The sequence below is a fragment of the Ornithorhynchus anatinus genome, chromosome 1, assembly GCF_004115215.2.
Source record: "Ornithorhynchus anatinus isolate Pmale09 chromosome 1, mOrnAna1.pri.v4, whole genome shotgun sequence".
NCBI lineage: Eukaryota > Metazoa > Chordata > Mammalia > Monotremata > Ornithorhynchidae > Ornithorhynchus > Ornithorhynchus anatinus.
The window spans coordinates 163,653,387-163,795,605 of NC_041728.1; the positions used below are offsets into that span (position 1 = coordinate 163,653,387).

The window sequence follows — 142,219 nt, forward strand, 5'->3', positions numbered from 1 at the left end:
TGAAATTGTGCCTCATCCTCATCAGTGGCATTTATTAAGAGTTTACTATGCGCAGAGCACTGTATTAAGCTCTTGGGAGAGTAACTTCTCCCAGGAAGTCTCCCCGACTAAGGATGCATCTTCCCATCCTCTAAGCACTTAAGTACTCACAGCACTCATTCAATCGTATTTATTGAGCACTTACTGTGTGCAGAGCACTGTATTAAGCACTTAGATACATATCCTTATACTGGGTTACTTCCCTTGCCTGTGATTTGTTTTTTTACGTCTAACTCCCCCATTATACTGTAACCGCCTTGAGTGCCGGGATCATGTCTACCTACTAACTGTATTTCACTCTCCAAAGCACTTAATACAGTGCTGTGCACAAAGTAAGTGCTTAATAAATACTGTCGATCGATTGAAAGGGATTTCCATTCAATGCCAAGTATTAGCTCAGTGGGGACAGCCAATCAGTAAATCGATCGATGGCATTTATTGTGCACTTATTGTGTGCAGAGCACAGAACTGAGCGCTTGAAAAAGTCCACCAGATTCGATAGACGTGATTCCTGCCCGTGAGAAATTTATAGGCCACTTACATTTGCCACGAGAAGCAGTGTGGCCTAAGGGATAGAGCACGGGCTTGCGAGTCAGGAGGACCCAGGTTCTAATCCCACCTCTGCCACGTGTCTGCTGTGTGACTTTGGGCAAATCCCTACTTCTTTGAACCTCAATTACCTCATCTGTAAAATGAGGATTAAGACCGTGAGTCCCACGAGGGACAACCTGGTTACCTTCTATCTCCCCCAGTGCTTAGGACAGTGCTTGGCATGTAGTAAGGGCTTAACCATCATTATTATTATTGTCAATCCGATTGACTGGCAAGTGAACATCTGGCTCCCTCTCCCACAGGTTCCCAGACAACCACCCTTGTGCTGCAGGTGGTCGTGAGGATGTTCCCGCCCAAGAGTCCTACCCCAGGAAGCCAGGCCTGGGTCCTGACTGTGGTGAGTCTTCTGAAGCAACACAGCGTGTTCTCTTGGGGAGGCAGGCAAGCCTAATGGCATGGTATAGTGGGCCTGGGAGTCAGAGGAGTCTGCCACATGGCTGCTCTGTGACCTTGGGCAAGTCACTTCCCTTCTCTGGACCTCAGTTCCCTCATCTGTAAAATGGGAATTAAGACTGTGAGCTCCATGTGTGTTCAACCTGATTACCTTGTATCTACTCCAGTGCTGGGCACATAGTAAATGCTGAATGAATACCATTATTATTATCATCATCAGCAATAATAACAATAATGATTATGAAAACCAGTCAGCTGGTCTGGAGGCCCCCCATCCTCTGCTTGGGGCCTGCAGAGTTTGGGGGTTTGAAGAGCAGGATGGCTCTCCTCCCTGAGGTCTCTCTCTCAGCATCACATAAGATTTAAACATAGGAACAAGGAGTTTCCTTTCTATGTTTCAGGTTGGGGAAAGTAAATGGGGAGTAGTGTGGCCTAGTGGACAGAGCATGGACCTGGGAGTCAGAGGACCTGGGTTCCAATCTCGCCTCTACCACTTCTCTGCTGTGGGATCTTGGGCAAGTCACTTCAATTCTCTGTGTCTCAGTTACTTCATCTGTAAAATGGGGATTGAGACTGTGAGTCTCATGCGGGACAGGGGATGTGTCCAATCCGATTTCCTTCTAGCCACCCCATTGCTTAGTACATTGCCTGGCACATAGTAAGCAAGTTACAAATACCACAATTATTATTATTATCTATGTTTCAGTTACCTCATCTGAAAAATGGGGATTAAGACTGTGAGCCCCTTATGGGACAGGGATAGTGTCCAACCTGAAGTTCTTGCATCTACCTTATTGCTTAGCACAGTGCATTAACCCTTCCATCTTGACTTGGATAAAAGAACCTACCAATAACAGCTCTACCTTCTCTCCCTTTAGAGCTGGGCTCAGAGCGGGAGTGGAGGGAGGCTTGGTTAGCCCTCTGTTGGCTCAAATTGACATGGAGAGGTGGCAAGTGGGAAGATCTTACCACTGAACGCCCCATCTCCCCATCCTCCCCTTCTCCCCGACCCAACCCCTGGCCCCAAGCGTCTCCTGGACCAGCCACTGAAACTGCTAGAAACAAGCCCATGGTCTGGGCAGAGATGACCCCATTTCTTTTGCTGGCCAACAGGTAAAACATCTACTCCATACCGGCTTCCCGCACCTGCACATCTCCAGCAGGCCAACTGGGTCCAAGATAAGAGAGAGTAATGCATCTATCCACCCCGGAACCCAGGAAGAATCCTCTCAATAGCTGTGGCCCTAGAACGCAGGGGATGGGTGACCTTGGATTTGTACCCTTTATTCACCCCATCCATTGCCCCTACAGCAATATTGTACATGTCTGTGATTTATTTTAATGCCTGTCTCCCTTTCTAGGCTGTAAGTTCCTTATGGGCAGGGAACATGTCTACCAATTTTTTATACTATACTCTCCCAAATGCTTAGTACAGTCTACGCACAGAGTAAATGCTCAATAAACATGATTGAAGGGGAGAAAGAAGGTGTCAGGTTTATTCATTCAATCGTATATATTGAGTGCTCACTGTGTGCAGAGCACTGTACTCAGCGCTTGGAAAGTACAGTTCAGCAATAACGAGAAATAATCCCTGCCCGACAACAGACTCACAGTCTAGAAGGGAGGAGACAGATGTCAAAACAAGTAAACAGGCATCAATAGCATCACTATATATAAATAGAATTATGGATATATAAATAAATAGAATTATAGATATGTACATATATACACAAGTGCTGTGGGGCAGGGAGAGGGGGGTAGAGCAAAGGGGGTGAGTTGAGGTGATGGGGAGGGGAGCAGAGGAAAGGGGGGCATAATCTGGGAAGGCCCCCTGAAGGAGGTGAGCCTTCAGTAAGGCTTTGAAGGGGGGAAGTGTCAGGTTTCAACCTCCCACCCTCTTCCAACTCTTAGGTTGATCCTCTGAGCCAAGGCTCCAGGCTAGGACCCAGGCCTGACTCCTGACTTTCTAGAGCAGCAGCATGGCGTAGTGGAGAGACCAAAGGCCTGGGAGTCAGAAGGTCAAGGATTCTAATCCCGTGTCCACCACTTGTCTGCTGTGTGATGTGGGAAAGTTACTTCATTTCTCTAAGCCTCAGTTACCTCATCTGGAAAATGGGGATTGAGACTGTGAGACAGGAACTGTATACAACCTGATTTTCTTGTAACCACCCCAGCGCTTAGTATAGTAAGTATATAGTCAGCATTTAACAAATATCACAATTATTATTATTATTAGACTGGCTCCGAACCAAATTAATGGCTAACCACAGACAGGTTTGTTTCACAAGCAATAAAGCGACTTTGAAAAAGGAACAAAAGAAAAAAGGTGTCTTTGAGGATGCCCGAATACCAGCTTTGGTTTGGAGAGACCATTTCCAGAGAATAAAAGTAGAGAGCAGAGAATTTCAGGCAGCCATTTTCACCAAAGGAACCCCAGCATGGTAGCCGGGGCTGGAGACTGATGCCGGATATCTGTGTGTGTATTAGGCTGGACTTACAGCAGTGCTCTGGGCATGTCCCTTCCCTCCTCAAAAATCTCCAGCGGTTGCCTATCAACCTTCGCATGAAGCCAAAACTCCTCACTCTTGGCTTCAAGGCTCTCCATCCCTTTGCCCCCTCCTACCTCACCTCCCTTCTCTCCTTCTATAGCCCAGCCCGCACACTCCGCTCCTCTGCCACCGCTAACCGCCTCACTGTGCCTCGATCCCGCCTGTCCCGCCATTGACCCCTGGCTCACGTCCTACCAGTGACCTGGAATTCCCTCCCTCCTCACATCTGCCAAACTAACTCTCTTCCCCTCTTCAAAGCCCTACTGAGAGCTCATCTCTCCAGGAGGCCTTCCCAGACTGAGCCCCCCTTTTCCCTCTGCTCCTCCTCCCCTCCCCATCCCCCCTACTCCCTTCCTCTGCTCTACCCCCTTCCCCTCCCCACAGTACTTGTCTGTATTTGTACATATTTATTGCTCCATTTATTTTATTAATGATGTGTATATATCTGTGATTCCATTTATCTATTTGATGGTATTGATGCCTATTTGTTTTGCTTTGTTTTGTTGTTGTCTCCCCCTTCTAGACTGTGAGCCTGTCGTTGGGTAGGGAATGTCTCTCTCTCTGTTGCCCAATTGTACTTTCCAAGCACTTAGTACAGTGCTCTGCACCAGGTAAGCACTCAATAAATACAATTGAATGAATGAATGACCTGCCAACGTCATGCATGACATTTTGCAGAGGTTCACAAGTCTGCCCCACATTCCCCCTACAGTCTACTCCAGAGTCCCCTTCCCAGTCCTTGGGAACTTTAAGGCTCCCACTCGAGCCAGGGGACTCGGTGGCTGGAGGCCAAGCCGAGAAGGGCTGGGGCTTAAAATAAAAATACCAGACATAAAGGCGTCCCGTGCCCTCTCCGACCACCTGAAAAGTGGCTGTTCTCTGGAGAAATGTCCCCCGACATGAATCCTATCATGCAGACTCTATTATACCTTTCCTGGGGTAATCAGCCCCCTTCCCCCCTCCTTTCCCCACAGCCCTTATGTATTTATCTTTAATTTATTTATTTATATCATATTTACTGAGCGCTTACCATGTGCAGAGCACTATTATTAAGCACTTGGGAGAGGACAATGCAATAATAAACGTAAACTGTGAGCCCGTTATTGGGCAGGGATTGTCTCTGTTTCCGAATTGTACACTCCAACCGCTTAGTACAGTGCTCTGCACATAGTAAGCGCTCGATAAATACTATTGAATGAATGAAACATTCCCTGCCCACAATGAGCTCACAGCCTTGATGACTGTATTTATGTGTCTCTCGCTCTGAGGTCGTTGTGGGTAGGGAATGTATCTGTTATATTGTTCTAATGTACCCTCCCAAGCACTTAGTACAGTGCTCTGCACATAATAAGTGCTCAATAAATACGATCGACCGACCGGCTGGCTGGCAGTGGCCCCTGGTGATGGCGATCCAGCCAGGCTCTGTGGCTTTGGCAGCCTAGGCTGGAGCCAGACTCCGGGATCAGAAACCGGTGAAGGAGCTTGAAGACTGAAACAAGGAGCCAGAATTGGAATGGCAACTGGGGGCAGATCTGGAAGGAAGGTGGGCGCCAGCCTCTGGACCCCCTGAGGCCGGGAGCTGGGGATCCCCCCAGGGCCGGAGAAGAACCTGCAGTGCACTCGTGAGGGAGTCCAGAGCCAGCCTGGTGAGGGGGAAAGGCCTATTGGGTAGAGCATGGGCCTGGAAGTCAGAGGACCTGGGTTCTAATTCCAGGTCCTCCACTCACCTGTTGTATGACCTCGGGCCAATAAGTTAACTTCGCTGTGCCTCAGTTACCTCAAGTTTTAAATGGGAATTCAATACTGTTCTCCCTCCTACTTAAGACTGAGAGCCCCATGCCAGACAGGAACTGTGTCCAGCCTAATTAATTTCCATGCAAGATAGGGACTGTGTCCAACCTAATTAATTTTTACCTAATAGTAAATGCTTAACAAGTACTTTTTTATGGTATTCGTTAAGCACTTATTATGTGCCAGACACTGTACTAAGCACTGGGGTGTACTAAGCACAAGCTAATCAGGTTGGACACAGTCTCTTGTCCCACATGGGGCTCACAGTCCCAATGACCATTTTACAGAGGAGGCATCTGAGGCGCAGAGAAGTGATTTGCCCAAGGTCACACAGCAGAAAAGTGGCAGAGCCAGGATTAGAACCCAGGTCCTACGGACTCCCAGGCCCACACTCTATCCACTAGGATTCACTGCTTCCCATTTCTTCTGTTGCTATAAAACAAACAAACAAACAGAACAAGGGTGGAGTCAAGTCAAGCCAGTTGAGGCCTCAGGACAGCAGGTAAAGAAAAACCCTGGTAGGAAGGAGAGTTGGCCCCGGGGGCTAGGCTTATGTGTCTACTCATCGAGATCCTAAACTAATCTGAAATACTGTCCCTCTAAGGGGTCTCTGAAACCCCCCAGACCCGGCCCAGGCTTCCTAAAAGCGGGAGATTCCACAAGTAGGGGAGAGAGATTCTGGGTGGGAAGAGCAGCGGGGAGAGGCGGGACTCAGAGAGGGGAGGGCAGAACGGAACCATACTTCTTCCCTCCGCAGCAGTTCCTGATTTCTTCATCTGCGGCCTGGCCCGAGCGGGCCTGAGTTGTTTATAGGTTTAGGTCCAAGAGGAAAAAGGAAATAGAGAACAAGAAAAGGGGGAAAAACAGACTGAGGGTGGAGCGGCCAGAGATCACAGCAGATTAATTGCCGATGCTTGGCAGAGGCTCGCCAGTCGTGCGTCCAACAGACTGGCTTTCTGAGCCGCTGACCCTGCTCAGCTGGGGGAGGGGTAGAGGCAGGGCGGGGAGTGGGAATAGCTGGGAGACCCAGGACGGGGGGAAACAGAGGGACTGACTCCCCATAACTGAGATGGGACTTCCTAAAATCGCACCTTCTCTGACAAGTTTTCCTCAATTAATTTCCCTCCAACCGGTGTCATATTAACCCTTCAGGCAACTCTAGCACTTATGACCTTATTTACACTCTACTGAACTATTCCTTCCTTCATTCGATTGTATTTATTGAGCACTTACCATGTGCAGAGCACCGTACTAAGCACTTCGGGGAGTACAATGCAACAATAAACTGACACAATCGCTGCCCACAACGAGCTTACAGTCTGGGGGTCGGGGGTGGATACAGACAATAATATATATAAGTAAATTACAGAGAGACACATAAGGAGCTGGGAGGGGGGATGGAAAAAGAGAGCAGACCAGGGTGACAAAGAAAGGAGTGGGAGAAGAGGAAAGGAGGGCTTAGTCAGGAAAGGCCTCTTGGAGGAGATGGGCCCTCAGTAAAACTTTGAAGGAGGTGAGAGTCATTGTTTCAGTGAATTCATTCAGTCATTCTGACCACTGTGGTTGTGAGTACAGTGGCTGGCACACAATAAGACGTTAACAAATGCCATAATAATCACAATTATTACTGTGATGTGATTACTGTGATTACAATTACAGGGTGGTGGGGAGGAGGAAGCTGAGTCCTAAATTCACCAAAGAGTCTTATTGCAATTAGGGGGAAGAAGCAGGCTTGTCTTGTCTTATGCTGTCGAGTCATCTCCGACCCATAGAGACACCATGGATGCATCTCTCTCAGAATGCCCCACCTCCATCTGCAATCATTCTGGAAGAAGATCCATAGAGTTTTCTTGGTAAAAGTAGGGAAGCAGTTAACCATCACCTCCTTCTGCGTAGTAAACTTGAGTCTCCGCCCTTGACTCTCCCATGCTGCTGCTGCCCAGCACAGGGAAGTCTTGACTTGTAGCAGATTGCCTTCCACTCTTTAGCCACCAGCCAAGCTAGGAATGGAATGGGATAGGCCTCTGCTTGAGTATCCCTCCCTTAGTCGAGACTGATAGAGAACTGGAGACTCCCCAGGTGCGACCCTGAGAGGATTGAAGCAGTCTAGAATCCAGGAATCCTGACTGCCAGACCACTGGCCTCTCTCACTGGCTCATCCAGCCTATTCCAAGTCCCAGGCTGGTTTCCCGAGTTCCCTCTGGGGTTGTAATAATAATAATAATAATAATAATAATGGTATTTGTTAAGTGTTTACTATATACCAGACACAGTACTAAGTGCATGGGCCTGGAAGTCAAAGGACCTGGGTTCTAATTCCGGGTCCTCCACTCGCCTGCTGTATGACCTTGGGCAAATAAGTTAACTTCTTTGTGCCTCAGTTACCTCAAGTTTTAAATGGGGATTCAATACTGTTCTCCCTCCTACTTAAGACTGAGAGCCCCATGCCAGACAGGAACTGTGTCCAGCCTAATTAATCCCCATGCAAGATAGGGACTGTGTCCAACCTAATTAATTTTTACCTAATAGTAAATGCTTAACAAGTACTTTTTTATGGTATTCATTAAACACCTATTATGTGCCAGGCACTGTACTAAGCACTGGAGTGTACTAAGCACAAGCTAATCAGGTTGGACACAGTCTCTTGTCCCACATGGGGCTCACAGTTAACCACAGTACTAAGTGCTGGGGTGAATACAAACAAATTGAATTGGACAAAGTCCCTATTCCGCGTAAGGGTCTCAGTCTTGATTCCCATTTTACAGTTGAGGTAACTGAGAAACAGAGAAGCGGGGATTAGAACCCATGACCTTCATACTCCCAGGCCTGTTCTCTATCCACTGTGCCATTGTGCTTCCCACTATGCCATGCTGTTCCTCAGAATTGGATCCACAAATGCCATGGGCCGCTTTCTGCTAGGTCCTGGGCAGGGCTCAGTGGAACTCCCCTCTCAGGGCATCGCGGGAAAGAGGCAGGTGAAGCTGCCTCTGATGCTGGCTAGGAGCCTACTGGATTGTAAACTCACTGTGGATAGGGAAGGTGTCTATTTGTACATTGTACTCTCCCAAGCACTTATAACAGTGTTCTGCCCAAACTAAGTGCTCAATAAATGTGAATGAATGACTACTGGATCCCATCCCTGCTCCCCACCCACACTGGGTTCTAATTCTCGCTCCACCACTAGTCTGTTGTATGACCTTGGGAAAGTCACTTATCTTCTCTGCTTGTTACCTCGTCTTTAAAATGGCGATTAATAAATAATCAAATAAACAATTCTGGCCTTGTTAAACCCTTACTATGTGCCAGGCAATGTATTAAACACTGAGGTGGATACAAGCAAATCAAGTTCGACACAGCACCTATCCCACGGGGGGCTCGAAGTCTCGTTCCCCAATTTACAGAAGAGGTAACTGAGGCCCAGAGAAGTTAAGTGACTTACCCAGCAGGCAAGTAGCGGAGCCAGGATTATAAACCAAGACCTTACACTCCCAGACCTGAGTGCTATCCACTATGCCATGCTATGTGAGCCCCCCCGGGGCATGGACTCTGTCCAAACTAATTAGCTTTTATCTACCCCAGGATTTAGTACAGTGCATGGCACACAGAAAGCCCTGCTTCCTCCCGAGCCTCTTGGAAGAAAGAGGGCAGAAAGACACCGACATCCCCCTTCTCATTCCATAGAAGGAGAAGCTTAGGCCTTGGAGTCAAGAAGTGAGATACAAGTGGTAGGAAGATTGCGGCAGTCAGTGGCTTTGGGTCCCCATGATCTCATCCCCCACAGTACCTACCTCTCACCCTTTCAACTATGTGAAATCAAGTTTGGCCAGAGCCTCAGGAACAAAAGTCCCAAAGAAAACATCTGCGCAGCTGCCACTCCTCCCCTTCGAGATTAATTCAACCAGAAAAGAGATTGGGGGTTGGGGGGAGGGAGGGAGAAAAAGAGGGAGGGAGAAAAAAGGGAAAAAAGGGAGATAGAGAGACAGGGAGGGAGAGAGGAAGAAAGAGAGAGAGGGAGGGAGAGAGGAAGAAAGAGAAAGTTAACAAGAATAACAAGCTTGGAAATAACCCGGCACAACTCCCTTCCTGTCTCAGGGGATTATCGGCAGGGCAGCTAAAATGGGTTCTTTTGCAGGCCTGGCTCTTTCCCTTTTCTGGTTGTTTTGTGAAGAGGCATTGAGCACCTCAAGCTTTCGGGGTAAGTGCTAGGTACTTCAGTGACTACGTGTGTAGCTTGTTATGGATGTGGATATGTGTATGGACCTATATGTGGGTGGGTTTTAGTGTGAAGGTGTGTTTGTGCACATCCATAAGAGTGTGTGAGCAATCATGTGTCTCTTTTTTCTTTTTGGTATGTAAGTGCTTACTTGTACTAAGAGCTGGTAGGTACAAGATAATCAAGTTAGTCACAGTCCCTGTCCATATGAGGCTCACGGACTTAACCCCCCTTTTACGGATGAACTCACTGGAGCACAGAGAAAGGAAGAGACTTGTCCAAGGTCACACAGCAGACAAGTTGGTGGATCTGGAATTAGAACCCAGGTCCTATGACTCCCAGGCCCATGCTCTTCCCACTAGGCACCACTGCTTCTCACGTTGCTTGGGAGTATCTCTGTGGTTCTGTGTATGTGTCATTTTATGTACTTTGGGGTAAGTATGTGAATGGGAGGGTGTGTGTAAAATAGTAAAACTAATAATAATAATAATTGTAAGTGCTTACTCTGTGCCAAACACTGTATTAAGCACTGGGGAGGATACAAGTAAATCGAGATGGGCTCAGTCCCTGTCCCACATGGGGCTCACAGTCTCAATCCCCATTTTACTGATGAGGTTACTGAGGCAGAGAGAAGTGAAGTGACTCGCCCAGTGTCACACAGTGGACGAGTGAGGCAGTGAGGGGTCCAGGAACAAGGAGACTTGGCAGTTTCTAGAAGCTTGAACTAGGATAAGGAGGGGAGTCTCAATTTGGTTGTGTTGTTCACTCAAGTCTGCTTTTGAGCATGAATCAAACAATGGTATTTACTGAGCGCTCATCTAGAACTTGGGAAAGTACTATATAATGGGGTTGGTAGAAACATTCCCTGACCATGAAGATCTTACTGTCTGTGGGAGAGAAAGACATTAAAAGAGATAGGTGAAATAGTTGAGTGTAAGGAGATGTACATAGATAGGTACTGGGTGCCAGGCAATGTATTAAACACTGAAGTGGGCACAAGCAAATCAAGTTGGACACAGCACCTATCTCATGGGGGGCTCAAAGTCTCGATCCCCAATTTACAGAAGAGGTAACTGAGGCCCAGAAAAGTTAAGTGACTTACCCAGCAGGCAAGTAGCGGAGCCAGAATTATAAACCATGACCTTCTGACTCCCTGGGGTGAGTATCAAAATAATAATGTTGGTATTTGTTAAGCGCTTACTATGTGCAGAATGCAGTTCTAAGCGCCGGGGTAGATACAGGGTAAACAGGTTGTCCCACGTGAGGCTCACAGTTAATCCCCATTTTACAGATGAGGTAACTGAGGCACAGAGAAGTGAAGTGACGCCCACAGTCACACAGCTGAAGTGGCAGAGCCGGGATTCGAACCCATGACCTCTGACTCCCAAGCCCGGGCTCTTCCCACTGAGCCACTCTGCTTCTCAAAATGCTTAAAGAGCATACAGTCAAGTGCATAGTAGACGCAGAGGTGAGGGTGGAGAGGGGAGATGAAAGGTCTTCTTCTGCAAAGCCCTCTTGGAGGAGATGTGATTTTAGGAGGGACTTTGAAGATGGGGGAGAGAGCTGGTCCACCTCTCCTTTGGCCTAACTATGCCTGGGAGCTGGACACCTGGCAACAGATCTTTTTTGCCCCCACAAGTCTGCCCAGGGCTCCTCAAAGTCTTTAAAGTCTCACTGAAGGCACAACTCCTCCAAGAGACCTTCCCAGATGAAGCCCCCCTTTCCCTCTTCTCCCACTCCCCTCTGTGTCACCTTGACTTGCTCCCTTTGTTCTTCCCCCTTCCCAGGCCCACAGCACTTATAAAACTCCGCACAAAACAAAAACTTCTCACTTTAGGCTTTGAGGCTCTCCATCCCCTTGTCCCCTCCTACCTCTCCTCCCTTCTCTCTTTCCACTGCCCACCCCGCACGCTCCGCTCCTCTGCTGCCTACCTCCTCACCGTCCCCCGTTCTCCGCCTATCCCGCCGTCGACCCCTGGGCCGCGGTCCTGGAATGCCCTCCCTCCTCACCTCCACCAAACTAATTCTCTTCCCCTCTTCAAAACCCTACTTAAAGCTCACCTCCTCCAAGAGGCCTTCCCAGACTGAGCTCCCCTTTTCCCTCTGCTTCCTCTACCCCCTCCCACTTCACCTCTCCACAGCTAAACCCTCTTCTCCCCCGTTTCCTTCTGCTCCTCCCCCTCTCCCGTCCCCTCCCTTCAGCACTGTACTCGTCCGCTCAACTGCATATATCTTCATTACCCTATTTATTTTGTTAATGAGATGTCCATCATCACCTTGATTCTATTTACCTGCTATTGTTTTAATGAGATGTTCTTCCCCTCGATTCTATTTATTGCCTTTGTTCTTGTCTGTCCGTCTCCCCCGATTAGACTGTAAGCCCGTCAGAGGGCAAGGACTTCTCTATCTGTTACTGATTTGTACATTCCAAGTGCTTAGTACAGTGTTCTGCACATAGTAAGTGCTCAATAAATACTCTTGAATAAATGAATGAAAAGATAGAGACACTCTCTGCCCATTGATGGGCTAAGGTATGGTTCTGCTAAATTTGGGACTCAGATCTGTGTGTGTGTGTGAAAGAGGGAGAGACCACTTCCAAATCTCATCAAGCACTTTACAGATGGCTACAAAAGGGTACGGTTTCACTAAATTTGGGATTCTAATCACTGTGTGTGTGAGTGAATGAGTGAGAGAGGGAGAGAGAAAGAGAAAGAGAGCACTTCTTAATCTCATCACATGCTTTCCAAATGGCTACAATAGGGTATGGTTCCACTAAATTTTGGGGTGAGGGTGGAGGGTGTGTGTGTATGTGTTTGTGTCCGCCTCCTAATCACCTTCTAAGCTCCCAGCAACCAAGTAATGTTTGTAAAATACTCAAAGCAGAGTTAATGTTCTAAGGAAAACCCAATGCTAATTTTGTAGGGAGTGGGATCCTGCAAGGCATGGGGAGAGGTGGGGTGAAGGGGAGAGACCCCAGAGGGGGCTGCTCAAGCTTTCAGCCCCCAGACTGGACAGGGAAGGCGGGAGTTCACGCCACTGGTGAACACGGCAGCTAGACTTCAGACGGCAAGCCTTGGGGAAGCAACAGGAAGTGGGAGGGAAGGTAATTCTGGAGGGCATTTTGCCTTTCCTTCCGACAAGATTAATGCCAACCTGCTCAAGGGGCCAAAGAAATGCAGAGGAAATCAGTCACAGGAACTGAGACTCTCATTCCAGCCTCCACGGGGAAGACCGAGGATTCCGGAAGGCTGAGGTTGAAGGGAGAGGTCACGTCTTTTCCTCCTGAAACCCTCTTAGCCTAGCTGCTTGGGGCAGGCCCGAGTTGGGACCCTCCCTTCTTCAGCTGAGGGCTGAGGTTTTCCCAGCTGAGACAGCTCTAAGAATGGGCAGAACTCAATCGCTGTATTCACTGAGCACGCTCAGCCTCCAGATTCCTCGCTGAGGGCAAAGAATATGTCTGTTTTCTCATCTCTCCCAAGTGCTTAGTACAGTGATCAACACACGGTAAGTGCTCAATAAATATGATTGATTTTTATGGTAGGCAGAGCACTGTAAAAGAGAATTAGAAAGAGTGAGCGGGTAGAGGAAGGGGTACAAAGGTTGTCGTTTCCTCAGCTCTGAGACGGAGGGTGGCGGACTGTTTAGGACTCTCTGGGCTGTCTTAATCTTCCCATCGAATTCCCACTAGCCTGGGCCCGGTCAGTGCTCTCTCTTCAGACCTTCATGAATTCCTGTAGGCTCTTCGTGGACAGGGAACATGTCTACCACCTCCGTTGTACTCTGAGAAGCAGCACGGTCTACTGGATAGAGCACGGGCCTGGGAGTCAGAAGGTCCTGGGTTCCAATCCCAGCTCTGCCACTTGTCTGCTGTGCAAGCTTGGGCAAGTCACTTCACTTCTCTGGGCCTCAGTTACCTCATCTGTAAAATGGAGATTAAGAGTGTGGGCCAGGGACTGTGTCCAATCTGATTAACTTATACCTACCCCAGTGCTTAGAACAGTGCTCAGCTCCTGGTAAGCACTTAGCAAGTATCGTAATTATTATTATCATTATTAGTATGCGGTGGAAGCTGGATCAGAACCCAGGTCCTTCTGATTCCTAGGCCCATGCTTTATCCACGAGCCACGCTGCTTCTTTTATCAATCAATCAATCAATCATAGCAATCGATCAGTCAGTGGTACTTAGTGAGTGCTTACTGTGTGCAGAGCACTGAACTAAGCATTTGGGAGAGCACAATTTGTTAGTATCATTTCCAGGAAGCTTTCCATGATTAATCTCTCATCTTCCTTCCATATTATCCCTCCCTTTCACATCACCTGTACACTTGAGTCCAGTCCCCTCAGCACTAATGTACATATGCTTCTATTCTGTTATTTCCCTTACATTGAATTTATTTTAATGACTGTCTTCCACAGTAGTTGTAACCTCCTTGAGGGCAGAGATCGCGCTACCCTGCTCTATCGTACTCTCCCGAATGTTTAGTACAATATTCTGTTGTCAGTCGTTCTAGTTAATGGTACTATGTGCCAGGCACTGTACTAAGCGCTGGGTTAGTTGCAAGTTAATAAGGTTGGGTACAGTCCACGTCCCACCTGGGGCTCACACTCTTAATCCCCAATTTTACAGATGAAGTAACTGAGGCACAGAGAAGTGAAGCGACTAGCCCAAGGTCACAGAGCAGAAGAGTGACGGAGCTGGGATTGGCCTTCTAGACTGTAAGCCCACTGTGGGCAGGGATTGTCTCTCTTTATTGCTGAATCGTACTTCCCAACTGCTTAGCTCTGCACAAAGTAGGCGCTCAATAAATACAACTGAATGAATGAATGGACTCTGGTCCTTCTTACTTCCAGGCCCGTGCTCTATCCGCTAGTCCACGCTGCTTCTCTGTGCACCGTAAGCACTCAGTGAATACCACTGATTGATTAATTGCCTGTCTTACTGACCCATCCTTCCCCTGAGCTCCTGAAAGTATGAGAGGGGGAGTGCCAGGAAATTGCTTTAAGTTCTGTGCTTGAAAGGAATTTGAAGGCATCAGTCTGAGTCCTGCCAAAATGCTTAGTTGGGCTAAACCACCGTTTCTTTCTCAATCTAGATGTCAACCAGACAAGCCAGTTAGGTCTACTCAACCCCAGCAGAATGAAAACTGGGAAAACAGGTGTCCCAGCAATCTCTGAGAGAGCCCGCTGGTCTCTTTCGCCCACTGCATCTTCAACCTTCACCACTCTGAAAGTCCAGTCGGGCACAACCAACGCCACCATCTTGGCTGAAACATTGAACTCCAGTCCAGAAGCAACAACCAGGTCATCTGTGTCCATTCCAGATTCAGAGACCTGGATAGCAACTGCTACTGACCTAGTGACGGGGGTCACCTACGAGACCACTATGTCCACTCTGACCTCGTGGAGAAATGTCACCCTTTCGGGGGCAGAGACGACCCAAACTGAGCCCCATGCTGAAGATGAAACTTCACCACCAACTTCTGCCATTACCGAGAAAGCTACCCCAAGTCGGCTGTCAACTAAAACCACTAGCCCCACAGAAAAAGAAACATATCCACCATTTCCTGGTTCCTTAATTACAGTCAGCAAGTCCAAGGAGCCAAAGACGATGGCTCTCCTCACTGAGACCTCAACTTCGGGTGACTCCGGGAAAGGTATGGACCTGACTGTGCCCCGGGTGGAGATTTCAACTACGGCTAACAGGATGGCGGTAACGGCGATGACAACCACCAAGACCACTCCCCGCGCCGGGACGTCAATCGCAGGCAGCCCCTCCGCAGAACCGGGGACCACAGGAGTCGGCTCCAAAACCTCAAATTTAGATGACTCCAGTGAAGAGATCTCAACTGGGTCCCTAGCCGAGACCTCAACTGCCCAAACCTCCACCATAACCAAAAGGGCCGCCGATTCGGAGAAGGCGACGGTCACGACCACTTCACTCGCCAAGACTTCGATTGTAGTCAGTAGCTCCGCGGAACCTGGGAGCGCACAGGTCTCCGGTGAAGGAATTAACACGACGGGGTCCCTTGCGAGGACTTCAACCGCAGCCAGTAGCGTGACGGTAATGCGGAAGACGACCACCAAGACCGCTTCCCAAGCCACGACTTCAGTGACGGACAGCTCCTCCACAGCATTGCGGACCATGGACGTACCCTCTGGAATCTCGACTTCGGGTGACTCCAGCGAAGGAACGATCATAACAGCATCCCCGACCACGACCTCAACCTTAGATGATGCATCGTTGTTGGGTAGGGATTGTCTCTATCTGTTGCCGAATTGCACTATCCAAGCGCTTAGTACTGCGCTCTGCACACAGTAAGAGCTGAATGAATGAAAGTAATAATGATATAATAATTATGGTATACGTTAAGCGATTACTTCGTGTCAAGCACTGTTCTAAGCGCTGAGTTAAATACAAGGTCATCAGGTTGTCCCCCGTGGGACTCACAGTCTTAATCCCCATTTTACAGATGAGGGAACTGAGGCACGGAGAAGTGAAGTGACTTGCCCAAGGTCACACAGCAGCCGGTGGTGGTGATGTCATGTGGGCTTCGTGTGCTTGGGTTGGTCAAGGATGTGAGTTCTGGTATCTTCAGAAGACCAAGTGTCTGAAGGTGGAGGACGATTCAGAAAAAGCCACAAGATGCCTCATTGACGCTCCCCACGGAACATAACTAGTCGTTGGGTCCTTGGCTCGCCGTACACGCTGCCAAGAACTACTGTGTATTTTATATCGTACTCTCCCACGTGATTAGTACAGTGCCGTGCGCATAGTAAATATTTAATGAATACGATTGAATGGGCAATTCCATCTGCTGCTAAAAGGTATTATCAATATTATTATTATAATGACATTTGTTAAGCGCTTACTATGCGTCAAGCAATGTTCTGAACACTGGGGTAGATCAGGTTGGACAATGTCCCTGTCCTCTATAGGGGTCATGTCTAAATAGGAGGGGGAGGGGGAATAATAGTACTTATTGAGCACTTACTGGGTGCTAAACACTGAATTTATAGCTCGGGAAGCACAGAATCAGCAAACAATCTCTGCTCACAAGGAGGTTACATTTTAAACATCAGAAGGAAATGGACAGTTTCGATCGGTAATATGTACCGAGATTCTAGTACTAGTAATTTTGAGGTTTTTTAATGGTATTCGTTAAGGACTTACTATCTGCCAGGCATTGTACTAAGCACAGCGGTAGGTACAAGGAAATCAGGTTGGTCACAGTCCATGTCCCACGTGGGGCTCACAGTCCTAACTCCCATTTTACAGATGAGGCAACTGAGGCACAGAGAAGTGAAGTAACTTGCCCAAGGTCACACAGCAGGCAAATGGAGGATCTGGAATTAGAACTCAGATCCTCTGACTTCCAGATTAAAGATATTATCTCTCCCCTCTATTGAGTTTTCACATATTTGTATATAGCATGCATCACTTCACTCTGCTTCAGAAGCATAGCAGGGTCACCAAAATCCTCACCCAAAAAAGAATATATAGTAATAATAATGGTATTTGTTAAGCACCTACTATGTGCCAAGCACTGTTCTAATCACTGGAGTAGATACAAGGTAATCAGGTTGTCCCACGTGGGCTCACAGTCTTGATTCCCATTTTACAGATGAGGTAACTGAGGCACAGAGGAGGTAAGTGGCTTGCCCAAGGCCACACAACGTGGTAGGCCTGTATCCATCAATGATATTTCATGAGTACTTTCTCTGTGCAGAGCACTGTAGAAAGTGAACCTATGTAATGCATATATGTCATAATAATAGTTGTGGTATTTGTTAAGTGCTTCCTATGTGCCGAGCACTGTTCTAACCGCTGGGGTAGATGCCAGGTAATCAGATTGGACAGAGCTCCTGTCCCACAAAGGGCTCCCAATCTTCAAAGCAGTGTGGCTCAGTGGAAAGAGCCAGGGCTTTGGAGTCAGAGGTCATGGGTTCGAATCCTGGCTCTGCCACTTGTCTGCTGTGTGACTGTGGGCAAGACACTTAACTCCTCTGTGCCTCTGTTACCTCATCTGTAAAATGGAGATGAAGACTGTGAGCCCCACGTGGGACAACCTGATTCCCCTGTGTCTACCCCAGCGCTTAGAACAATGCTCTGCACATAGTAAGCACTTAACAAATACCAACATTATTATTATTATTATTAATCACCATTTTACAGGTAACTGAGCCCCAGAGAAGTTAAGTGACTTACCCAAGGACACACAACAGATATGTGGCGGATCCGGGATTAGAACCCACGTTCTCTGACTCCCAGGCCCGTGGTTTTTCCACTCGACCACGCTGCTTCCAAGTGTGAAATTAAGTACACAATTCACTTTGACAAGATAAGGATTGACTGTCTCCACTGTCTCTGAACTCAGTAAGCCCGGTGTGGGCAGGGATTTTCTCCCTTTATTGCTGAATTGTAGTTTCCAAGCGCTTAGTACGGTGCTCTGCACACAGTAAGCGCTCAATAAATACAACTGAACGAATGAATTGAATGAATGAAGTGCTGGGCACTTGGCATCTAGCAGGGCAAGGTCTTTGTGAAGCTGCCATGTTGGGACCTCTCAGTTTAGTTGATCGATAGCATTTATTGAGCATCTCGTGAACGGAGCACTGAAATAATAATAATTGTGATATTTGTTAAGTAGAAGCCAATGCTGGAGAAGCAGCATGGCTTAGTGAAAAGAGCACGCGCTTGGAAGTCAGAGGACATGGATTCTAATCCTGGCTCCACCATCTGTCTGCTGTGTGACCTTGGGCAAGCCACTTGACTTCTCTGTGCCTCAGCTACCTCATCTGGAAAATGGAGATTAAGACTGTGAGCCCCAGGTGGGATAACCTGATTACATTGTATCTACCCCAGCACTTAGTACAGTGCTTGGCACTTAAATGCAATTATCATCATCATCATCATTAAGTGCTTACTATGTGCCAAGCACTGGGGCAGATACAACCTAATCAGGTCCCACAGTCTAAGCAGAAGAAAGGTATTGAATCCCCATTTTGCAGATAATGGAACTGAGGCAAGGAGAGGTTAAGTGACTTGACCAAGGTCACAGAGCAGGCAAGTGGTGGAGTGGAATTTGGAATCCAGGTCCTCTGATTCCCAAGGCCATGCTCTTTCCTCTGGGCTCGGCTGTTTCCCAGTACTTGGGAGAGTAGAACTGACTAGAATTGAGCAAGAAGTCACCGTACTCTAAGAATTTAGAGCCTAATTTAGACCGACAGACACCCTCTCTTGCCCTCAATCCAATGGGAAAATTGACAGACACAAGCTGCCCTCCAGAGGTTCGGAAGGATCAGTAGAAAAATAAATACATGTAACTGAACAGGGTGTATAACAAGATATCCTGCTCGAATTCTTTCAGGTGTTTAGTACAGGGCTTAGCACTCAATGGGCACTCAATAAATACCATTGAGGGTGATTGGATAGATGGATCAACCTGGGAAGTTGAAGCTTAGTTGAGGAAAGCTTCCAGAGAGAGGTGAGTTTTCAGATGGGGCTTATTATTAAAAGTTAAAGAACATGGACCTACATTTGAATGAATGTCAAGAAAACAGAGACCATCACAACTGGATGTTTTAACACATTTGTAGTGAATGGAGAGAAGATTGAAATAGTTGACCGTTTTTCTCTCCTGGGATTGACAATCGATAATACAGAAAGAAATAAGGCGAAGATTCACGTTAGGAAGACTTGCTACGAAGAGCCTGGAAAAGGTCATGAAATGTGCTGATGTAACAATTGCCACAAAAATACAAATTGTCACTTCTATGGTGTTTCCAGTGACAGTGTATGGAAGCAAAAGCTGAACAGTGAAAAACAGGATCGAAAGAACATCGATTCTTTTGAGATGTGATGTTGGAGAAGGCTTTTGTTAACATCGTGGACTGCCCCCAAAATAAACAAATGGATTTTAGAGCAAATTAAGTCAAAGTGGTCTTTGGAAGCCAAAGTATATTTTGGGCACATAGTCAGGAGGGCTAATTCTCTGAAGAAGACACTAATGATAGGAAAAGTCCAGGGAAAACGAGAAAGAAGCAAGACGGATAGAGACCGTATCGATGATAATGGAAAAACTGTTAGAAAGGTTGTGGATTATGAAAGAGGACAGGACGTTCTGGAGAATGTATATTCGTGGAGTTGCTATGAATTGGAAATGACTCAATGGCACATAATAATAATGATAAAGACAGGGAGAGCTGTGGTTCAAGGCGCATGAAGGGGAGCAGTGGTTCAGGGCAGAAGCCTCAAGGCATTGAGTGTGGGGTTCAAGGAGGCAGGAGAGTTGAGAATGAAACACAAAGAGGAGCGAAAAGTGTGAAATTCTTTATTTATGGTATTTGTTAAGCAATTACTGTGAGCCAGGCACTGTATTAAGCCCTGGGGTAGATGTAAGATAATCTGGATGGACACAGTCCCTGTCCCACATAGAGCTCCCAGTCTCAATCCCCATTTTACAGATGAGATAACTGAGGCAGAGAGAAGTGAAGTGATTTGCCCAAGGTCACAAAATAGACCAATGGCAGCGTCAGAATTAGAACCCAGGTCCCTCTGACTCCTGGGCCTATGTTCTTTCCACTAGGCCATGCTGCTTCTCATGCCGTGAGCTGACTGAGAGGTGAGGGGGCTTCTGCCCTAATCAGTCAGCCACTCAATCAATCCGTGGTATTTATTGAGCACTAACTGTGTGCAGAGCACTGTACTAAGTGCTTGGGAGAGGACAATATAACAGTTGGCAGATCCACTCCCTGCCCACAAAGAGCTCACCATGGCTCAGTGGAAAGAGCACGGGCTTGAGAGTCAGAGGTCATGGGTTCTAATCCCAGATCTGCCATTTGTCAGCTGTGTGACTTTGGGCAAGTCGCTTCACTTCTCTGGGCCTCAGTTACCTCATCTGTAAAATGGGGATGAAGACTGTGAGCCCCACGAGGGACAACTTGATCACCTTGTATCCCCACAGCGCTTAGAACAGTGCATGGCACATAGTAAGCGCTTAACAATTGCCAACATTAGAGCTTACAGTCGATCCATCCGTACGACCTCCTTCTGGAGTGTCCTGGGCCGCCTCTGGATGTTGGCTTCCTTTTTGGGCTCAGGGAGAACCAGTGCCTTGGCCGATTTCCCGGTGACGGAGAACGGCCTTGTTCTGGGTCCCCTCCAGAGCTCACAGAATCCGCCGGCCCCCGCTTTCCCCAGTCTGGCAAGACGGAACCCACAGGTCTCTCAGGGTTTTCAACTCTAAATGTGAGAGGCAGCGTGGCCTAGTGGATAGAGCAAGGACGTGGGAGGCAGAAGGAGCAGGGTTCTAATCCTGGCTCTGCCACCTCATCTGTAAAATGGGGGTTAAGACTGTGAGCCCCATGTGGGACAGGGACTGTTTCCAACCCGACTGGCTTGTTCGGTGTCTGATACAGAGGAAGTGCTTAACAAATCCTGTTATTATTACACTTGGGTTCTTTTTTTAATAGGTCCCAGAGGTCAGGGGTGGGATGGGGGAGCTGTCGTCGTTCTCTGGGGCCTTCGTGACCCCACCCCATCTGAGTGGCCTTTCCAAGGCGAGATGAGTGACAACCGGAGAGAGATATCAGGGTTGCATTACTCAGATCACCCTCGGTGGGGATTTGCCCCAAGAAATAGGACCAGGAGCCATCAGTGTCTTGTAGGCTCTGGCCAAATCACCAGCCTTATTACTGGGGTTAGAGATAATGGAGGATTTGCAGAAGGGCTAATAGGGGGGGCAAGAGAATCAGTTAATGAGATTTACTGAATGAGAAGCAGCATAGCATAGTGGACAGAGCACGGGCTTGGAAGTCAGAAGCACCTGGGTTTTAATCCCGGCTCCGCCACTTGACTGCTGCATGACCTTGGGCAAGTCACTTCACTCCTCCGGGCCTCATCTGTAAATTAGGGATTGAGGCTGTAGAGTCCCATGTGGGACAGGGACTGTGTCCAACCTGGTGAATTTGTATCTACCCCAGCACTTATTATATTGGGAAGGAGCACAGGTTTGGGAGTCAGAGGACAGGGGTTCTAATTCCGGCTCCACCACTTGTCTGCTGTGTGACCTTGGGCAAGTCACTTAACTTCTCTGTGCCTCAGTTATAAAATGGGGATTAAATTGTGAGCCCCTCGGGGGACAATCTGATTACCTTGTAGCTACCTGAGCACTTAGAACAGTGCTTGGCACATAGTAAGTGCTCAACAAATACCATAATTATTATTACTATTGCAGTTCCTGGCATCTAAGTGCTCAACAAATACCATAATTATCATTATTGCAGTTCCTGGCATCTAGTGAGCACTTAGCAAATACCACAATCAATATCATTATTATTATTATTATCATGTGTGCAGAGCACACTATTAAGCCCTCGGAAGAATACAATACAACAGAGTTGATAAAAGTGTTCCCTGCCCACAACAAACTTATGGATTAGAGGGAGAGAGGGGGAGATAGACATTAATATAAATAAATAAATTATGGATATTACTGTTAGTGCTATGACGCCGAGGGCGGGGTGAATATCAAGTATGAAGGTGATACTGACGGGAGAGGGAGTTGGGGGAAATGGGGTTTCATCAGGGTGGGCTATTGGAGGAGATGTGATCGTAATAAGCCTTTGAAGGTGGAGAGAGTGGTGGTCTGGCGGGGAAAGGAGTTACGGGTTAGGGGGAAGATGTGGGAGAGGAGACGGAGGTGAGACAGACGAGATCAGGACATGGTGAGCAAGCCAGAGTTGGAGGAGTGGTGTGTGCGGGCCGGGGTGTAGTAGGAGATTAGTGAGGTAAGGTAGGATCTGGTGAGCTGATCGAGTGCTTGAAAGGTGATGGTAAAGAATTTCTGTTTGAGGCGGACGTGGACGAGCAACTTGGAGAAGCAGCGTGGCCTAGCAGATAGAGCACGGGCCTGGGAGTCAGAAGGACATAGGTTTTAATCCCCGCTCCTCCTCGTGACTGCTGTGTGACCTTGGGCAAGTCGCTTCACTTCTCTGCTGCCTGTTACCTCATTTGTAAAATGGGGACTAAGACTGTAAGCCCCTGTGGGACAGAGATTGTCCAACCAGATTAGTTTGGATCTACTGTAGTACTTAGTAGAGTGCCTGGCAAGGGCTAAACAATACCATGAAAAAACAAACCAAACAAAAAAGCACCGGAGGTTCTTGTGGAGTGGGGAGAGGTGGACTGAAGCTTTTTTCAGAAAGGTGATCTGGGCAGCAGAGTGATTTATTGACACGATTCTTGTCTTTCAACCTTCAAAAGACAGATTGTATTTGTAAAAGAGTTTAGTATATGCCGAGCACTATTCTAAGCACTGGGGTAGACACAAGATCAGGCACCGTCCCTGTCCCTCATCAGGCTCACATTCTAAGGAGGAGGAAGAGCAAGTATTCGATCCCCGTTTTACAGATGAGGAAACGGAGGCACGGAGAAGTTAAGTGAATTACCTAAGGTAACACGGAAGACAAGCGGCAGAGCCAGACCCAGGTTTGGATCTATTTTGTTCCTGACTCCTATTTTGTTCCTTGTCAGGCACATCTCTGGCAAGTCAGAGACCCTTCTCGACTCTCCTGCCAAAGATCTCTAGCAGCCCCACAAGACAACAGACCCCAACTAATGAGGCCACCTCAACGGCGGGTGCTAAACTGAACACCACCGGCACCAGGCCAGGATCCCAGACCCCTGCCGATCTCGACAGATGCCTTCCAGGTAGGTCGAACCACTAGCCAGCGGCCGCTTCCTCTGATTCTTTCAGTCAATTAATCAATCCACCAATGGAAGTTATTGAGTGCTTACTGTGTGCAGAACACTATAGTAAGCATTTGGGAGAGTTCAATACAACGGAGATGTGGACATCTTCCCTGCTTGTACTAATAATAATAATAATTATGGTATTTGTTAAGCGCTTCCCATGTTCCAAACACTGCTCTAAGCACTGGAGTAGATACAAGATTATCAGGTTGTCCTATGTGGGGCTCACAGTCTTAATCCCCATTTTATAGGTAAGGTAACTGAGGCACAGAGAAGTTAAGTGACTCGACCAAAGTCACACAGCTGACAAGTAGCTGAGGCGGAATTAGAACCCACGTCCTCTGACTCCCAAACCCGGGCTCTTTCCACTAAGCCACTCTGCCGTGAGGAAGGGCCATTATCCATTCCTTTCCTGGAAGGGGTCCCTCAGAGGTCATTTAACTCCATTCCTCTGGTTAAACTCAACCCAAACAGGTTCACGAGCCGGGTGGAGCTCCGACCTGCTCTTAAAATTTTCCACTCGTACATTCCTCAGCTTGATGACTTTTGCAGATAGCTTTGGAAATAGTTCGGAGAAGTGACCTGCCCACAGAAATGTTAATTAGTCCTTGGCTCTCACCAGCCTCCCTCCTTCCCTCTCCCTGCCCAGCTAGAGCCGGGTCTGTCCTTGCAGTTTATATGTATATTTCAAGCACTGGGCTTTGTCGTTGAAGAAGACACCACCACTGAAGGTGAAGTTCCCCTGCGTGTGCATATATGGCCGAAAAACCCAATGAGGGACCCACAGTCCTGGACACAGTGGGTACACAAGAAGGCTGCCCCTGGGTTTTTATTTTTTCAAAAAAAATGTTCTTTGTCAAGCCCTTACTATGTGTCGAACGCTGTTCTAAGTTTTGGGGTCGATACAACAGTGGCTACACAAAAAGGCTGCCCCTGGGTTTTTATTTATTATTTTTAAATGGTATCTGTCGAGCCTTCACTATGTGTCGAACACTGTTCCAAGCGCTGGGGTTGATACAAATTAATTAAGTTGGACATAGTCCCTATCCCACAGGGGTTCACAGTGTGTTGTGATATTTAGAAAAGCAACACGGCCTAGTAGATAGAGCACAGGCCTGAGAGTCGGAAGGACCTTGGTTCTAGTTCCAGATCCTCCACTTGTTTGCTGTGTGACATTGGACAAGTCACATCACTTCCCTGTGCCTCACTTCCCTCATCTGTAAAATGGGGATTAAGATTGTGAGCCCTATGTGGGATGTGGACTGTGTACAATCTGATTTCCTCATAACTATCCCAGTGCTTAGAAACAGTGTCTGGCACATAGTAAGCACTTAACATCTATCACTTGGAAGAAATATGGTGCTCTTTCATATAAATATCAGCAAATATGCTAACAGCCCCCGCCCCCCAATATATTACTCTTAGGCGAAGAGGACATAATATTCCACCTAAAAATAATGATGTATTTGGTTAAACATTTACTATGTGTCCATCACTGTTCTAAGCGCTGGGATAGATACAAGTTAATCAGCTCAGACACAGTCTCTGTCCCACGTGGGGCTCACAATTTAAGTAGGAGGGAAAACAGGCATTTTACAGTAGAGGAAACTGAGATAGTTTCCAAGGTCATCCAGCAGACAAGGGGCAGATCCAGGATTAGAACCCAGGTCCACTGACTCCCAGGCCCATGTTCTTCCCACTGGAGCACCTTGCTTCCCATCCGTGTAAGAACCTTCCTTAGAAAAAAAGACCCCTTAGAAAACTACATTCTCTGAAAACCTCGGAAGCAGAGCCCCATCTGGCTAGCAACACCACCCAAATTGCTGCTTATTAGCCATTACACACCTCTTCCCACAAAAAGTAGAGGGAAAATGTGTGTGTGTGTGCATTTATGTGATATATATATATGTATATATATATATGGGTCACCCCTCCATCAGAAAGAGCTGGCAGTAGATACAGAATAATTAGGGAAGCAGCATAGCTTAGTGGATACAGCCTGGGCCTAGGAGTCAGAAAGATCTGGGCTCTAATTCCGGCTCCACTCCATGTCTGCTGTGTGACCTTGGGCAAATCACTTCACTTCTCTGGGCCTCAGTTCCCTTATCCGTAAAATGGGGATTAAGAGTGTGATTAAGTGATTAAGAGTGTCCCCATGTGGGACAGGGACTGTGTCCAACCGGATTAACTTGCATCTATCCCAGCAGTTAGAACAGTAACAAGTACTGTAATAATTATTATTATCAGCAATTACAATATTCTAATAATAATGCTCCTTTTTTAATGACTCTAGTGGAACCGTATTAGAACAGTAACAAGTACCATAATCTTTATTATTATTATCAGCAATTACAATATTCTAATAATAATGCTTCTTTTTTAATGAATCTAATGGAACCGTGCTTTATTGATGAACGGGGTGAAAAATGCTCAATAGGTGCAGTATTAGTATCATTACTAATAATAGTAATAACCAATCAACTGTATTTATTGAGCATTTACTGTGTGCAGAACACTGTACTAAAGGCTGGGGAAGGTGCAAATGGACACGTTCCCTGCCCACCTGAAATTATGTTGAGAGAGCAAAGACAAAGGCAGGAGGGGGTATTTTAAATCTATCTAAGGAGGTGCTTCCTACGAGATGATGATGCTAGTATGAGGAAGTTGACTTACGGACGGGAGTGTGGCTAAAAAGCCAGTTGGGACCTCTCATTTGCACCACTTGGCCACAAAGATTAACCCTCCTTGTGGGCAGCAAACGTGTCTATCAACTCTGTTCATTCATTCATTCGATCGTATTTCCCGAGCGCTTACTGTGTGCAGAGCACTGTAATAAAAGCTTGGAGCAACAAATAGAGACAATCCCTACCCAACAACAGGCTCACATATATAGTCTCCCAAGTACATAATACAGTGCTCTGTACACAGTAAGCACCCAATAAGTACGATTGATTGGTTAATAATAATAATATTGGTACTTAAGTCCCCTCTCAGGATGGCACTTGGAGCGTTTCCAGTACTCGATCAGTCTCGGCTACGGGAGGGAGAGTCAAGCAGAGGCCTGACCATTCCATTCCTCGCTTGGCCAGTGGCTAGTGAGTGGCAGGCAATCTGATTCAAGTCCAAACTCACCCGGGCTGGGCAGCCGCGGCAGGGGAGAGAGTCGAGGGCGGAGGCTCGGGTTTACTGCGCGGAAGGAGGCGGTGGTAAACTACTTCTGGATTTTTACCAAGAAAACTCTATGGGTACGCTATGGAACGATTGCAGAAGGAGGTGGGGGTGTTCCAGGAGAGATCTGTCCATGGAGTCGCTATGGGTTGGAAACGACTCTACAGGATAAGACAAGACTTGTTGAGTGCTTACTGTGTGCCAAGCTGTGTCTAAACACTGGGGTAGATTCAAGTTAATCAGGTTGGACACAGTCCCTGTCCCACAGAGGGCTCACAGTCTTAATTCCCATTTTACAGATGAGGGAACCAAGGACAGAGAAGTGAAGCAACTTGTCCAAGGTCACACAGCAAACTTGTGGTGGAGCTGGGAATAGAACCCAGATCCTTCTGATTCCCAGGCCCGGGCTCTATAATAATAATAATAATAATAATGTTGGTATTTGTTAAGTGCTTACTATGTGCAGAGCACTGTTCTAAGCACTGGGGTGGAGACAGGGTAATCAGGTTGTCCCACGTGAGGCTCACAGTTAATCCCCATTTTATAGATGAGGTAACTGAGGCACAGAGAAGTGAAGTGACTTGCCCACAGTCACACAGCTGACAAGTGGCCGAGCCGGGATTCATTCATTCAATAGTATTTATTGAGCGCTTACTATATGCAGAGCACTGTACTGAGCGCTTGGAATGTACACATCGGCAACAGATAGAGACAATCCCTGCCCATTGACGGGCTTACAGTCTAATCGGGGGAGACAGACAAACACAATAGCAATAAATAGAGTCAAAGGGATGTACATCTCATTAAAACAATAGCAATAAATAGAATCAAGGTGATGTACATCTCATTAACAAAATAAATAGGGTAATAAAAATATATATATGGGATTTGAACCCATGACCTCTGACTCCCAAGCCCGGTTAGACTGTAAGCCCGTCAAAGGGCAGGGATTGTCTCTCTCTGTTGCTGAATTGTCCATTCCAAGCGCTTAGTACAGTGCTTATTGTAATGATTATGGTATTTAAGCATTCACTATATGCAGTGCAATGTTCTAAACTCTGGGGTAGGTAATCAAGTTGTCCCACGTGGGGCTCGCGGTCTTATCCCCCATTTTACAGTTGAGACAACTGAGGCACAGAGAAGTGAAGTGACTTGCCCAAGGTCACACAGCAGTCAAGTGGCAGAAGTGGGATTAGAACCGACATCCTCTGTCTCCCAAGCCCCTGCTCTTGCCACTAGGCCATGCTATTTAAAGCATGGGCCCGTGAGTCATAGGATCTGGGTTCTGATCCCAGATACACCTGATATGTTCCTTCATTCAATAGTATTTATTGAGCGCTTACTATGTGCAGAGCACTGTACTAATCGCTTGCAATGTACAAATCGGTAACAGAGACAGTCCCTGCCCTTCGACGGGCTTACGGTCTAATCGGGATATGTGTCCTTCAGCAAGTCACTTCACTTCCGGGCTCCAGTTTCCTCACCCGTAAAATGGGGATTAAATACCTGTTCTCCCTCCTATTAAGACTCTGAGCCCCAAGTGGTACAAGGGGCAGTGTCCAACTCGATTATCCCGGTGTTTAGTACAGTGCTTAGCTCATAGTAAGTGTTTAACAGACACCGCAATTATTATTGTTGTTCCCCCTACCTGTAATGTATTTTAATAGCTGTCTCGCCCGCTAGACTGTAGGCTCCTTGAGGAAAGAGATCATGTCCACCAGCTCTACTGTATTCTCCCAAGTGCTTAGTACAGTAAATGATCAATAAATACCATTGATTGATTGACGTGCTGTTGGTCATAAGGAGACTAGATATTATTGAATTATTGTATTCATTCAGTGCTTACTTTGTGTCAGGCACTGTTCTAAGCGCGGGGGTAGATGAGTTAATTGGGTTGGACACAGTCCCTGTCCTACATGGGGCTCACAGTCTAAGTACGATTGAGCCCCCATTTTACAGTTGAGGAAACTGAGGCACAGAGAAGTTAAGGGACTTGCCCAAAGTCACAAGGCAGGCAAGTGGTATAGCTGAGATTAGAGGCCAGATCCTCTGACTTCCAAGCCCATGCTCTTTCCACTAGGCCACGCTTCTTCCCAATACTAATACTGAGTAAACTTGTCAGCTGTGGGACTGTGGGCAAGTCACTTAACTTCTCTGCGCCTCAGTTTCCTCATCTGTAAAATGGGGATGAAGACTGTGAGCCTCACGTGAGGCAACCTGATTCCCCTGTATCTACCCCAGCGCTTAGAACAGTGCTCTGCACATAGTAAGTGCTTAAATACCAACGTTACTAATCACGTTCTCTAATCAGCCCTTTTCCCGTCTGTCTCAGTGATCCTTCAACCTCCTGAAACTAAAGACTACAGGATGCCAATGAAACCATTCATTAGAGAAGCAGTGTGGCTCAGTCGAAAGAGCCCGGGCTTGGGAGTCGGAGTTCATGGGTTCGAATCCCGACTCTGCCACTTGTCAGCTGTGTGACTGTGGGCAAGTCACTTCACTTCTCTGGGCCTCAGTTCCCTCCTCTGTAAAATGGGGATTAACTGTGAGTCTCACGTGGGACAACCTGATTCCCCTGTGTCTACCCCAGCGCTTAGGACAGTGCTCTGCACATAGTAAGTGCTTAACAAATACCAACATTATTATTATAGCTTTTCCTGCTTTGCCCCACTCCGGTGTCCCTAGCCTTACAGAATCGATCAATACATCAGTGATATATATTGAGCGTTTACTGTGTGCAGGGCATTGTCCTGGCTCTGCCACTTATCATCTGTCTGACTTTGGGCAAGTCACTTAACTTCTCTGTGCCTCAGTGACCTCATCTGTAAAATGGGAATTAAGACTGCGAGCCCTACGTGGGACAACCTCGTTATCTTGTATCTACTTATGAGAAGTAGTGTGGCTCAGTGGAAAGAGCCCGGGCTTGGGAGTCAGAGGTCGTGGGTTCTAATCCCGGCTCTGTCACTTTTCAGCTGTGTGACTTTGGGCAAGTCACCTAACTTCTCTGTGCCTCAATGACCTCATCTGTAAAATGGGGATTAACTGTGAGCCTCACGTGGGACTACCCGATTACCCGGTATCTAACCCAGCACTTAGAACAGTGCTTGGCACATAGTAAGCGCTTAACAGATACCATCATTATTATTATTAACAAATTATTATTACTCCAGCGCTTAGAACAGTGCTCGACACATAATAAGCGCTTAACAAACACCATTATTATTATTATTATTACTAAATGCTTGGAGTTGTAGAGTTAGTAGACACTGTCTTTGCTTCTAAGGAGCATCACTTCACCTCCTCGTTGTCCAAGAGCAGGGTTCCCAGAGTAATTTGGAAGCAGTTGTGAGAAGCGGTGTGGCTTAGTGGAAAGTGCACGGGTTTAGGAGTCAGAGGATGTGGGTTCTAATCTCGACTCTGTCACTTATCTGCTGTGTGACCTTGGGCAAGCTACTTCACTTCTCTGTGCCTCAGTCACCTCATCTGTAAAATGGGGATTAGGACGGTGAGCCCCATGTGAGATGACCAGATTACCTTGCATTTACCCCAGGGCTTAGAACAGTGCTTGGCACATAGTAAGCGCTTAACAAATACCATCATCATTATTATTATTATAGTGGATAGAGCGCGGGTCTGGGAGTCAGAAGAACCTAGGTTCTAATCCCGACTCCTTCACGTGTCTGTTGTTTGACCTTGAACAAGTCATTTTACTTCTCTGGGCCTCAGTTACCTCATCAGTAAAATGGGGATTGAGACTGTTAGCCCCACTTTGGGACAGGGACTGTGTCCAACCCGATTTGCTTGTATCCACCCCAGCACTTACTAGAGTGCCTGACACATCGTAGACATTTAACAAATACCATAATTACAATTATTATTAGTCTTCCTGGCCCTACAACGAGCCCTCTCCGGATGAGCGTCGGAGTTCTAGCGAGGACACTGTTGGTGTTGACTTCTTTCACTTGCAGGCGACGACAGCGGTTTTCTCCTCCTGAGGCTGCGGGTGAACTCCCTGCTGAACCTCACCGACCCCGTGGTTGGGAAGTGGCTTCTGCAGCAGGTGAGGAAAGAAATGCTCTTGGGGAAGTGGGAAGGATTCCTGCTGATGAGAGGGATGAAGAGGAGGAGGAGGAAGTGGGGAGAAGCCACGTAGAAATAGGGGATGGGCCGGGTGTGGAGACAATAAGTGTGATTTGCAGAAACCCCATCTAGAAATATAAGAGCTCCTGAGTTGGTCCTTGCAGAGAGTCATTCACTCAGTCAGCCGTATTTACTGAGCGCTTACCGTGTGCAGAACGCTGTATTAGCACTTGGGAGAGTACGATACAACAGTAAACAGACACATTCCCTACCCCCAATGAGCTTACAGTCTAGACGGGGAGAGAGACATTAATATAAACTAATAAATGACAGATATGTACATGAGTGCTGGGGAGCTGGGAGGGAAGGTGAATCAAGGGAACAAGTCGAGCAATGCAGAATGGAATTGGGAGAAGAGGAAAAGAGGGCTTAGGACTTAGAGAGAACAAGCAGCATGGCCTAGTGGATAGAGCACGGGCCTGGAAGTCAGGAGGACCTAGGTTCTAATCCCCCCCTCTGCCACTTGTCTGTTGTGTGACCTTGGGCAAGTGACCTCACTTCTCTGTGCCTCAATTACCTCACCTGTAAATGGGGATTAAGACTGAGACCTCTATGTGGGATTCATTCATTCATTCAGTCGTATTTATTGAGCGCTTACTGTGTGCAGAGCATTGTACTAAGCACTTAGAAAGTACAATATAGCGATAAAGAGAGACAATCCCCGCCCACAGCGAACTTAAGGTCTAGAGAGGGGAAGACAGACATCAATACAAGTAAACAGGCATCAATATAAATATATAGAATTATAGATATAAACATAAGGGCTGTGGGGTGGGGAGTGGAGGGGAAGAGCAAAGGGAGCAAGTTGAGGTGACATGGAAGGGAGGGGGAGCTGAGGAAAAGGAGGGCTTAGTCTGGGAAGGCCTCTTGGAGGAGGTGAGCCTTCAGTAGGGCTTCGAAAGGGGAGAGATCATTTGTCGGATTTGAGGAGTGAGGGTGTTCCAGGCCAAAATTAGGACGTGGGCCAAAGGTCAGAGGCGAGACAGGTGAGATGGAGGGTGAGAAGGCCCTTACTATGTGCAGAGCACTATACTGAGTGCTTGGAAAGTATAATTCGGCAACACATAGAGACAATCCCTGCCCAATAACGGGAGCACCAGAGGAGTGGAGTGTGTGGGCTAGAATGGAGAAAGAGAGAAGGGAGGTGGGATGTGAACTGGGTCCAACCTGATTAACTTGTATCTACCCCAGCGCTTAGTACAGTGCCTGGCACGTAGTGAGCATTTAACAAATCCCATAAAAAATGAAAAGGATAAAGAGATAAAGGTTGTGGAGCAACAGGGAAGGACAGTCCTGAGGAAAGGGGCATCCCACATTGAAAGAAGGTCATGGGGGCTGTTTGCTTAGAGTGGTGCCAGAGAAGCCTGTCTTAACCATTACTCTGGGGGTCCCTGGATCGTCACCATGCTGCTGCTCGGTTGTAGGACTTGATGCAGGGCCCTGCCTCTTTCTGGGCCTCCGTTTTCCCTTCCTGTAAAGTAGAGAAAATGGTCCTGTTGCCTTCCTGGTATCTTTGGGCAATAAGCAGGAATCACCTGGGAAGCCCTCAGGGATGTCTCTAGATGGAGAAACATCTGGTCCTTTGGGGACCCTACCATCCCGGAGACCACCCCCAGGCCATTGCCAACCACTGGGCTCTGGGCAGTACCGGACTCTGGGCAGCTTTCGAACAGGTCCTCCTAACCCTCCCCTATGCAGGGGCCCAAGGCAGGCATGGTTTGCAGGGAAGGGGAGGGAGGGGGGAAAGAGGAGAGAGAAGGGGATGGGGAAGGAAGGACACAACTTTCTAGAATGATTCAGGGAGGTGACAGGGATAAGGTCAGCTGGCCCTAGCTTAGTTGCTGCAACATGTTTGGGGCCTCTGAAAATTCAGGGTGTTAATAATAATAATACCTGTGGTATCTGTCAAGCTCTTACTATGTGCCAGGCACTGTTCTAGGTGTTGGGGTAGATACAAGACGATCAGGTTGGATACATTCCCCGTCCCACAAGGAGCTCACAGCCTTAATCCCCATTTTACAGATGAGGGAACGGAGGCACAGAGAAGTTAAGTGACTTGCCAAAGACAAGAGGCAGAGACTGGATTAGAACCCAGGTCCTTCTGACTCCCAGGCCTATGCTCCATCCACTGTGGATGGCAGTCAGATACTGACAGCTCTGTTCAGTGCTATGTGCCAAGCACTGTGCTAAGCGGGGGGAAAAGATAAGCAGGGGCGCAGTCATCTGCATTCTTAAGCTGGACACCCCGGCCTCCCTACTCCTTTTCCCGGGATGCCCGACCTCTTTCCCTCCGATCTTCCGCCCCTCCTTGGCTGCCAGACAACCCACTCCCGGCACCGGCTTGGGGACAACTCGAAGGGAACCTGAACTTGAGGTCCCGCAAGGGGCTGTAGAAGGAATCTCTTTCCTCCTCCATCCCACCGTCGCCCCCGTGCAGGACCGTGCAGGGCGGGCATCACGCAGGAAGGTGCTGGGTGGGCAGAGTAAGCGGCTTGTTCATCGCCCCTTCTAGATTCAGTCGGATCTACGGTCCCAGGCCCCCTGCAGCCAGCTCTCCCTGCTGCACAGCAGAGCTGAGAAGAAGCAGCCTCACCGGCGACTCTCTCGGCTCTCCCGAAGAAGAGCTGTGCTTCGGGCCCGGGATAGCGGGCGGTGAGAGCCCTGGCTTAAAATCTCTCCCGCCCTCCCTGCCCCTGTCAGGCCACACTCCTGGATAACGCTCACAGAATCCTCCAACTCACAGAACTCTAGAGAGATCATCATCCCATCCAGCCTCCTGTCTCTGGGCAGGACCACCCAAATCTAGCTCCCAGCTATTGCCCGGAAAGGATGTTCTGCCTCCTCAATCGGTCGGTGTTCCCGTAAAGACGATTTTAATCCCCGACCCACAAGCTAGTGGATAGAGCACGGACCTGGGGATCAGAAGGACCTGGATTCTAATCCCAGATCCACCCCTCGCCTGCTGTGTGAATTTGGGACAGTCACTAAACTGCTCTGTGTCTCAGTTACCTTATCTGTAAAATGGGAATTAATAATTGTCTGTCAATTGTATTTACTGAGTGCTTCTGTGTGCTTGGTAAGTGCTTGGTACAGTACAACATAATCACAGTGAACAGATACATTCCCTGACTGACTGGCAGAGCAAATCCTTCAAGGGCCGGTGCTCAAAAGTCTGATTGCCTTCTACTAAGAATAATAATTATAGTGTTTGTTAAGCGCTTACTATGTGCTAAGCACTGGAGCGCTGTTCTGTCCAGCATCATCAGGAGTCCCCAGGGGCTGAAGGGATGCAGTGTTGTTGATGTTCCGATAGCTGGTCTATTGTTATATCGAACTCTCCCAAGTGTTTAATCCAGTGCTCTGCACACAGTAAGCGCTCAATACATTTGATCGACTGACTAGCTGGTCTACTGGGAATTGGGCTGGGATTAATATAGTTCATCGGATGTGTCGTATATGTGCTGGACCCATTCCAGCAGAGAAGAGATGTTAGGCCTTTGAGAAATAAACCCTATTAACGCAGACCAGAGTCTTCTGTTTCTTTATGTTTGAGCAACCTGAGGAACAGCATGGCTTAGTGGAAAGAGACCGGGCCTGGGAGTCAGAGGACCTGGGTTCTAAACCTGGTTCTGTCACTTGACCGCTGTGTGAACTTGGGAAAGTCACTTAACTTTCCTGCGCCTGATTCACCTCATCTGTAAAATGGGGTTAAAATGCCTGTTCTCCTTCCCTCTTAGACTATGAACCCCACGTGGGACGGGGCGGTGTCCAATCTGTTGATATTTTACCCTCAACCCCAAGGTTTTGTAGAGCACATAGAACAGAGTAAGTGCTTAACAAATACCCCAATTATCATTAATCTTCCTGAACCTAATTTGAAACACTGTAGCTCTTTCTAGTCAGCTGAAGACAGGGCATCAAGTAGAAGAGGAAAGCTGTAGCTCCCGGGGTTAGTAGGAAGTAGTGTGACACAGTAGAAAGAGCACGGGCCTGGGAGCCAGAGGACCTGGGTTCTAATCCTGGCTCCCCCACTGGCCTGCTGTGTGACCCTGGGCAAGTCACTGAACGTGGGGCCTCAGTTTCCTCAATCGTTAAAAGGGGGTTCAATTTCTGTTCTCCCTCCTGTGTAGACTGTGGGACAGGGAATGTGACCATCGTACCTACCTTGGTGCTTAGAACAGTGCTTGACACGTAATAAGTGCTTAATAAATGCCATTATTATTACTGTGATGGGTGGGCATTTCCTCTCACCCTCTCTGAGAAGCAGCTCAGAAAGGGTCCTTGAAAGGAGGAGGGCTTGGGCCTCACCCTAGACCAGGAGACCAGGTGGCTGGAGACAGTGCACTGAACAGCACTAAACCAAGTGCTTAGTACAGTGCTCTGCACGTAGTACCATCGTCAAATACCTTCGAATCGTTTCCGATCCATAACGACTCTAGGGACAAGTTTTCTCCAGATGGTCCTATCTTCTGCCTTATCTGTGGTCGTTCTGGTATGTCTTTCCATATTGCACATAGTAAGCGCTCAAAAAATACAACTGATTGATTGACCAGATCGATTTGGATGTCTCTCCGCGAATTGGGCTGCATCCTGAGAACGTTCATGTTCCAATCAATCTATGCCATTTATTGAGCACTTACTGTGTGCAGAGCACTGTACTGAGCATTTAGGGGAGGATGATTTAACAGCAGGCAGACTCGAGCCAACCCCGCTTTAAAATGCTATTTAAGTGCTTACTATGTGTCAAGTACTGTTCTAAGCACGGGGGTAGATACAAGTTAATCAACTAGGACACAGTCCCTGTCCCACATAGAGTTCGTGGTCTAAGCAGGAGGGAGAACAGGCATTGAATCCCCATTTTACAGTTGAGGCAACTGAGGCACAAAGGAGGTGAGTGACTTGCTCCAGGTCACATAGCAGATAAATGGCAGGGGTAGGATTAGAACCCAGGTCCTCTGGCTCCTGTGATTTATCCACTAGGCCACGCTGCTTCCCCGGTCACTTCTCCATCCTGCTAGAGCTAGCCATCCTCCAACTCTAGATATTGCCACAGGTCTCCAAATAATAATAATTATCGTATTTGTTATTATATGTCAAGCACTGTTCTAAGCACTGAGGTAGGTACAAGGTAACGGGTTGTCTTATGTGGGGCTCACAGTCCTAATCATCATTTTACAGATGAGGTAACAGAGGCACAGAGAAGTTAAGTGACTTGCCCAAGGTCACACAGCAAAGTGGGGGAGCCCAAAGCGACCAGAACTACGAGAAGGAAGAACAGATGAGGGGAGTGAGGGAGTGAGGAGCACGTGGGGAATGCAGGGCCCTCTTTCCTCTCCCCACCATCACATCTCTCTCCTCAGCCGCCCGCTGATCACAGGGGATCTTCAGTGTGGCCTATTGGTCACGGAGAAAGAGGAGCTCTTGAAAGAGGGGTAGGTTCCCGTCAGCACCGGTCGGCACCAAATAATAACGATGATGGTGTTTGTTAAGTGCTTACTCTGTGTCACCGTTTTAAGCGCTGGAGTAGATGTAAATTAATCAGGCTGGACGTAGTCCCTATCCCAAGTGGGACTCACAGTCTTAATCCCCATTTTACAGATGAGGTAACTGAGGCACAGAGAAGTTAAGTAACTTGCCTAAGGTCACATGGAGACCAGTGGCAGAGCAGAGATTAGAACCCAGGTCCTTCTGACTCCCAGGCTTGTGCTCTAATAATAATAATAATAATAGTAATAATGGTATTTGTTAAGCACTTAGTATGTGCCATCCCGGTGTGGACATAAGCAAATCAGGTTGGTCACAGTCCCTGTCCCGTGTGGGACTCACAGTCTCAATCACCATTTTACGGATGAGATAACTTAGGCACAAAGAAGTGAAATAACTTCCCAAGTCAAACAGCAGACAAGTGACGGAGCAAGGATTAGAAGCCAGATCCTCCTGACCCCCACACCTATGCTCTACCCACTAGGCAACACTGCTTCCTCTTCCTTCACCCCCTCCATTCCTGGCCATCCAGAGTGGGGTGCAGAAAGGGGGCTCAGGTTTGATGTCAGCAAAGATAGGATACAAGATAAGCAGGCCCGACCCAGTCCCCGTCCCAAATGGGGTTCACCGTCTACGTTGGAGGGAGACCACATAAACCCACAGGCTTGATTCTTTTAAATAGAGCTTTTAATCAGGAGCAAACGGGAGCGTTTCTTGTGCAAAATAGCATTCAAAGTACAGTATCTAGGCCTCGCGGGTATATGTCCCTGCCAAATGTACTTTATCAGGTGCTTCCCCATGCAAGGCCTCTGAGATGGTGTCTATCTATGGCTCTGCGTACTCGTCGTCATGTCGCCGTGTGTAAGGCCTGTGTGTCGATGTGATCTTCAATCAATCTTCAATCATACCACAAAGCCAGATTCTGTCAGGTTGTTCCTGAAGAAAACGGAGCTGTAAACATAGATGAGTGAGGTGGGAGAGAGCACGGAGGTGGAGGAAAGACGGAACGGGAAGAAGGTGAAGGGGGCCAGGGCTTGGCTTTCTGCCAAATCAGGCCGGGTTTAGGCAACCCTGGTTCTCTGTGTGAGGGAGGGTGGCGGAGGGGCCGAAGGAGCCGGTGGGACCTGGGGGGCCCGAGGGGCCGGTGGCAGATTCCCTGGCTTGACGCGCAGGTTCCTGGCCATGAAGCTTAACTCTCCTCCAGTTCTGGCCTCCGGATTTTTTCCTGAGAAGAGAAAGAACACACGTGAAGACGGACCTCTAGACTGTAAGCTCCTTGCGGGCAGGAAAAACGTCTATCGGCCGTGTCATATCTCGTCTATCTTGCCGCTGAACTCTCATCCATATCCTGCCTCTGGCCTGGAACGCCCTCCCTCCTCATATCCGACAGACATTACTCTACCTGCTTTCAAAGCCTGATAGAAGGCCTATCTCCTCCAAGAGGCCTTCTCTGACTAAGCCCTACTTCTCCTCATCTCCCACTCCCTTCTGCATCTCCCTGACTTGCTCCCTTTCCTTTTCCCCCCCTCCCAGCTCCACAACACTTATGTATATATCTGTAATTTATTTATTTATATAAATTTGTGTCTCACCCTTTAGATTATAAGCTTGTTGTGGGCAGGGAATGGGTTCATTTATTGTTATATTGAAATCCCCCCAGTGCTTAGGACAATGCTCTGCCCGCAGTACGCACTCAATAAATATGATTGATTGACTGCTTCTACTGTACTCTCTCAAGCACTCAATTTAGTACTCTACACACAGTAAGTGCTCCATAAACGTCACTGACTGATTGATTGAATCGTAAGGACTCTGGACCGAAGGGGAAGCCTACAGCCTCAGCTTGGAAGACTTGCGAAGGAGTGAGGAATCAATCAATTAATCAACGTTTGTTGAGCACTTGCTATGTGCAGAGCACTGTAGTAAGCACTTGGGAAAGTACAATACAACAGAGTCGGCAGACACATTCCCTGCCCTCAAGGAGCACCCAGTCTGGTGGGGAAGAGAGGCACTGAGCTTCCCATGGGCAGGGAATGAACCCTCCCAAGCACTCTGCACCCAGTAAGCGCTCAATAAATACCATCAACTGACTGATGAATTCCAGAGTACAGAGATATGTACAGAAGGGTTATAGGGCTGGAGTGGGGAGGGAGGGGGTGTCCTCAAGACCTGAGAGGGCCCATCCCACCCCTGGACTGCAGGCAGCGGGACACCACATGGTCTAGCAGAAAGAGCTCGGGCCTGGAAGACAGACATTAGGACGTGGATTCAGAGGACGTGGATTCTAATCCCATCTCTGCCACATGCCTGCTGTGTGGCTTTAGGAAAGTAACTTCTCTGTACCTCAGTTACCTTATCTGTAAAATGGGCCTGATGAGGGAGGAGGACTGTGTCCAACCCAATTATCTTGTACTTAGCTCTTATTATAGTGCATGGCACATAGCACTTAATAAATACCACAATATATTTATTTTTAGTCCGTTTGGATGGATCTGTACTATTCCTAAAAATCCCTGGGAGAGGGGCTCCAGTCGTTCCTGCTTTACCAACTGGTTGGCTCTGATCTCAGGGGTTTCATTTTCATTCAGTCGTATTTATTGAGCGCTTACTGTGTGCAGAGCACTGTATTAAGCACGTGTCTCCCGTCCCCACAAGAAGCCCGTTGCCCTGCCTGGGCCCCAGGCTTCCCTCACTCCCTGCCTCCCCGCCTGGACCGCTGTGGGCGTACTGTGGAGCCTAGTTGGACCTTCTCCAGATGTGGTCTCCAGCTCTGAAGTTGGGGCTCCAAGGAGGCCTCTGGCGAGGTTGTATTCAGCGTCCAGAAAGCTGAGAAGTGAGAAGAGAATCAGTGAGAGGGAAGGCGACAGGCCCGAGGCCCCGAGGTATTTGTTAAGCGCTTACTGTGTGCCAGGCGCTGCTCGAAGTGTTGGGGTAGATCAGGTTGGACACGGCCCCTGTCCCACATGGAGTTCACAGTCTTAAACCCCACAACACAGATGAAGTAACTGAGAAGTGAGGTGACTTGCCCAAAGTCACACAGCAGACGAGAGGTGGAGCCGGGATTAGAACGCAGATCCTTCTGACTCCCAGACTAGTACTCTATACACTGGGCTGAACTAAGCTCTGAGGTAAACTCGATTCAAAATAATCAGGCTGAACTCAAGCCCTGCCCCACCTGGTGATCAGCCTCAGTAGGATGGAAAAAAGGTATTGAATCCCTACTTTATAGTTGAGGAAACTGAGGCCCAGGTAAGTTAAGCGACTTGCCCAGGGTCCCATAGGAGACCAATGAAGGAGCTGCGATTATAAGCGCTTAGTACAGTGCTCTACACACAGTAAGCGCTCAATAAATACAATTGAATGAATTAGAACTCAGGTCCTCTGACTGCCAGGCCTGTGCTCTATCCACTAGGCCAGGCTGCCTCATTCATTCATTCAGTCGTATTTACTGAGCGCTTACTGTGTGCAGAGCACTGTATTAAGCACTCAGAAAGCCACTGATCTTATATTGTATCTACTGCAGCGTTTATAAGTCTATCAATCAATCATGGTATTTATCAAGTCTTTACTGTGTATAGGCCCTGAACTGAGCGCTTAGGAGCATGCTGTACAATGGGTGGGCGGGCAGGGGTAGGCATTGAAATGAATTAAGGATAGGGGAAATGGCAGAGGATAAAGATACGTATCTAAGTGCCGTGAGGCTGGAGGCGAGGGGAATACTAAGTGCTTCAGGGATATAGAACTAAGGGCATAGGTGAAGCAGAAGTGAGGACAAATAATGGAAATGAGAATTTAGTACATCCCTCAACAAATATCCCAGTTATTAAGGGAAGCAGCAAGAGCCCGGACTTGGAAGTCAGAGGACGTGGATTCAAATCCCTGATCCTCCGTTTGTCCGCTGTGTGAGCTTGGGCAAGTCACTTCAGTTTTCGGTGCCTCAGTTACCTCATCTGTAAAATGAGGATTAAGATTGTGAGTTCCATTTGGTCCCAGATTGAATCCTCCCTTCCTCTCTGCCCCTCCTCCTTCCCTCCCTACCCCCTTCCCCTCCCCACAGCACTTGTGTATAGTTGTATATATTATTTATTACTCTATTTTATTAATGATATTTTTTATATATCTATGATTCTGTTTATCTATTTTGATGGCTTTGATGCCTGAATACTTGTTTTGTTTTGCTGTCTCTCCCTTTTAGATTGTGAGCCCATTGTTGGGTAGGGATTGTCTCTATCTGTTGACGAACTGTACATTCCAAGCGCTAGTACAGTGCTGGGTACACAATAAGTGCTCAATAAATATGACTGACTGAATGAATAAATGAATGATTGACAGGGACGGTTTCTAACCTGATTACCTTGTATCTACCCCAGCACTTAAAACAGTGCTTTGCACATAGTAAGCACTTAACATATACCATAGTTATTATTCTTATTTATTATCATGTCTGGTTATTGTTGTACTTTCCCAAGCTCTTAGTACAGTGCTCTGCACACAGTAAGTGCTCAGTAAATATGGTTGAATGAATGAGTGAATTATTATTACTATCATTGTTAAAAGAGATGTGGGGGGGGGACAGATCCCTCCCACAACCAGCCCCTCGCCCTTCACACCTTCTCCCCTCCCCTACTAACCCCAGCTCAGATGGGTAGCAATATGTTAAAAAAAAAGTGATTTAAAAAGGCAGCTGGATGAGAGTGTGGTGACAGGGAGACGGGGGCCAGGGGAGAGGTGGGCTGCTGAGATATGTGTGTATTTGTGGATATGTGGAACGGAGGGTATTTGATAGCCCTATATCCTAAAGCTTCTAGTGGACATGCAATCGATTGTACATATCGAGCGCTGTGTACAGAGCACTCTACTAAGAGCTCAGGAGAGTACACTTTAAAGAGAGTCGATAACGCGCCGTTCCCCGCTCACAAGGAGCTTACAAACTAGAGAAGCTTTGAAGTGGTTCATTTCTGAGGAGCGACTCACCTTGGTTCTCATAGAAGTTCATCGGGTCCCTGGAAGGCGGAGCACAGACAGGTGGATGAGAAAAGTTGGCAGCAGCCTGACTCAGTTCCCCTCGCTTCCCCTCCCCTACCTCCAGGAGACCCCTGAGCCAGGGAGAGTCTCTTCCCTCTGGCCAGATCCGGACAGCAGCAGCTGTAAGCTTGTCCTCTAGACTGTAAGCTCTTAGGCTAGATTGTAAGCTTGTTGTGGGCAGGGAATGTGTTATATTGTAGTCTCCCCAGTGCTTATTTCAGTGCTCTGCACAGAGTAAGCGCTTATCGAATATGATTGAATGAATGGGTAATTGGGGGCCACTGGACTCTCAGTTTAGGACGGTCTCCTCAGCGGCTCAGCTCCTGCCCCGCCTCTCTCTTCACCCAGACAATCCACCTCTCCTATAGCCCCCTATCCAGCATTCTCTGACCGAGAGAGCTGGCCACAACCCTGCCTCCGAGCACACCAATCACAGGTGAGTTGGGAGGACTCCCCAGCCGGCTAAACCCTCAGCCTGGCTCCTAGCCCACCCCTCACCCAGTGGTCCTCACCCGGAGGCCCAGCTCCTCTCGTAACGGCAGAGGTACGCGACCAGGAAGGCGACGACTCCCAGCAGGGCGAGGGCACCCAGTGCCCCGAAGAGGATGCCGAAGAAGGCCCCCAGTCTGATCCCCAGCTGCTCGCAGCGCTCGCCCGACGGAGAGTAGATGGAGAAGGGGACGCAGCTGGGGAGAGAGAACAGAGCCCCGTCACCGAGGCCGGGGGAGCCAGATTCGACCGTCACCCCCGGCCTTTCTGCCCGGAATCCTGGCCGACCCGCAAGTGAAAGGAGCGACCGCTGACCGGTGGGCCGCCAGATGACATTAAGGCTGACCGTCTGCCTTGCCCCAGCTGAACCAGCTGATGCCAGGGGGAGGTGGATCTGTGGCCGGTCAGCGACAGCTGGAAATGACCTCGGAGCAACTGTCCCTCTACCCTTATCCCCGCCATGCCAGGCACCTAACGGTTTAGGCCAGGTGAGTGACCAACTACAGGAATCCAGCTGGAGATGAGCCCCCTGCAAGCTCCCGGGAGCGACGGAGGCCTCTGGAAAAGCATTCTGGGGGGGGGACTAATAATAATAATAATAATGATGGTATTCATTGAGCGCTTACTATGTACCAGTCACTGTGCTAAGCACTGAGGTGGATACAAGCAAATCGAGTTGTCCCATCTGGGGTTCACAGTCTCAATCCCCATTTTCCAGATGAGGTAACTGAGGCCCAGAGAAGTGAAGTGACTTGCCTAAAGTCACACAGCAGACAAGTGGTGGAGTCCAGATTAGACCCATGACCTTCTGACTCGCAGGCCCGTGCCCTATCCACTCCACCGTGCTGCTTCCGGTGGTATTTCTTAAGCGGTGACTGTGTGCCAAGCACTCTACTAACCGCTGGGGTAGATGAAAGGTAAACAGATCAGACCCAGTCTCTGAGGCTCACCGTCTAAAGAGTACAAGTTCCTTGATGGCAGGGACATGATCCTCAAAGAGGGCAGGGATTGGGTCTACCACCCCTACTGTACTGAACTCTTCCAACCGCTTAGTACAGTGCTCTGCACCCAGTTCAGGCTCTATAAATACCACTGATTGAAAGAGACCAGGTATTTAATCTCCATTTTAGAGACGAGGAAACCGAAGCATAAAGAAGTTGCCCAGGGTCAAACAGCAAGTAAATTGCCAGGTCTCCTGACTCCCAGGGTTTGGCTCTTTGCACTAGGCCATGCTGTGCCCACATTTGGTGATTTCCCTTTTTCTCTTTCACCCAAGACCTGCTCTGATTTTTCCCAACGTGGAAATCTAGCCTCTCTGTTCCTAGTAGAGGCCTTGCTGTTGAGGGCTGTGCTCCAAAATCTTCCCCACACCCCCCGCACCCTGCTCCTCTCCACCCCTTCTCTCCCCTACTTTTGCCCCTCCCCGCCCCCTCCCTGCTCTTCCCCCATGCTTCTTCTTAAGGAAAAAAAGAATAAAAATAAATGGTGGTATTTGTTAAGCGCTTACTATGTGCAAAGCACTGTTCTAAGCATTGGGGGATACCAGGTGATCAGGTTGTCCCACGTGGGGCTCGCAGTTTTAATCCCCATTTTACAGTTGAGGTAACCGAGGCCCAGAGAAGTGAAGTGACTTGCCCACAGCCACACAGCTGACAAGTGGCAGAGCTGGGATTTGAACCCATGACCTCTGACTCCCCAGCCCATGCTCTTTCCACTGAGCCACGCTGCTTCTCAGCAGCATGGCCTAGTGAATAGAGAACAGGCCTCAGAGGCAGAAGAACCTAGGTTCTAATCACAGCTCTGCCACTTGTCCGCTGTGTGACCTTGGTTGGACAAGTCCCTACACTTCTCTGTGCCTCAGTTCCCTTATCTGTAAAATAGGGATTATTACTTTGAGCCCCCTTTGGGACAGGGACTATATCCAACCTGTTTAGCTAGTAAAAATAATTGTATTTGTTAGGCATTTATTACGTGCCAGGTATTGTACTAAGCTCTGGGGTGGATACAAGCTATTAGGGATGGACACGGTCTCTGTCCCACATGGGTCTCGCCCTCTTAATCCCCATTTTACAGATGAGGGAACTGAGGCCCAGAGAAGTGAAGCGACGTGCCTGAGGCCACACACAGCAGACAGATGGTGGAGCCAGGATAAGAACCCATGACCTTCTGACTCCCAGGCCCGTGATCTAACCATTCTGCCATGCTGCTTCGATCTACCCACTTCTTAGCTTCCCTCCCTTCCCTCCTTCTCCATCTCGGCCCACACACTCCGCTCCTCTGGTGCTAAGCTTCTCACTGGGCTTCCATCTCGCCCGTCTCGCCGCTGACCCTTGGCTCACGTCCTATCTCTGGCCTGGAACGCCCTCGCTCCTCAAATCTGCCAAACAATCGCTCTTCCCCCCTTCAAAGCCCTACTGAGGGCTCACCTCCTCTAAGAGGCCTTCCCAGATTAAGCCCCCTGTTCCTCAACCCCCCTCCTTTCCACGGCACTTTGGCTCACTCCCTTTGCTCTTCCCCCCCTCCCCACCCCACAGCACTTTTGTATATATGTCTATATCTATAATTCTATTTATTTATATTGATGCTTACTTGTTTTGATGACTGTCTCCCCCCCACTCCAGACTGTAAACTCGCTGTGGGCAGGGACTGTCTCTATTTATTGCTGAATTGTACTCTCCAAGCGCTTAGTACAGTGCTCTGCACAGAGCAAGCACTCAATAAATATGATTGAATGAATCAATGAATCAGTTACCCCATCCCCCTCTGCCTGGCCCTCTTTGCCCTCCCTGCCACCCCCCATCTCCCCCTTCCCCTCCTTGCTCCCTCCCACCCCCATTTCCCTGGGACCCCCCCAAACCTCCTCCCCCACCTCACCTGCAGTGCGGCCCATCCTGTAGGTGCTGGCATTTGCCCCCATTCTGGCAGTACCCTTCCTCACAGGGGGACACACAAATCAAGCCAGGCTCCTCTCTGAAGACGAGCACGTAGCCGGGGTAGTCTCTGCACTCAAAGTATTTTTTCAGCTCATCGATGTTGCCTGCCAAGGGCACCGGGGAAAGAGAGGAAGAGAATGGTCAGGGGCTGAAAGGGTCCCCCGCCCACCCCACCCACCCTCAAGATGGGTACAGTGTGAGTTCTGTCTGGCAGTGCCCCCCCCCCCCGCCACCAAGAGAGCATATGGAATCCAGGGACACCTGACTGCTCACTATTATCATTATTATTATTATTGATGATCGTATTTATTAAGCACTTACTCTGGGCAAAGCACTGTACTAAGCACTTGGGAAAGAGTACAGTATAACATCAGACCCACAGTGAGCTCACAGTCTAGAGGGGGAGATAGATATTAATATAAATAAAATAAATAAATAAATTACAGATATATGCATATGTACCATGGGAAAGGGAAGGAGGATGAATGAAGGAGCAAGTAAGAGCGGTGCAGAAGGGAGTGGGAGAAAAGGAGTGGAGGGCTTAGTCAGGGAAGGCTTCCTGGAGAAGATGTGCCTTCAAAAAGGCTTTGAAGTGGAGGGGAGCAATTATCTAATAATAATAATAATAATTCTGTCTGTAGGAAACGAAGAGGGAGGGCGTTCCGGGAAAGAGGCAGGACACGGGAGGGAGATCGACGGCGAGATAGACGAGATGGAGGTACAGTGAGTACCACTGGAGCACTGGAGGAACAAAGTGTGCTGGCGGAGTTGTTGTAGAAGAGCAGGGAGGTGAGGTAGGAGGGGGCAAGGTGAATGACTGCTTTAAAGCTAATGGTAAGGAATTCCTGTTTGATATAGAGGTGGGTGGGCAACTAATGGAGCGTCTTGAGGAGTGGGGAAACATGGACTGAACGTTTCTGTAGAAGAATGATCCGCGCAGCAGGATGAAGGAGGAAGAGACAGGAGGCAAAGAGGAAGAGGCTGGGGACGGTAATCAAGGACGGATAGGATGAGTGCTTGGGGGTTCCTTCCCCACCACAATTTCCCACCCCTCAACCCGGGAGAACGCTACTCACTTGAGGAAATATCCCGGATGTCTGCCCTGGTTGGAGTGGGTTTGAAGTTCACGGTGCTCTTAGCCTGTCTCTGGGTCGTGCACACCTTGCGCTCGAAGGCTTCCACAATGGCCGTCACCAACCGCTCGTTCAGGAAGGAGATGTTACTGGTGGGGATGTACCGGAACTCGGACGTCACGTTCCAGTGTTGGATCAGGACATTCCCCACGTGGATGGAGTGGTTGGCGCTGGTGGGATTCAAGGGGGCGGGAGAGGAGGAGGCCATTAGAGCGAGCCCGATATTGGGCAGGGATTGCCTCTATCTGTTGCCGAATCGTACATTCCAAATGCTTAGTACAGTGCTCTGCACATAGTAAGCGCTCAGTAAATACCATTGAATGAATGCGAGGGATGCGGGTGGAAGGGTAAAGGGGTCGGAGGGGTTGGGGCTTCATGTTTCTACAGGAAGGACCCGGTGCCCAAGCTGCCCGAGGCTTCACTTACTAATTCATCACTAAACTGTTCCTGTCAAAAGTTTTCACCACCAGGGAATTCAAGATGCAAGCAACCTGGATTGGCGGAGAGAGGGAGGCAGGGGAATGGATTAGATACGATAGTAATAACAACAGCAACGACAATAATGATAATAATGAAGATGCTAATAATAATGATATCTGTTAAGTGCTTGCTATGTGTCAAGCACGGTTCTAAACGCTGGCCTAGATACAAGTTAGGTTGGACACAGTCCCTATCCCACAAGGAGCTCAGAGGCAGGTACTGAAGTGGTGATTTATTTATTTATAATAATGTCTGACTCCCCTTCTAGACTGCAACCTCGCTGTGAGCAAGGAATATGCCTGTTTGTTGTTATAGTGTACTCTCCCGGGTGCTCAGTACAGTGCTCTGCACACGGTAAGTGCTCAATAAATACGGACTGACTGATTTACAGAAGAGGAAACTGAGGTTCAGAGAAGTAACTTGCCTACAGCAGATACAGCACACAACAGCAGACAAGCAGACAAGTGGCAGAGACAGGAGTAGGACCCAGGTCCTCCGACTCCCAGCCCTGGGCTCTTTCCCCTAGGCCATTCTGCTCCTTCCTGGAACCACTGAGTTTGATGGATAAACATCCTGATTTTGGCTTGGGAATTAGAGCAAGTATCATCTACCATCTATCATCAGAGAAGCAGCGTGCCTCGGTGGAAAGAACCCGGGCTTGGGAGTCAGAGGTCATGGGTTCGAATCCCAGCTCTGCCACTTGGCAGCTATGTGACTGTGGGCAAGTCACTTCACTTCTCTGGGCCTCAGTTACCTCACCTGTAAAATGAGGATTAACTGTGAGCCTCATGTGGGACAACCTGATTACCATGTATCTACCCCAGAGCTTAGAACAGTGCTCTGCACATAGTAAGCGCTTAACAGATACCAACATTATTATCTACCACTGTATGCAGTGTTGAGGAGAGGGGGTGGAATGTCCCTTCTAGGCTAACTCTGTGCCGACATGGCAGTTCTGCCCGAAGATTTTCAAGCCTCTGATAGTTGTTATTGTGGTATTTGTTAAGCGTTACTATGTGCCAAGCACTGTACTAAGCACTGGGGTAGATACAAGATAATCAGGAGGATGAACAAGTATTGAATCCCCTTTTTTCAGATGAAGGAACTGAAGCACAGAGAAGTTGAGTGACTTGCCCATGGTCACATAGCAGACAAGGGGTGGAGCAGGGATTAGAACTCAGGTCCTCTGAGTCCCAGGCCCGTGATCTTTCCACTAGGCCACGCTGCTTATTCAATCGAAAGAACGGAATAATAATAAGAATAATAATAATGTTGGTATTTGTTAAGCGCTTACTATGTGCAGAACACTGTTCTAAGCGCTGGGGTAGATACAGGGTAATCAGGTTGTCCCATGTGAGGCTCACAGTCTTCATCCCCATTTTCCAGGTGAGGGAACTGAGGCCCAGAGAAGTGAAGTGACTTGCCCACAGTCACACGGCTGACAAGTGGCAGAGCCGGCATTCGAACCCATGACCTCTGACTCCCAAGCCCGGGCTCTTTCCACTGAGCCACGCTGCTTATTCAATCGAAAGTACGGAATGAGGGGCTACCGTGAACAGAGCTCCTGTCCTCAGTGTCTGAGGGAGTTGAATAGGGCTATTCAATCAATCAGTTAATCAATGGCATTTATTGAGTGGTTACAATGGGCAGAGCACTGTACTAAGCATTTGGGAGAGTACAACACAATAGAATTAGCAGACGAAGACATGATTCCAGTCCACAAAGGCCTTGCAATCTTATCAGGTATTCCCTACCCAGCTCATTTGAAATGTTAGAGAAACTGCTGGGCCGTATGAGAGCACAGGCCTGAGAGGCAGAGGACCTGAGTTCTAATCCTGGCTCTGCCACGGGTGTGCTGTGTGACCTTGGGCAAGTCATTTCACTTCTCTGGGCCTCAGTTACCTCATCTGTAAAATAGGGGTTAAGACTGTGAGCCCCACGTGGGACAGGGACTGTGTTCAACCCCATTTGCTTCCTTAGAAAAGCGCCTGGCACACAGTAAGCACTTTATCGATACTGCAATTATTATTAATGTTAGAAAGCCCAAGAGGGTAGTTTCATGACTGATTGCTCCAATATGGTTTATGGAATCTATTAAGCATTTACTATGTGTCACACACTATTCTAAGCTCTGGGATAGATGCACTCATTATGAGCAGGGAACGTGCCTGCTAATTCTGTTGTACACTCCCAAGTGCTTAGTACAGTGCTCTTCACATAGTAAGTGCTCATTAAATACCTCTGATTGATTGATTAACTGATGCCAGTTAATGTACCCCAGTACTTAGATTCTGAGCCCCACGTGGGACCTGATTTTCTTATATCTACCCCAGGACTTAGTACACCGCTTGGCGCTTAGTAATCACATTACAAATACCCCAATTTTTAAGTTTACCAAGTTGGCCATAGTCAGTCCTTGTCTCATGTGGGCTCCCAGTCTAAGCAGGAGGGAGAATGGGTATATAATCCCCATTTTACAGAAACTGAGGCACAGAGAAGTGAAGGGACTTGCCCAAGGTCACAAATCTGGCAATGGGCAGAGCCAGGATTAGAATGCAATTCTTCTAACTCCAAAACCCATGCTCTTTCCAATAGGCCACGCTGCCTTTCAAGATCCAAGATGGGTTAGGAGAACGATGGATCAGAGGTGTCTGACCAAGAGCCTGGACCCACAGAACACTGACCGAGGCATTGACGTCCTCTTGCCTGGCTCTCTCTTCTTCGCTGAGCAGGAGCTGGACGATTCTCCGGGGCAGTTCTGGAGAGTCAGAAAGGGAGTGAGTGAACTTTATGGGGACTGTTACGAAGATCTTGGGTCTGCCCAAGCGTCTCCCTTGGGGCTCACCACACCATTTTCCAAGGGGCCAGGACCATCGGTCCCATTCTGTGGGCGCTCAGAGATGGTGAGGGACTTCCCCATAGCCCCACGGGAAGTCACCGCCCGATCGTGTTTCCTGGATATGGGGGCGGCACTTGCCCAGGGTGCCACTCTATTTCCCGTACCCGGGTTACTCGGCGGACCGGGGAGCGGGACGTACCTCTCACGATCGTCGGCGAGAAAGGTTTACCAGCCACGCGGCAGTGGGCGTCGGTGAAAGCCGGGGGGCAGGTGCAGGTGGGCTTGCAGGCGGTGTTTGGAGAGATGTGGCAAGTCCCGCCGTTACCACAGTAATCCGCAGGGCAGGGCATAGACTCACAGCCTGCAGGAGGAGCAGAGAGGATGTCAGATGCGCCAATACCAGGAAGGAGGAAGTGAAGTCCTAGCCGTGCCCGTGGTTTGTCTTTTGCTTTGGGTTATACAGGCCACTTCCTCCCTCCTTGAGAGTGGATGAGCAAAGGCGGTCCCCAAACCAGGTTCACCCCCCGCACCGGCCGAACATATTCCCATCTCTCCAGAATCCCCATCCCCCGTTCACTTTGCCTGCCCCGCTCCCCATTCCCTCCCAGTCGTCCCCCAGTCCCGGGCCTCACCTGCACAGTGCATCCCGTCTCCGATGAGATTCCCAGGGCAGAGCCCACATCCTTTCCCAGGCAGGCAGGTGACATTGGGGAAGCAGGCCTCACAGACATCAATGGGGTATTGGCAGAAAGCCCCCAAGGAGCCCAGCGCACAATTACAGGCTGCCACCTGGAATGCAAGATCCGGTCTCTGAGGCCGGCCAGGGAAACGCCACAGCCCCGGGGGGCTTTTCAATCGATCAATCGCATTTACTGAGCGTTTACTCTGTGCAGAGCACTGTACTAAGTGTTTGGGAGAGTACATTAGGGTTAGTAGACACTAATCCTACCCTCCGGAAGTTTACGGTATGGCGGAGGAGACAGGTACTAGAATGAATCACAAGAGGGAGAAGCAAGAGTTTGAAGATATGCACGTAAAATGCTATGTGGGAGTGGGAATTAGTATCCAAGTGGGTAAGTAACATGGAAGTGTTGAAGAGGCAGCTGGGAGAAAGACAAGATGGAGAGATGAGAAACAAATCAATCGGTCAATGATATTTATTGAACGCTTAGATGATTGCACTAAGCACTTGGCAGAGTACAGTGTAGTAGACAGTGAGGCCTAGAGTCGAGACCCCAGGCCTGGGAATCAAAAGCTCCCAATCCCTGCTCCACCACTTGCCTGCTGTGGCCTTGGGCAAGTCACTTAGTTTCACTGTGCCTCAATTTCCTCATCTGTAAAATAACTATTCAATACCAGTTCTTCCCGCTACTTAGACCGTGAGCCTGGTGAGGGACAGGGACAAGATCCAACCTGATTGTGTCTGTTTTACTGTTATATTGTCCTCTTCCGAGAGCTTAGTACAGTACTCTGTCCACAGTAAGTGCTTAATAAATACACTTGACTGACTAACTTGCATCTACTCCAAGGCTTAGAACAGTCAGTGCTTAACACATGGTATTAACATAAACTATTATAATAATAATAGTAATTATTAAGCGCTTACCATGTGCGAGCCACATGGTAAGTGCTGGGGTGGATACAAGCAAATTGGGTTAGACACAGTCCCTACCCCACGTGGGGTTCACAGTCTCAATCCCCACTTTACAGATGAGGTAATTGAGGCTCAGAGAAGTCAAGTGACTTGCCCAAGATCACACACCATACAAGTGGCAGAGCCGGGATGAGAACCCCTGAGCTTCTCTGACTCCCAGACCCGAGCTCTATCCACTGCGCCATGCTGCATGGGGCAAGAGAGTTGGTAGATATGTTCCCTGCCCGCAAGGAGCTTACAGTCTAGAGGATTGATGGGCTTTCAGAAGGGCTATGAATGGGGAGAGTGGTGGTCTGCTGGACTGTGAAGGCGGAAGGCATTTCAGGCACTATGTTTGCTCTACCCATCACCCTCCCTTGCTACCCAACAACCTAAAGGATTGGAGGTGGGAGGGAGGCACTCACGTAGAGGGAGGAGTTGTTCACTTTGGTGGTCTGGTTGTAGTCACACAGACTTTCACTGGAACAGTTGCAGACCACAAAGGTAGGCGAGAGCGTGGAGGATAAGCCGATGACGTCCGTCGCTCTGATGGTCAGTGTGAATGGGTCCAGGGAACGCGGGGTCCAGGCCAGGGTCCCATTGTCTGCCCAGAGAGAGAGATATGGTCTTTAGGAGTTGAGGTGGATGTGTCTCTCTGCATCTCCCCATCCGGCTGACTCTCCTCCTGATTCATGGGTTTTCCACACCACCTGTGAATTTTGCTCCCCGCTCCTCACCCATGCCAATGCCCTCATTGCCTTCCCTCTTCAGGAAATGCTTGAGGGGACCCAAGCCTCCCTGCCTGGCTTACGGCTGTTTCAAAGGCCTGACTTGTGCCGGGGAGGGGAGGTCTGCCATCCACTAGCCCCCAGGGCTTTCAAACTCAGGGTCCAAGGTAAGTGGGTCCTTTCAGGATTTCCCCACGGACTGACTGGACAAGATCCAGCACTATGTAGCCTCTTTCTACAGCTTTTGCCCCTGATCTTCCAGCTCCTCATCCCTCCTCGCTCTCCTTCGGCTCCTCCCCTCTGGGCGCCTCCCACCAGTGGCTTTTCCCGGCCCATCCTTGGTCCGGTGGATCCCGGCATGCAGGAAGAGCTGCCTCCAGAGTCGAGCCCCCTGAAACAGACCCCGCTGGAGGAGGGGCCCGGGTCCCAGTACCGTTGATATTGAAGTCGGCAGAATTAGGATGAATTTCAAGGGTGAACTTAACTCCAGAGTGGTAGGAACTGTAAGTTACAATCTTAGTCTTCTGCATGAAGGCATGGATATCAATCTGTCCAGTCAAAGATGGAGGGAATTGGTCTGGAACACAGATCAGAAACTCAAGACGTGAGACCGTGCTCCAGCCATTTCCCATCTTCCTTCCCCACGACCCACCCTGGCCGACGGGGAGACCATATTTTGGCATTATGACAAACCAGGACCCTGCTGGGGTGGTTCTGTCCTCACCCTTCAGGGTTGAGGGGAATCTGTCCATCAGAGGAAGACAGTGGTAAAGCAGGCTCAGCTTGGGGAGGGGGTCTCCAGCTTCACTGGACCCCAAACCATCCCGTGGGCCACTTACTGAGACTCGTATTCATCTTCAAGAAGTTGTCCTGGAAGCTTTTGGTTCTCAGACCGAAGTTTATGTTCTTTGTGGCCAGGGCATCGTAGATACACTCCTGGCTGTTGTTACACAGCTTTTTTGCTTCCTCATAGAACGTCGTGTTCTCACCTATCAGCTTAGTTAGAAAGACGGGGGTGAAGTTGCCAGGCTGCCTTCCTGGCTTGTCGGTAAAGAGGCTTTCGGTGCTGAGGAGCCCTGCAAAACAGGAGGCGCCCGATGATGGTTGAGAGTTGGGGGAAATGGACGGTCAGTTTCCCAGACTTCTTTTTCTGCGAGGCTCACATCACTGCCCTAATTTGTGTGGGTGAGGGAAGCTCCCCTCTCCATCCTGCCCCTCCACCCAAGCCGGAGGAACGAGAGCAGGAGAAGCATGGTCTAGGTGAAAGAGCATGGGCTTGCGAGTCAGAGGACCTGAGTTCTAAACCTGGTCCCTCACTTGCCTACTGTGTGACCTTGGGCAAGTCAATTAACTTTTCTGTCCCTCAGTTTCTTGAACTGTAAAATGGGGATTCAGTTGCTCTTCTCCCTTCTACTTAGATGGTGAGCCCCATGTGGGATGGTGATCGTGTCTGACTGATTAAGTTGTATCTACCCCAAGTGCTTAGAATAGAGCTTGCCTAAGCACTCAAAAAATAACACAATGATTAATAATTATTATGAATGGCAGAGTTGATATTGGCAGGGAAAAATGCCACAATATCAGCCCCATCCTGAGAGAGAACCCAAGGAGGACTATAAGTGGGTTGTAGTTAGCCACTCTGGGCTGGAGATCTACCCTGGCTGGGCCACGGAAAGGCAGAACACCCACTTTCCCTCCTTTGGGTCTCTCCGGGTTGGAGGAGAGCATGGGCCCTGTCAATATGGTGACCATGATTCACACACAGATAACCCTTTGTGTCTCCTGGGACTACGAGTCCCAGCAGCCCATGGGACACTTGGGTCTCCCCGCTCTCTTTGGAAGTGATTTGGGGCTCAGCTGGGTTTGGGATCATACATTCCAGGGCTACAGACTTTTCACAGCACCCCAGGCAGGAGACTTGTCTCATGTGGGATCAGACCACAGATCAGGATCAGGAGGATCAGGTCCAGCGGGGGAACGTAGGACCAAGGACCCAGGAAGGAGGGACTCACAGGACATTCCATAATGGAAAATGCTCTCCTCAGAGCTGTTGGCGGGAATGGAGGAGCCGTTGGGCATTTTGAAGTCATCAGTCGGGTCCGAGTTCCAGACACCTGGGGGAAAGGGAACAGAAGAGGCATAGGTTGATTAGTGAGGTCTAGTTTTTGTCTCATACTCCTGGTTCTCTTTAGCCCTTCTCCAGGGAGCCATAGTCCCCAGCACAACTAGAATATCAGAAGAACACTACAAAAAAGGAGGCACACTAGACTTAGGAGCAGTGGAAGGTGGATTTTCCTTCCCCAAAAGGCCTTAACGCATAAACGATTTTAATATAAGCTGTAAATTTATGATTGTAAGGTTGTTGAAGGCAGGGAACGTGTCTACTAACACGGTTGTGTTGGAGTCTCCCAAGCACTTAGTTTGGTCCTTGGCACACAGTAAGCTCACACTAAATTGATTAATGTCAGTCTCTCCTGTTAGATTGTAAACTACTTGAAGGCTGAAATAGTGTCTACCAGCTCTATTATATTGTACTTTCCCAAACACTTAGTACAGTGTTCTGCACATAGTAAAAGCTCAGGAAATGCCATGGATTGATGAATGGTGGATAATTTGTTGAGGATGGCTTGGAAGTGGTCCTGCCTGATGCCAAGGTTTCAATCAATCAATCAGTGCTATTTAGTGAGTGCTTACTGTGTGCAGAGCACTGTACTAAGCACTTGGGAGAGATCAATATAACAGAGTAAGTAGGTAGTAACCCTCCCACCTTCACATTCATTTTATGAGAAGCAGCATGGCATAGTGGATAGAGCAAGGGACTGGGAGTCAGAAGGTCATGGGTTCCAATCTCAGCTCTCCCACTTGCCTGCTGTGTGTCCTTGGGCAAGCCACTTCACTTCTCTGTGCCTCAGTTGCCTAATCTGGAAAATGGGGATGAAGACTGTGATCCCCGGGCAGGGCAGGTACTGTGTCCAACCTGATTTGCTTGTATCCCCCCCAGCGCTGAGTACAGTGCCTGGCGCATAGTAAGCACTAAACAATTACCATTATTATTATTATTACCTAAGAAGGGCAGGGAGAAAGGGAGGGAGGAGGGAACAGGCAACTGAGAGATTTAACTGAGTCTCTTAGTTACCCTATTATAGACGAATCTATTTCCTCCTCTCCATCCTCTTCATATCTGGAGTTTCTTTTAATGTCTCCCTACCCTCCTAGAGAGTAAGCTCCTTGAGGGTATGAATCGTGTTTACTAATTCTATTATACTCTCCCCAAGATTTAGTACAGTGAACTGCACACAGTAATATTCAATAAAATCGATTGATTGATTGATTGAACTTTCCTGACCCCTAATCCTGTGTGCTGCTGAAGATTTGAGATGAAAAATGAACTATGTTTACCGAAGGGAGACAGTGAGACCTCATGGAAAGAAAACTCCTCAGTCCCAGCTTTGTGACTGAGAGAGTGTGACTTCTCTTTGCCTTAGTTTCTTCATCTGTAGAATGGGAATAAGTTCATTGTGGGCAGGGAACATATCTGCTAATTCTGAAGCATCTTAGCTTAGTGGATAAAGCACAGGCTTGGGAGTCAGAGGACCTGGGTTCTAATCCCAGGTCCCCCACTTTTTAAAATGGTATTTGCTAAGTGCTTATTGTGTACCAGACACTGTACTAAGCACTGGGGTAGATACAAGGTAGGACTCAGATCCTGTCCCACATGGGGCTCACAGTCTTAAACCCCATTTTACAGATGAAGTAACTGAGGCACAGAGAAGTGAAGTGAGTTGCCCAAGGTCACAGAGCAGACAAGTAGTGGAGGCAGAATTAGAAGCCAGGTCCTTCCGACTCCCAGGCCCGCGTTCTATCCACTAAGCCATGTTGCTTCTCACTTGTCTGTTGTGTGACCTTGGGCAAGTCACTTCATTTCTCTGCGCCGCAGTTACCTCATCTGTACTGTGAGTCCCAGGTAGGACATGGACTGTGTCCAACCTAATATCATGTTCAGTGCCTGGCACTTGGTAAGTGCTTAACCAATGCCATAAAAAACAGTGGTAGGGCATGATGCCTAAGCAGTGGGCTCAGGGGAAAGAAATGACAGAGAAGTCACTGGCAAATCTGCTCTTACGATCATAATTACGAGCACGCCTGCATATCTCTGCCTTTACTTCCTGCGTATCTCTGCCTTCAACCGTCGAAAGCCACACGCAGTCCTTGTGAGAGTCAAGTACAGTGCTGGCTTTCCCTCCCACTTCCTCAAAGGCCACAAGGATGACCATAGTCTCTCTGTTAGGGAGAAGATAATTTCCTTTTCTAGAGCTCTTTCCTGCTTCTTGCTGCTATTATCTGGTCTGAGTCCGTGGGACCAGTCTCCAGAGCCCTGTAGGACCTGAAATTCTTGCTCCTTACCTAAAAGGCCTTGTGTTTTGTTGAAGTACTCTTCTGGAAGGCTGGTGAAGGCATACAGGATGTTGAAGTTTGCCGACACAGTGACCGCCACAGCCCCATCGAAGGTGGCCGAGACGGTGTTGTTGCGGAACAGCTGGACTCCAGAGATGTTATGTACACCCCGCTCTATGCCTGGAAAGCAGGGAGACACAGCAGGTGAAAACGAAGAGAGAATCAAATTTGGAACGAGTGCGAGGTTGGAAGCCTGAGAACTAGAAACAGGTCTGGACAGACGAGTCACAGGTCTCCACCAGGCCCTATGTCCTGCCACAGGGAGTCCAGAAAATTAATATCCTGAGGTTATTTACTACTACCCAGGGAAAGCTGGAGACATTCTGGTGCCCCAATGCGGAAAGCAGTTGAGCCATGAGGCAAGGCAGAGGAGTCAGAAAGAGAAAAGAGGTGTCCTGAACGTGATCCCGCGCTAAGCCTTCGCTTCGCGTGTCTGGAGCCCGAGCCTCAGACGGCCCTGATCCTACCTTCAGAGTAGTTGAAGTTGACAGTCTGATTGTTGAGCAGAACCTGGATCATATCATTAGGCTGCAGCAACCACTGAACCTGGAAGGAAAGTGGGACTGTCAGGCCCGGAAGGAAGGTGGGGTCGTGTAATCTGTGTTACAGAGTGGGAGAGACCCAGAGGGGCAGAGGCCAGCAGGATACAGGACAAGTCAGCTTAACAAATACCATAATTATCGAGAAGCATCATTGCCTAGTGGATAGAGCAGGGGCCTGGGAGTGAGAAGGTCATGGGTTCTAATCCCAGCTCTGCCACATGTCTGCTGTGTGACTTTGGGCAAGTCACTTCACTTCTCTGTGCTTCAGTTCCCTCGCCGGTAAAATGGGGATTGAGACGGTGGGCCCCACGTGGGACAGGGACGGTGTCCAACCTGATTACCTTGTATCTCCCCCAGTGTTTAGAACAGTGCTTGGCTCATAGTAAGCACTTAATAAATACCACAGTTATTATTATTGTCAGGGGCCGATTCAGGATTTGAACCCAGGGACACTGACACACACATGCTCCACCCCCCATCCCTTCTTTCCTCCTTTCTTTTCTTTCTTCCTCTCCTCTCCTCTCCTCTCCTCTCCTCTCCTCTCCTCTCCTCTCCTCTCCTCTCCTCTCCTCTCCTCTCCTCTCCTCTCCTCTCCTCTCCTCTCCTCTCCTCTCCTCTCCTCTCCTCTCCTCTCCTCTCCTCTCCTCTCCTCTCCTCTCCTCTCCTCTCCTCTCCTCTCCTCTCCTCTCCTCTCCTCTTCTTTTCTTTCTTTCTTTCTTTCTTTCTTTCTTTTCTTTCTTTCTCTCTCTCTCTCTCTCCCTTCCTTCCTTCCTTCCTTCCTTCCTTCCTTCCTTCCTTCCTTCCTTCCTTCCTTCCTTCCTTCCTTCCTTCCTTCCTTCCTTCCTTCCTTCCTTCCTTCCTTCCTTCCTTCCCCTCCCTCCCTCCCTCCCTCCCTCCCTCCCTCCCTCCCCTCCCTCCCTCCCTCCCTTCCTTCCTTCCTTCCTTCCTTCCTTCCTTCCTTCCTTCCTTCCTTCCTTCCTTCCTTCCTTCCTTCCTTCCTTCCTTCCTTCCTTCCTTCCTTCCTTCCTTCCTTCCTTCCTTCCTTCCTCTCTTTCTCTCTTTCTCTCTTTCTCTCTCCCTCTCTTCTCTCTCTCTCCTCCTTTCTCCTTCCTGATCCCTTTTGGTCAGTCCTTTGTGATCCCTCGCAGGTCTTGGGCTGGAGCATGATGGAGGGGAGAGGGAAGTTTCCCCCTGGCATTGAGGGGAAGGGCAAGGGGTCAGTCCTGGCCCTGACTCTCTGCTTCACTCACTGTGATGATGCCAGTGCCACTGGAGTTATACTGGGCAGCAAATGCCATAAAGTTGGTGGCGGGGGCAGTGCCCGTCTGCGTCGTGCGTCCTTGCAGTAAGAAGGAAGAGTTCGCGCTCTTGGCCTTCATCAACAGGAAGTCGCCCAGGCCATTGAAGGTGTATGTGGTGCCATCCAGGGTGGTGATGTGGGGATCCCCAAACATCCATGCTGCAAGAGAATAAAGAGGTCGTATTGGCATGGTGGCTATGATTGGTGACGTGAAGGGTGCTTATCTTTAGTTCTCTGCCCTTCTGACTACCCACATTCCTCAACTAGCAGAGACCCAAGGCTTCCTACTGTTAGCAGGAGGAGAAGTAATTCAGGGACTCCTGAAACCATTCCTTCCTGACTGATCGTCTGAGTTTAACCACTCCCTTTTGCCCTTTTTCTGGGCTCACCCCCTCTGTATCTCTGGCCCATAAGAAACTAGCCCTTTCCCTGGCCTTCTGGTTCCTCTCCTGGAAGCTTCTGTTCTATTCCCAGCTCCACCCAGATCCTGATTTCCCCCCTGAGGAGCTTGCTAGGTAATCTATCTTTTGGCCCTACCATCAGCCCCAAAAGCATCATACTCACCTATCCAAGGTGGCCTGTATCCAGCACAGGTGACAGGTGGCCACCTCTGCCTGTACAGCTGACAGAAGTAGGGGTTATCGTTCCAGAGGCAGCACCAATTTTGAGCTTCAATCTCCCGGTCTGGAGGAGAGTTCAGAAAAGCAGCGCATTAAGGGATGGCTTGGGAGTTAGATACAGTCTTAAGGCAAAGGGCTGCAAAGTCAAGGACCAATTCTGCTCAGCTGGAGTGTGTGTTTTTCCTATGTTCTTTCCCTACCCAGTTCTGCCCCCGAGGCTGCGCAAGAGTCCGTGAGATTCAACTTCAATAGGCGCTCATTTCTGAGGTCCCACTTGTACATGTCAGACAGCTGATCCTGCCATCACACTTTGCTAGGCCTCAAACAGAGCTCAAATCAGCCTGTGCCCTGGGGTGGGGGGAGGGAGAGGAAGGAGGTTTCCCAGGGCAGAGTAATCAAAGCCTTCTGGGCACAGTTCCCACTGACGTTTTCTGAATAATATCCATCCCCAAAGAGAACCTCGGCTACCTACCTTTCGGAAAGGGCATTGGCTTCAGGGAGGGAAGATTTGGGGCCAGAGAGGATGGAGGAAAGAGCCCTCAGGCAGTATGAAATTCCATCTTGAGAATCTCCAAACAAGTTAACTGAGTCAGGAGAAAGGAGCTCCTGGGGCACCTAAGGCCCTTTATGTGATAGAGATAGTCTAGACCTGACAGGAAGCTAGTCAGATGCCCTGGTTCTCCTCTGCAGGGCTATTCCATTCATTCATTCAATCATATTTATTGAGCACTTACTGTGTGCAGAGCACTGTACTAAGTGCTTGGGAAGTACAATTTGGTAACAAATAGAGACAATCCGTACCCAACAACGGGCTCACAGTCTAGAAGGGTATTCCAGCTTGACCTAGTGGCCTAGTGGATGGAACACAGGCCTGGGGGTCAGAAGCACCTGGGTTTTATTCCCGGCTCCACCACTTGTCTGCTGTGGGATCTTGGGCGAGTCACTTTACTTCTCTGTGCCTGAGTTACCTCATCTGTAAAATGGGGATTGAGACTATGAGCCTCAGTGATTGTCACATAGTAGTTGCTATGTGACAAATACCATTAAAAAAAGTTTCTTGGAAACCTCTCAGAATTGGGTCTAACCCTGCCTCCCAAAAGCCTCCACAACTTCAGGACAAGTCTGTTCTGAGTCAACCCTCCCCAGTTCACCCCACTGCAGGTTGAGACCAGGGGATGGGGATGATTTCAGGAAGGTCTTGCAGAGTCTGGGCATGTGAGATGGATCCATAATTGGCAGAAGGTGATATAGGATTAGGAGGGCTATGTCAGAGTGGGAGATGAGGTTCATTCAACCATTCATTCAATCATATTTATCAAGCTCTTACTGTGTAAAAAACACTGTACTAAGCACTTGGGAGAGTACAACAGAACAATAATCAGACATAGTCCCTGTCCACAACAGGTATAGAGGACAAGCTTAGAGTCTAGAAGTTGGGAAAACAGTGTCTCTCATGTCTGTAGCTCACTCTTAAGTCAGGCCACCCGGGGACAGACTCACCTTCTTGCCATGGGTCCCTAATCCTCTGTCCATTCAGAAATGCTCCCCAGTGATCGTAACTGCAGCAGACACCACCTTGCCACGATGAGAAGCTGCATAGTTGCCTCCTGCGGCCTGCCATCCAGCCTGCAATGAACTCCAGCTCAGTCCCGTGGTCCCTTGGCTACCCATCCATCCCCTCTCCCCCCAGGGGGCAGGGAGAGGGATGGGGGAAGAGGAAGAGGAAGATGCCATCAGGTTTCCATACTTTGGGACTTCACCTCCCCAAAGGTCAGCAGAGAGAGGGAGTGTGAGTAAACTGTAGCTCTAAGAGGAACTGTGGAAACAGAGGAGCAGGAAGTTCGGGGAGAGGGTGGAGGAGTTGGGGGAAAAGCAGATAGAATGGGGAGAGGATGGGGCTGAGTATCCGAGGGAGGGGGGAGGGAAGGGGTTACCTGCTCTGGACCACCAGAAGCGCGGGTCCTCCCATGCCTGCCACAAGGTGCAGGGGCAAGACAGCTGGGCCTGGGCCCAACTGTGCCAAACAGGATTCTCCTCCAGCCACTGTAGACACTTGAGCCGGTAGTTGGGTCTCACCTCCTTCTGTAGATGGTACACCCGCAGCCCCCGGAGTCCTGAGGGGGAAACCGCCACAGGGTCCCTGGTCGGGCCAGGACCTAACGCCCCAGCAGGACCCGCATTTCCTTCAAGATTTAACCTGTACTTTAAGGACATGACTATTGGATACTGCACCTTCTCCCTCCCCTCCAAGTCCTCCAAATGTGTTCTGTGTTTCCTTGACTCGCACTCCCAGGTCACGGTTGTGCCCTCTCCCTCCCCTTCCCCTTTGCCTGACCCCCAGGCAAAGAATCAGGCTAACCCTGAGGGGTTATATTACTGACTCATCAGTGCCAGAGGGGTTAGGGGTGATTTTTCTACAAAAACATTCATTCTGTGTTTCCCCACTCCTCAAGAGCTTCCCCTCGGCATCAAATAGAAACTCCTTACCATTGGATTTAAAGCACTCAATCACCTTGCCCCCTCCTATCTTACTTCGCTGATTTCCTACTACCACCCAACCCACAAGCTTCACTCCTCTAAAGCCAACTTACTCACTGTACCTCAATCTCAAATGTCTCACTTCCGAGCCCTCGTCCACAACCTGCATCTGTACTGTAACGCCCTTTCTCTTTATATCCGACAGAGGATCACTCTCCTCACCTTCACAGCTTTATTAAAAGCACATTTCCTCCAAAAGGCCTTCCCCAACTAAGCCCTCATTTCCTCTTCTCCCACTCCCTTCACTGTCACCCTTGTACTAGGATCTGCCCCCCTCCTTAAACCCTACAGCATTTAATTACATATCCGTAATGCATTTATTTATACTTATGTCTGTCTCCCCCACTAGACTTTAAGTTTGTTGTGGTCAGGGAATTTTTCTACAAACTCTGTTACAGTATACAGTGCTTCGCACCCAGTAATCACTTGATAAATATGATTGATAGATCAATTGATTGGGTGAAAATGTCCTCTGCTCTTCCCTCAACTTTGTTCTCCCACCCTGAAATTTTGTGCCATAACCCTTGAGCCAGTCGGCCCTTTGTCCATATCAGGCTCCTAGATTCTCCCCAGATGGACTTCCTGCCTTAGAACAAGCTATACCTGACCTCTCCTTGGGAAGCAGCACGGTCTACTGGAAAACACATGGGCCTGGGAGTCCCAGGACCTGCTGAGTGATCTTGGGCAAGTCGCTTCACTTCTCTGTGCGTTAGTTTTCCCATTTTCTCATCAGAAAAATAGCAGGGGTGGGGGGATACTGGTTCTCCCTCCTACTTAGACTGTGTGCCCATGTGGAACCTGATTGTCTTGTTTCTACCCCAGCACTTAGTACTGTGCTTGCCACATAGTAAGTGTTTAAATACCACAAGACTGTAAGTTCATTATGGGTGGGGAACATATCTGCTATTTCTGTTGTACTCTCCCAAGAGATTAGCACAGTGGTCTGTGCATAGGAAGTGCTCAATACATATGACTGATTGATTATTATTGCCTTTTTTAAACGGCATTTGTTCAGCACTGCTTTAAGTTCTGGGGTAGATACAAGTTAATCAGGTGGGACATAGTCCCTGTCCCACATGGGACTCACAGTCAAGTAGAAGTGAGAACAAGTATTGAATCCCCATTTTATAGCTGAGGTAACTGAGGTCCAATTGACCTGCCTATGGTCACTCAGCAAACAAGTGGTAGAGCTGGGATTAGAATAGAGGTCCTCTGACTCCCAGGCCCCGGTCTATCTATCTACTGCACCGCCATGCTTCCCTAAACTTCCACATGGTCTCTATCACTGAGCTACGGAGGGGGACGGGGGGGGGGGGGCAAACTGAAACAAAAGTCAGCAAGGTTGAATGGCTATTCACCAGTCTCCAACCCTCACCCCCAGCCCTGGAGGACAGACCGAGAGGGCGTATATCTAGACTGAGGCTTCCCTGGGAATTAGGGGTCTGTCCTGAGGGCAACCCCCAAGCCAGAAAACCCCAGCGGGAGGGTGGGTCACTGAGAAGTATTTGGAGGAAGATGACCATGATGTTTACACTATTGTTGCCGAAGAAACTATGATAACAGGTGTTCTCTGGGGTTCTGGGTTGGGTGTTGGCATCCCTGAACAAACACCAGTTCTTCCTCATTCTCACAATGTCAACATGAAAGAAAAATGGTGCCTCTCATTTATCACCATCATCTTCACTCTCATCCCTCATGGTCTTCACCGAGATGCTGGTTCTGCCAATAGCTTACCCCCCGTTTGTTTTAGAACAGGGAATTATGGAGCTACTTTTTCCTTCAGGACTTCTTTTATTTGAGCTGCCTATTTACCTAAGCAAAGTGTACTGGGAGTAGCAGATCACACTGTCCTAAAATAAGCAAGAATTGGAGAGGTGCTCGGTGGCAGGATTTCTTGCCGGGGGGGGGTTGGTCGGTCCCACCTTGCTGCCGTGTCCTTCACCTTGCCCTGACTTACCTCACTGATAATAATAATGTTGCTATTTGTTAAGTGCTTACTATGTGCAGAGCACTGTTCTAAGCACTGGGGTGGATATAGGGTAATCCGGTTGTCCCACGTGAGGCTCACAGTCTTAATCCCCATTTTACAGATGAGGGAACTGAGGCACAGAGAAGTTAAATGACTTGCCCACAGTCACACAGCTGCGAAGTGGCAGAGCCGGGATTCAAACCCATGACCTCCAACTCCCAAGCCCATGCTCTTTCCACTGAGCCATGCTGCTTCTCCTACTACAACCCAGCATGCTCATTCTGCTCCTCTAATGCCAACTTACTATTCACTGTTCCTCTATCTCATCTATCATTCATTCATTCATTCATTCATTCATTCAATTGTATTTATTGAGCACTTACTGTGTGCAGAGCACTGTATTAAGCACTTGGAAAGTACAATACAGCAATAAAGGGAGACAATCCCTGCCCACAGTGGGCTCACAGTCTAGATGGGGGGAGACAGACATCAATTCAGGTAAACAGACATCAATATAAATAAATAGAATTATAGATATATACAAAAGGGGGAAGTGCAAAGGGAGCAAGTTGAGGTGAAGTGGAAGAGGGGGGAGCTGAGGAAAAGGGGGCTTAGTCTGGGAAGGCCTCTTGGAGGAGGTGTGCCTTCGGTAGGGCTTTGATGGGGTGAAGAGTGGTTGTTTGGTGGGTTTGAGGAGGGAGGGCAATCCAGGCCAGAGGTAGAATGTGGGCCAGGAGTCAGCAGTGATACAAGTGAGATGGAGGTACAGTGAGAAAGTTGGCATGAGAGGAGCGGAGTGTGCGGGCTGGGCTGTAGAAGGAGAGAAGGAAGGTGAGGTAGGAAGGGGCAAGGTGATGGAGAGCTTTAAAGCCAACAGAGTGCCGACCCCTTGCCCTTGTTCTGCCTCCAGCCTGGAACTCTCTCTCCCTTCATATCCAATAGATCACAGCTCTCCCCTCCTTTCAAGCACTATTAAAATCATATCTCCACCAAGAGGCCTTTCCCAACTTTCTTTCCTCATTTCCTCTACTCCCTCTCCCTTCTACATCACTTGGATCTGTACGCTTTAAGCACTTGATATGTGCCCCATAGCACTTATGTCCATATCCACAATTTGCAACAACAATAATAATAATAATAATTATTATTAATAATAATAATAATAACGCTATTTGTTAGGTGCTTACTATGTGCACTTTAGTAAGCACTGGGATAGATATAAGATAATTGGGTCTAATTTAGGCCCTGTCCCACACAGGGCTCACAGTCTTCATCCCCATTTTATAGATGAGGTAATTGAGGCACAGAGAAGTTAAATGACTTGCCCAAGGTCACACAGCAAACAAATGGAGGAGCTGGGATAAGAACCCAGGTCCTCAATCCTGGGGAGTGTCCTCTGCTCTAGGCCATGCTGCTCTTCTTTATGTCTGTCTCTCACTCTTGACTATAAGCTTGCTGTGGGCAGGGAACGTGTCTACCAACTCTGTTAACTCTCCTAAGCGCTTAGTACAGTTCTTGGCACACAGTAGCACTCGATAAATACCATTGATTGATTGAATGAATGCTGCATTTCTAGGGTCAGGAGGCCATGTGAACAAACCTCTCCCACCCTGTCTCAGAGGGGAACCTCATCTGACCCGATGTGAAGCCTTCCAGGTGTACCCCCCGGACCACGATACCCAGATCCTGAGAAGTGGAGGGCTCCAGGAGACTCCCCAGTGCTCCCCTGTTGTTGCGATCTAGCTCTCAGAAGGGTTTCTATGCAGCTTCAGAAAAGGAGACGGGGGCTCCTTTACCTGGGCCGGAACTCAGGAACTGATCTGGACGATACTTTTCAGCTGGGGACTGGAGCATCAGCAGGTCATTCTTGTAAAACCCATCACCGCTGGGAGCAAAAGAAAGAACCAAAGATTCCAAGTCCTTCCAGGATCCGGGACTTCCCTTTTTCACCTAACTTCCCCTCCCACCTGAGCACCTGCCGCATCATGTCAGGGAAGCAGGAAGAGCAGAGGTCAGGTTCAGGCCTCCTCCCTAAAGATGTGGGGGGAAGAAATAGAGAGCTCTCCAGGCCCGCAATCCCCAAAGTCCGAACTGTGAGCAATGTGGGGAAGTTCGATCACCTCTCCAACATTTGTTTCACTGGACTGCGTGACCCTATAATTGTTTATTACCCACAGTCCACGAGGGAATAGGGTAGAAATTGAGAATTAAGACAGGCTTGCTCATAAGCACCAAAACATAATTAACCCACAAGAATGTCATACCTGCCCAACCTCCTCACCCTCAGGAGAAACATAAAGATGATCAGCTTTTTTTACCACACCCTTGGCACAAATCAGGACCTACTCTGGGCCAGGACTCATTTGTATGGCTAGATTAAAGTTGTGGGAGGTTATTCGAGACATCAGAAATTGGAGATTTAAGGGAACCCACAAGAGGAACAGAGATCCCATTAGAAAGTCAATCAGGAGTGTTGACTGGGGACTGCATTGTTTTAAATAATAAGATGTCAAAAGTTCAAGGCGGAATTTGTCATGACACTTTACCACCCCGCCTCAGTATTCCCACACATTACCTGGTGAAGCCTATGAGTGCATTGGTGAGTGGGCGTTGTGCCACATTCCACCTCATGCCCCCATCTTGGTACAGCATCAGGGCAATGGAACGGCTCCCATCAGTGGTAAGGATGGCTTGGAACGTGTTGGTCTGGGGGGATTATAGTAAAGGAAGAGAGAAACATGGAGGGCCACTTGGGGATTAGTCTCATTCAGATTGCACTGCCGGATGCTGAGCAGATGAATGGAAAAGCAAAGGCCAAAGAAGAGGCCAAAGAATAGAGGCTTCGAACAATTGTCCCCATTTTACATTAGAGAGCTGCTGACCCTAGGATGGTATTCTCGCTACTTCACTTACCCCAGAATTGGTCCACGCTGGATAGGCAGGAGCTCCCACCCAGGTCACCTTCAAAGTCCATCTGGCCACGTATGGGATCCCTGAGGACTTCCTAATCAAGGACTCCACATTTTGGATTATTTGGGGTCTATACCAGGTAAGGGTGTCGTATTCCTGGGACGAGGGAGGGAGCAAAGAAAGGAAAGGTTGATGACTGAACCTGACTCTTTTTCTAGCCTTCCTTGCCCTTTGTCCTGAGCCCACTCTTTGGCTGTACCCGCGTTCCCCCCAGTTCTGCCACAACCATCCCCACCCCTCCCAAGACTCTTTCAGCTTCTTGGATTTCCATCTCTGAAGGGGCAGCCATTTTGAATGTCTAGCCAGTTCAAGCTTCGCTTGGAGGCAGAGACGGACTAGAGCCAGAAATTCAAGTTCAGATTCCAGCTGTGCTTTCTGTCAGAAGACCTGTCCTGCTCCATCTCCTCATCTGTCCCAAATAAGTTGTTGCTGGCTGGGAACCCCCTCGGGTTGCTGAGTCGGTGAGCCCCTACCTGGTAGAAAATAGTTCCTTGGCCAGTGGAGAAGTCAGCATCTTCCCAGAAGGCAGCCACCATTGCTATGGAGTCCCAGCGGGAGAAGCCCCAGGAAGGCGGATTGGGGTAGGAGCGAATGGCGTAGTCCCAGGCTGGGAAAATGATCTGACCGTTGTCTGTGAACTGAGCAGAGGTGTCCTCCTGTTAGAGTCTAGTAGGCTCAGAGAGCTTGCCAGAGGGACAAAAGGGAGGGAATGGCCCAGAGCAGAGTGGGTGGAATAGATTGAGATGACCCTGACAGGACCACACCAGAATTGATATCAATAATAATAATGATTATAATTATGTACTTGTTAAGCACTTACTATGTGCCAAGCACTGTTCTAACACTGGGGTAGATACAATGTAATCAGGTAGGACACAGTTCCTGTCCCGCCTGGAACTCACAATCTTAATCCCCATTTTGCAGATGAGTTAACTGAGGCACAAAGAAGTTAAGTGACTTGCCCAAGGTCATACAGCAGACCGCACAGTCTTTGTTCTGGAAGGGCCTGGGAGAGTCCTCTGGCCCATCCTCTTCCTCCAAGCAGGACTGTATTTAAACCACTCCAATGAATGGGATTTCTATCCTCTTTGTTGCCCTCCAAAGGAAGAGGTTCCACAATCCTGCCTGGAGGCAAGAGCCTGGACTAGATAGATCCCTGGAAATCCCTTCTAGCTCTGAGTTGCTGCACCTTCACTAATCAGTTCCCCCTTTCCCACTACCAGAGGCCCACTCCCTATGGGCCCCTAAAAGGCCAGTTGACATTTTCAGAACATGTGAGCAGGGAATAAATCTATTATATTACTCTCCCAAGTGCTTAATACAGTGCTCTGCATGTAAAAAGCACTCAATAAACACTTTGATTACTGTAAAATGACTGGATGCCAAGTAGGGCAGCCAGAGAAGGAGGCATCCTGGAGAGACCTGGTGGGTGGTAGGACTGTCATTCGTAGACCCAGGAGGGCCACTTTAATGCCACCTTCACCCTGAGTCTATTCCCTTTCCACTTTCCCAACACCCTCCCAACCGGCTCTGCACTCCCATCATAGGAAGGGGATGTGTGGTTGGGATGATCACCAGTCATTCATGTCCCTGAAGCAGCAAGGCCTAGTGGAAAGATTTCGGACCTGGGTGTCAAATGACTTGGGTTCTAATCCTGGCTTTATCAATAGCTTGTTTGTGTAGCCTTAGGCAAGTCACTTAATGCCTCAGTTTCTTCAGCTATAAAATGAGGGTTAAATTCCAATTATCCCTCCTACTTGGACTGTGAGCCTCATGTGGGATAGGAACTGTGTCCAACTAAATTTTCTTGTACTTATCCCCGCATTTAGAACAGTGCTTGACACATAATAAGTGTTTAAAAATACCAGAATAATAATGAGGATTCTCTGTGGTGGGGTGAAGGGAAGAGGTGGTGGAATCTGATTCCAGACCAGCATAATGCTCATCCAGCTTCAATTCCAATCCACCTAATCTCCGATTTCCGGGCTGCGGGAATCCTGGTAGCAGTGAGTCCCCTTGGGACTTCTCTGGCTCTGATTCTCCTGGACTAATTACATCCCACAGGGGTTTCTTCGAGCCCAGGAAGGGGCCATGGGCCTAAGAACGTTTCCTAGCCACTCCCTCACCTTCCAAAGTCCCTTGGGTTTGGGGAGAAGTGTAAAGAACAGGGACAAACAAAGGATGAGTGGAGAAGGAAGCACTCCCGGCAGCTACAATATGAGTGGATCTCTTTCTGGTATCATTAAAATAATAATAATAATGTAATTAAGAGCTTACTATTCACTAACAATGTACTAGGTACTGGGGTAGATACAAGACTATCAGGTTGGACACAGGCCCTGTCCCACATGGGACTCACACTCCAAGTAAGAGGGAGAAGAGGTAATTAACCCCCATTTTTGATGGAAAAATAATCTATCGATCATTGGGATTTATTGAGTGCTTACTGTGTGCAGAACACTGTACTAAGGACTTGGGAGAATATCAGAAAGTTGGTTGATATGTTCCTTGTTAAGGAAACTGAGGCACAGAGAAGTTAGGTGACTTGCCAAAGCAAGGGGCAGAGCCAGAATTAGAACCCAAGTCCTCTAACTCCCAAGCCCATGCTCTTTCTACTAGGCAACACTCTTTTATGCCCTAGGCCCAGGCAGGTGCTCCACTGGGAGGAAGAATGGACAGCCAGAGGAGAGGGACAAGAAAGTCAGATGGCCACCTTTAGACAACACGTTTAGGGTCCTGGAGGGCAGAAAATTGTCCAGAAGTGACTCCACACCATCCAGAGACCATTCTAGGTCCTGGGAGAGGATGGGAATTCTGGAAGTCCAAGTGCCTGGTGCCAGCTCTACCTAGGGCTGCCCAATGCGGAGAAGCTGGTCTGGGAATGGCAGCTGTTTTCTGAGACTCACGTAAAGGGAACTCCGGAGCGTTGATCCGAGAGGGAATCCAATCTGGGGCTTGAAGAGCGGTGAGGTGAAATCCAGATTCTTCTGGACAAATTCTTGGTCGTTTGCCTCCTTCCCATAAGGGAATAGTGTAATTCCTGAAGGGCCATTAGAAAAACAAATTAAAAATAAAGAACCCATGTGTGCCCTTCAGATCTCTCTTCCATTCAACCTAGGATCTCGACAGATGTTAGCCCCACCTTGAAAATATTTAGGACAGTGCTCTGCACACAGTAACTGCTCAATAAATATGACCAAATGAATGAATTAGTGACTCAATACTGGGGCTTAACAAAAAGAAAGCAATCCCTTTAACAAAAATGGAGAAAGTGTCTCCTTCCCTTTCCCTCCTCATGGTAGGGATGCCCCAACTGCCTTGAGTTGGTAAACTGAGCTTTCGGAGGTCCAGGGTGTTTGGTTGGAGGCACGGTTTTTTCCGGTAAGTAATTACTACCCCTGACCCTAAAAGGCAGCGGTTAGTCTCCCCAATGCCCAGATGGAGAAACAAAGACTCAGAGAGGAAATGAGTTAGGAAGGAAACCGACAGCCATCTTTAGAACCCATCTTCTTTCCCCCGATTTCCAGCTTGGTTTTGTCTGAGACCAGTCCTCTGCAGTCCTTACCCTTGATGGGATTGGCGGTCGTCGTGGAGGCCGGGGGCCTAGTGACTGTGGGGGGCTGGGTTGTGGAGGCCGACGTGATGGTGGTACTTGATGCTGTGCTTTTTTGATTGTCAGTCAGTGGTGAGAGAGTATGAGATGTTGCCGCTGCCATCTCTGGTGTGGTGTGAGCTGCTGAGAGAGGACAGAATTATTAATTCATTCATTCAAATGTATTTATTGAGAGCTTACTGTGCAGAGCACTGTATTAAGTGCTTGGAAAGTACAATAAGAGAATAAAGAGATACTATCTCTGCCTTCAATGGACTCACAGTCTAGAGGAGGAGAGACAGACATCAATACATGTAAACACAATATATATTTTAAAAAATATAAATAAATGGAATGATTTTCACATTGAATAGAACTGTCACACTGTCAAACATGCAGAGATGAGGATCCTCAATCCAGGATCTTTACTTTGTCCAACTTTCTATCTACAGACTGAACTGCCTCTCACTCATCTCAAAGGTATTGATAGTCCTCAAGGAAAACTGATCCTTCAGTCTCCCTTGACTTTTCTTCCTATCAATCTATCAATCAATCAATTTTATTTATGGAATGCTTACTGGGCGCAGAATCCTAAGTTCTTGGGAGAGTACAACAAAGTTGGTAGACACGTTCCCTGACCACAAGGAACTTAGAGTTTAGAGGAGGAGAAACACATTAATATATATATAAATTAATTATTTAATGGCATGTACATAAGTGCTATGGAGCTGAGGCTGGGGTGAATATCTAATCCCCAAAGTGTTCACATCCAAGTTCACAGATGGCTCTGTGCTACGTGTTCTAAGTGCTGGGGTAGATTCAATATAATCAGGTGGGACACAATCCATGTCCCACTTGGGGTTCACAGTCTTAGTCCCCATTCTATAGATGAAGTAACTGAGGCACAGAGAAGTTAAGTGACCTGCTCAAGGTCAAACAGCAGCTGGCCACACTGCTTCTCCACCCTGTGGTTCTAGCTATTGATGAATCCTTCCACATCTATCTCAGGCCTTCCTGCAATCCTCAGCCTTTCCTCCAAAGACCAGTGGGTTTATAGAGTGAGAACATGCCTGAGTTGGCTCAGTAGAATAATAATAATAATAATGTTGGTATTTGTTAAGCGCTTACTATGTGCAGAGCACTGTTCTAAGCGCTGGGGGGGATACAAGGTGATCAGGCTGTCCCTCATGGGGCTCACAGTCTTCATCCCCATTTTACAGATGGGGTAACTGAGGCCCAGGGAAGTGAAGTGACTTGCCCACAGTCACACAGCTGACAAGTGGCAGAGCTGGGATTCGAACTCATGACCTCTGACTCCAAAGCCCGTGCTCTTTCCACTGAGCCATGCTGCTTCTCTAATAAACCAGACAGAATAAACCAGACAGGGGTTGTGTAACTCACATGCTCAGAGACCAGCCAGATCCCACCTACCTGGAGTGATACCCTCAGTCCAACCAGTGGTATTAGCAGATATTGGAATGTTCTCTGGGGTTGAAGGGATTGTTGTGCTGATCTGGAGAATACCTGTTGGTGAAGTGCTCAAAATGGGGGGCGTTGTTGCATAATTTGTCGGTGGAAGAGACTGACTCAAGTTGGAAGTGGGTTCAGTAGGTGGGGTACCAGAGAACTGTGGGGAGGGGCTAGAATCAATGTCTGATGTTGGTCTGCTTGTTGTGGCCCATTCTGGGTTGATGCTCACAGAAAGGGGTCTGGGAGTGGTAGTGGTCATTGCGAAGGAGGAGCTTGTGGCTGGATGAGAGGTGGACCCTAGGTTCTCCGTGCTGCCTGAAATGGAAGAGGCCAGTGGAGGTGGTTGAGTCTCCATTGAACCAGGTGTGTCGCCAAGGGTGCCTGGAGACCTCACCAGAGATGTTCCTGTAGTAATAGAGGAAAGGTAAACAACGGAAGGGGATGTTGACTCAGGAGTGTGGTTGTCTCCTGTGGGGCGTTTGGTTACAGTTGTGATCTCACCAGAAGTGAGTGATCCTTTAGTCGAAATCTCGGATGGAGTGTGATTGTTCAGTGAGGAGGAGGGACCTGGAGTTGTAGCTGGTATGACAATAGTGTCACTGAGGGTTGGATTGGGGCTTTGGGTGTGACCTTTGGAGATTGGGGAGAAGGACTCTATTGGCACCTTAGCTGAAATGATCTCAGTGACAACTGCTGTTGTCACTGCCCTTCCTCGAGTGGTGGGGTGAGAGATTTCTGTCAATTGTCCCCTGGTCTGTATAGCAGGGAAAGGAAAGCTAATTGTTTCCACTTCTATACCGTGACTGATTGGAGATAGTGGACTCCTTACCACTTCAGTAGTTGAAGTTTGGGTAATAGAGGATCGTTCAGTTGCCTTATGCTGGGTAACTATGCTGACAGATACTGGAATTTCACCAGTAGTTCTCTCAACAGAGATAGAATGAGTGTGAGGAGTTGATGTGGTCAGGTTGGCCGGGGACCAGTCACTAGTGGGGGATGTTTTTAGTGTAGTAATGGGAGTCATTTGGGATTGTGTCATTTGGAAAGGGTCTCGTGATATACTCCCAGAAGAGGTTGCCTCAGGGAGTGAGTGAGAGAAATAAGAAAACGTGACTGCTGTAACAGAAGGAGTATCCATACCCTTAGATGGGGCTTGTCCGGTGTTTCCTGATATAGTGGAAGGGGATTCTGTTGCCGTTTTTGACAGTGTGTTTGTAGTTGCTGTGCTTTCTTGGGCTGAAGTGCTGTAGGAGATTTCTGTCTGCTGGCTTACGGACTTTGCAGATGACGGACTGATGCCAGAGGAGGTGGTGAGAGATACTATTGAGGTTGATCCTCTTGCTTCCATACTAGTGACAGGATTGGTTAAGAGTGATGAAATGTTTACTGTAGGCTCAGTCGTGAGGCTGACCCCAGAAGATAATCTGGTAGCTGAAGTAGATAATTGTTGAATGGGAAATCCAGATGAGGTGGGTCTGGCAGGTGAGGAGATGGAACCTGATGTTGTGACTTTCATGAAGGTGTCGGTCACAGTTGACTCCGTCCTCACGGGGACAGCTTTCCCGGTGGTCTTAGGGAATGGGAAGGAGGAGAGGCCTGCCGTGGATTCAGTGAAGGAAGAGATGGGAGCTGAAGTTGTTGTTGTAGATCTTGAGGTTGTCACTGGTGAGTCTGTGCCCATAATTACAGCTCCTTCAGAGACTGCAGTGAACTGAGAGTTGGAGGGTTTCGCTGTGATGGAATCCAAAGTTCTTTGGGTTGTTCCTAATGTTTCTCCTGTTGTTTCTAGAGCTGTGGTCCTGAAGGAGATGTCTGTTGACTCTGGTCTTGACGGACTGACCTCAGGGGATACAGGGACGGTTACAGGATTTGCTCCAGTTGTACGAACATTGGTGATGTGACTGTTGTAAATTGGTGATGTCCCTTTCATTGGCTCAGAACTAGGACTGTTACTGGAAGTGGCGGTGGAAGCAGCTGAGAAGGTATCCAAAGTGGAAAACTGTTGAGATGTGATCTCAGAAAAGGAAGCTGTATTGCTTAAAGAGGTGGAAATGAAAGGAATAACCATGGTGGTGTTGTCAGTTGAATTTGAGATCGGGACCTGAGTCGGGCTTTCTTGAGTGGTCTCTTGGAATGAGGAAGAGGACAAAGGAATTGCTGTGACAGCAAGGGTGCGATGAGGAATGGTGGATATTTGTGATGTTGGGCCCTGGGCTCTGGTCTGGTAGGACAGTTGTGGTATTTTCCCTGTGGTCCCCCCAAAAGAGGAAGTATCTTGGGAGATGGTAGATGAAACTGAGGTTACTGTTTGGGGGACAAGAGTACTGAAAGGAGATGTTGTAGTTGTTGGAGTGTCAGTTTTGTAGCTAGAACTTGAGGGGAAAGTAGAAATAACAGAACTATCCAAAGTAAGTGCTTCTTTAGATGAAATCCCAAATGAGGTGGGTTCAGTGGGTGAAGAGACGAGTGCTGCTGTGGTGTCTGAGCTGACAGCATTTGTCAAAGCAAAGCGTGAGCTTGTAATCTTGGCTTCTCCAGTGCCCCAAGTGGATGGGGAGGTGATAGTGTTTAATGATTCAGCTGTGATTTCTTTAGGTGTGGTCCCAAGGGACATTTCAGTTGATGAATCCATCATCTGGCCAGTTGTTAAAATCTCAGAGGAAGTGGGGCCAACAATGGGGGTGACACCTGTTGCTTGCCTATTGGTGACAACGCTGATGGGCTGAGACAACATTTCTACTGTTGTATCAGTTAGGTGTCTAGAAATGGGGGAGGAAGTGGGAGAGTCGGTAACTGGGATCAAATGACCCGTTATCAGTTCTGAAGTGGTGATGTCATGGGAAATGGTGCCTGATGCTGAAGTTGGTTCTTGTTTGTTCTCAGTACTGAGATAAGTTGCTGATGGGGTTATTGTTACCTCAGTTGTGTAACTGAGACTGGGGGAAGACACTGAAGGAGTAGTGAGGATACCTAAAGTAGACCCTTGTTGAGACGAAGCTCTAGGTGAGGTGACATCGGGGGCTGAAGAGATGGGTCCTGTTATGGTGACTGAACTGAGGGCATTTGTCCCAGCAGCACCCAAACTGTTGGTTTGGGCTTCTCCAGTTGTCCAGGTGAAGGAGGAGGAAGAGGAGACCATTGTGGTATCAGATAATGTATCCTTGGTAGTTTGTAATGATTCAGCTGTTTTTTCTATGGTTGTGTTCCTGAGGGATACTTCAGGCGATTGGCTAGTTTTTTGTCCCATCGAAAAGGTTTCAGAGGAGGTCATTGGGCTCACATTGTTGTCAAGGCCAGTCAAGGGGGATGATGTCTCAGTTATGTTTTCCTTTGTGAATATGTTGTCATAAGTAGATGAAAATGATGTTAAGGAGGTGCCAGTTGTTGACTGACTTGTTGCTTTCATCACCTGGGTAATGTCATTGGAGGTTGAGGTTGAAAATGAGGTTGCTTTGAGTCTGTCGTCCGTATCGACATAAGACGGTATTGTGCCTATTGTTGTTTCAGTTTTGTGATTAGAAATGGAGAGAGAAGTGGAAGAGGTTGAGGTGGTACCCATAAAGGACGTTGGCTGAAATGAAATTCCAGATGAGGTGGATTCAGTGATGGAGGAGGTGTGATCCATTGTCATGACTGAGTTGAGGAAGGTTCTCCCAGTGGCATCTGAGTTAGTGGTTCTGGTTTCTCCAGTGTTTTGGGTAAATAGAGAGGTGGTGGAGTCCACTGTGGAGTCAGCCAGAGAGCGCTGAGTGGTATTTAGTGATATGCCCACTGTTTTTTCAGGAGTGGTCATGTGGGATGTTTCTATGGACTGATCTGCTGTCAGTCCAACAGTGGGGATTGTCGAGGAAATGGCATCTGAAACAGGCTTTGTACTTGTTGCATATACACTGGTGATAAGAGTGGTGTAGGGAGATGATTTTCTTGCTGTCTCAGTCATATGTCTAATACTGGAGGTGGATGTGGAAGAAGTTAAGAAGGTACCCAAAGTAGACATCAGATGAGATAAAATCTCAGAGGAGGAAGTATGCACTGTCACAGCTGAGGTGGAGATGTTTACCAGGGCACCACTTGAACTCATGGTCTGAGCTTCTCCGGAGTCCACTGTGTTGTCAGCCAAAGTTGTCCGAGTGGTGAACAATGATTTGGATGTTGCTTCTTTAGGAGTGGTCCTGTGGAAGGTTTCTGCGGAGATACCCATTGTTTGTCCACCAGTAGAACTCTCTGAAGAGGTAGTGCCTGAAATGGGGTTTGTCCTTTTTGTGTACATATTAGTGATAATGTTGGAGGAGTATGAAGATGATGTTTCTGTTTTGGATTCAGTTGTGGGGCTCTTGCCACGTGGGGATATAAGGGAACTTGAGGGGGTAACTGTTGCCAACCGATCTGTTCCCCACTTCTCTGAGGTGACATGATGGAAGGGCAGGGTTGAAGCAGAACTTGCTCCCTGTGTGATATCAGTTCTGAAATTAGTATATTTTCCTGTTGTTGTCCCGGTTGTGTGGCTAGAATCAGAAAGGAATATGGAAGAGGTTGGTGTGGTCCTGAACGTGGGTGTCGGTTGAGCTGAAACTCTAGTTGAGGGGGGTTGAGTGGCTGATGAGGTTGGTAGCACTGTTGCCATTGTGCTGAAGGAGTTTGTTAGATTCCCAGCAATGCCAGTGATTTGAGTGTACGGGAACCTAGATGATGCCACTGTGGTGGCAGAGGAGGTGCTCTGAGTGGTATTTAGCAATTTGGCTGTGCTGTCCCTAGCTGTCGTCCTGAGCAAGATTTCAGTGGGTTGAGTGCTTGCCTGACCACCTGAAGAAATCTCAGAGGAGGTGATGCTGAAAGTGAGAGATGGAACCATTGTGAACATTTGGTTACCACTGCTGGTGTATGGAAGTGATTTCTTTGTCGTGGATTTGGTTGTGAGGTTCTCACGGTAGGGGAATGTAGAAGGAGTTGAAAAGGTACTGCTTGCCAACTGACTTGTCTGCTCTGCTGCAGTGCCTTCATGGGAAATGGAAGTCGAAGATGACACTGTCCTGAGATGAGATGTGTCCGTCCTTGTCTCAGTTGTGTGTCTAGAATGGGGGGAGGTTGTGGAAGATGTGGAGGAGGTACCTCTTGATGAAGCTTGTTGAAATGAAACCTCAGAGGAGGTAATTTCCTTGGGCGAGGAGGTGGGTTTAACAGTGACCCTTGGGAATGGGGAGGTGGAGTCCAAAGGGGTGTGAATCCATATGCTCTGAGTGGTGAGTAAACTTTTGACTTTTGCTTCTTCATCTGTAGTTCTTTGGGGAATTTCTGTGGATCGACCTGTTGTCTGTCCGGCTGTAGAGCTCTCGAAGGGGATGGTGACCGAAACAGGGGTTGTAGTTGCTGTGTGTGCATTGGTGACAAGGCTGGTGAACAGAGATGATGTTTCTAAAGGTGTCTCCGTTGTGTGACTTGAACTCAAAGGTGTTTCGGTGAAGGTCGAAGTCATACCTAATGAGGAGTCATGTTGAGCTGAGACCCTGGATGAGGTGGGCTTAGTGGATCGGGCTGTCGTGAATGAGCGGAGGATGGCTGTCACAGCAGCTTCTGAGCTGGTGTTCAAAACATCTCCTGGTGTTCTGGCAAATGGGGTGGTAGATTTGCCCATTGTGATGCCAGCCAAAGTCTTCTGGGTGGGGAATGATGTTCTAGTTGTTGTTTCTGTAGGGGTGGTCCTTTGGAAAATTTCTGTGGATTGACCTGTCTTCTGTCCAACTGTAGAGATCTGAGGGGAGGGAGTACCCGAAACAGGGGTTGCATTCGTCGTATGCATATTGGCAATAAAAATGGTAAAGGGGGATGACGATTCAGTTGTGATCTTAGTTTTGTGGCTAAAACTGGAAGATGTTGAAGAGACAGAAGAGGCACTCTTAGTTAAGGGACCCGTTGTCCCCTCCATATTGGTGATGTCATGGGAAGTTGTGGTTGTTTCAGGTGTTATATTGAAATAAGGAGAAACTGTGACCATTGTTGTATTAGTTGTGTAGCTAGAACCGGAGTTGGATAAGTAAGGGATTTCAGAAGTAACCAGGGTAGACAACTGTTGGGTTGAAATTAAAGTGGAGCTGTATTTAGTGGGTGGGATGGCAGATCTGGATCCTCTGACTGAGTTGAGAGTTTTTGTGATAATAGCATCTGAGATTGTGCCCCGAGGGACCGGTGAGGTAGAAGAGTCCATTTTGGTGATTGGCAGAGTATCTGTGACAAGGATGGTTTTTGGAGATGATGTTTCTGCCACTGTCTCAGTTGTGAGATGAATGCCAAAGGAGGAAGGTGATGGGGTTGTCACCTGATCTGTTGCCTGACCAGTTTTGATGCTGTCATGAGAGGTGCTGCCTGAGGTGAAGATTGCTCCTTGAGTGATCGGAGTTCTCGAATAAGAAGATGATGCTTCCATCGTCTGAGTGATAGGAAGAGAACCAGAAGGGGATATGAAAGAAGTTGAGGAGGTTCCCAAACTGGATGTTTGGGGAGATGAAATCCAAGATGAAGAGAGTTTGGTGGGTGAGGAGGTGGGGCCCTCTGACTGGGCTAAGCTGAGGGTTTTTGTCAGAGTATCGGAGCTCATAGTTCCAACTTCTCCCAGGGTGCTTATGAAATGGGAAGTGGAGGAATCCATTGTGGGGTGAGCCAAAGTGCGCTGAGTGGTGAGGAATGATTTAGCTGTTCTGTCTTTAGATGGGCTCCTCTGGATTTCTGTAGTTTGACTCATGGTCTGCCTAACTGTAGAGCTCTCAGAGGAGGTGGTGTCTGAGAGAAGGTTTGCAGTTGTGTGTGTACTGGGGACGTGGCTGAGATACGGAGATGACAGTTTTGTTTTTGTCTCAGTCGTTGAGCCAGAACTGGAGGGGAATTGTGAGGACACTGGGAAGGTACTAGTTGCCATCTGATCAGTGGTTGATTCTGTGGTTGTATTGACATGGGAGGCTATAGGTAAAGGTAAGATCGATGCCTGCATGATATCAGTACTGGAATAAGGAGGTACTTTTGTGCTTGTTGTGGTCTCAGTCATGGAACTAGAACTAGGCAGTGCCGCAGTTTCTTGAGGTGAGACGGCAGAAGAAGTGGATGGAGACGGTGAGAAGTTGGGTTCCTCAGTAGTGACTATGTTGAGGGTGTTTGTCGTTAGAATGTCGGAGCTCATGGTTCCAATATCTCCAGGGAGGTGAAATTGGGAAGTGGAGGAGTCTTTCATGTATTGAGTCAAAGTGCTCTGAGCAGTGTGGAATGAATCAGCTATTTGTTCTTTAAGAGTAGTCTTTTGGGAGATTTCTGAGAATTGATCAATTGTCTGTCCAACTGTAGATCTTTCAGAGGAGATGGTGTCTGGAACAACAGTTGTAGTTGAGGGTACACTGGTGACAAGGTCAATGTATGCAGATGATATTTCTGTTTTTGTTTCAGTTGTTGGTCTAAAACTCAGAGGGGATTCAATAGAGGTTGAGGTAGCACCTACTTTCAACTGATTTGTTGTTCGTTCTGCAGTTGGAATGGCAACAGAAGTTGTAATTGATGATGAGGATGCTGCTAGTGTGATATCAGCACCAAAGGGGGAAGACTGTGAGCCTGTTGTTTCAGTTATGTGAGTTGAACTGGAAGATATAGAAGGGGAGGATGAGGCTCCATCCTCAGAAGTGGATTGAGGGACAGAGGAAGTTATGACTGATTTGAGGGTGTTTGTAACAACAGCATCTGAGCTCATGATCTCTGCTTTGCCATGGGACTGAGTGAATGAAGAGCTGGTAGAGTCCATGGAGGTGACAGTCAAAGTCCTCTGAGTCGTCTGGAATGATTCAGAGGTTGTTTCTCTAGATGAGGTTCTTTGGGAGATGTCTGTAGATTGATCTGTTTCCTGTCTCACTGTGGAGATCTCAGAGAAAGCAGTGGCTGAAATAGGACTTCTACTTGTTGCATGTTTCCTGGTGGTGAGGATGGTGTATGGAGATGAGGTATCTGATGCTGTCTCAATTTTGAGATTAGAACCGGTTGGGGTGGTGGAGGAGGTTGAGGAAATACCTGTTGTCAACTGACCTGATGTCTGCTCATGTGTGATGCTGTCGTTGGAGGTACGGGTGGAAGTGGAGATTGTTCGTTGGGGGATTTGACTACTCAAATAAAGAGGTGAGGTTACTGTTAAACTAGGGGTAGAACTGGAGGGGGATGTGGATGACGTTAAGGAGCTTCCCAAACTGGGAGGCGGTCGAGATGAAATCCCGATTGAGGCAGGTTTGGTGGATGAGGAGGTGGTACTGATCGTTGTGACTAAACTAAGGGTGTTTGTCATTTGAGCATTGGAGCTCATGGTTCCAACATCTCCAGGCGGCCTTGAGAAAAGCAGGGTAGAGGAGCCTTTTGTGGGGTGAGCCAAAGTGCCCTGAGCAGTGTGGAATGATTCAGGTCTTTGGTCTGAAGGAGTGCTCCTTTGGGATTCCATGGGCTGACCCATTGTCTGGCCTGCTGCAGAGCTCTTAGAGGAGATGGTATCTGAAACACTGGTCATGGAAGGTAAAGCTGTTTCTGTTTTAGTTTCAGTCATTTGGCTACGACTTGAGGGAGATACAGAAGAGGTCAGGGTGAAACCTGTTTCCAAATGACCTGTTGTCTTCTCTGCGGTTTTGATGATATCAGAAGTTGTTATTGAAGTTGAGGTTGCTACTAGTGTGATAGCAGTATTGAAATAAGGAGATGGTTTGTCTGTTGTCTCAGTTACGTGACTTGAACTGGAAGGTAAAGAAGATGAGTGAGATATTCCCCTTGTAGGAACTCCTCGAGATGATGCCTCAGAAGAAGCTGACTGAGAGGATGAGAAGGTGCTTTCCATTGATGTGACCGAGTTCAGGGTGTTCGTAACAGGATTCAAGGTCATGGTCCTAGCTTTACCAGTAGATTGAGTGAATGAAGAGCTAGTAGACTCCATGATAGTGTCAGCCAAAGTGCTGCGAATAGTGTGGAATGATTCAGTTGTCATTTGTTTAGGTGGGGTTCTTTGGGACACCTCTGTAGATAGACCCATTGTCTCTCCAACTGTAGAGCTCTCAGAGGACCTTATGCCGGAAACAGGGGTTGGAGCTGTGTGTACTTTGGTGACAAGACTGATGTGTGGAGATGATATTGCTGTTTTTGATTCAGTTGTATGGCCAGAACTGGATGGGGTTTGAGAAGATATCTGAAAAGTGCCTGTTGCCAATTGATCAGTGGTTGATTCTGTGGTTATGTTGACTTGGGAGGCTGTAGTTAAAGCTAAGATTGCTGCCTGGGCCATATCAGTACTGAAATGAGGAAATGATGTTTCTGTTGTTTTCTCAGTTGGAAGACTAGAGCTGGATAGGTAGGTGGAAGAGGTTGATGTTGACAACTGACCTCTTGCCTGTTCTGGTGTCACACTGTCATGGGAGGAGCTGGATGAAGAGAAGGTTGCTCTTTCAGTCACTTCCGTTTTCAAATAAGGAAGCGATTTATTCACGGTCTGAGTGGCAGGGAGAGAACCAAAGAGGGATGAGGAAGTTGGAAATGTTCGCAAACTGGATGACTTTTGAGATGAAAGCCAGGATGAAGTTGGTTTGGCAGGTGTGGAAGTGGGTCCCCCAGATGTCACTAAGCCGGGAAGGTTTGTCATTAAACTATCAGAGCTCATGGTTCCAACATCTCCAGTGGTGCTTGTGAATTGGGAGGTGGAGGAGATCTTCGTTGGGTGAACGAAAGTGTTCCAAGTGGTGCGGAATAACTCAGCTGTTTGGTCTTTAAGTGTGCTCCTCTGGGACATTTCTGTGGATTGATCCATTGTCTGCCCAAATGTAGATCTATCAGAGAAGATGGTATCTGAAACAGGAGTTGCAGTTGTGGGCACAGTGGTGACATGGCCGAGATGAGGAGATGATATTTCTGTTTTTGTTTCAGTCGTTCGTCTAAAACTCAGTGGAAATTTTGAAGACTTTGGGGTGGTGTCGGTTCTCCACTGATCTGTTTCCTGTTCTGTGGTGGTGATTACATTGGAGGTTGAGAATGAAGCTGAGGTTGCTCCTAGAGGTATATAAGTACTGAAATTAGGAGATGCTTGTGCTGTTGATGTCTCTTTAGGGAGACTAGAACTGGATGGAGAGGTGAAAGAGACTGAGGAAGTGCCTGTTGTTAACTGACTTGTTGACTGTTCTGATGTCGTGCTGCCATGGGAGTTGCTTGATAAAGAGCTGGTTGCTCTTTCAGTGACCTCGGTTCTCAAATGAGGAAGAGATGTTTCCATTGTCTGAGTGTCAGGGAGAGAACCAGAGGGGGATATGGAAGAAGTTGAGAAGGTTGGCCAACTGGATGCCTGTTGAGATGAAATCCAAGATGAAGTTGGTTTGGTGGGTGAGGAAGTGGGTCCCCCCATCGTGCCTAAGCTGTGTGTGTTTGTCACTAGAGCATCTGAGCTCATGGTTCCAACTTCACCAAAAGTTCCTGTAAATTGGGAGGTAGAAGAGTCCTTTGTGGACTGGACTAAAGTGCCCCCAGTAGCACGGAAAGTTTCAGCTGTCTGGGCTTTGGGTGTGTTCTCTAGGGAGATTTCTGTGGATTGACTCAATGCCTGCCCAACTGTAGATCTCTCATAGAAGATGGTGTCCGAAACAGGAGTAGTAGTTGCATATACATTGGTGACGTGGCTGAGGTAAGGAGGTGATGTTTCTGTAATTGATTCACTCATATAACTACGATGGAAGGGGGACTGAAAAGAGGTAGGGGTGGTACCTGTTGCCAACTGACCAGTGATCCATTTTGTGGTTGTACTGACATGGGAGGGTGTGATTGAAGACAAAGTGGCTGCTAGAGTGATGTTAGGAGATGTTTGTGCTGCTGATGTCTCTGTAGGGAGACTAGAACTGGATGGAGACGTCAGAAAGACTGAGGGAGAACTTGTCGTTAACTGACTTGTTGTCTGTTCTGGTGTCATGCTGCCATGGGAGATGCTTGATAAGGAGCTGGTTGCTCTTTCAGTGACTTCGGTTCTCAAATGAGGAAGAGATGTTTCCATTGTCTGAGTGACAGGGAGAGAACCAGAGGGGGATGTGGAAGAAGTTGAGAAGATTCCCAAACTGGATGACTGTTGGGATGTAATCCAGGATGAAGTTGATTTGGTGGGTGAGGAAGTTGGTCCCGCAGACTTGTCTAAGCTATGAGTGTTTGTCAATAAAGTATCAGAGCTTAAGTTTCCAACATCACTAAATGTCAATTGGGACGTGGAATAATCTTTTGTGGGGTGAGTCAAAGTGCTCCAAGTGGTGAGGAATGATTCAGCTGTTTCGCCTTTGGGTGTACTCCCCTGAGAAGTTTCGGTAGAATGCTCGATTGTCTGCCTGACTTTAGCTCTCTCAGAGGTGATGGTGTCTGAAACAGGAGTAGCAGCTGTATGTACATTTGTGACCTGGCCGTGGTGCGGAGGTGATGGTTTTGGTTTTGTTTCAGTTATCTTTCCAGAATGGGAGAGGGATTGAGAAGAGGAAAGGGTGATATCTGTTGCCAACTGAAAAGTGGTCCGTTTTGTGGTTGTATTGACAGGAGAGGATGTAACTGAAGCTGAGGTTGATGCTAGATTGATATTAGTACTGAATTTAGAAGACGATCGTTCTGTTGATATCTCGGTAGGGAGACTAGAACTGAATAGGGAAGTTGAAAAGGTGGAGGAGTTAACAGTTGTTAACTGAACTGTGGGCTGTTCTGGTGTCATACTGTCAGGTGAGGTGCTGGATAAAGAGTAGGTTGCTCTTTCAGTGACCTCAGTTCTCAAATAAGGAAGTGATCTTTCCCTTGTCTGAGTGAGAGGGAGAGAACTGGCTGGGGTTGTGGAAGAAGTTGAGAAGCTTCCCAAACTGGATGACTGTTGAGATGAAATCCAGGATGAAGTTGGATTGGTGAATGAGGAGGTGGGTCCCTCAGTTGTGGCTAAGCTGAGAGTATTTGTCAACAAGGTATCGGAGCTCATGGTTCTAGCATCTCCAGGGCTGCTTGTGAAGCGGGTGGTGGAAGACTCCTTTGTGGACTGAACCAAAGAGCTCCAAGTGGTGAGAAATGATTCAGGTGCTCGGTCTTTAGGTGTGTTCCTCCGGGAGATTTCTGTGGATTGATCTATTGCCTGCCCAACTGTAGATGGCTCAGAGGACATGGCATCTGAAAAAGGGGTTGCAGTTGTTTGCATACCTGTGAGGTGGCTGAGAGGTGAAATTGATGCTTCTGTTTCAGTTGTTCTAGAACTAAAAGGAAATTTGGAAGAGTTTAGGGTGGTATCGGTTTCCCATTTTGTGGCTGTGGTAACTTTGGAGGTTGTCACTGCAGCTGAGGTTACCGCTAGAGTGATATTAGTACCAACGTGAGGGGAAGATGGTTCCATTGTCTCTGTAGGGAGACTAGAACTGGATGGAGAAGTGGAAAAGTTTGAGGAAGTACCTACTGTTAACTGAATTGTTGGTTGTTCTGGAGTCACATTGCCACGGGAAGTGCTGGTTACAGAGTAGGTTTCTCTTTCAGTGACCTCAGTTCTCAAATGAGGAAGTGATGTTTTCATTGTCTGAGTGACAGGGAGAGATCGAGAAGGGGATATGGAAGAAGTTGGTAAGGTTCCCAAACTGGATGCCTGTTGAGAAGAAATCCAGGACGAAGTTGGTTTGGTGGGTGAGGAGGTATATTCTCCACTCATGTCTAAGCTGAGGGTGTTTGTTGATAGAGTACTGGGGCTCATGATTCCAACACCTCCACGGGACTGTGTGAACTGGGAGGTAGAGGAGTTCACTGTGGGGTGAGCCAAAGTGCTCCAAGTGGTATGAAATGATTCAGCCATTTGGTCTCTAGGTGTGCTCCTCTGGGAGATTTCTATTGATTGATCCATGGTCTGCCCAGCTGTAGATCTCTCAGAGGGGATGGTGTCTGAAACAGATATAGCAGTTGTGTGTACACTGTGGCTGGGGTATGGAGGTAATGTTTCATTTTTTGATTCAGTTGTATAGCCAGACTGTGAGGGAAGATGAGAAGAGGTAGGGGTGGTATCTGTTGTCCACTGACCAGTAGTCCATTTTGTAGTTTTGTTGACATGAGAGGATGTAATTGAAGCTGAGGTTGCTGCTAGAGTGATATTGGTACTGAAATTAGGAGAGGATGGTTCTGTTGATGTCCCACTTGGAAGACTCGAACTGGATGGGGAGGTGGAAAATGTTGAGAAGACATCTGTTGTTGACTGAGTTGTTGGCTGTTCTGAGTCTGTACTAGCATGGGAGGTGATGGATAAAGAGTAGGTTGTCCCTGCAGTGTCTTCGGTTCTCAAATAAGGAAGTGATGTTTCCCTAGTCTGAGTGATAAGTAGAGAACCAGTGGGGGGTGTGGAAGAAGTTGCAAAGGTTCCCACACTGGAAGCTTGTTTAGATGAAATCCAGGACGAAGTTGGTTTGGTGGGTAAGGAAGTGCGTCCCCCAGTCGTGGCTAAGCTGTGGGTGTTTTTCATTAGAGTATGGGACCTCATGGTTCCATCATCAGAGGTTCTTGTGAATTGGAAAATGGAAGAATCCTTTAAGGTATGAGTCAAAGTGCTCTGAGCAGTGGGGAATGATTCAGCTGTTTGGTCTTTAGGTGTGCTCCCCTGAGAGATCTCTGTCAAATAACCCATTGTTTGCCCAACTGTAAATCTCTGAGAGGAGATAGCATCTGAAACAAGACTTGCTGTTGTGTGTCTGTTGGTGGCAAGGCTGAGGTAAGGAGATGATGTTTCTGTTTTTGTTTCAGTTGTCTGTCTAGAACTCAAAGGCAATTTAGAAGAGTATGGGGTGGTATCAGTTGCCCATTGATCTGTTTCCAGTTTTGTGGCTGGGATTACACTGGAGGTTGTGATTGAATCTGAGGTTGCTGCTAGAGTGATATTAGTACTGAAATTAGGAGATGCTTGTGCTGTTGATGTCTCTGTCACTTTAGGGAGACTAGAACTGGATGAAGCGGTCCAAAGGACGGAGGGAGCACCTGTTGTTAACTGACTGGTTGGCTGTTCTGGTGTCGTGCTGCCATGGGAGATGCTTGATAAAGAGCTGGTTGCTCTTTCAGTGACCTTGGCTCTCAGATAAGGAAGTGATGTTTCCAATGTCTGAGTGTTAGGGAGAGAACCAGAAGGGAATGTGGAAGAAGTTGAGAAGGTTCCCAAACTGGATGATTGTTGAGAAGAAATCCAGGATGAAGTTTGTTCAGTGGGTGAGAAGGTGTGTCTCCCAGCTGTGACTATGCTGAAGGTGTTTGTCATTAGAGTATCAGGGCTCATAGTTCCAACTTCTGCAAGGGTCCCTGTGGAGGTGGAGGAGTCCTTAAAAGGGTGAGCCAAAGGGCTCCAAGTGGTGCGAATTGTTTCAGTTTTTTGGTCTTTAAGTGTGCTCCTCTGGGGGAATTCTGTGGATTGACCGATTGTTGGTCTAACTGTAGCTTTCTCAGAGGAGATGGCTTCTAAAACAGGTGTGATTGTTGTGTGCACACTGGAGACGGGGCTGAAGTATAAGGATGATGTTTCTGTTTTTGTTTCAGTTGTTTTCCTTGAACTAAATGGAAATTTAGAAAAAGTTGGAGTGGTATCTGTTTCCCACTGACCTGTTGTCCATTCCGAGCCTTGGTTGACATTAGAGGTTGTGATAGAAGCTGAGGTTGCCGCTCGGTTAATATCAGTACTTAAATTAAGAGATGGTTCACCTGTTGTGTCCATTATGTGACTAGAACTAGAAGATGTAGAAGAGATTGAAAAAGTTCCCAGTGTGGAAGCTTTTTGAGATGATAACCTAGGAGTGGATTGAGAGTGTGAGGAGGTGCTTCCCACTATTGAGTCTGAGTTGAGGGTGTTTGTAGTAGCAGTATCTGAGCTCATGGTCCCCGCTTCTCCAGGAGACTGAGTGAATGAATATTTGGTGGAGTCTCTGGTGGTGTCAGCCAAAATTGTTTGAGTCATGTTTAATGATTCAGTGGTTATTTCTTCATTTGTTGTTCTCTGGGGGATGTTGGTAAAGTCACCTATTTCCTGTCCCTCTGTGGAGGTCACAGGGAAGGTGGTGACTGGAACAGGATTTGTACTTGTTGTCACAGACATACTAGTAACAAGGATGGTAGAAGGGGATGAGAGGTTTGATGGTGTATCCTTTGGGAGATTGGAACTGGACAGGCTGGTTGAAGGGTTTGAAGAAACACCTGTTGTTAACTGGCCTGATTCTGGCTGAAGTATGGTGCTGTCCTTGGAGGTGCTGGCTGAATTAAAGATTGCTCCTTGGGTAACCTGAGTACTCAAATGAGGAGGTGACATTTCTGCTGTCTTTGTGAGAGGGCTAGAACTGGAGGGGGCCATTGAAGAAGTTGAGGAGTGTCCCAAACTGGGTGATGGTTGAGATGAAACCGTGGATGAGGTCGGATTAGTGGGTGAGGAGGTGGGTCCCCCTCTTGTACCTAAGGTGGGGGTGCTTGTCATTAGAGTATCAGAGTTTATGTTGCTTTCCAGGGTCTTTGTAAACTGTGAGGTAGAGGAGCCTTTTGTGGTGGGAGCCAACGTGCTATGAGTAGAGTAGATTGATGCAGCTATTAGGTCTTTAGGGGTAGTCCTCTGGGACGTTTCTCTGGATCTATCCGTTGTCTGCCCACTTACAAAGCTCTGAGAGGAGATGGTGTCTGAAAAAAGAGTTGTATTCAAGGGTACAATGGTGACAATGTTGCTATATGGAGATGGTATTTCTGTTTTTGTTTCAGTTGTTTGGCTGTAACTGGAGGTGTATTTGGAGGAGTTTGGAGTGGTAATTGTTGCCCACCGACCTGTTGTTCTCTCTGGGGTTGTGTTGACTTGGGGGATTTGGGTTGAAGCTGAGGATGCTTCTAATGGGATAGCAGTACTGAAATGAGGAGATAAAGTGTCTGTCGTCCCTGTTTCATGACTGGGTTTGAAAGATAACGTGGAAGAAGTTGAAGAGGCTGCAGAGATTGAAGGGGAACTCCGTGTTGAAGCTTCTTGGGATGATATTTCTGAAGGCCTGAAGGAGGAGGTGCTTCCTCCTGTTGTGACTGAACTGAAGGTATTTGTAACTACTGAGTTCTTGGTCCCTGCATCACGAGTGGACAGAGTGAATGAGGATGGGAGGGAGTCCATAGGAGTGTCAGCCATAGTATTCTGCACAGTATGGAATAATTCTGTAGATCCTTTATACTGATCTATCGTCTTTTCAATTGTAGAGATCTCTGGGGAGGTTAAGGCAGGTGCAGAAGCAGGGGTTTCACTTGTAGGTAGCACATTAGTGACAAAGCTGATGTATGGAGATGATGTTTCTCTAGCAATCTTTGTTCTGGGGCTCTCGCTGTAGGATGATTTAGATGAGACTGAGGCGATATCTGTTGTCAAATGATGGGTTCTCTGCTCTGCACTGGTAATAGCAGAGGACATAGCATCTGATGTTGAAATTGCTGTTTGAGTGATTCCAGGGCTGAAATCAGTGGATGAGATGCCCGTTGCTTGATTTATACCCCTTGGACTTGAATAGGAGGTCATTGGTGACGAAGCCAATGTAGGCAAATGTTGAGATGAAATCTCAGTTGAGGTGTGCTCAGTAGGCGAGGAAGTGGGAAAAGCTGTTGTAAGTGTGATTAAAGGGTTTGTAACAACAGAGTCCGATCGCATGGTCCTACCTTGTCCAGGGGCCCGAGTGAAGGAGGAGCTTGAGGAGTCCATTTGGGTGACAGACAAGGAACTCTGAGCAGTGTGTAATGATTCAGATGTTGTTTCTTTAAGTGTGGTTTTTCTGGAGATTTCGGTGGATTGGCCCATTTCCTGTTTTACTGTAGAGATTTCAGTGGAAGTGGAGCCTGAAATGGGAATTGCACTGGTAGAATATAAATGGGTAACAAGGGTACTAGGAAGAGATGATATTTCTGTTGATGCCTCAGTCGTGTACCAAGAACTATAAGGGGAAGTGGAAGAGATTGAAGAGCTGTCTGTTATTACCTGAGCTGTTCTCTGACCAGCAGCAGTGTTATCGTGGAAGGTGCTGGTTGCATCTGAGATTGCTCCTTGGGTGAAGTGAGCACTTAAATAAGTTGGGGATGGTTCTATTGTTTTAATGATAGGACTAGAACCTAAGGGGGATGTAGAAGAGGTCAAAGTACCTGTTATGAATGAACCTGTTGTCGATAGAGTTGCGGTGTTGTCCCCAGAGATGGGAACTGAAACAGAGGTTGTTTCTTGGGTAACGGGAGTAGTCATATAAGGAGGTGATGTTCCTGCCATCTCTACTGTGGGGACAGAATTGGAGGGGGATGAAGAAAAAGTTGAGAAAGTTTCCAAAGGGGAAGCTTTTCGAGATGAAATCCAGGATGAGGTGGATTCTGTGGGTGAGGAGGATGAACGTCCCCCCTTAAAGGCTGAGTTGAGGGTGCTGCTCATTATGATCTGGGTACTTATGGTCTCGGCTCCTCCAGGGGTCTGTGAGGATTGGGACACGGAGGATTCCACCGTGGGATGAGCCAAAGGACTCTGGGTGTCTTTGGAGATTTCTGTGGATTGACCTGTTGACTGCCTGTCTGTAGAGATCTTAGAAGAAGTAATACTTGAAACAGGGCCTACACTTGATGTGTGGTCATACGTGACTAGGCTGGTATATGGAAATGAGGTTTCTGTTGGCATTTCCATTATGGGGCTTTTACTGTGGGGTATTTTAGTTGAGGTAGAGGATGTATGTGTAGTCAGCAGACCTGTAGTCAACTTAGTGGGTCGGTGTACAGTAGTAATTTTGTTTGGAGACAAAGTTGCTTCTTGTGTGACATCAGTAGGAAAATAAGATGAGGTGCCAGTTGTCTCAATTGGGTGAACAGAACTGGAAGAGGACATTAAAGAAGTGAAAGAGCTACTCCACGTTGAAGCTGGTTGAGGCAAAATCCCAGGTGAGGTTGACTGAGAGCTTGAGGAAGTGGGTTCTGCTGTTGGGGTTGAGGTGAGAATGCCTGTCATTACAGTGCCTGAGATTGTGATTCCAGCCTCTCTTGTAGTGAATGTTACTGGTGAGCTATTGGAGTCTGTTTTGGGGTTGTTGTCAAGGCTTGTATATGAAGATGATGTTAGTGTTGATGTCTTGCCTGTGAGGCTAGAACTGGAGGGTGAGGTGGAAAAGGTAGAAGAGGTACCCAAAGTAGAAGCTTGTTGAAATGCAATCCCAGACGAGATGGATTCTGGCAGGGAGGAAAAAGATCCCTCTGTCAAGACTGAGCCAAGGGCATCGGTCATGGAAGAGTCTGACCTGGTGGTCCTCGTATCCTCACGGTTCTGTGTAACTGGAGAGGTGGAGGACTCCTTTGTGGTGTCAGCCGAAGTGGTGTACAAGAATTCAGCTGGTGTTTCTGTAGACATGGTTCCTTGAGAAGTTTGTGTAGATTGATGAGCTGTCTTTCTGATTGTAGAAGAGGTTGTATCTGAATGTGCTGTTGCATTTGTTGATTGTATATCTGCAAGCAGGCTAGTGTATGGAAATGATGCTTCCGTTGTTGACTCAGTTGTGGAGCTCGAACTGGTAGACGATTTGTAAGATGTTGAGGATATCAAAGAGGTTGAGTAGCCCCTTGTTAACCGAGCCATTGTTGGCTCAGTTGTGTGGCTGACAAGGGTGATGCCAGCAGAAGCTGAGGTTGCTCCTTGAGTGACACGTGTACTCACATGAGAAGGTGATGTTTCTGTGATCTCTGTTGCATGGGCAGAACCAGTGGGGAGTGAGGTAGATATTGAGGAAGTTTTCAAAGTGGAAGCTTTTTGAGATGAAATCCAAGATGAGGTGGGTTTGGTCGGGGAGGAGGATGGGGGTACCCCCATCGTCACTGAGTTGAGGGTATTGGTCATTATGGTCTGGGTGTTCATTGTCTTGGCTTCTCCAATGGTCGGTATGGATTGGGATGTAGAGGATTCTGTTGTGGTGTGAGCCAAATGAATCTGAGTCCCTTCAGAGTTTTCTGTTGGTTGACCTGTTGACTGCCTATCTGTAGAGATCTTAGAAGAAGTGGTATTCGGAATAGTTGATGCATGCTCATATGTAACTGAACTGGTATATGGAAATGAGGTTTCTGTTGGCATTTCCACTGTGGGACTCTCAGTATAGGGTATTTCTGATGAGATAGAGGGCGTAGGTGTAGACAGCACACCTGTAGTCAACTTAGTGGGTCGTTGTACAGTAGAATTTGTGGCTGAAGTTGAAGTTCCTCCTTTTGTGACATCAGTATGAAAAGTAGATGAGGTGCCAGTTGTCATCTCAATTGGGTGAACAGAACTGGAAGAGGTCACTAAAGAGGTGAAAGAGGTACTCCATGTTGAAGCTGCTTGAGGGGAAATCCCAGATGAGGTGAGTTGAGTGGCTGAGGATGTGGGTTCTGCAGTCAGGCCTGAGGTGAGAGTGTCTGTTATTACAGTGTCTGAAATCAGGATTCCAGCCTCTCTGGTGGTGAATGTTACTGGTAAACTATGGGACTCTATTTTGGTGGAAGCTGAAGATATGTTGTCAAGGCTTGTGTATGGAGATGGTGTTCGTGTCGATGTTTCAGTTGTGTGACTAGAACTGGAGGGGGAGGTGGAAAAGTTTGAGGGGATGCCCATAGTAGAAGCTTGTTGAGATGAAATTCCAGATGAGCTGGATTCTGATTGGGAGGAGGAAGATCCCACTCTTGAGACTGAATGAAAAGTGTTTGTCACAGCAGAGTCTGACACTGTGGTCCTTTTATCCCCAGGGGTCTGTGAAAATGGTGCAGTGGAGGAGTACTTTGTGGTGTGAGCTAAAGTGCTTTGCGGGGTATGTAAGGATTCAGGTGGTGTTTCTTTAGGTGCGGTTCCTTGAGAAGTTTCTGTAGATTGATGAGTTCTCTGTCTGACTGTAGAAGAGGTTGTGTCTGAAAGTGCTGTTGCATTTGTTGATTGTATTTCTGTAACCAGGCTAGTGTATGGAAACAATATTTCCGTTGTTACTTCATTTGTGGGGCTAGAACTGATGGATGATTCATAAGAGGTAGAAGATATTGAAGATGTTGAATAGACTCTTGTTAACTGAGCTGTTGTTGGCTCAGGTGTGGGGGTGACACGGGAGGTGCTGGAGGAAGACGAGATTGTTCCTTGAGTGACATATGTACTCAAATGAAGAGGTGATGTTTCTGTCATCTCTGTTGCAAGGATAGAACTGGAGGAGGATAAGGAAGAAGTTGAGGAGGTTTCCAAAGTGGAAACTTTTTGAGATGAAATCCAAGTTGAGGTGGGTTCGGTGGGTGAGGAGGATGGGGGTACCCCCATCGTCACTGAGTTGAGGGTATTGGTCATTATGGTCTGGGTGCCCATGGTCTCAGCTTGTCCAGTAGTCTGTGTTGATTGGGTTGTGGAGAATTCTGTTGTGGTATGAGCCAGAGAAGTCTGGGTCCCTTCAGAGATTTTTGTGGGTTGACCTGTTGACTGACTAACTGTCAATGTCTTAGAAGAAGTGGTATTTGAAACAGGGCCTACATTTGATGTGTGGTCATATACAACTGAACTGGTATAAGTAAATGATGTTGGCATTTCCACTGTGAGGGTCTCACTGTAGGGTATTTCAGATGAGGTAGAGGACGTACGTGTAGAGAGCAGACCTGCTGTCAACTTAGTGGGTCTTCGTACAGTAGAAGTCAAGGTTGAAGCTGAAGTTCCTTCTCGTGTGACATCAGTAAGGAAATGAGATGAGGAGCCAGTTGTCTCAGTTGGATGAACAGAGCTGGAAGAGGTCATTAAAGAGGTAGAATAGGTACTCCAAGTTGAAGGTAGTTGAGATGAAATCCCAGATGAGGTGGGTTGAGTGACTGAGGAAGAAGATTCTGCTTTCGGGACTGAGGTGAAGGTGCCTATTATTACAGTGTCTGACATCGTGGTTCCAGCATCCCTCGTGGTGAGTGTCACTGGTAAGCTATGGGGGTCCATTTTGGTGGAAGCCAAAGATCTGTTGTCAAGGCTTGTGTACAGAGATGAAGTTTCTGTTGATGTCTCAGTTGAGTGACTAGAATTGGAGTGGGAGGTGGAAGAGGTCAAGTTCGTACCCAGAGTAGAGGTCTGTTGAGGTGAAGTCCCAGATGAAATGGATTCTAGAGGAGGGGAGGGGGAGCCGGCTGTCAAGCCTGAGATGAGAGCATTTGTCATGGAAGATTCTGTGCTCATTTTACCCATATCCCTATGGGTCTGTGTAAATGTGTAGGTGGAGGGCTCCTCTGTGGTATCACTCAAAGTGCTCTGAGTGGTGTGTAAAGATTCAGCTGTTGTTTCTTTAGGTGTGGTTCCTTGAGAAGTTTCTGTGGATTGACGAGTTGTCTGTCTGATTGTGGAAGAAGTCGAGTCTGAAACCAAATTTACATTTGCTGACGGTATATCTGTAAACAGGCTAGTGTAAGGAAATGATGTTTCCGTTGTGACCTCAGTTGTGGGGATGGAACTGATGGGTGATTTGTAAGACACTGAGGATATCGGAGAGGTTGAATAGATCCCCGTTAACTGATCTGTTGTTGGCTCATTTGTGGGGTTGACAAGGGAGGCACTGGCAGAAACTGAGGTTTTTTCTTGAGTTACATGTGTACTCAAATGAGGAAGTGATGTTTCTGACATCTCTGTTGCAGGGACAGAACCGGAGAGGGTTGAGGAAGAAGTTGAGGAGTTTTCTAAAGTGAAATTTTTTTCAGATGGAATCCATGATGAGGTGGGTTCAGTGGATGAAGAGGAGGTGTGTCTCCCCACCATGGCTGAGTTGAGAGTGTTGGTCATTATGACCTGGGTGCTCATGGTCTTGACTTCTGCGGTGCCCTGTGTGGATTGGAATGTGGAGGATTCTGTTGTGGGGTGAACCAAAGGATTCTGGGTCCCTTCGGAGATTTCTGTTTGTTGACCTGTTGCTTGTCTGACTGTAGTGGTCTTAGAAGTGGTAATTGAAACAGGACCTATACTTGATGTGGGGTCATATGTGACTGAACTGGAATATGGAAATAATATTGCTGTTAGCATTTCCACTGAGGGGCTCTCACTGTAGGGTATTTTAGATGAGGTAGAGGATGTACGAGTAGTCAGCTGACCAATAGTAGACTTAGTGGGTTGGTGGGCAGTAGAATTTGTGGTTGAAGCCGGAGTTGCTCCTTGTGTGACATCGGTACGGATATGAGATGTGGTGATGGTTGTTGTCTCAACTGGGCCAACAGAATTGGAAGAGGTCGTTAAAGAGGTGGAAGAGGTATTCCAAGTTGAAGCTGGTTGAGACAAAATCCCAGGTGAGGTAGGTTGAATGGCTGAGGAAGTATGTTCTGCCATAGGGACTGAAGTGAGAGTGCCTGTCATTACAGTATCTGAGGTTGTGGTCCCAGAACCTCTGGTGCTGAATGTCACTGGTAAGCTATCGGAGCCCATTTTGGTAGAAGCAGAAGATCTGTTGCCAAGGCTTGTATATGGAGGTGGCGTTCGCATTGATGTCTCCATTGTGTGGATAGAACTGGAGTGAGAGGTGGAAAAGGTGGAGGAGATACCCAAAGTAGAAACTTGTTGAGATGAAATTCCAGATAAGATGGATTCTGGTTGGGAGGAGAGGGATCCCTCTGTCAAGACTGAGCTGAGAGCATTGGTCATGGAAGAGTCTGACCTCGTGGTCCTCGTATCCCCACGGTTCTGTGTAAATGGGGAGGTGGAAGACTCCTTTGTGGTGTCAGCCAAAGTGCTCTGTTTGGTGTGTAAGGATTCGGTTATTGCTTCTTTAGGTGTGGTTCCTTGAGAAGTTCCTGTAGACGGATGAGGTGTCTGTCTGGTTGTAGAGGAGTTTGTGTCCGAACCTGCTGTTGCATTTGTTGACTGTTTATCTATAACTAGGCTAGTGTATGGTAATGTAGTTTCTGTTGTTGCCTCAGTTGTGGGGCTAGAACTGGTGGTTGATTTGTAAGAGGTTGAAGATGTTGAAGAGGTTGAATAGACCCTTATTAACTGACCTTTTGGCTCATTTGTAAGGCTGCCAGGAGAGGTGCTGGCGGAAGTTGAGATTGCTCCTTGGGTGACACTCAAATAAGAAGGTGATGTTTCTGTGGACTCAGCTGTAGGGCTAGAACTGAAGGGGGCTGTGGAAGACGTTAAGGATATGTATGTTATTAACTGACCTGTCATTTGCGTAGATGCGGTGCTGTCTCTGGAGGTGAGGGCTGAAACTGAGCCTGCTTCTTGGGTGGCATGAGAACTCCAATAAGGAGGTGTTGTTTCTGGGGTCTCAGTGAGAGAGCTAGAACTGAAAAAGGAGGTGAAAGAGGGTGAGGGGGAATCTATTAAAAACTGACCTGTCGTCTGCTCAGGTGTAGTGCTGCCGTGGGAGATGCGGGTTGAAGGTGAGGTAGGTCCTTGGGTGATATATGTATTCAAATGAGGTGATGTTTGTCTTGTGTCCGCAGCAGGGCTAGAACTGGAGGAGGATGTGGGAGAGAGTAAGGATGTGCCCAAAGTTGATGCTTTCTGAGATGAAATCCTAGAAGTTACAGATTCAGTGGCTGAGGAAGTGGATTCTGCTGTTGTGACTGAACTTAGGGTGTTTGTCACAACAGCATCTGAACTTGTGGTCCTGGCTTCATGGGGTTGTGTGATTCGGGGGCTGAAGGAGTCCGTTCTGGTTGGAGCCGGAGTGCTGTGAGTGGTATGTGATGATTCAGCTGTTGTTACTGTAGGTGTGATTTTTTGAGAGGCTTCTGTGGATAGAGAAGTTGTCTGTCTGATTGTAGACATCTCAGAAGAAGTTGGACTTGAAACAGTGGTTGTACTCATTGCGTGTAGGTTTGTGACAGGGCTGGTGTACGATGATGATATTTCTGCTGCTGTTGCAGTTGTATGGCTGGAACTGGAGGGTGATTTGTAAGAGGATGAAGAGGCCCCTCCTGTTAATAGATCTGTTGTCTGCCGAGTTGTGGTGGTGCTGGCTGAAGCAGAGGTTGCTTCTTGGGTGACATGAGTACTCAGATAAGAAGATGATCTTTCTGTCATCTCACTTGTGTGGCTTGAACTGGAGACGGGTGTAGAAGAGGCTACAGAGGTATCCAAAGTGGACATTTGTTGAGATGGAATTCCAGATGTTACTACAGTTGTGGCGTTAGCCAGAGTGGGCCGTGTAGAGTGTAATAGTTCAGCTGTCGTTCCTTTAGGTGTGGATCTTTGGGAGGTTTCTGTGATCTGATCCGATGTCCATTTACCTGTAGAGCTTTCAATGTACGAGGTGGCTGAAACAGAGCTTGAACTTGTCACCGGCACATAGGTGACACCACTGCTGTGTGGCGATGCAACAGGGCTCTCACTGTAGGGGGATTGAGACAAGGTCATGGAGGTCCCTTTCGCCAACTTATCTGTTGTATGTTCTGCTGTGGTGGTATCACTGGAGGTGATAGTTGAATCTGAGGCTGTTCCTGATGTGACATCAGTGCTGAAATAAGACGATGATGCTGCAGTTGGCATCTCAATTGTGCGGCTAGAACTGGAAGTGGATGAGGGAGAAGAAGAGGAGGCATCCCATGATGCAGTTGGTTGAGAGGAAACTCCAGGTGAGATGGGTACAGTGCTTGAGGAGGTGGGGCGCACTGAGGTGACTGTATTAACAGAATTTGTCAAAACAGTGATCAAGCTACTGGTCCCAGCTTCTTCAGTGGTCTGAGTGAAAGAGGAGCTGTTGGAGTCCGTCGTGGTGTCGGCTAAAGTGATTAGAGTAGCGTGTACTGATTCAGCTGTGGTTTCTCTAGTTGTGGCCCTTTGAGAGGTTTCCAAGGATTGTCCTGATGTCGGCTCAACTGTAGAACTCTTAGAGGCAGTTCCTGAAATGGGGAGGGCACTTGTTGAATGTGCACTGGTGTCCAGACTAGAATATATAGGTGATGTCCCTGTTGTGTGACTCGAACTAGAAGAGGGTGTGGAAAAGGTTGAGGAAGTAGCCAAACTGGAAACGGGTTGAGATGAAGTCTTAGATGTGCTGGGTTCAATGGGTGAAGAGCTGGAATCTATTGTTGTAACTGAGCTGAGTGTGTTTATCACAGTAGTGTCTGAGCTCTTGGTCTCCATTACTCCACGTGTCTGTGTGAATGGAGAAGTGGAGTCCATTGGGGTGTGAGCCAGAGTAGTCAGAGTGGGGTGGAGTGATTCAGCCGTTGTTTCTTTAGAAGTGATTCTTCTGATGGTTTCTGGAGATGGACCAACTGTAGTAATCTCAGAGGACGTAATGCCTGGACCGGAAATCCCACTTGTCGACTGTATATTTGTGACAAGGCTTGTGTATGGAAACAATGTTTCTTTCGTTGTGTCAGTTGCAGGGCTGGAACTGGAGGAGATTTTTGAAAAGGATCCTGAGGTACCTGTTGTCAACTGATCTTTTGCCCATTCTGTGGTTGCGCTGTCATGGGAAACTGTGGTTGAAGCTGATGTTGCTTTGTGGGTGACTTGAGTACTCACAGAAGGATGTGATGTCTCTGTTATCTCAGTGATAGAGTGAGTACTGGAGGGGAAGGTGGAAGACAATGAGGGTGTAATCACTGATGTAGATGATGGCTGAGATGATATCTCTAAGGTGGTGATCTCCGTGGTTGAAGAGGTGAGTAGGGCTGACGAAACAGGGCTGAGAGCGTTTGTCCCCTCTGTTTGGGAGTACAACGTCCCAGGTTCTCCAGTGGTTTGAGGGAAAGAGGAGCCAAAGGTTGTGGTGCCACCCAAAGTGCTCCAGGTAGTGTGAAAGGAGTCAATTGTAGTTTCTTTAGGTGTGGTTCTTTGGGAGATTTCTGTGGCTTGACCCATCTCCTGTCTGGTAGTAGGGGTGGTGGTGTCGGAAAAGGGCCTTGTACTTGTGACATATTCACTTGTGACAAAAGAAGTGTTTGGAGAAGATGTTTCTGCGGATTTCACCGTTGTGTGACTAGAACTCGAGGGGAAAGTAGAGGGGGTGGAGACGGCGGTAGTTGTTAACTGTTCTGTTTGTCCGGCTGTGGGGTTGCTATGGGAGGGACTGGCTGAAGCTGAGGTTTCCCCTTGGGTAACTTGAGTCTGCAAATGTGGAGATGATGTTTCTGTTGTCTTAAGGTTTGGGCTAGAACCATGGGGAAATGTAGAAGTAGCCGAAGACGTAGCCAAAGTAGAAGAAGATTGTTGAGATGAAATCCCAGATGCGGTGGGTTTAGTGGGTGAGGGGGAGATTCCTGATGTAACTGAGCTGAGTGTGCTTGTTTCAGCAGCATCTGAGCTTGTGGTTCCCGTTTCTCCATGGATCTGTGTGAATGGGGAGCTGGAGGCCTCCATTGTGGTGTAAGTCAAAGTGCTCAGAGTTGTGTGTAATGATTCAGCTGTTGTTTCTTGAGGTGTGGTTCTTCTGGAAGTATCTGTGGATTGACCAGTCGTCTGTCTGATTGTAGAAATTTCAGAAGAGATTGTGTCTGAAACCGCGATTGCACTTGTTGATTGTATATTTGTGACAAGGCTGGTGGTGGGTGATGTTTCTGTTTTCATCTCACTTGTGTAGCTGGAATTGGTGGGTGACATATAAGATGCTGAAAGGGTGGAAGAGACTGAGGAGGCCTCTGATGTTAACGGGCCTGTTGTCTGCTCAATGGTGGTCATGTTCTGGGCAGTGCTGACTGAAGCTGAAGTTGCTCCTTGGCCAACTTGAGTAGTCAAATGCGGAAGTGGGGTATCTGTTGTTCTAATGATGGGGCTAGAACTAGGGGTGGATGTGGGAGAGGTTGAAGAGATACCCAAAGTGGAAGCTTGTTGAGATGAAATACTAGAACTGATTGGTTCATTTGTTGAGGTTCCCACTGCGGTTATCGAGGTGAGCTCGTTTGTTACAACAGTGCTTGAGCTCGTGGTCCTGGCTTCTCCCTGGGACTGTGTGAACAGGGAGATGGATGAGTTCATTGTCATGTCAGGCAAAGTGTTCTGGGTAGTGTGCAATGATTCTTTTGTTTCTGTAGAAGTGGTTCTTTGGGAGGATACTGTGTATTGACCAGTTGTTCGTCCAACTGTAGAAATCTCAGAGAAGATGGTGCCTGAAATGGGTGTTGTGCTTGCTAAGTATCCACTGGTGACAACAGTGCTGTGTGAAGGTGGTGTTTCTGTTGATGACTCAGTTGTGCGACTAGAACTGAAGGGGAAGGGTGAAGAGGCTGTGGAAGCACCTGTTAACTGAACTGTTGTCAGCTCAGCTGTGGGGCTATCATGGGAGGGGATGGTGGAAGTTGAGGTTTCTCCTTCGATGACAGAAGTACTCAAAGAAGGAAGTGATGTTTCTATGTGGCTAGAACTGGAGGAGGAAGAGGAAGAGAGCAAGGAGGTGCCCAAAGTTGGTGTTTCTTGAGATGAAATCTCGGAAGTGACAGGTTGAGTGACGGAGAAAGTGGATCCTGCTGTTGAGATTAAACTTAAGGTGTTTGTCACAATATCTGAGCTCGTGGTCCCTGCTATTAAGGGGGACTGTGTGATTAGAGAACTGGAGGAATCTATTGTGGTCTGAGCCGGAGTGCTCAGAATGATGTGCAATGATTCGCTGCTTGTTTCTGTAGTTGTCGTTCTTGGTGAAGTTTCCGTGGGTGGACCAGTTGTCTGTCCGATTGTAGAAATCACAGAAGAGGTGGTGCCTGAAACGGGGATTGTACTTCTTGAATATCCACTGGTGAAAAGTGGAGATGATGCTTCTGTTGATGAACCTGTTCTGTGACTAGAATCAGAAGTCGATCTATAGGAGATTGAGGTGGTGGAAGAGACACCTGTTGACAACTGCTCTGTTGTGACTTCAGAAGTGGTTCTGTCAAAGAACGTGCTGGCCAAAGCTGAGGTTTCTGGTCTAGTGGCAGGAGTACTCAGAGAAGAAGCTGATATTTCCGTGTGACTAGAACTGGAGGAGGAGGTGGAAGAGGGTAAGGAGATGCCCAAAGTTGATGTTTCATGAGACGAAATCCCAGAAGTGACATGTTCAGTGACTGGGAAAGTGGATCTGGCTGTCATGACTGAACTTGAGGTGCTTGTCACAACAGCATCTGAGCTTGTGGTCGAGGCTTCTTTGGAGAAGTGTGTGATCTGGGGGCTGGAGGAGTCTGTTCTGGTTTGAGCTGGAGTGCTCTGAGTGGTGTGTAGTGATTCACTGGTTGTTTCTGTAGGTGTGGTTCTCTTCGAAGTTTCTGAGGAAGGACCAGTTTTCTGTCCGACTGTAGAAATCACAGAAGAGGTGATTGTACTCGTTGGATGTCCACTGGTGAAAGGTGTGCTGTGTGCAGATGATGCTGCTGTTGATGTCTCAGTTGTGTGGCCAGAACTGGAGGGGGAGGTTGAAGAAGTTGAGGATATTGAAGAGGCTGCGGAGATGCCTGTGGTTGGCTCAGCTGTGGTGCTGTCAAGGAAGGTGCTGGTCAAAGTTGAAATTTCTCCCTGAGTGACTTCAGTACTCATATAAGGAGGAGATGTTTCTGGGTGGCTAGAACTGGAGGGGGATGTGGAAGACGGTAGGAAGGTGCCTGATGTGGATGATTGTTGAGATGAAATCCCAGAAGTGACAGGTTCAGTGACTGGGAAAGTTGATCTGGTTGTCAAGACTGAATTTGGGGTGCTTGTCACAGCAGCATCTGAGCTTGTGGTCGAGACTTCTCCGGGGGACTGTGTGATTGGAGTGCTGGAGGAGTCTGCTGTGGTCCAGGCCGGAGTTCCCTGAGTAGTGTATAGTGATTCACTGGTTGTTTCTGTAGGTGTGGTTCTCAGTGAAGTTTCTGTGGCTGGACCAGTTGTCTGTCCGATTGTAGAAATCACAGAAGAGGTGGTGCTTGAACCCGGAATTGTCCTCGTTGAATATCCACTGGTGAAAAGGGTGCTGTGTGCGGATGATGTTTCTGTTGATTTCTCAACTGAGTGGCCAGAAGTGGACGGGGAGGTTGAAGAGGTTGGGGATATTGAAGAGGCTGAGGAGATGCCTGTGGTTGGCTCAGATGTGGTGCTGTCAAGGAAGGTGCTGGTCAAAGTTGAAGTATCTCCTTGGGTGACATGAGTACTCATATGTGGAAGTGATGTTTCTGGGTGGCTAGAACTGGAGGGGGAGGTGGAAGAAGGTAAGAAGGTGGCCGAAGTGGACGTTTGTTGAGATGAAATCCCAGAAGTGACAGGTTCAGTGACTGGGACAGTGGATCTGGCTGTCGTGACTGAACTTAGGGTGCTTGTCACAACAGCATCTGAGCTTGTGGTCGAGGCTTCTGTGGGGGATTGTGTGATTGGGGTACTGGAGGAGTCTGTTCTGGTCTGAGCTTGAGTGCTCTGAGTGGTGTGTAGAGATTCACTGGTTGATTCTGTAGGTGTGGTTCTTTGAGATGTTTCTGAAGAAGGACCAGTTGTCTGTCCGACTGTAGAAATCACAGAAGATGTGGTGCCTGAAACTGGCATTGTACTCGTTGGATGTCCACTAGTTAATAGTGTGCTGTGTGCAGATGATGATGCTGTTGATGTCTCAGTTGTGTGGCCAAAACTGGAGGGGGAGGTTGAAGAAGTTGAGGATATTGAAGAGGCTGAGGGGATGCCTGTGGTTGGCTCAGCAGTGGTACTGTCAAAGAAGGTGCTTGTCAATGTTGAAGTTTCCCCTTGGGTGACATGAATACTCATATAAGGAGGAGATGTTTCTGGGTGACTAGAACTGGCAGGAGGTAGGAAGGTGCCCGAAGTGGATGTTTGTTGAGATGAAATCCCAGAGGTGACAGGTTCAGTGGCTGGGAAGGTTGAACTGGCGGTCGTGACTGAATTTAGGGTGCTTGTCACAACAGCATCTGAGCTTGTGGTCAAGGTTTCTCCAAGTGACTGTGTAATTGGGGGGCTTGAGGAGGCAGCTGTGGTTTGAGCCAGAGTGCTCTGAGTGGTCTGTAGTGATTCACTGGTTGTTTCTGTAGGTGTGGTTATCTTCAAAGTTTCTGAGGAAGGACCAGTTGTCTGTTGGACTGTAGAAATCACAGAAGAGGTGATTGTACTCGTTGGATGTCCACTGGTGAAAAGTGTGCTGTGTGAGGATGTTGCTGCTGTTGATGTCTCAGTTGTGCGGCTAGAACTGGAGGGGGAAGTTGAAGAAGTTGAGGATATTGAAGAGGCTGAGGAGACACCTGTGGTTGGCTCAGCTGTGGTGCTGTCAAGGAAGGTGCTGGTCAAAGTTGAAGTTTCCCCTTGGGTGACATGAATACTCATATAAGGAGGTGATGTTTCTGGGTGGCTAGAACTGGAGGGGGATGTGGAAGAAGGAAAGAAGGTGCCCGAAGTGGATGTATTTTGAGATGAAATCCCAGAAGTGACAGGTTCAGTGACTGGGAAAGTGGATCTGGTTGTCGTGACTGAACTTAGGGTGCTTGTCACAACAGCATCTGAGCTTGTGGTCGAGGCTTCTCCAGGGGACTGTGTGATTGGGGTGCTGGAGGAGTTTGCTGTGGTCCAGGCTGGAGTACCCTGAGTAGTGTATAGTGATTCACTGGTTGTTTCTGTAAGTGTGGTTCTTGGTGAAGTTTCTGTGGCTGGACCAGTTGTCTGTCTGATTGTAGAAATCACAGAAGAGGTGGTGCTTGAAACCGGAATTGTCCTCGTTGAATATCCACTGGTGAAAAGGGTGCTGTGTGCGGATGATGTTTCTGTTGATTTCTCCACTGAATGGCCAGAAGTGGACGGGGAGGTTGAAGAGGTTGGGGATATTGAAGAGGCTGAGGAGACACCTGTGGTTGGCTCTGCTATGGTGCTGTCAAGGAAGGTGCTGGTCAAAGTTGAAGTTTCCCCTTGGGTGACATGAGTACTCATATAAGGAGGTGATGTTTCTGGGTGGCTAGAACTGGAGGGGGATGTGGAAGAAGGAAAGAAGGTGCCCGAAGTGGATGTTTTTTGAGATGAAATCCCAGAAGTGACAGGTTCAGTGACTGGGAATGTGGATCTGGCTGTCGTGACTGAACTTAGGGTGCTTGTCAAAACAGCATCTGAGCTTGTGGTCGAGGCTTCTGTGGGGGATTGTGTGATTGGGGTACTGGAGGAGTCTGTTCTGGTCTGAGCTGGAGTGCTCTGATTGATGTGTAGAGATTCACTGGTTATTTCTGTGGCTGTGGTTCTTTGAGAAGTTTCTGAGGATGGACCAGTTGTCTGTCTGACTGTAGATATCACAGAAGAGGTGGTGCCTGAAACTGGCATTGTACTCATTGAATATCCACTGGTGAAAAGTGTGCGGTGTGTGGATGAAGCTTCTGTTGATGTCTCAGTTGTGTGGCCAGAACTGGAGGGGGAGGTTGAAGAAGTTGAGGATAATGAAGAGGCTGAGGAGACATGTGTGGTTGGCTCAGCTGTGGTGCTGTCAAGGAAGGTGCTGGTCAGAGTTGAACTTTCTCCCTGAGTGACTTGAGTACTCATATAAGGAGGAGATGTTTCTGGGTGGCTAGAACTGGAGGGGGTTGTGGAAGAGGGTGAAAATGTGCCTGAAGTGGATGCTTGTTGAGATGAAATATCAGAAGTGGCAGGTTCAGTGACTGGGAAGGTTGAACTGGCAGTCGTGACTGAACTTAGCGTGCCTGTCACAACAGCATCTGAGCTAGTGGTCGAGGCTTCTGTGGGGGATTGTGTGATTGTGGGGCTGGAGGAGTCTGTTGTGGTCTGAGCCAGAGTGCTCTGAGTGGTGTGTAGTGATTCACTGGTTGTTTCTGTAAGTGTGGTTCTCTTCGAAGTTTCTGAGGAAGGACCAGTTGTCTGTCTGATTGTTGAAATCAGAGAAGAGGTGGTGCCTGAAACTGGCCTTGTACTCGTTGAATATCCATTGGTGAAAAGTGTGTTGTGTGAGGATGACGCTTCTGTTGATGACTCTGTTCTGTGACTAGAATTGGAAGTTGATCTATAAGGCCTTGAGGTGGTGGAAGAGGTTGAAGAGACACCTGTTGTCAACTGACCTGTTGTGGTCACACCTGGAGTGCTGTCAAGGAAGGTGCTGGCCAAAGTTGAAGGTTCTCCTTGGGTGACATGAGTACTCATATAAGGAGGTGATGTTTCTGGGTGGCTAGAACTGGAGGGGGATATGGAAGAGAGTAAGAAGGTGCCCAAAGTGGACGTTTCTTGAAATGAAATCCCGGAAGTGACAGATTCAGTGACTGGGAAGGTGGATCTGGCTGTCGTGACTGAACTTACAGAGCTTGTCACGACAGCAGCTGAGCTTGTGGTCGAGGCTTCTCCAAGTGGCTCTCTGACTGGGGGGCTGGAGGAGACAGCTGTGGTTTGAATTAGAGTGCTCCGAGTGGTGTGTGGTGATTCAGTGGTTGTTTCTTTAGTTGTGATTCTTTGTGAAGTTTCTGAGGAAAGATCGGTTGTCTGTCTGATTGTAGAAATCATAGAAGAGGTGGTGCTTGAAACCGGGATTGTCCTCGTTGAATATCCGCTGGTGAAAAGCGTGTTGTGCTCTGATGATGTTTCTGTTGATGTCTCAGTTGTGTGGCCAGAACTGGAGTTGGAGGTTGAAGAGGTTGGGGATATTGAAGAGGCTGAGGAGACACCTGTGGTTGGCTCAGCTGTGGTACTGTCTAGTAAGGTGCTGGTCAAAGTTGAAGTATCTCCTTGGGTGACATGAGTACTCATATAAGGAGGTGATGTTTCTGGGTGGCTAGAACTGGAGCGGGAGGTGGAAGAAGGTAAGAAGGTGGCCAAAGTGGATGTTTTTGGCGATGAAAACCCAGAAGTAACAGGTTCAGTGACTGGGAAAGTGGATCTGGCTGTGATAACTGAACTTGGGGTGCTCGTCACAACAGCATCTGAGCTTGTGGTTGAGGCTTCTCTAGGGAACTGTGTGATCCAGGGGCTGGAGGAGTCTGTTCTGGTCTGAGCTTGAGTGCTCTTAGTGGTGTGTAGTGATTCACTGGTTGTTTCTGTAGGTGTGGTTCTTTGAGAAGTTTCTGAGGAAGGACCAGTTGTCTGTCTGACTGTAGAAATCACAGAAGAGGTGGTACCCGAAACCGGCATTGTACTCATTGGATGTCCATTGGTGAAAAGTGTGCTGTGTGCAGATGGTGCTTCTGTTGATGTTTCAGTTGTGTGGCCAGAACTGGAGGGGGAGGTTGAAGAAGTTGAGGATATTGAAGAGGCTGAGGAGACGCCTGTGATTGGCTCAGCTGTGGTGCTGTCAAGGAAGGTGCTGGTCAAAGTTGAAATTTCTCCCTGAGTGACTTCAGTACTCATATAAGGAGGAGATGTTTCTGGGTGGCTAGAACTGGAAGTGGATGTGGAAGAGGGTAGGAAGGTGCCTGATGTGGATGACTGTTGAGATGAAATCCCAGAAGTGACAGGTTCAGTGACTGGGAAAGTTGATCTGGCTGTCGTGACTGAACTTAGGGTGCTTGTCACAACAGCATCTGAGCTTGTGGTCGAGGCTTCTCCAGGGGACTGTGTGATTGGGGTGCTGGAGGAGTTTGCTGTAGTCCAGGCCGGAGTACCCTGAGTAGTGTATAGTGATTCACTGGTTGTTTCTGTAAGTGTGGTTCTTGGTGAGGTTTTTGTGGCTGGACCAGTTGTCTGTCCGACTGTAGAAATCACAGAAGAGGTGGTATCTGAAACCGGCATTGTCCTCGTTGAATATCCACTGGTGAAAAGTGTGCTGTGTGCAGATGGTGCTTCTGTTGATGTCTCAGTTGTGTGGCCAGAACTGGAGGGGGAGGTTGAAGAAGTTGAGGATATTGAAGAGGCTGAGGAGATGCCTGTGGTTGGCTCAGCAGTGGTACTGTCAAGGAAGGTGCTGGTCAACGTTGAAGTATCTCTTTGGGTGACATGAGTACTCATATGTGGAAGTGATGTTTCTGGGTGGCTAGAACTGGAGGGGGAGGTGGAAGAAGGTAAGAAGGTGGCCAAAGGGGATGTTTGTTGAGATGAAATCCCAGAAGTGACAGGTTCAGTGACTGGGACAGTGGATCTGGCTGTCGTGACTGAACTTAGGGTGCTTGTCGCAACAGCATCTGAGCTTGTGGTCGAGGCTTCTCTAGGGAACTGTGTGACCCGAGGGCTGGAGGAGTCTGTTCTGGTCTGAGCTGGAGTGCTCTGAGTGGTGTGTAGTGATTCCCTGGTTATTTCTGTAGGTATGGTTCTTTGAGAAGTTTCTGAGGAAGGACCAGTTGTCTGTCTGACTGTAGAAATCACAGAAGAGGTGGTATCTGAAACCGGCATTGTACTCGTTGGATGTTCACTGGTGAAAAGTGTGCTGTGTGCAGATGGTGCTTCTGTTGATGTCTCGGTTGTGTGGCCAGAACTGGAGGGGGAGGTTGAAGAAGTTGAGGATATTGAAGAGGCTGAGGAGATGCCTGTGGTTGGCTTAGCAGTGGTACTGTCAAGGAAGGTGCTGGTCAAAGTTGAAGTATCTCCTTGGGTGACATGAGTACTCATATGTGGAAGTGATGTTTCTGGGTGGCTAGAACTGGAGGGGGAGGTGGAAGAAGGTAAGAAGGTGGCCAAAGGGGACGTTTGTTGAGATGAAATCCCGGAAGTGACAGGTTCAGTGACTGGGACAGTGGATCTGGCTGTCGTGACTGAACTTAGGGTGCTTGTCGCAACAGCATCTGAGCTTGTGGTCGAGGCTTCTCTAGGGAACTGTGTGACCCGGGAGCTGGAGGAGTCTGTTCTGGTCTGAGCTGGAGTGCTCTGAGTGGTGTATAGTGATTCACTGGTTATTTCTGTAGGTATGGTTCTTTGAGAAGTTTCTGAGGAAGGACCAGTTGTCTGTCTGACTGTAGATATCACAGAAGAGGTGGTGCCTGAAACTGGCATTGTACTCGTTGAATATCCACTGGTGAAAAGTGTGCGGTGTATGGATGAAGCTTCTGTTGATGTCTCAGTTGTGTGGCCAGAACTGGAGGGGGAGGTTGAAGAAGTTGAGGATAATGAAGAGGCTGAGGAGACATGTGTGGTTGGCTCAGCTGTGGTGCTGTCAAGGAAGGTGCTGGTCAGAGTTGAACTTTCTCCCTGAGTGACCTGAGTACTCATATAAGGAGGAGATGTTTCTGGGTGGCTAGAACTGGAAGTGGATGTGGAAGAGGGTAGGAAGGTGCCTGATGTGGATGACTGTTGAGATGAAATCCCAGAGGTGACAGGTTCAGTGACTGGGAAAGTTGATCTGGCTGTCGTGACTGAACTTAGGGTGCTTGTCACAACAGCATCTGAGCTTGTGGTCGAGGCTTCTCCAGGGGACTGTGTGATTGGGGTGCTGGAGGAGTTTGCTGTAGTCCAGGCCGGAGTACCCTGAGTAGTGTATAGTGATTCACTGGTTGTTTCTGTAAGTGTGGTTCTTGGTGAAGTTTCTGTGGCTGGACCAGTTGTCTGTCTGATTGTAGAAATCACAGAAGAGGTGGTGTTTGAAACCGGAATTGTCCTCGTTGAATATCCACTGGTGAAAAGGGTGCTGTGTGCGGATGATGTTTCTGTTGATTTCTCAACTGAGTGGCCAGAAGTGGACGGGGAGGTTGAAGAGGTTGGGGATATTGAAGAGGCTGAGGAGATGCCTGTGGTTGGCTCAGATGTGGTGCTGTCAAGGAAGGTGCTGGTCAAAGTTGAAGTATCTCCTTGGGTGACATGAGTACTCATATGTGGAAGTGATGTTTCTGGGTGGCTAGAACTGGAGGGGGAGGGGGAAGAAGGTAAGAAGGTGGCCAAAGGGGATGTTTGTTGAGATGAAATCCCAGAAGTGACAGGTTCAGTGACTGGGACAGTGGATCTGGCTGTCGTGACTGAACTTAGGGTGCTTGTCGCAACAGCATCTGAGCTTGTGGTCGAGGCTTCTCTAGGGAACTGTGTGACCCGGGAGCTGGAGGAGTCTGTTCTGGTCTGAGCTGGAGTGCTCTGAGTGGTGTGTAGTGATTCACTGGTTATTTCTGTAGGTATGGTTCTTTGAGAAGTTTCTGAGGAAGGACCAGTTGTCTGTCTGACTGTAGAAATCACAGAAGAGGTGGTATCTGAAACCGGCATTGTACTCGTTGGATGTTCACTGGTGAAAAGTGTGCTGTGTGCAGATGGTGCTTCTGTTGATGTCTCAGTTGTGTGGCCAGAACTGGAGGGGGAGGTTGAAGAAGTTGAGGATATTGAAGAGGCTGAGGAGATGCCTGAGGTTGGCTCAGCAGTGGTACTGTCAAGGAAGGTGCTGGTCAAAGTTGAAGTATCTCCTTGGGTGACATGAATAATCATATAAGGTGGTGATGTTTCTGCGTGGCTAGAACTAGAGGGGGTTGTGGAGGAAGGTAAGAAGGTGCCCGAAGTGGATGCTTTTTGAGATGAAATCCCAGAAGTGACAGATTCAGTGACTGGGAAAGTGGATCTGGCTGTCGTGACTGAACTTAGGTTGCTTGTCAAAACAGCATCTGAGCTTGTGGTCGAGGCTTCTGTGGCGGATTGTGTGATTGGGGTACTGGAGGAGTCTGTTCTGGTCTGAGCTGGAGTGCTCTGATTGATGTGTAGAGATTCACTGGTTATTTCTGTAGGTGTGGTTCTTTGAGAAGTTTCTGAGGATGGACCAGTTGTCTGTCTGACTGTAGATATCACAGAAGAGGTGGTGCCTGAAACTGGCATTGTACTCGTTGAATATCCACTGGTGAAAAGTGTGCGGTGTATGGATGAAGCTTCTGTTGATGTCTCAGTTGTGTGGCCAGAACTGGAGGGGGAGGTTGAAGAAGTTGAGGATAATGAAGAGGCTGAGGAGACATGTGTGGTTGGCTCAGCTGTGGTGCTGTCAAGGAAGGTGCTGGTCAGAGTTGAACTTTCTCCCTGAGTGACTTGAGTACTCATATAAGGAGGAGATGTTTCTGGGTGGCTAGAACTGGAGGGGGTTGTGGAAGAGGGTGAAAATGTGCCTGAAGTGGATGCTTGTTGAGATGAAATCTCAGAAGTGGCAGGTTCAGTGACTGGGAAAGTGGATCTGTCAGTTGTGACTGAACTTAGGGTGCTTGTCACTACGGCATCTGAGCTTGTGGTCGAGGTTGCTCCAAGTGACTGTGTAACTGGGGCGCTGGAGGATTCTGTTCTGGTCTGAGTCGGAGTGCTCTCAGTGTTGTGTAGTGATTTACTGGTTGTTTCTGTTGGTGTGCTTCTTTGAGAAGTTTCTGAGGATGGACCAGTTGTCTGTCTGACTGTAGATATCACAGAAGAGGTGATGCCTGAAACCGGCACTGTACTCCTTGAATATCCACTGGTGAAAAGTGTGCGGTGTGTGGATGATGTTTCTGTTGATGTCTCAGTTGTGTGGCCAGAACTGGAGGGGGAGGTTGAAGAGGCTGAGGATAATGAAGAGGCTGTGGAGATACGTGTGGTTGGCTCAGCTGTGGTGCTGTCTAGGAAGGTGCTGGTTAAAGTTGAGGTTTCTCCCGGGGTGACTTGAGTACTCATATAAGGAGATGTTTCTGGGTGGCTAGAACTGGAGAGGGATGTGGAAGATGGTGTAAATGTGCCTGAAGTGGATGCTTGTTGAGATATAATCTCAGACGTGGCAGGTTCAGTGACTGGGAAGGTTGAAATGGCCTTCATGACTGAACCTAGGGTGCCTGTCACAACAGCATCTGAGCTTGTGGTCGAGGCTTCTGTGGAGGATTGTGTGATTGTGGGGCTGGAGGAGTCTGTTTTGGTCTGAGCTGAAGTGCTCTGAGTGGTGTGTAGTGATTCACTGGTTGTTTCTGTAGGTGTCGTTCTTTGAGAAGTTTCTGAGGAAGGACCAGTTGTCTGTCTGACTGTAGAAATCAGAGAAGAGGTGGTGCCTGGAACTGGCATTGTACTCGTTGGATGTCCACTGGTGAAAAGTGTGCTGTGGGCAGATGATGCTGCTGTTGATGTCTCAGTTGTTTGGCCAGAACTGGAGGGGGTGGTTGAAGAAGTTGAGAATATTGAAGAGGCTGAGGAGATGCCTGTGGTTGGCTCAGCAGTGGTACTGTCAAGGAAGGTGCTGGTCAAAGTTGAAATTTCTCCCTGAGTGACATGAGTACTCATATAAGGAGGAGATGTTTCTGGGTGGCTAGAACTGGAGGGGGATGTGGAAGAGGGTAGGAAGGTGCCTGATGTGGACGATTCTTGAGATGAAATCCCGGAAGTGACAAGTTCAGTCACCGGGAAAGTTGATCTGGTTGTCAAGACTGAACTTGGGGTGCTTGTCACAGCAACACCTGAGCTTGTGGTTGAGGCTTCTCCAGGGGACTGTGTGATTGGGGTGCTGGAGGAGTCTGCTGTGCTCCAGGCCGGAGTGCTCTGAGTGGTTTGTATTGATTCACTGGTTGTTTCTGTAGGTGTGGTTCTCTTTGAAGTTTCTGAGGAGGGACCAGTTGTCTGTCTGACTGTAGAAATCAGAGAAGAGGCGGTTCCTGAAACCGGCATTGTACTCGTTGAATATCCAATGGTGGAAAGTGTGCTGTGTGCAGATGATGCTTCTGTTGATATCTCAGTTGTGTGTCTTGAACTGGAGGGAGAGGTTAAAGAGGTTGAGGATGTTGAAGAAGCTGAAGAAGCACCTGTGCTTGGCTCAGCTGTGGTGCTGTCAAGAAAGGTGCTGGTTAAAGTTGAAGTTTCTCTTTGGGTGACATTAGTAGTCTTATAAAGAGGTGATGTTTCTAGGTGGCTAGAACTGGAGGGGGATGTGGAAGAAGTTAAGAAGGTTCCCGAAGGGGACGTTTGTTGGGATGAAATCCCAGAAGTGACAGGTTCAGTGGCTGGGAAAGTCGATCTGGCTGTCATGACTGAACTTTGGGTGCTTGTCACAACAGCATCTGAGCTTGTGGTTGAGGCTTTTCCGGGGGACTGTGTGACTGCGGAGCTGGAGGAGTCAGCTGTGGTTTGAGTGGATGTTTGTGAAGTAGGAGAAGAGATAGATTCAGTGCGTGAGGAAGTGGTTCTCTCTGGTTTAATAGAGATGAGGGAGCTTGCCACAACAGCATTTAAACTCATGGTACTTGCTTCTAAAGTGGTCTGTGTGATGATAGGGGAGGAGGAAGAGGATGAGGAGGAGGAATCCAGCGAGGTCCGAGCCAGTGTATTCTGAGTGGTTTGTGCTGATTCAGTTTTTGTTACTGTAGTTGGGGAGGCTCCCGAGGATTGGCCAGTTGTCTGTCCGATTGTCCGGCTCTCAGAGGAAGTTGTGTCTGAAACGGGAAAAGCACTGGTAGTCGAAATATTAGTAACATGACTGCTATATAGAGATGATGTTTCTGCTGTTGTCTCAGTTGTATGACTGGAAGTGGTGGGTGATTTTGAAGACGCGCTTGTTGTTAAATGAACTGTTGCCTGCTCAGCTGTGGTGTTTTCCTGAGAAGAGTCTGTCGAAGCTGAGGCTGCTCCTTGGGAAGTATGAATATTCAGATAGGAAGATGATGTTCCTGCAGTCTTAGTGATAAGGCTGGAGCTGGAAGAGGATGTGGAAGAAGTCACAAGAGTACTCAAAGGCGTCGTTTGTTGAGCTGAAATGTCAGATGAAGTGGGCTGGTTTGTTGACGGGGAGTGTCCCGCTGTAGAGATGCTACTCTGAATGTGTGTCGTATCAGTGGTTAAGCTGGTCCGAGTCGATGGAGTGGTAGAACTGTTCAATGTGATATTATTCTGATCAGTAGTTGTTGCTTCTGTTCCTGAAATAACAAATGTTTAGTTAGGAATAATTTGGTAGCCAATGATACTATTTTCATATCTTTGACCGATTATGGAAATTTTCAGCTTGTGGGCAAGGAATGAGGGATTTTAGTCTATCCGCCTTTCTCTTTTCCTTGTCCTTCACACAACCTAAAGCAGTTTATTTTCTCTTCTGGAAAGAAATGGAAAAATTTCCCCCTTCCTCAAGAAGCTTCTAAGTTGCTCTCCACCTCTCCTTCAAACAGAAACTCCTTACCATTGGCTGCTTTAAAACACACAATCACCTTGCCCTCTTGTATCTTTCCTCACTGATTTCCTACTATAACGCATAATGCTCACTTCACTCCACTAACACCAATTTCTTCACTGTACCTCAATCTCACCTTACCCCCTCACTCTTGACCTACCACTGCCCTGGAACTCCCTCCCACTTTACATCCCACAGACAATCACTCTCCGCATCTTCAGAGCTTTATTAAAACAGCATCTCCCCGAAAAGGCCTTCCGAGACTAAGCCCTCATTTCCTCTATCAATCAATTAATCGTATTTATTGAACACTTACTATGTGGGATTTGTGTTCTACATTCACCCCACCCTCAGCCCCACAACCATTATGTGTAAATCTGTAATTTCTTTTAATGTTTGTCTTCCCCTCCAGACGGTAAGCATTTTTTGTGCAGGGAAAGTGTTTACCAACTCTGTTGTGTTGTGCTCTCCCGAGTGTTTCATACAGTGCTCTGCATGCAGGAAGAACTTAAGAAATACCATTGATTGATTGAAATGCATCTTGAAAAGTAATGTCACTAAAAATTTCTCATTTGTTCTGAATAAGTACTGTGTCATAGTGCTTGGAAGACTTTCTGAAGGTGAATGTAAATGATACCAGGAGGCTGAGGCAAGATTTGTTTGTTGCGAGGAACAGCTTGAGTTTGCCAGAAGAGAGAAATGGGAGGCTAGCTGTAGCCAGTAGTATAGTAGTGATAATGATTATGATGCTGATAATACTAATTATAGTACTTGTTAAATGCTTACTATGTTAATAATAATAATTGTTTTTGTTAAGCACTTACTATGTACCAAGCACTGTTCTAAGTGCTGAGATGGATACAGAGTAATCAGGTTGTCCCACATGAAGCGCATACTTTTAATCCCCATTTTATAGGTGAGTTAACTGAGGCACAGAGAAGTTAAGTGACTTGCCTGAGGTCACACAGCAGACAAGTGGCGGAGCTGGGATTAGAACCCATGTGCTCTGACTCCCAAGCCCATGCTCTTTCCACTAAGCCTTGCTGCTTCTCAAGCACTATACTAAAAACCAGAGTAGATACAAGATAATCTGGTTGTATACAGTCCCTGGGAGGCAAACAGTCTAAGTAGAAAGGAATAGGAAGCAGCATGGCCTAGTGCTCAGAGCATGGGCCGGGGACTCAGAAGGTCATGGGTTCTAATCTCAGCTCCACCACTTGTCTGCTATGTGACCTTGAGCAAGTCACTTAACTTCTCTGAGCCTCATTTCCTTCCTCTGTAAAATGTTGATTAAGACTATGAGCCCAGGGACTATATCCAACCCAATTATGTTGTAACTCAGCACTTAGAACAATGTCTGGCATATAGTAAGCACTTAACATAGACCATAACTATTATGGTAATTAGGATTTAATCCTATTTTATAATTGAAGAAACTGAGGGACAGAGAAGTTAAGTGACTTCCCCAAGGTTACACAGCAGGTAGTGGAGGAGCTGGTATTATGACCCAGGTCCTCTGACTCCCAGGCCCGTGCTTTATCCACTAGGCAATACTGCTTCTTGTATTGCTAGGAATAATGGGAGGCAGCAGGGTTTAGTGGAAATAGTAGATGGGGATCAGGATACCTGGAGTTGAGTCTAGTTATGCTAATTTCTTGCTGTGTGACATTGGGCAAATCAATTAAGTTCTCTGTGCCTCAGTTTGCTCATCTTTTAAAAGAATATAAGACACCTATTCTCCCTCCCTCTTAGATTGTGAGCCTTCTGTGGGACAGAAATTATGTCTGATCCAGTTATCTTGTATCTACCTCAGTGCTTACCACGGTGCCTGGCATGCTCTATTTTATTATTATTACCTTTATTTTTATTACCATATTTTTATCTGTTGAACAGTGTACAATTCAAACTGCTTGAGAAATACCACAAAAGCATGGCCCTTTCCCTACCTGTAAGACTTTATGCTCTAATAGAAGAGATGGTCATAAATAATATTTGTAAATGGTAGAATCAAAATAAAAGTTTAATCCAATATTCATATCTAAACAAGTGTTGAGGATGGGTATGAGTAAACACAATGTACTAGGGGTGGCTATTAGCCAGTTATGAACCAGGATGGTGGAGGAGAAGTCTATGGAGACTTCTTGGAGGAGGTGGGATTGGGTGGAGTGCAATCTGGCTCTGAAAGAGGAAGCAAGTACACCATTTTTTGCTCCTCCTCAATTCCTCCCTTTCCTTCCTCTCCTCAAAACCCATTGTCAAATCATCCTTCTTCTCCCCCACCATGATCCCTTATCTGAATTCCATTCATTTATCATCTAGATTATTGTAACCTCTTCTTCGCCAGCCACCTGACTTCTAACTTCGGTCCACTTGGATCCCCTGTTTCTCCTGTAATATTACTTTTCTTCTGGTGCTTTATGGGTGTCTCTCAATCCTTCACAATTTAACTACTCATTTTCCACTACTTAACTCTTTACCAATCTACTCCTTCTGAGGCATTCTAGCTCTTCCCTGGTCTTGTCTTGCTCTCCTCCCCTTCCTTGCTCTTGCTCTCCTTACCCTGCCAAAACTGGAACTCCCTCCATCATCATAATAATAACAATAATAATAAATATTATTGTGGTTTTTGTTGAGCACTTACTATGTGCCAAGCTCTGTTCTAAGCACTGGGGTGGTTACAAGGTAATCAGGTTGACCCACATGGGGCTCACAGTCTTAATCCCCATTTTACAATTGAGGTAACTAGGGCACAGAGAAGTGAAATGATTTGCCCAAAGTCACACAGGAGACAGTCTGCCAGACCTCTGCCCTCTGCACCTTTCAAAGCCCTCAAAAAACTCCACCTCCTCCAACAAGCCTTCTGTGAATGGAAGAAGTGTAAAAATAAGGATAGAAATGGGGAAGAGCCAATAGAGACTGTGATTTGAACAGCAGATTGAGCAGTTGGAAGTAAGAGAGCAGGGTCTTGTCTTATGCTGTTGAGTCGTCTACGACCCATAGCGACACCATGAACACATCTGTCCCAGATCACCCCACCTCTGTAATCGTTCTGGCAGGGTATCCATAGAGTTTTCTTGGTAAAAATCCAGAAGTGGTTTACCATTAATAATAATATTAATGTTGGTATTTGTTAAGCACTTACTATGTGCAAAGCATTCATTCATTCATTCATTCATTCAATAGCATTTATTGAGCGCTTACTATGTGCAGAGTACTAAACGCTTGGAATGTACAAATCGGTAACAGATAGAGACAGTCCCTGCCCTTTGACGGGCTTACAGTCTAATCGGGGGAGACGGACAGACAAGAACAATGGCAATAAATAGAATCGAGGGGAAGAACATCTCATTAAAACAATAGCAAATAAATAGAATCAGGGTGATGTACATCTCATTAAACAAAATAAATAGGGTGACGCAGATATATACAGTTGAGTGGACAAGTACGGTGCTGAGGGGATGGGACGGGAGAGGTGGAGGAGCAGAGGGAAAGGGGGGAGAAGAGGTTTTAGCTGCAGAGAGGTGAAGGGTGGGTAGAGGGAGCAGAGGGAAAAGGGGAGCTCAGTCTGGGAAGGCCTCTTGGAGGAGGTGAGCTTTAAGTAGGGTTTTGAAGAGGGTGAGAGAATTAGTTTGGCGGAGGTGAGGAGGGAGGGCATTCCAGGACCGCGGAAGGATGTGGCCCAGGGGTCAAAGGCGGGATAGGTGAGACCGGGGGACGGTGAGGAGGTGGGCAGCAGAGGAGCAGAGCGTGCAGAGTGGGCGGTAGAAAGAGAGAAGGGAGGAGAGGTAGGAAGGGGCAAGGTGATGGAGAGCCTTGAAGCCTAGAGTGAGAAGTTTTTGTTTTGTGCTGAGGTCGATAGGCTACCACTGGAGGTTTTTAAGAAAGGGAGTGAAATGCCCAGAGCGTTTCTGCAGGAAGATGAGCCAGGCAGCGGAGTGAAGAATAGACTGGAGCGGGGAGAGAGAGGAGGAAGAGAGTTCAGAGAGAAGGCTGACACAGTAGTCTAGCCAGGATATTAACGAGAGCCCGTAGCAGTAAGGCAGCCATCTGGGTGGAGAGGAGAGGGCGGATCTTGGTGATATTATAAAGGTGAGACCGGCTGGTATCCATAACGGATCGGATGTGTGGGGTGAACGAGAGAGCTGAGTCAAAGATGACACCGAGGTTGCGGGCCTGAGAGACGGGAAGGATGTTCGTACCATCCACGGTGATAGGGAAGCCAGGGAGAGGACCGGGCTTGGGAGGGAAGATGAGGAGCTCAGTTTTGGTCATGTTGAGTTTTAGGTGGCAGGCAGACATCCAGGTGGAGACGTCCTGGAGCCAGGAGGAGATATGAGCCTGAAGGGAGGAGGAGAGGACAGGGGCAGAGATGTAGATCTGTGTGTTGTCTGCGTAGAGATGGTAGTTGAAGCCGTGAGAGCAGATAAGTTCACCAAGGGAGTGAATGTAAATGGAGAACAGAAGAGGGCCAAGAACTGACCCTTGAGGAACTCCAACAGTTAGAGGATGGGAGGGGGAGGAGGAGCCTGGGAAGGAGACCGAGAATGACCGGCCAGAGAGATAAGAGGAGAACCGGGAGAGGACGGAGTCCGTGAAGCCAAGGTGAGATAAGGTGTGGAGGAGAAGGGGATGGTCGCCCGTGTCAAAGGCAGCTGAGAGGTCAAGAAGGATTAGAATAGAGTAGGAGCCATCGGATTTGGCAAGAAGGAGGTCACGGGTGACCTTAGAGAGAGCAGTCTCGGTAGAGTGGAGGGGACGGAAGCCAGATCGGAGGGGGTCCAGGGGAGAATGGGAGTTAAGGAATTCTAAGCAGCGAGTGTAGACGACTCGTTCTAGGATCTTGGAAAGGAAGGGTAGTAGGGAGATAGGGCGATAACTGGAAGGGGAAGTGGGGTCGAGAGAGGGTTTTTTTAGGATGGGGGAGACGTGGGCATGTTTGAAGGTAGAGGGGAAGAGCCATTGGAGAGTGAGTGGTTAAAGTGGTTAAGGAGGGGAGGAGGGCAGGGGTGATGGTTTTTATAAGGTAAGCGGGAATGGGGTCCGAGGCACAGGTGGAGGGGGTGGCACTTGCGATCTCCTCTGAGGATACTGCAGGGAAGGATGAGAAAGTAAGGGAGAGGGTTGCAGGGGGGAGGGAAGAGGGGGAGGGGTGACTTTGGGGAGCTCAGACCTGATTGTGTTGATTTTTGTGATGAAGTAGGTGGCCAGATTACTGGGGGTGAGGGATGGGGGAGGGGGAGGAACAGGGGGCCTAAGGAGAGAGTTAAAGGTCCGGAACAATTGGTGGGGGTGATGGGCATGGGTGTCGATGAGGGAGGAGAAGAAGTTTTGCCTGGCGGAGGAGAGGGCAGAGTTAAGGCAGGAAAGGATAAGTTTAAATGTATGAGGTTGCCTTGGTGCTTAGACTTTCTCCAGCAGCGCTCGGCAGCTCGAGCATAGGAGTGTAGGAGGCAGACAGAGTGTGATCCAGGGCTGTGGGTTAGTGGAGTGAGAGCGGCGGTGGGAAAGGGGGGGGCAAGACAGTTGAGATGAGTAGAGAGGGTGGAGTTGAGAGCGGTGACCTGATCATCGAGAGTGGGAAGAGAGGACGGGGGGCAAGGTGGGGAGAGATGCTTTTTGGAAAGATGGATGGGATCAAGAGAGAGGAGGTCTCTGTTGGGGAGTAACAAAGATTTGCAGGGGGAGGGAGTGTGAGAGATGAGGCAGGTGAGAAGGTTATGGTCAGAGAGAGGGATTTCAGAGTCGGTGAGGCAGGAGATAGTGCAGCGGTAGGAGATGACGAGATCGAGGGTGTGACCGAGTCGGTGAGTGGGCGCGGTACGGTGGAGCAGGAGGTTGGCAGAGTCGAGGAGGGATAGCAGGCGGGCGGCAGAGGAGTCGTCGGGTACATCCATGTGGATGTTGAAATCTCCGAGGATCAGAGTGGGCAGAGAGAACGAGAGAAGGAAGGTGAGAAGGGGGTCTAGGTGGTTGAAGAAGTCGGAGGTGGGACCAGGAGAGCGGTAGATGACGGCTCCAAGTATCTGGAGGGGGTGGTAGAGGCGAATGATATGGGCTTCAAAGGAGGGGAACGAGAGGGAATTCTAAGCACTGGGGTATATACAGGGTGATCAGGTTGTCCCACGTGAGGCTCACAGTCTTAATCTCCATTTTACAGATGAGGTAACTGTGGCCCAGAGAAGTTAAATGACCTGCCTAGAGTCACACAGCTGACAAGTGGCAGAGCTTGAATTCAAACCCATGACCTCTGACTCCCAAGCCCAGGGTCTTTCCACTGAGCCACACAGTCAACCTGAGTCTCTGCCCTCGACTCTCTCCCAAGACGGTGCTGTTGCAGCCTAGTGAGTTTTGGCTTGTAGCAGATGGCCTGCCACTCGCTAGCCACTGGCCAAGCTAGGAATGGAATGGGTAGGTCTCTGCTTGTCTCTCCCTCCCATAGCCAAGACTTGTAGAGTACTAGAAAATCTCCAGGTATGACCCTGAGAGGGGAAAGAGCAGGGTAGCTCAACTAAATTCATATCTCTTCCAGGAAGCCTTCCCTGACTAACCTCTCATCTCCCCAATCAATCAATTAATTAATCATATTTACTGAACACTTACTGTGTGCAGAACACTGAACTAAGCACTTGGGAGAGTTGGTAGGCACATTCCCTGCCCACAGTGAGTTTAGATTCTTCTTCCTCCCCTGTGAATCACCCTGTGTATTCATTAAGCACTTTGATCCTCAACCCACCCCCATAGCATTTATGTACATATTTTTATAGTCCCTAAACTCCTTATCTTTCCACCCAAACCCTGTCCTCCCCATGACTTTGCCATCACTGTAGAGAACACCACTATCCTCCCTGTCTCCTAAGCCCCCATTACTTTCGTGGCATCCTCAACTCATGTCTCTCTCATTCAACTCACATGTGCAATCTGTCATCAAATCCTGTCAGTTCAAACCCCACAGCATCCCTAGAATTTGTCTTTCCTCTCCATCTAAACAGCTACCACATCAATCCAAGCACTTATCCTGATTATTGATAAGCCTCCTTGCTGACCTCCTTGCCTCCTGTCTCTCCCCACACCAGTCCATACTTCACTCTGTTGCCCAGATCATTTTTCTAACAAACTGTTCAGTCTATGTTTCACCACTCCTCAAGAACCACCAGTGGTTGTCCTCCATTTCCATATCTAACAAATTCCTTACCATCGGCTTTAAAGCACTCAATCACCTTACCCCCTCCTACCTTACCTCTCTGATTTCCTATTACAACCCAGCCTGCCCATTCCACTCCACTTATGCCAACCTACTCACTGTACCTCACTTTGGTCAATCTCGCCGCTGACCTCTCACCCACATCCTGCCTCTGTCCTGGAATTCCCTCTTCCTACATATCCAACAGACCATCACTCCCCGCTGTTCAATATTAAAAACATATCTCCTCCAAGAGGCCTTCCCCGACTAAGACCTCATTTCATTTTCTCCAACTCCCTTCTCTGTCACCCTTGCATTAGGATTTGCATGCTTAATTCATACTTCCCTCAGCCCCATAGCACTTATGCACATCTCCATAATTTAATCCATTCATTTATATCAGTGTATGTCTCCTCCTCTAGATCGTAAACTCGTTGGTAGCAGGGAATGTGTCTACTAACTCTGTTTATATTGTACTCTCCCAAGCACTTAGTACAGTACTCTGTACACAATAAGCAGTCAATAAATATGATTGATAAATTGATTGATTGCTTGATAAGTGGGAAGCAGCATGGCATAGAGGATAGAACAGAGGACTGGGAGTCAGAAGGACCTGGGTTCTAATCCCAGCTCCACCCAATACCTGCTTTGTGACCTTGTGCAAGTCACTTCACTTCTCTGGACCTCAGGTCCCTCATGTGTACAATGGGGATGAAGAGTGTGAGCCCTAAGTGGGACGGGGACTGTGTCCAACCTGATTTGCTTGTATCCACCCCAGTCCTTAGAACAGTGCTTGACACGAAGCAAGTGTTTAACAAATACCATCATTATTATTATTACCCAGCAGACAAATGGCGAAGTTGAGACTAGAACCCAGGTCCTTTAACTCTCATGCCCAGGTCACACTCACACAATCACTCTTGCTGATCTCTTTAACCCTGTCTATTCTTTAAAATGGATCCCTAATGTCTAGAAGAGTGTTAGCCACCCTTACGGTGTTCAAAAATACCTCTTGAATATCTATGTCTGTGGCCTATTCAAATGTAGGAGCCTTGAAAGTGGGGAACACATTACTTCTTTTTATCTGGACTTTCTCTAGTGCTCAGTATAATACAGTACAGCACACCCAGTGGGTGCTCAGTACAGCACACCCAGTGGGTGCTCAGTAAATACCATGACTTCATCAGGCAGACTATCTTTAAATTTGATCTCTGCTCTGGAACTCCTTTCCTCCACTACCCAGAAGCCCCAGACCACAGCTTTCCTCATTGGCAATGTCCCCTTGATTTATTCTCAAAACCTTGGACAGATCAATCAAACCCCTCCCTTAGTTCATTCTTACCCTCAGCCATTATTTGTTTTACGTGTAACTTTACTTACTACTCAACTGTCTCCATATGGTCACAGGGACTATGTCCGACTCAGTTAACTCCTCTCTACCCTAGAGCTTAGTAGATAATAATAATAATGATAATGTTGGTATTTGTTAAGTGCTTACTATGTGCAGAGCACTGTTCTAAGCACTGGGGTAGATACCAGGTAATCAGGTTGTCCCATGTGAGACTCACAGTTAATCCCCGTTTTACAGATGAGGTAACTGAGACCCAGAGAAGTTAAGTGACTTGCCCACAGTCACACAGCTGACAAGTGGCAGAGCCTGGATTCGAACCCATGACCTCTGACTCCCGAGCCTGGGCTCTTTCCACTGAGCCACGCTGCTTCCCAAGTAGAGTGATTGGCAAAGAGTAAGTGCTTAACAAATACCACTTATTACTATTATTATTATTATAATCAGCAATTCCATCCTAATATAATTGCATTTATTTGTGTTGTATCTTGTTCTTCCTGCCACCGCTAATTGTAAATCATTTTTGCCTGTCTGTCCACCCCATCAGGTCGGAAGCTCCTGGAGGGCAATGACCACACCCATATTCTCTTGTAATCTCCCAACCGCTTCGTACAGTGCTTTGCACTCTCATTCTTTGTGACCGTGCTTCCTGACACGATTATCATCAGGCACTCAGTGAATGCTATTGATTCATTGAATGATTGATTAACCTGACCCCCAAGCCAGGCACCCAGTAGAGCAGAGTTCCATACCCACTGCTCATTGCTAAAATGCCACCATTTGGCTGGCATTGCTCTTTCCACTAGGCCAAGCTGCTTCTCTGAATATGCTCAAGGGGAAGAGCCTGGCTCTGGGAATCCGGAAGTCTGGATTCCAAACCTGGGGATATCTTCTGGGGCTATGTCATCAGTGAAATTGATTAGACTGGAGAACCACTTAGGAAGCAGCATGGCCTAGCAGAAAATAAATGATTATGCGAGTCACCGGACCTGGGTTCTGATGCCAGCTCAGCCATTTGCCTGCTCTGTGACTTCAGGGAAGTCATTTAACTTCTCTGTCCTCAACTGTATAATGGGAATTAAATCCTAATCCCTTAAACTGTACTAAGTGCTTAGTACCATGCTCTGCTCACAGTTTTATATAAATTGACTCCTCCCTTCTTTCGTTCCTAGCTGCCAGTGACTTCTTCCCCACTGTTTTCAAACATGCCTATATCTCCATTATCCTAAAAAAACCTTCCCTAGATTCCATGGCTCCCTCCAGTTATCACCCCATCTCCCTCCTACCATTCCTCTCCATACTCCTTGAGCAAGCTATCTACACCCGCTGTCTCAGGTTCCTCTCCTGCAATTCTCTCCTTGACCCCCTTCACTCTGGCTTTTGTCCCCTTCACTCCACACCAACCACCCTCTCCAAGGTCCCTAATGACCTCCTTCTTGCCAAATCCAGTATCCGCTACTCCAACCTAACCTTCCTTGACCTCTTTGTTGCCTGTGAGACTGTCGAACACCCCCTTCACCTGGAAACATTATCCAACTTTGGCTTCACTGACATGGTCCTCTTCTGGTTCTCCTCCTTTCTCTCTGGCACCTAATTTTCAGTCTCTTTGGTGGGCCCCTTCTCTGCCTCCCACCCTCTAACTGTGGGGGTTCCTCAAGGTTCAGTTCTGGGTCCCCTTCTTCTCCATCTACACCCACTCCCTTGAAGAACTCATTCGCTCACACAACTCTAACTACCACCTCTATGCAGATGAATCCCAAATCTATATCTCCAGTCCTGATCTCTCTTCTCTGCAGTCTTGCTTTTCCTCCTGCATTCAAGACTTCTCTACTTTGGATCCTCCTGTCACCTCAAATGTAATATGGCTAAAACTGAACTTTTTATCTTCCCAGTAAAACCCTGTCCTGCTCACTTTCCCATCACTGTCAATGGCACCACCATCCTTCCTGTCTCGCAAGCCCGTAATAACCTTGGCATTATCCTTGACTCCACTCTCTCATTCATTCATTCATTCATTCATTCAATCGTATTTACTGAGCACTTACTATGTGCAGAGCATTGTACTAAGCGCTTGGAATGTACAGTTCAGCAGCAGATAGAGACAATCCCTGCCCAACAATGGGCTCACAGTCTAAACGGGGGAGACAGACAACAAAACAAAACAAGTAGTCAGGCGTCAATACCATCAAGATAAATAGAATCATAGATATATACACATCATTAACAAAATAAATAGAGTAAAAAATAATATATACACATATGCACAAGTGCTGTGGGGAGTGGAAGGGGGAACCCACATATTCAACCCGCATCAAGCCATCACTAAATCCTGTCAGTTCTACCTTCACAACCTTGCTAAAATCTGCCCCTCCTTCTCCATCCAAACAACTACCCCATCAATACAAGTCTTTAACCTATCCTGCCTTGAGTATTGTATCAGTCTCCTTGCTCACTTCTCAGCCCTCCGTCTCTCCCCACTCCAGTCCATACTTCACTCTGCTGCTTGGATCATTCTCCTTCAAAAACGCTTAGACCATATTTCCCCACTTCTCAAGAAACTCAAGTGGTTGCCCATCCAGCTCCACATCAAACAAAAACGCCTCACCATTGGCTTTAAACCACTCATTTACTCATTTGTCCCCTCCTACCTCACCTCACTAATCTACAACAACCCAGCCCGCACACTTTGTTCCTCTTATGCTAACCTTCTCGCTGTACCTCAATCTCATCTATCTCACCTTTGACCTCTCACCAACATCCTGCCTCTGGACTGGAACGCCCTCCCTCCTCATATCAGACAGATAATTGCTCTCCCCGAGTTCAAAACCTAATTGAAGGCCCATCTCCTCCAAGAAGCCTTCCCTGACTAAACCTTCCTCTCCTCTTCTCCACTCCCTTCTATACCACCCTGATTAGCTCCCTTCATCCGCCCTCCCATCCCCACAGCACTTATTTTTATATCTGCAATTCATTTATGTATTTTGTGTATATGTATTTATTTATATTAATGTCTCTTTCCCCCTCTAGACTGTGAACTCACTGTGAGCAGGGAATGTGTCTGGTGTTTCACTGTACTCGACAAGCAGCGTGGCTCAGTGGAAAGAGCACGGGCTTGGGAGTCAGAGGTCATGGGTTTGAATTCCAGCTCTGCCACTTGTCAGCTGTGTGACTGTGGGCAAGTCACTTCATTCTCTGTGCCTCAGTTACCTCATCTGTAAAATGGGGATTAAGACTGTGAGCCTCACGCGGGACAACCTGATGACCCTGTATCTACCCCAGCGCTTAGAACAATGCACTGCACATAGTAAGCGCTTAACAAATACCAACATTATTATTATCACTCTCCTATGTGCTCAGTAGAGTGTTTTGCACACAATAAGTGATCAATACATATGATTGAATGAATGAATAAATAAAAACCGTTGCTCATTCTGCACGCAGAATGTGTCTACCAACTCTGTAATATTGTACTCTCCAGTACTTAATACAGTGCTCTGGGCACCCTTAGCCCTCAATAAATACAATCAATTGATGATGATAATCCCTCCTGTTTAAACTGTAAGCCCTATGTCAGCCAGGGACTGTGTCCAACCTGATTATCTTTGTAATAATAATAATGGTGCTTTTTAAGTGCTTACTGTATGTCAAGCACTGTTATAAGCGCTTGAGTAAGCACAAGCTAATCAGGTTGGACACATTCCCTGTCCCTCAATTTACAAATAGGGTAACTGAGGGCCAGAGAAGTTCAGTGACTTGCCCAAGGTCACAGAGCAGACATAATAATAATGATGGTATTCGTGATGCTCTTACTATGTGCCAGGCACTGTTCTAAGCATTGGGGTAGATACAAGATAATCAGGTTGTCCCACATGGGGCTCACAGTCTTAATCCCCATTTTACAGATGAGGTAACTGAGGCACAGAGAAGTGAAGTGACTTGCCCACAGTCACACAGCTGACAAGTGGCAGAGCCAGGATTAGAACTCAGGTCCTTCTGACTCCCAGACCCCTTCTCTATCCATTCTACCCTAGTGCTTCTTATGAACCCCATGAGGGGCAGGGACTGTGTCCAACTAGAGTACCTTGGGTCTATCCTAGTGCTTAGAACAGTACAGGTAAGTAGCAAGTGTTTAACAAATAGCATTATTATTATTAGGGGGCACCAGGGCTCCAGGAAATGGGCAGATCCTGTGGTAATTGGGGAAATCAGCTATCTAACATAGGTGGCAAAGACCCCAGCAGATACCAAGGTAACTGGTAGATGGGTAACAGCCCTACAGTGCAGCACTGGCATTACGGTGTGGTCACACAGGCTATAAGTGAGTTTTTCACCTAAAACCACCGCCTCTACTTGGTGCTGTGCTGCACACTCCTTTCTGACTCTCTCATCATCCTCTGGGCCCCACAGAAAGAAGCAGCGTGACTTAGTGGATGCAGCACGCGCCTGGGAGTCAAAAGTAACTGAGTTCTAATCCTGGCTCTGCCAGTTGTCTGCCATGTGATCTTGGGCAAGTCCCTTCACTTCTCTGGGCCTTGGTTACCTCATCTATAAAGTGGGATTAAGACTGTGCACTCCATGTGGGACAGTCCACCAGACTAAGCCCCTCTTTTTCCCAGACTGAGCCCCCCTTTCCTCTGCTTCTCCTCCCTTCCCCATCGCCCCGCCTCCTTCTCTCTGTTCTACCCCCTGCCTTCCCCACAGCACTTGTATATATATGTACATATTTATTATTCTATTCATTTTGTTAATGGTGTGTAGATATCTATCATTCTATTTATTTATATTGATACTATCGATGTCTTTTTACTTGTTTTGATGTCTGTCTCCCCTTTTCTAGACTTCTTGCCCATTGTTGGATAGGGATTGTCTCTATCTGTTGCTGAATTGTACTTTCCAAGCCTTTATTAGAGTGCTCTTCACACAGTAAGTGCTCAATAAATATGAATGAATGAATGACAGGGACTGTGTCCAACCTAATTAACTCATATCTTTCCCAGCTTTTAGAACAGCGCTTGGCATATAGTAAGTACTTAACAAGTACTGTAATTTTTAATTCTGAATTGGTAGGGTAAAGGGGGTGGGAATTCATTCAATAGTATTTATTGAGCGCTTACTATGTGCAGAGCACTGTATTAAGCACTTGGAATGTACAATTCGGCAAAAGATAGAGACAATCCCTACCCAATAATACTACCACTGCCACTATAGTCTGTTCCTTTGTCCGGGTTCTTTTGTCAGTCAATCATACTTATTCATTCAATCATATTTATTGAGCGCTTAATGTGTGCAGAGCACTGTACTAAGCGCTTGGAAAGTACAATTTGGCAGCAGATAGAGATAATCCCTACCCAATAATGGGCTTGCAGTCAAGAAAGAGGAAACAGACAACAGAACAAAACAAGTAGATTGGCATCATTTATTGAGCACTTACTGTGAGCAGAGCACTATACTAAGCATTTGGGGGAGTACAGTATAACAATATAACAGACATATTCCCTGCCCACAATGAGCGTGCAATCAAGAGGGGGAGACAGACATTAATATAAATAAATAAATAAATTACATATGTAATACATAATGAAATCCCAGGGACCAACTGATGGAAATTGCCTTCAATCCCTCCGTTTCCCTCTGCCCTTCCTACCCTCCCCATTCCCCCCATTCCCTCCCTCTGCTCTTCCCCCTTCCCCTCCCCACAGCACTTGTGCATGTTAGGATATATTATTTATTACTCTATTTTATTAATGATGTGTATATATCTATGTCTATGATTCTATTTATCTTGATGGTATTGATGGCTGACTTGTTTTGTTTTGTTGTCTGTCTCCCCCTTTTAGACTGTGAGCCTGTTTTGGGCAGGGATTGTCTCTATCTGTTGCCAAATTGTACATTCCAAGCGCTTAGTACAGTGCTCTGCACACAGTAAGCACTCCATAAATACGAATGAATGAATAAATGAATGAATCAATTAATCAGTGGTACTTATTGAGCACTTACTGTGTGCAGAGCAAAGTGCTAAGTGTGACTCCATCATCATCGATAATGGTAGAAATCTTGGTTATCATTTCTCATGTGGAACCCTGAGGAGAGTACCACCTGACTGTCCTATTCCCTTTCTGAGGGTCATAGTTATAATTATTATTTTTATTACCATTATCATTATTATTGTATTTCTTAAGTGCTTACTATATGTCAAGTTCTAAGTGCAGGGGTAGGTACAAGTTAATCGGGTTGGACACAGTGTCTGTCCCATTTGGGTCTCATAGTCTAAGTAGGAGGGAGAACAGATGAGGAAACTGAGGCACAGAGAAGTGACTTGTCCAAGGTCACACAGTAGGCCACTGCCAGTGCCAAAATCAGAACCCAGGCCCAAACTGTCCTATTCTCTTCCTGACAGTCATAATGTCCGAAAGATGGTTGTCACCATCTTTCTTGAGGCCTGTAGATGACTATTACAACTGAGGTATGGGTTTGAACACTAGGAGAAAGATTTGCTGTTGTGAGGCAAATTGAATTAGGGTTTGATCCCTGGGATTTTTTCTATCAGCCCTTCTGCTGACAGAGCTGCTGGGAGGAGATGGACTGTCTTTTGCAAACTCAATCATGAAACTGTCCCTGGAGGGGCACTGTAGATAATCAGGTCCCACATGGAGCTCCCAGTCTAAGCACTGATTTTGCCAAATCCAACAGCCTCGACTCCATCCTAATCCTCCTCGTCCTTTCAGCCACCTTCAACGGTGTCGACCACCCCCTTCTCCCGGAAACATTATCCAACCTCGCCTTCACTGACGCTGTCCTCTCCTGGTTTCTGGTTTCTTTGTATCTCTCTGGCCACTCAGTCTCAGACTCTTTTGCCGGCTCCTCCTCTGCCTCCCATCCCCTAAACTGTGGGGGTTCCTCAAGGTTCAATTCTGGGTCCTTTTCTATTCTCCATCTACACCCACTTCCTTGGAGAACTCATTCGTTCCCATGACTTCAACTACCACCTCGATGCGGATGATACCAAATCTTCATGTCCAGCCCTGATCTCTCTCCCCCACTGCAGTCTTACATTTCCTCCTGCCTTCGAGACATCTCTATTTAGATGTCTTCCCATCACCTCAAGCTTAACATGTCTAAAGCAGAACTCCTTAGCTTCCCACCCAAACCCTCTCCTCCCCGTGACTTTTTCATCTCTGTAGACAGTCAGAATGATGACTGTCCTGTCTCACAAGCCCATAACTTTGACATTATCCTTGACTCCTCTCTCTTTCAACTCACATATTCAATCCATCACTAAGCCTGTCGGTTCCACGTTCATAACCCATCGCTAAAATCCGCCCTTTCCTCTCCATCTAATTACTACCACGTTAATCCAATCATTGTCCCGCCTTGATTGCTGCATCAGCATTTTTGCTGACCTCCCGGCCTTTTGTCTCTCCCCACTCCAATCCACATTTTGAATGATTTTTCTACAAAAACGTTCTGGATGTGTTTTGCCACTCCTCAAGAAACTCCAGTGCCTGTCCATCCACTGCCACATCAAACAGAAAGTCCTCACCATTAGCTTTAAAGCTCTCAATCACCTTACCCCTGCCTACCTCACCTTGCTACTCTCCTACTACAACCCAGCTTGCACACTTCACTCCTGTGTTGCTAACCTTCTCACTTCTACCTCCATCTCATCTCCCAACCCGTCGCCCACGTCCTGCCTCTGGCCTGGGATGCCCTTCCTCCTCAAGTCCAACAGTGACTCTCCCTCCACTTCAAAGCCTTACTGAAGCACATCTCCTCCAAGATGTCTTCCCTGACTAATCCTCCTTTCCTCTTCTCCCATTCCCTTCTGCATCACCTTGACTTGTTCCCTTTATTCATCCTTCCTCCAAGCCCCACAGCACCTATGTACATATCTGTAATTTATTTATTTATATTAATGCCTGTCTCTCTGTCTAGACTGTAACCTCACTGTGGGCAGGGACTGTGACTGTTTATTGTAATATTGTACTTTCCCAAGTGCTTAGTACAATGCCCTGCACCCAGAAAGTGCTCAATAAATATGAATGAATGAATGAAAGAATAAGCAGGAGGGAGAAAAGGTATTAAATCCCTATTTTGCAAATGAGGGAACTGAGGCCCAGAGGATTAAGTGACTTGCCCAAGCTTACACAGCAGGTACGGGATGGAGCCAGGATTTGAACCCAGCTCCTCAGGCTCTCAGGCCTGTGCTCATTCTGCTAAGTCACACTACTTTACAGGGGGTCATTCCCATGGAGACATATAGAAAGTGCCATGAGGAACCAAATTGAATATCCAATGTGCTAATATCAGAGGCGGTGATAGATGCTGTTGTGATTTGAGTTGAAAGATAGTGAATGGGGTTGTCAGAGGACAAATGGGCCTTCAATTGTCATAAGGCACGTGTAGAAATTGAAGGTTTTTGTCACTCTAATTCCACTTGTAAAAGAGTTGAATATAGAGACCGTGATTGACAGGACTGCATTCAGAGGAGTTGGATTCAGAGAGGATAGACAGTGTTGCCTGTTTGCTCAGCTTTAGTAGTGGTATGGTTATTGCCTTGTATGCATTCTTGGAGACAACTGATGTCACAACAGTGTGTAATCAAGAGACACCACAGAATAGCCCCTTGTAGTTGTCTCCAATATATACGCCTGCCAGTTTCACCTTTACAATATTGCCAAGATCCGCCGTTTCCTCTCCATCCAAACGGCTATTGTACTGGTACAAGCTCTCATAATATATCGGCCAGATTATTGTGTCAGCCTTCTCTCTGATCTCCCTTCCTCCTGTCTCTCCCCACTCCAGTCTATTCTTCATTCCACTGCCTGGATCATCTTCCTTCAGAAACACTCTGGGCATGTCACTCCCCTCCTTAAAATCCTCCACTGGTTGCCTATGAACCTCCGCATGAAACAAAAACTCCTCACTCTGGGCTTCAAGGCTCTCCATCCCCTTGCCCCCTCCTACCTCACTTCCCTTCTCTTTTTCTGTTGCCCACCCCGCACGCTCCACTCCTCTGCCGCTCGTCTCCTCACTGTCTCCCGTTCACACCTATCCCACGGCCGACCTCTGGCGCACATCCTCCCGCTGGCCTGCAATGCCTTCCCTCCTCACCTCTGCCAAGCTAACTCTCTTCCCCTTTTCAAAACCCTACTGAGAGCTCACCTCGTCCAAGAGGCCTTCCCAGACTGAGCTTCCCCTTTTCCCGCTGCACACTCTGCTGCCTCTGCTCCCTCTGCTCCCTCTCTGCTCCCCCTCCGCCCTCTGCTCCCTCCCCCTTCCCCCCTACACCTCCCCTCAGCTAAGCCCCCTTTCCCTCTGCTCCTCCCCATCTCCCTTCCCCTCCCCTCAGCACTGTGTTCATTTGTATATATTCTTATTACCCTATTTATTTTGTTCATGAGATGTACATCCCCTTGATTCTATTTATCGTGATAATGTTGTTTTTGTTTCGTTGTGTTTTGCTCTGCCATCTGTCTCCCCCGATTAGACTGTGAGCCTGTCATTGGGCAGGGATTGTCTCTATCTGTTGCCGAATTGTACATTCCAAGTGCTTAGTACAGTGCTCTCTGCACAGAGTAAGCGCGCAATATATACTATTGAATATAGATCTATTTCGAAGAAAACTACAGGTTATATGGAGGAAGGAGGGCTGGGGAGAGTATGCAAAGACCCTGCGAGTTTAGGCGTGACGGAAATCGCCGAGGCAGGATTACATAGTCCTGGTCATGCCGGGTACACAAAAAAGCTGCCTCTTGTTCTGTGATCGTGTTTCAAAACATTAGTGGGTAGGTAGGTTAGGTCCCAAGAGGATGGGTGCTGGGAGATTTTTGCCGTTATTGCCAGTTTGTTTCTGTGGCTACCCGTGTTTTTGGAGTGGTGTCGGAGTCCCGTTGTTTGAAATGCAGGCTCTTATTTCGGGCACGGTTCCAGTGGGTGAGCTGTAGGCAGAAACTGGTCTTGTGTCAGTGGCAGAGAATGCCATCGCAGCTAGAGAAGCAGCGTGGCTCAGCGGAAAGAGCCCGGGCTTGGGAGTCAGAGGTCATGAGTTCGAATCCCGACTCTGCCCCTAGTCAGCTGTGTGACTGTGGGCAAGTCACATCACTTCTCTGTGCCTCAGTTCCCTCATCTGTAAAATGGGGATGAAGACTGTGAGCCTCACGTGGGACAACCTCATTCCCCTGTATCTACCCCAGTGCTTAGAACAGTGCTCTACACATAGTAAGTGCTTAACAAATGCCAACATTATTATTATTATTATGTCTGGATTATTAACGGCACGATGGATTCGGGAGGAGGAAATGGTTATCGCCTCTTAGTGACAACTGACTGTGAGGGGGTGTCCTTAAACTGTTGTATTGTACCTTCCCAAGCGCTTAGTACAGTGCTCTGCACACAGTAAGCGCTTAATAAATGCGATCAAATGAATGAATGAATGAATGATGTCATGGCAGTCATTTTCTGAATTGTGAAATCTTTGGAGACTATGGGCAAGCGACTTCAAGTGGGGAATGAATGTTTTGGTTACCGTGTCTTCCTTTTGGGTATCTAGAGCAGCTGTGTTTATTTTGGCTTCAGTCAGTGTCTTAGCGGTGAGGGGGCATTTTCTTTGTGGCTAAACTGGTGGTGATGGCGTTTGCAGCAGGTGTTCCGGCCATTATCCCCCTCTACCTGAGTAGTAACAGTTCGGTTTAATAATATGCCAGTTGTCTTCTCAGAGCGGTATCTGTGAATGGTGGAGAGTGAGGTATCTGAAGCAGCATGGCCTAGTGGAAAGGGCACGGGCCTGTGAGTCAGAGGACTTGGGTTCCCATCCCAGCTCCACCACTGTCTGTTGTGTGACCTTGGGCAAGTCACTTAGCCTCTCTGTGCCTCAGTTTCTTCAGCTGTAAAATAGGGATTAAACATTCTATTTAAAATGTGATCCCCACATGGGACAGGTACAGTGTCTGACCGGATCATCTTGCATCTACTCCAGCATTTAGTAAAGTGTTTGGCACATAGACGATGCTTAAAAAATACCACAATTATTATTAGGATGGATGGTGAGTGACTTCCCACTGAGCTATTATTCTGACGCTCTCCCAGAATTGCCAGATTCATTGAGCAAGGGGGAAGAGGGAGCAGAAGGAGGAGGGTATCAGGGATGGCCTTATGCCAGCCACCAGTTTGATCCACTTCATGGCCCTGAGAAGAATGGAGCTGGAGAATCTAATTTTTTTTGGTATTTGTGAAGCACTTAATAATTGCCAAGCCCTGTATTAAGCAATGGGGTAGATACAAGCTAATCAAGATGGACACAGTCCATGCCCCAAATGGGGACAGGATTAGAATCTAGGTCCTTCTGACTCCCAGGCCCATGCTCTAACCACTAGGCTAGAAGGACCACTGAGAAGCACCATGGCCTGATGGAAGGAGCAAGGGCCTGGCAGTCAGAAGGATTGGGTTCTAATTCTGGATCCGCCACTTGTCTGCTATGTGCTCTGGGCAAGTTACTTCACTGCCCTGTGCCTCAGTTATCTCATCTGTCAAATGGAGATTAATAGAGTGAGCCCCATGTGGGACAGAGACTGCTTCCAACCTGATCTGCTTGTATTGATCCCAACACTTAGTACAGTGCCTGGCCCGTAGCAAGCACTTAACAAATACCATTATTAATAGTATTATCAGGTTATGCTGCTTCTCAGTGCCTGAAGATGAATGTTCTCCATGGAGACTTTGCTGCTGAGGTGTCATTTCCTGCAGGAAAGTCTTCAGGGCTGGTAGCTTAAGTTAATGAAGTTTTCTAAATTGCAGTTTCTATGCCTTGTGACCTCTGTTAAGAGGCTGGTTTATGTGGTTAGGTCAAATGTTTGCTTGTTACTTTGAATGTTGCAGCTGTTGTGATGTCTTTCCCCAACTAATTCCCGACACCTTAACGTTTACCAATCCAACAGCCACCTCCAGCACTTTGTTTTTATTTATACCCATCTTCCTCAGCCTTTTCAATATTTTTTTTCACTTGTAATGGTATTTGTTAAGCTTTTACTAGGTGGCAAGCACTGTAGTGTGATTTAGTGAAAACAGTACCATCTTGAGAGTCAGAGGATGTGGTTTCTAATCCCCGCTCCTCCACTTGTCTGCTGTGTGACCTTGGGCAAGCCACTTAACTTCTCTGTGCCTCAGTAACCTCTGAAAAATGGGGATTAAAACTGTGAGCCCAATGTGAGACAACCTGACTACCTTGAATCTACCTCAGTGCTTAGAACAGTGCTTGGCACATAGTAAGCGCTTAACAAATACCAACAAATACCACAATAATATATTATTAGTAGTAGTAGTATTATCACTAGGGTAGATACAAGATAAACAGGTTGGACACAGTCCATATCCCCCCATGAGACTCACAATCTTAATCCCCATTTTACAAATGAGGTAACTGAGACCCGGAGATGTGAAGTGACTTGCTCAAGATTACCCAGAAGACAAGTGGTGGAACCAGGATTAGAACCCAGGTCCTTCAGACTTCCAGGGCCGTGTTATATCCAATAGGCCCTGCTTTTTACTGAGCACTTACTGTGTGTAGTGCCTGTACTAAGCAGTTGGTAGAAATGTCTGCTCACAAGGAGCTTACTTTCTAGAGTATGTTCATAGATAAATAGATAAGTGCTAGAGGTGGCTGTTGAGTTGTTGCAATTTAGGATATTTGGGAAAAAACACCCCAGTTCATGAAAACTGTGATGTGGCCTGTATGGTAGTGGACCACTGTGTTACCACTGGAGTGAAAAGTTGTAAAGGAGTAAATAGTCACTCACAGCTGAAGGGTTCTGGTTTGCTCCAGAGACAGCTACAGTCGTTATCCTTCAAATGGGGAAATTAGCTTTATGAAGTAATCGAGAAGTGACCTGTAATTGCCTCAAATGGTCTAAAATCAGCCTTGAAAAAGGTGGCTATTGTCAACATTCTCCCCATGAAGAGAAAAATAAGCAGAGACTCTCTGCTTAGGAGAAGCAGCAATGGATTACTGGATAAAACATGGGACTGGGAATGAGAAGGTCATGGGTTCTAATCCTGACTATGCCACTTGTATGTTGTGTGACCTTGGGCAAGTCACTTCAATTTTCTGTGCCTCAGTTACCTCATCTGTAAAATGGGGATTGAGACTGCGAGTCCCACGTGGGACAGGGACTGGGTCCCACGTGGCTTAGTGGAAAGAACACAGGCTTGGGAGTCAGAGGATGTGGGTTCTAATCCTGGCTCTGCCTCTTGTCTATTGTGTGACCTAGGGCAAGCCCCTTAACTTCTCTATGCCTCAGTTACCTCATCTGAGAAATAGGGATTAAAACTGTGAGCCCCATGTGGTACAAGCTGATTACATTTTATCACAGCGTGGCTCAGTGGAAAGAACCTGGGCTTAGGAGTCAGAGGTCATGGGTTCTAATCCGGCTCCATCACCTGTCAGCTGTGTGACTTTGGGCAAGTCACTTAACTTCTCGGTCCCTCAGTTCCCTCATCTGTAAAATGGGGATTAAAACTGTGAGCCTCACGTGGGACAACCTGATTACCCTGTAGCTACCTCAGCGTTTAGAACAGTTGCTCGGCACATAGTAAGCACTTAATAAATACCAAATACCCTGTATCTACCCCAGCGCTTAGAACAATGTAAGTCGATTAGACCGTAAGCCCGTCAAACGGCAGGGACTGTCTCTATCTGTTGCCGACTTGTTCATTCCAAGCGCTTAGTACAGTGCTCTGCACATAGTAAGAGCTCAATAAATACTATTGAAAAAAAACACAATGTTCTGCACATAGTAAGTGCTTAACAAATACCAACATTATTATTATTGTTATTACCCTAGTGCTAAGAACAGTGCTTGGCACATAGTAAATGTTTAACAAATACCATTAAAAAAAAATCTGATTTGCTTGAATCCACCCCAGTGTTTAGTACAGTCCCTGCCTTATAGTGCTAAATAAATACCAAAATTAATTTATTATTGTTATTATTTACTATTTAAATTTCTTTGGGGCTTCTGCGGCAGGATAAACATTTTATAATGAAACTGGATGAGGTGGAGCTGGGAACAGGGAACAGAGAGAGAACTCCTCTCACTATCATCCCACTAGATAAGAGGGGATGATGTGTCTGTCCACCTCATCACTGTTTGATTGACACTGGCAAAGGAAGCTGGAGAATCACATTTTGCCATGCTTCTGCTTGAAGAGGGTACTCCCAGTGTTCTCTAGGAAGAGGTTGGCATCGCTAGTGGCACAGGGAGAGACAAATCTGATGTGATGGTGTCGGTGTTGTTAAACCTTCCTGATCTTCCTGAAATTTGGAACTTTTTGCTCTCCTAACCAGAGCTTTCCCGGAGAATGTCGATGCTACTGCTATTGGTCTGTGAACTGAGGAGAGTTTAAGCTCAGCTGACAGGGACTCTGAGTCCCAGTGACGAAAATAGAGAGATCCAAGATAGGGAGAGGTAGTTTTTTCCATCTTTCTACCTGCAATGGGACCATATCCAGAAGCTCTGCCTTGGGACTGGGGTTGGAGGAGTCAAGACATTCTTCAAGTTCGTTGTAGGCAGGGAATGTGTCTACCAACTCTCTTGTATTGTTATATTGTGCTTTCCCGAAAACTTAGTACAGTGCTCAGCAAACAGTAAGTGCTCAATAAACACCACCGATTGATTAATTGATTGATTAGGCCAATAGTGTTCACCGCGGGTGGGAAAGTGGCTACCGCTCTATTGTATTGTGCTCTCCCAACTACAGTGCTGTGCACACAGTAAGTGCTCATGCTGTTCACACAGTAAGTGCTCAATAAATACTATTGGGTCCCACCTTCACAACATTACTAAAATCCACCCTTTCCTCTCCGTCCAAACCGCTACCTTGTTAATTCAATCACTTACCTTATCCAACCTGGATTACAGCATCAGGCTCCTTGCTGACATCCCAGCCTCCTGTCTCTCCCCACTTTAGTCCATACTTCACTCTGCTGCCCAGATCATTTTTCTACATTTTTCTTCACTCCTCAAGAAACCCCAATGGTTGCCCATCCACCTCTGCATCAAACTAAAACTCCTCACCATCGACTTTAAAGCAGTCAATCACCTTGCCCCCTCCTACCTCACCTCACTACTCTCCTACTACAACCCTGTCCGCACAGTTCGCTCCTCTAATGCTAGACTTCTCACTGTGCCTCAATCTCTCTATTTCGCCGTTGACCCCACACCCACATCCTGCCTCTGGCCTGGAATGTCCTCCCTCCTCAAATCCAACAAACAATTACTCCCCCCTGCTTCAAAGTCTTATTGAAGGCACATCTCCTCTGAGAGGCCTTCCCAGGCCCATGGCACTTATGTACATATTCATTCATTCAATCGCATTTATTGAGGGCTTACTGTGTGCAGAGCGCTGTACTAAACGCTTGGAATGTACAATTCGGCAACAGATAGAGACAATCCCTACCCAACAATAGACTCACCATCTAAAAGGGGGAGACAGCAAAACAAAACAAGTAGACAGGCATCAAAACCATCAAAATAATAATAATAATAATAATGATGATGATGGTATTTGTTAAGCACTTACTATGTGCAAAGCACTGTTTTAAGCGCTGAGGGGGATACAAGGTGACCAGGTTGATCCACACGGGGCTCACAGTCTTAATCCCCATTTTATAGATGAGGTAACTGAGGCCCAGAGAAGTTAAGTGACTTGCCCAAAGTCACACAGCTGACAAATAGAATCATAGATATATATACACATATCTGCAATTTATTTATTTATATTCATGTCTTTCTCCCCCAAGTAGACTATAAACTCACTGTGGGCAGGGAACATGTCTGTTTATTCTTGTATTGTACTCTCCCCAGTGCTTAGTAGAGTGCTCTGCACACAATAAGCTCTCAATAAATATGATTGAATGAATTAATTCGGGTGACAGCTCTTTGGTGGCCTACTGTCCTCTCCATCTTGGTTGGGTTCTTTTGTACTGCCCTCTCCCAAGCGCTTAGTACTGTGCTCTGCACACAGTTCAGCACTCAACAAATACAGATGATTGATTAATTAATAATGTTGGTATTTGTTAAGCGCTTACTATGTGCAGAGCACTGTTCTAAGCGCTGGGGTAGATAGAGGGTAATCAGGTTGTCCCACGGGAGGCTCACAGTCCTAATCCCCATTTTACAGATGAGGGAACTGAGGTACAGAGAAGTTAAGTGACTTGCCCACAGTCACACAGCTGACAAGTGGCAGAGCCGGGATTCGAACCCATGACCTCTGACTCCCAAGCCCGGGCTCTGGGAGGAGATGTAGACCTGTGTGTCATCTGCATAGAGATGATAGTTGAAGCCGTGGGAGCGAATGAGTTCACCGAGGGAGTATAGATGGAGAACAGAGGAGGGTCAAGAACTGACCCTTCAGCAACCCCTACAGAGGATGGCAGGGGGAGGAGGAGCCTGCAAAGGAGACCGAGAATGAACGGCCAGAACGATAAGAAGAGAACCAGGAGAGGACAGAGTCTGTGAAGCTAAGGTGAGATAAGGTGTGGAGCAGAAGGGGATGGTCTACAGTGTCAAATGCAGCTGAGGTCGAGGAGGATTAGGATAGAGTAGGAGCCATCGGATTTAGTAAGAAGGAGGTCACGGGTGACCTATGAGAGAGCAGTCTCGGTAGAGTGGAGGGGACGGAAGCCAGATTGGAGGGGGTATATGTATATATCTGTAATTTATTTCTTAATATTCATGTCTGTCTACCTGACTAGATGATATGCTCATTGTGGGAATGTGTTTGTTATTTTGTTATATTGTACTCTCCTAAGCACTTAGTACAGTGCTCTGCACACAGTCAGCACTCAGTAAATATGATCATCTGGTGCTGGGGGATGGTGGACTAAGCCCTTTGTCTGTGAGTAACTGGGGGATGGGTCCCTTCTGCCACCTCCCCTAGTGTAGTAAACTCAGTTAGTCATATTTATTGAGCACTTACTGTGTGCAGAGCACTGGACGGAGAGCTCAGGAGAGTACAATACAGCAGTAAGCAGACACATTCCCTGTCCTCAATGAGCTTTCAGACTAGATGGGGGAGAGTGCAAAACAGCAGAGTTGGTACACATTCCATGCCCACAATGAGCCCACAGTCTAGAGGGGGAGACAGACATGAATATAAATAAATAAATTAGAGATACATACATAAGCGCTATGGGGCCGGGGTGTGATAATACCTCGGTAACTGCAGCCTGGGTAATCTGGCAGCATTAGATTATTTTCCCCTGCCTTAATCCCAGCCCACAGACTCGGGAACACTAGGGGAGGAGAAGTGGAAAAGCAGATGGAGAAAATCGAGACATGGAGAAACACTATGGGAAGCCAACAGGAGATGCAGGAGAGGTCATGGAGAATGAAGGACATTGGCCACTTGCCTGCCGTGTGAGCTAGGACAAGTCACTTAACATCTCTGTGCCTCAGTTTTCTCAACTGTAAAATGAGGATTCAATACTTAGACTCCGAGCCCCATGAGGGACAGGGACTGTAACCCAACTGATTAACTTGACTGTATCACAGTGCTTAGAACAGTGCTTGACACATAGTAGGGGCTTAACAAATGCCATTAAAAAAACCCCTAAAACTACTCCATGACATTTATGTATGTATCCATTATTCATTCAATAGTATTTATTGAGCGCTGACTATGTGCAAAGCACCGTACTAAGTGCTTGGAATGTACAATTCGGCAACAGAGAGAGAAAAATCCCTGCTCATTGATGGGCTTACAGTCCATTACTCAAATATTGACTCATGTACATTTCTCCTTTTCCTTCCTCCCAACTGTAAATTACCTCAGTGTCTGTCTCCCCATCTTTGAGATGGATGATCTGTCTAAGTCTATTGTACTCTCCCAAGCTTTCAGTACAGTGCTCCACAGAGTCAGTACTCAATAAATACCTTCGATGTGCTCTTTCAGCAGAAATTGCTTTCAATTGCATGAGATCATTCCTATTCATCATCATCACCCACATCAATTATTTCTGAATTTATTTGTCATTCGCATTCATTCGATTTGCGATCCCTCCCGATCCCCAGGGACTTCCTCCACGCTCATTTTCAAGGGTGGACCCACATTGTCAGCATGCTTCCCTTCTGTGGGATTTGGAGAGATCTCAGCCACTGGGAGTCCATTGTCTCTGGGGCCCTGACTCACTGTGGCCCCTCCTGCTCTGACCCAGAGCTTTCGACACGGAGAGGAGGTCAACAAACAGCAAAGGCGGCCATGGCCCCCTCCGCCACCACCACCGTTCCTGACAACGGCAGTGGCCTCCGGCACTGGGCAAACAGCCGGCCCCTCGCCGTGAGGCTCGAGCCAGGGCGAGAGGCGGAAGGAGGTGGGAGTGAGGGTGGATCCCCGCGGTGACAAAGAGAGGCAATGAGGTTTAGAGTGATAAATTCCTACTCTAAGTCAACCTTGACTCATTCTCCGTAAATACCTAAGCAGTCCGTAAAATGTGTGCGTGCCACAGCTAGGACCTCACACTTTGGCCTCTGTGGAGCAACCTTGTCTCCATGATTCCTCCCTGCAGTGTTTATTTCCCTGCCACTGCTGTACAATTGGAGGGCAGTTCACCTTCTCCTCACCCTCCTAACCACTAACTGTAGGTGTTCCTCAAGGTGGGTTCTTGGCCTCCTTCTGTTCTCCATCTATACTCACTCCCTTGGTGAACTCATTCGCTCCCATGGCTTCAACTATCATCCCTAAGCAGATGACACACAAATCTACATCTCCTCCCCTGTTCTCTCCCCCTCCATCCAGGCTCGTATCTCCTCCTGCCTTCAGAACATCTCCACCTGGATGTCCGCCCACCACCTAAAACTCAACATGTCCAAGACTGAGCTCCTCATCTTCCCTCCCAAACTCTGTCATCTCCCTGACTTCCCTGTCACTGTGGATGGCACTACCATCCTTCCCGTCTCGCAGGCCCACAACCTTGGTGTCATCCTTGATTCTGCTCTCTCATTCACCCCACACATCCAATCCGTCACCAAAACCTGCCAGTCTCACCTTTACAACATCGCCAAGATCTGCCTTTTCCTCTCCATCCAAACTGCTATCTTGCTGGTACAAGCTCTCATAATATCCCAACTGGATTATTGCATCAGTCTCCTTTCTGATGTCCCATCCTCCTGTCTCTCCCCACTCCAGTCTATACTTCATTCTGCTGCCCAGATCATCTTCCTACAGAAAAGCTCAGGGCAGGTCATTCCCCTCCTCAAATACCTCCAGGGGTTGCCTATCAACCTTTGTACGAAACAAAAACTCCTCACTCTTGGCTTCAAAGCTGTCTATCACCTTGCCCCCCCCCCACCACCTCACCTCCCTTCTCTCCTTCTACAACCAACCCCATACACTCCGCTCCTCGGCTGCTAACCTCCTCATTGGTCCTTGTTCTCGTCTGTCCCGCCATCGACCCCGGCCCACGTCCTACCACTGACCTGAAATATCCTCCCTCCTCACATCTGCCAAACTAACTCTCTTCCCGTCTTCAAAGCCCTACTGAGAGCTCACCTCTTCCAGGAGGCCTTCCCAAACTGAGCCCTCCTTTTCCCTCTGCCCCTCTTCCCCTCCCCTTTCCCCCTACTGCCTCCTTCTGCTCTTCCCCCTTCCCCTCCCCACAGCATTTTTGCATATTTGTATATATTATTTATTACTCTATTTTATTAATGATGTGTACATATCTATGATTCTATTTATCCTGATGGTATTGACGCCTGACTACTTGTTTTGTTTTGTTGTCTGTCTCCCCTGTTTAGACTGTGAACCTGTTGTTGGGCAGGGATTGTCTCTATCCATTGCCGAATTGTACATTCCAAGCGCTTAGAGTGAGTGAGGGAGACCATAATTCTACCACAGACTGCGGCTATTAACTGGCCACCACTGCTCTGGTTTTACCAGTGGAGGCTGCTAAAGCTAGGAAATGGACTTTTTTTTATTAGTATTTATTAAGTGCTTACTATGTGCCGGCTCTGTATTCGGCACTGGAGTAGATGCAAGATAATCACAGTGGAGTAGAAGCAGTATGGTGTATCAGATAGACCCCAAGTCTGGGAGTCAGAAGGTCGTGGGTTCTCATCCCGGCTCTGCCACTTGTCTGCTGTGTGACCTTGGGCCAGTCACTTCACTTTTCTGTGCCTTACTTCCCTCATCTGTAAAATGGGGATGGAGACGGTGAGCCCCACGTGGGACCGGGACTGTATCCAACTCGATTTGCTTTTTTCCACCCTAGCACTTAGTACAGTGCCTGGCACATAGTAAGGACTTAACAAATACCATTATTATTATCATATTGGACAGTTTAAATTATAAGATGAGAAGACCAGCACTAAAATAAATTACAAATTGGAAGAAGCAATAGAGTATAAAGATATGTACAGAATAAGAGCAACGGTGGGGTTTGAGTACCCGAGTTGTTTAGGTAATACGGAAGTGCTCGAGTTGCTGTCTGGGGGAATATTGTGTGTAGAGGAGAGATTCATCAGGAAAGGTCCCCCCGACCTGGAAGAGATGTGAAATTTAGAAAGACCTGGAAATGGGGAAGGCAGTCGTCTGCTGGGCTTGAGGTCCGGGAGTGAGGGAGGGCAAGAACAAGAGGTCGACAATTAGAGATGAAGGCACAGTGAGTAAGTTAGCTTCAGAGGAACAAAACATGAGAGCTGGGGTGCAGTGGGAGAAGAGAGTAGATAAGGAATAATAATAATAATAATTACAGTATTTGTTAAGCGCTTACTCTTTGTCAAGCACTGTCCTAACTGCTGGGGTAGATACAAGGTAATCAGGTTGTCCCACATGGTGCTCACTGTCTTAATCCCCATTTTACAGATGAGGTACCTGAGGCACAGAAAATTTAAGTGGCTTGCCCAAGGTCATACAGCTGATGAGTGGTGGAGCCGGGATTAGAACATACATCCTCGGACTCCCAAGCCTGTGCTTTTTCCACTAAGCCACACTGCTTCTAGGTAGTATTAGAGAGAAGCGGAAAAGCACAGAGAGGCAGCGTGGGTCAGTGGAAGGAGCCCGGGCTTGGGAGTCAGAGGTCATGGGTTTGAATCCCAGCCCTGCCGCTTGACAGCTGTGTGACTGTGGGCAAGTCACTTCACTTCTCTGTGTCTCAGTTATCTCATCTGTAAAATGGGGATTAAGACTGTGAGCCTCATGTGGGACAACCTGATTACCCTGTATCTACCCTAGTGCTTAGAACAGTGCTCTGCACATAATAAGTGCTTAACAGATGCCAACATTATTATTAGTATTAGTAATAATAAGGAGAGAGTTGACTGAGTGCCTTAAAGCCAAAGGTGTGGAGTTTCTGCTTGAAACCAAGTTATCCTGGTATTGTCCTGGTATTGGGTCTGTTATATTGTTCATTCATTCATTCGATCGCATTTACTGAGCGCTTAATGTGTGCAGAGCACGGTACTAAGTGCTTGGGAGAATCCAATAGAACAATAAACAGACAATTTATCTGCCAACAATGAGTTTATAGTCTAGAGGAAGCTTACAGTCTATATTGTATTATTGATGATAATGGTATTTGTTAAGTGCTTACTACGTGCCAGGCACTGTACTAAGTACTGGGGTAGGTACAAACAAATCTACTAAGTGCTTGGGAGAATCCAATAGAACAATAAACAGACAATTTATCTGCCAACAATGAGCTTATAGTCTAGAGGAAGCTTACAGTCTATATTGTACTATTGATGATAATGGTATTTGTTAAGTGCTTACTACGTGCCAGGCACTGTACTAAGTACTGGGGTAGGTACAAACAAGTCTAGTTGGACACAGTCCCTCTCCCATGTGGGGCTCAGAATCTCAATCCCCATTTTACATTTGAGGCAACTGAGTACCAGAGAACTGAAGTAACTTGCCCATGGTCCCACAACAAAATGGTGGAGCCAGAATTAGAACCCATGACAACAATATTGTACTATTTAACTATATGATATTGTACTTTCCTCCCAAGTGCTTAGTACAGTGCTCTGCACCCAGTAAGTGCTCAATAAATACAATTAATTGATTGATTGATTCCCAACATCTCCACCCTTAGAGAAACAGTAAAAAAAAAAAAAAGCCCATCCAGACCTGTCTCTGCCCTTTTCATAATGGAGGGGCAGGAAAGGTCTGAAAGAAGAGTTCTCTGCTTGGAGGCTCTAAGAGAATGAGGGCTGAGTACCTCACCTCCATCCAATCGTATTTTTGAGCTCTTACTGTGTGTGGAGCACTTGGACTGTGCCTACCCTGGGGGACAGGAGAGTTACCCAGTCCCTGTGTGTCCCATTGCCCGGAGCCTGGGTCCTGTCATAGTCCAGGACTTTGGGAAAGTGGCTCCCACTGCCTTGCCCCAGTGACTGCGCTGGAGACAACTGTCTACTGTCCCCCGATCCCCTGACCTGGCCAGAGGAACCAGACTGTCCAGTGTCCCTCTGTGATTCATTTCGGGCTGGAGTAGCATAGTTTGGGTTTTCTCCATGGCCGGAGGTGGGCACACACCCTTTTTCCTCCTTCCATCCTCAGAGATCACATTCTTTCCCTCCCGGCAACCTTAAAGTTCAAGCCAAGTTTAAGGAACACTGGATGTTTTCAGGTGGTGCAAGGAGGGAATTGCTCGTTTTCATTGAGGAGGGATTTGCTACACAGTGGCTGGATGCGATACTTCGGGAAATTCCCGGAGCAGCATTGTTGGCTAGATCCTTTGGACCTAGTGATGGTCTGTGTGAAATGTCCTCAAGTTTCATGTTTCCCTGGCTGCATCCTCTTCCATTCTCCCCAAAACAAGGGATTCTCTCCCTTTTCCCCATCACTCTCTCTGTGTCTCTCCCTCTCTTTCTCTCTTTCTCTCTCTCTCTCTCTCCCCCTTCCTCCAGGCCTCTGCTCTCTCCTGCCCCTCCTTACCCATACTCTGTCCCCTAGCAACGGGTCAGGTAATCTCCCGCTTTAGTTCT

At 47.6% G+C, this 142,219-nt stretch overlaps 3 protein-coding genes and 1 non-coding gene across 7 annotated transcripts; 1 reads left to right on the forward strand and 3 right to left on the reverse strand.

Annotated features, from left to right (window-relative positions):
* Window positions 1–9,367: 9,367 nt before the first annotated feature.
* Window positions 9,368–37,185, forward strand: MUC20 (mucin 20, cell surface associated). 2 transcript variants are annotated; one of them, XM_029066924.2, is made up of 5 exons: window positions 9,368–9,579; window positions 14,691–15,845; window positions 23,132–23,308; window positions 30,487–30,578; window positions 36,931–37,185. In XM_029066924.2, exons 1-5 carry the CDS (start codon window positions 9,501–9,503, stop codon window positions 37,024–37,026), a joined length of 1,599 nt encoding a protein of 532 aa, XP_028922757.1. In that variant the 5' UTR covers window positions 9,368–9,500; the 3' UTR covers window positions 37,027–37,185. The 2 variants fall into 2 exon arrangements, with proteins under 2 accessions (XP_028922757.1, XP_028922756.1); XM_029066923.1 differs by lacking the exon at window positions 36,931–37,185 and adding an exon at window positions 33,171–33,621.
* Window positions 37,106–69,524, reverse strand: MUC4 (mucin 4, cell surface associated). 3 transcript variants are annotated; one of them, XM_029066920.2, is made up of 26 exons: window positions 69,362–69,524; window positions 68,703–68,836; window positions 66,270–66,434; window positions 65,740–65,892; window positions 65,402–65,532; window positions 64,623–64,711; window positions 60,254–60,433; window positions 59,820–59,945; window positions 58,264–58,383; window positions 57,650–57,858; window positions 56,325–56,403; window positions 55,807–55,977; window positions 53,415–53,516; window positions 52,242–52,478; window positions 51,836–51,979; window positions 51,100–51,278; window positions 49,674–49,830; window positions 49,241–49,402; window positions 48,887–48,960; window positions 46,149–46,213; window positions 45,666–45,892; window positions 44,531–44,693; window positions 41,680–41,853; window positions 41,117–41,145; window positions 38,889–38,968; window positions 37,106–37,367 (listed from the first exon to the last, which is right to left on the reverse strand). In XM_029066920.2, exons 1-26 carry the CDS (start codon window positions 69,510–69,512, stop codon window positions 37,332–37,334), a joined length of 3,537 nt encoding a protein of 1,178 aa, XP_028922753.2. In that variant the 5' UTR covers window positions 69,513–69,524; the 3' UTR covers window positions 37,106–37,331. The 3 variants fall into 3 exon arrangements, with proteins under 3 accessions (XP_028922753.2, XP_028922750.2, XP_028922754.2); XM_029066917.2 differs by having other exon boundaries at window positions 37,198–37,367; window positions 38,871–38,968; XM_029066921.2 differs by lacking the exon at window positions 37,106–37,367 and having other exon boundaries at window positions 38,548–38,968.
* Window positions 69,525–71,155: 1,631 nt separating this feature from the next.
* LOC120638952 (mucin-5AC-like) lies at window positions 71,156–76,331 on the reverse strand. The gene is made up of 2 exons (XM_039914581.1): window positions 71,688–76,331; window positions 71,156–71,173 (listed from the first exon to the last, which is right to left on the reverse strand). The coding sequence occupies exons 1-2, from the start codon at window positions 76,329–76,331 to the stop codon at window positions 71,156–71,158; spliced, it is 4,662 nt and encodes a 1,553-aa protein (XP_039770515.1).
* A 40,735-nt stretch (window positions 76,332–117,066) lies between these two features.
* On the reverse strand, window positions 117,067–117,204 carry LOC114816135. The gene has a single exon (XR_003763922.1). It is a non-coding gene; the product is annotated as a small nucleolar RNA SNORA7 (small nucleolar RNA).
* Window positions 117,205–142,219: the final 25,015 nt, after the last annotated feature.

Coding starts and splice junctions, on each gene's coding strand:
- MUC20 (XM_029066923.1), top strand. CDS start 9,501: ATGGGTTCTTTTGCAGGCCTGGCTCTTTCCCTTTTCTGGTTGTTTTGT. Junction 9,580..14,690: donor GAGCACCTCAAGCTTTCGGG/GTAAGTGCTAGG, acceptor TTCTCAATCTAG/ATGTCAACCAGACAAGCCAG. Junction 30,579..33,170: donor GGAAGTGGCTTCTGCAGCAG/GTGAGGAAAGAA, acceptor CGCCCCTTCTAG/ATTCAGTCGGATCTACGGTC.
- MUC4 (XM_029066921.2), bottom strand. CDS start 69,512: ATGGCAGCGGCAACATCTCATACTCTCTCACCACTGACTGACAATCAA. Junction 60,434..64,622: donor GTTCCTGAGTTCCGGCCCAG/GTAAAGGAGCCC, acceptor TTTCCCCCTCAG/GACTCCGGGGGCTGCGGGTG. Junction 49,403..49,673: donor AGACGGGATGCACTGTGCAG/GTGAGGCCCGGG, acceptor CTCCTCCTGCAG/GCTGTGAGTCTATGCCCTGC.
- LOC120638952 (XM_039914581.1), bottom strand. CDS start 76,331: ATGACTTCGACCTTCACCGAAACACCTTTGAGTTCAAGTCACACAACG.